Source organism: Camellia sinensis, chromosome 2 (assembly GCF_055761805.1).
Source record: "Camellia sinensis isolate YWXY chromosome 2, ASM5576180v1, whole genome shotgun sequence".
Taxonomy (NCBI): domain Eukaryota; kingdom Viridiplantae; phylum Streptophyta; class Magnoliopsida; order Ericales; family Theaceae; genus Camellia; species Camellia sinensis.
Window position 1 is genome coordinate 15,343,309 of NC_138962.1, and position 144,179 is coordinate 15,487,487.

A 144,179-nucleotide genomic window follows, 5' to 3' on the forward strand; every position below is an offset into this window, starting at 1 on the left:
GATTCAACAATGGAACCTAGTAGAGGCTTCTTGTTGTTAATGGAAATCAAAGGTTACACAGAGGGAGAGACAAAATAGAGAGAGTGAGAGAAGTGGGATAGAAATAGGAGGGTTAACCGGTTGCCCTGGTTTCCAATTTTTTACTATTAAACAATTTAATGGTCTTGATTAATTGTTTGTAATCCCAGGGCTAATAATTAGGTTGCATATGGTGTGCAACCTTCAGGGATTGCACACTTAAATAGCTCCTCCTTTTGTAATAACGTCATCGAATTTTGTAACACAAACCATAACATGACATAAAGTTTCTCACCACAAAAAAGATTAATAAAAACCACAATATTCATAACATAATTATAAAGAGTCATAAACCAAAATTTGTAACATGAACTACAAAATAAGATAACTTTTCTCACCACCAAAAAAAATAATAATAATAAAAACACAATATTCATAACATTATCATAAATAATTATAACCAAGAGGTTTCATCAAGAGTGAAGTGGTTGCAACATGTAACAAATCATATTCCAACTCATAGATCTGGATTTTGAGTTTTTAAAGTTCAATTTCAGAACTAAGGCACTTTGTTTCGGCCTCTAAAGACCAAATACCAGACTTACAAATATTCATTCTGCAAATATTTTCAATTTCCAGCAAAAATTTGTAGCAATTTTTGAACATCAAATTGAGCATCTACCATAAAGATTTAATGATGACAAGAAAAATGAAGGGCACAATAATTCCATCACTACTAGAAAAGTGGCCTTTTGTGACTGATTATTTGACCGTCGCAAAAAAATTATATTTGGAAGAACAACCTTAATAATTTTTTCTTTTATTTATTTTGCCCTTGACCTTTTCTTATACCTATGCCCTAATTGAGCCTTATTTCCCCCTAGACTCTCATTTTCCCCAAATCTGATTTTGCTCGATCGTGTCTCAATTTCGCTCTATAGACCACCATGGCCGTCTGAAGAAGAGACCTCCAACGGTATGAACTCTCTCTCTCTCTCTCTCTCTCTCTCAGTGAGTCTCTTCGAATCATTCATTTGTATTTCAACTTCTTTGTCTCTCTACTTCGATCATTTGTTTCTTATCATCTGAACTCACTATAGTCACAACCATAGATCATCTTTCAACGAAACTTTGGTTTGAATCAATCCTTCCTCATCTGCTATAGGTACAAGCTGAACCATTCAATTCTTAATTGTGTATTTGTGTGCTGCGAAAATGATGAACTTGCTCTGAACTTACTTGATTTCAGTTCTGAATTCGAATTATTATTATTATTTTATGTCATGTTAGATTGGAGCATGTGTGTGGATTTTAGCTTGTCGTATTTTGGTGAATTTCAGATGTGCTTTGTAGAAGACTGTAGAATTTGATCTAAGCATTGGTTTTTCTGTGCTGCGAAAGTGAAAAATGTGTATTTTCTATATCCAAATTTTTGTCATCTCTTATGTAACTTGTGAAAGAACAGCTTCTACTGATAGAAAACCCAGAAGCAGAGAAGAATAAGAAAGATAGAAAAATGAAGAACTAGATTTTATTATTAATTTTTTGAGAGAGAAAACAATACAACTCAGGTTTTCTATATTCTGAACCATATTGTGTTGATTTTGTGGAAACATGTACAGCTGGATCCTGCTGGTTTTAAGAAAAAGATCTTAATAATACAAGAAGAAAAATTCTCAAACTGATTGTTACCTGAAATTGAGAAATATAGAACCCATCTCCAAATTTTTTGATGAAGAATTCAGTTGGTTTCGTAGGGGAATTTGGTCTGTAAGGAACACTCAAGTTAACAAGAGCTTTGACTCTATCTGGTCTAAATAAGCAAAGGTACCAAGCAACTTGACCACCCCAGTCATGTCCTACCACAAATGCCTATATAAGAGCACAACAACACTCTGTTACATAAACTTCATATCCGAAATGATGTGCTTGTAGCACTGAACTGAATGTGGGCTATTTGACAACTAATCTAGATTTTTATGCCTTTAGTTGAACTATGGGGTATGATTGTAGTACCCAAGTTTGCATGGTGATAGAACTAGGGTCAGACTTCTCTATAATTACTTGACCACCTGCTGTGAAAATTACCTTTTCTCTTACAAGTTACAAGTCTGTGGTAGATTGGATGACCACATAGACTGGACTGGATGATTCTGTGATTTTAAAAAAATTGAGCTCTAAAACTATTTCTTGTTCCAATTGGCCTGATTTGGTTTGAGTTGAAATGGTCTTTATTTTTTGGAGACGGAGGTGGAGATTACTAAAAAATCATTTGTCAAACCTCGCCTCATAGTAACAAAACAAATTTATGGGAAAACATGAAGATATCATTATTACTATCATTATTATTTTACTTTTTGAATTCTATGCCAGAACATTTATTGTAACTTGTAAGTTAGAGTTTGTGAGAAAAATAACTTAAATAAATTAGTTATTTTGAAATTAGCAAATGGATACTTTGCTCAATTTAAACAAAGGTCTCATTTTGATTTTAGTTACATGAAACAATTTTATTCTTGGATGAAGCATCATATTTGTGTTACCATTGGTTTATGATTTTGTGCCACTCAACCCCCATAAGCCTATTAGATTATTGTATATGCATTTATCCTTGTGACATTTGCTAGACGATACCTTGAGTTTAGCATTGCGTCATAGGCGCTTCAAGAAATTACAAGCAAATTGAATATATTATTGCGTCAAAGGCATTATTAGTTTTTTTTTTTGTCACTTAGCTTTTTGACCTTAGGCTTTTTCACTAGATAACTAGTTCATGCAAGCTTTTGGTGGCTCCACTAGGTGTAGTTTGGGTTCTTGTGTTGCTGTGTATTAAAAATAAAAATAAGAACTTACATTTTGTGGTTCTATTATACGACTAATTTGTTAGGGAAAGTCAAAGTTAATATTTAGAATACCCCTCAAGGCATAATAGTTTATTGATAATTCTACCAGAATGCTTGAGGATTTTTTTATTTTAAATTTTTGCTAGGTAATGTAATGGGAACAACAAGAACTTTGGTGCTTTACAGAGCAATGTTGAAGGGAACAAATAAGTGGGTTAACATTCCTTAAAAGCTGCATTTTGATGTTATTCCCTTCTTGAAGCAAATTACAAGATATTATAGTGTTGTATGTTATTTTTATTATTTTAATTTTTTGAAAGGTATTGAGTCTTTTCTTTGTTCAGTTTCTTTGATTTGGTGACAACCAATAGTGATAGGTTATGCTTAAAGATGAGTAATTAGAAATATGACTATTGTTTCATTTGTGCGCATACAACAGTAACTTTTGTTTCTATAGGTCCAATTTTATTTCATTTAAATTGCTCTTAAATGATAGAATTGTGTTTGTGAATACATATCTTTTACATCATATAGATTGTACTTCCCTGGTGACAAATAGGCACTATTCATAAATAGAAAATTCATCTAAGTAAGATGAATCTAAAAAATGAAAAAAAAACTACATAAAATTTTAAAAATATTCACTAAATACAAAAAAACATGAAAAACAAAAAATTCAATTTCCAGAAAATAGAAACCAAACACATACGTTTTTTAGATTCAATTATGCTCAAAATCGTTCTGTCTTTTTATTTTTATGACAATGATTAGTTGTGCCAATGAGTCATGCACTTGTTATTGTGATGCTTAACAAACTCATTCTTTTTATGGATGTGTACAAAAATAGTTAAAGAAATAGAAAGATGGACAAGAATTGGATTGATTTGCCAAATCGGATGTCAGTTGATTACGTAAATGGGATTGATAACTTTCTAAGATTTACATATAACGAGAGAGACGGAAGTTGATCGATTAGTTGTCCATGTTGATTTTGTAGTAATCGATACAATTTTTCTTGAGAGGTTGTAAGGGAGCATCTATTTCTAATGGGTTTGTAAAAAAGTACAAAAATTGGATTAATCGTGGGGGATCCTATGTTCATATTTACATATAGTAACCAAGAAAACCAAACATTAATGGTGGATTAAGGGATTAGAGATGATGTGGTTGGGATGGTACAAGAGGCCATGGGAATTCCACATGTGGGTGTTGAGAATGACGAACCAACTACAAGTGATCCAGCCCAAGTAGGGGCAGGTGATCCAAGCCATATAGAGGAAGATGATTCGGTTCGGATAGGGACAAATGCAAAACTTTGAAATATTTTAAACTTTCGGAAGATGCACAAACTGAATTGTACCTGGGGTGTCACAAATTTACTTCATTATCATTCATTGTTCGAATTTTGCGTATGAAGGTGCTCAATCAATAGACCGACAAGTCCGTTGACATGTTATCTATAGCGATCTCGATATTCCCTGTTGTTGTATATCTATAATCTGGACTCAGTTCCGTAGATTCGTTGTTGTCTTATCCTCATTTCTATCCCTTACTCTTTGTTTTAGAGTTTTGGGTTGTGTTGGGCAAGTTGGGAATTAGTTGGTGGTGTTTTAAAGCTTTGAAATTTTTTCCCAGGTTTTGGTCTCTCCGCTCGAGCGGCGGTTTGACGCTCGAGCGGGCTTTTGTTGCTGCCTTTCCGCTCGAGCGGCAGTTTGGACGCTCGAGCGTGAATTTCCTTCTCTCAGCATTTTGGTCGTCTGCAGAAAATTCTGGGAGAGTGCATCCGGCGCTCGAGCGAAAATTTGGACGCTCGAGCGTGAACCTGTGTCTGACGCTCGAGCGGAGTGTTGTACGCTCGAGCGGACTTGTTATTATATCAGTCCGTGAAATCACTTTTTGATCACTTTTTGATTTCCTTTCTCTCTCTTATTTTTTTCAAAACTTCCATTGGAGGGCACCTCACTCTAAAACCTAACTTCTCTCTTAGGATTGATCTAGTTAGAGTGCTTTCCTCACCTTGGGCCTTTGCAAGAAGTGTGTTGATCGTCGAGGGCTTCGTTGTGATCCAAGAAATTTGGGATTTGGAGCACTTTGATTTCGGGTCGTCTTCTCTATTTGAGTTCTCCATTTGAGGTAGGGAATTCTCCTTGTTTCTCTTCAATACTTCGTCTATAGATAGACATGTGGTAATTTTGTATTGCATAAAAATCATATCCATGTTGGATTTGTTTGAAATCATGGGAAGGAACCTAGGGTTGGGTATTTGAAATGGTTATGTTATCATTAAGAGTTGTTTTGGGCTATTTGGAGTGTTAATTAGCATGTGGTTATTGAAAGGAGAGGAAACCCTAATTTCTTTTATTTGATTTAATAAATTAATTGAGGGGTTTTGATCTTTGGGGCAAATACTTAGGTATTTTGAGTCTTAATTGTGGTTATTGTTGTTTGTTGATGTAAATTGGGCCTTTTTGGTCAATATTGAGAAAGAGGAAGGAAAAACTCTAATTTATTGTTTATGACTTAATTTGCATAATTAGTTCGAAATGGCTTTGAAAAGAATGTAGTGAATTTAAATGAGTTATGGCTTTTGTCCATGGGAATGATTTTGTGAAAACAAAGGAAGTGGAATTCATTTTGTGAAATGGGAAAAGTGTTTTGAAATACGTATGAAAATTGGATTATTGTTTCATGAGTGTTGAACACACACATGTGTGGAATTGTATCTTGAACTACCATGTCAATGTTGTTGTCGGGTTTGTGGTCTCATAGTAATTGAGTCTTTAATAGGTGTGCTAAATATTTGCATCTAGAGGTTTTATCCTTGGTCATCGGTGGAGGATGACGTGGTTGTGTTGAATTGCTGTGTATGTAATACACCATTGTTGATTGAACATTATATGTAATGAAATGCTGAATTACATTATATTTGTATACTGGTTTGGGAGAAGAGAGGGGTTGTACTCCAGTGTGTGTGAGAAGATAGGGGATGGACTCCACACACTTATGTGTTCAGCGCTTATAATCAAAGGTATCGTACCCTTCCAGCTAGCGCCTGGAGAACTGACGCGCTGATAATCTAAGGTACCATACCCTTCCAGCTAGCGCCTGGTAAACTGGTAGATTGTGGTGAGAAGTGTATCTTTGGCTTATTACGCATATAGCTAGTAGTGCAGTGTTGTTTTGTTATTGTTTCAGTGTATCTGGAAACATTGTGGATTGTATTTGTTATAGTGTTGGAGGGACGAGTTGACTCATTGATTGATTTTATGTATGTAGTTGAGTTGTTATCTTTTTTATAGAGGTGTGCATGGATGATTACGATATAATTGGAATTGCATTGAAATGCCAAACATGTTTTGAAAAGGCACATCTGTTGTATGTGTGGCAAATGGAAGAGTAATGGCTTAGTGAATCTATGTTTCTAAGTAATTGTTAATGTCATAAAAGATTGGGAACGGGGGTTAATGAAAGGAAAAAAGGGAGGATAAATCGCTTATAGCGGTGAATTAAATGATTGTTTTCAAGAAAAGTTCATATATATATTTATATATATATTTTTTGTATAAACTGTCACATTATTATTCTAGTATGAGAATGGGTGTTCATGATCATAGCTATCTGTAATGTTGTTATTGTTGAGGATCATGTTGAGATCCCTACTGGACTATATGTTCATCCCATGTTGTTGAATCTTTTTCAGGTTTTTAGCAGGGTGTGCTACAAGATTTGGATCTTCTTATATGTTGGCCACGGGGCCTTAGTTATGTTGGCAGAATGCCATTGTTGTAAAGGGTTACACCCTTCTTCTTGTACTTTTAATGATGTAAGCCCAAGGGCAATTTATTAAGTTAGTTCATGTAATGTTTACTTTGCATACGAATGAGAGTATTGTTAATCATTTCTACGGATTGAATGTATGAGTTTATTTCCGCATGTTATCTCTGAAATTGGATTAAGTTAAAGAATTTGGTAATGACTCCGAGTAATAAATAGTGGGGCGTGACATTATCAAGCTCAGAAGGTTACTACAGATTTGGGTTTCACGTATGAGACTTTTGATGCTTGCCCCAATAGTTGTATGTTGTTCAGAAAAAAGGATGCAAAGCTTGATAAATGTGTTATATGTAGTAGTTCTAGATGGAAACAAAATGATGGTGTTGGAAATGATGAAAGGGAATCTGGTAAAGGGGGCAGCAAAACAAATGAGGTATTTCCCTTTGAAGCCAAGGTTGCAGAGGTTATTTATGTCATTGAAAACGGCAAAGCTCATGAGATGGCATACAGAAGAACTAGTTGATGATGGAAAGTTCCTAAGGAGCAACATACGATTGAGTACTGCGATGGGATTTACCATAAAATTGTTTGGAAGGATGGGCATGGGTATTAAAAGACCTACAGAAGAGGAGTGCCCTGGAGTGTGGTGTATGCGCGAGGCAGCGACCCATCCCAATCATCAATAGTCCCTTCATTTATTGATGAGATCACATGACATGTGACACAAGACGTTGAGTCTAGGTTCACTGCAACGATCGATAACTTGACGGCACGTGTTTTGTTCTTAAAGTCACAGGGTGTGGCTGGGAGTACGAGCTTGAGAGAGGTGCAATACTTACAAATTGATGAATTTTATGTTTTATCAAATTTATATATATACATAAGGAAATTATTAACATATTATACTAACATATTGTAGGTGCCAGATGCATCTATTGGGCAACAAGCAAGTCATTATTATACTTTTTTTGTCATTAAGGTTCAATTTCAAGCGAATCCTTCCTACCTGCATTGTCAATTTTTATGAGCTAATTTTATTGGGTTTTTACTTTCTTTCCCAATTTAAAATTGTACTATTTTATTGTCATATTCATGAGGTCTTGAGTATCCTAGATTGCTTTTTCTCAACTAGGTTTTTTCACTTCTACATTTATTGGCCCACACACACATGTTCATCAGACTACTTTTGTACAAGTATTGCTTTATATGTATTTGTAATTGTGTATGCTTTTTTTTATTCAGGTTACCTACATTGTCAATTTTTAGGAGCTAATTTTATTGGGTTTTTACTTTCTTGCCCAATTTCAAAGTGTACTATTTTATTGTCATGTTCATGAGATTCTGAGTATCCTAGACTGCATTTATTTGTTGTGCATTTAATTTATGAGTTTTGTGTTACGAATTCAGTTGTAGTTAAATTGGTGCTATAGCACAGTTGCTTACTCTTAGAAAAATTCCTGACTCAAATTCTTAAAATTTATGTTGCAAGGTGTTCTTTACGTAATTAGCATCACTGATTTGTCCAGCTGTTGCAGGGTGTTATTTTTCAATTAGAAGATAATCAAGTTCAAGTAATTTTTCAATATTCTTGGTACTGATTATTTTGTCAATTAATGTGCTCTTTGTATCCATTTTTGTTTTGGCATCCAAGTTAGTTAACTAATATATTGATGTATATTTTTGCAAGTAATGTTGAGGGAGTAGTTGATATGATTGAGTGGGTGATATTGAGAGCTAAATTGAGATTTTTTTTTTTTTTTAGTACTCGAATATATTAGTATTTTGTATAAATACTTTTAAGGATGGTTGATGGATATTTGTTTTGCATGTATAGAAGTTAATATTTTGTATGCACACTTTTTTTTTTTTTTGAAGAAAGATAATTTTGTTGAGGGAAGTGATGGAAAATAATACATGAGTATTACAATTTTTGCAAATATCACTTTACATTTATTGTATATAATATTTGAATATATATATATATATATATGAGAATATAGGTTGCCAAAACATTGTAGGCATTTTAAATTTTTTTTGTGACGGTAACAAGATGGTCGCTAATATGTTATAGGCATTTTTTAATTTTTTTGTGATGGCAAAAGATTAGTCGCCATAAGTAGATTAGGCGGTCGCAAATAGTTTGCGACTGCTATTTTGCAGTCGCAAAAAGTATTCGCGACCCCCACATTCGCGACCCCCATTTGCTGTCACATGGGCTGTCACAAAAGGTCTTTTGCGACTGTCTTTTTATTATTTGCGATGACTTGTAGCGGTCGCAAAAAGTACTTTTTTTGGTAGTGCAACATTGACCCATCTCAATAATTGACAAACATATGAATTCATTCAACACAACTTGAAGGATTAATTCAACTATATATGAAAGGTCCACAAACACCCAAATTTGAACATCAATATTACCAAAGTCACCACCACCACCACCACCACCACATAGAAAAAGAGTACATATTTTCGTTCATACTAAAGGATGCTTCGCTTAATATATTAGTATAGGTTTCACATTTTCTTCAAAATGGACAAGCTAATTTTAAATTATTTGATATATTTTTGTTTGGATGCCTTTTTATGTTGTAGTCAAGGTTTCATAACACTACAAGATTGAAGAAGATTCTTCATGATTCAAGAGAAAGCTTGGCAGAAAATCAGTTACATACTACATAATAAGAGATTCAAGCTAGATATAAAAAGGATTATACTTCAAATCACTTTACCAAGTTAAATTCTATTAAAATCAATATATATTGAGCATTACGAATCCCCTAATTCCAAGAGAAATGATTACAACATCAAACAAAAATAAATCACAAATTGCTAAATCAAAACTTACAATATGATAATTGTCTTTACTTTGTTCTCAGTTGGTGCACTCCACAAAATATGATGGCACTCTAAGAACAACACCAATTGAGTGCTAAGAACCAATTTTCAGGACCTGCAATTATTATTGAGAACCAAAACTTAGATTATAAAATGAGCTAACAATTATACCAATGCCATGGGACAGAGTGAGAATGAACTTACACAACAACCGGTGGAAAGAAAAAATTGAAAAGTCAATGGTACATGCATATCATACCACTGGATCTACTCAATTTAATTTAGTTTTCATTCACTATTTGATTAGCATTATTGGAAGTACTTCTATTGTATGTGAGGCAATACCTACATTCACTTTTCTTAAAAAAGAATCTAAAAACCCATCAAACAAAAGATTTACCTTCAAATTTATAACTAAATAACATATTGCTTAAGATGCTACCAGCAAAAAGTTATTTAATTCAGCTAGAACATTAAGTACTTCTATTGCTTAAACATTACTAAAAACACTTGACATGGATATCTACCCTAACTTACAAATTGGGAGAGACTTACGCCAAGTTATATATGCTTCATGTGAATTTTACTAAATATACAATCTATGGAGAATGTCTCAAATCAATCGCAAGTTTTCAAGAACATCTAAATGGAATGGAAATATAGTTCCAAAATACTTTTGTTCAAATAGCTAAAAAACTAAAGTGTTTTTTTTTTTTTGGGGGGGGGGTGCCAAAGACCAGAACACAATCAATATGAAAAAAAAAAAAAACAACAACAACAAACAACACCCTAAGCTAGAACAAAATCCAATCAACTATATCCTAAAACCAAAATAACTCCAAATGAATCCCAAATTTCACAAAAAGCAGCCAAAATAACTTCAATTACCTACACACCAGATTTTTCAAAAGAAGCCAAATTTCAAGTATATCTATGGAACCAACACAACCACCAAATCAAACAAAGATGAAAAGAAAACCTATGCACATCATATTTTTCTTAGAAGTGAAGGGCGAGTTTTGAAGAAGGGGAAACAAGAATCAAGAGAGGAAGTAGGCTTAACAAAAAGGGGTTTTGGTCTAGGGTTTCACAAAATGGGAAAGGAAGAGTTGAGGATGGAAAGGGGTTGGAGAGAGAGAGACACAGAGAGAAAGAGGAAGAATTTCATACCTTGAGGCAAAATGTTCAGATGTAGTAGCAGAAAACGGAGATGGAAGAGTTTCCACTTTGTGGGAAGGTCTTTGAGTAGCGTCGTAGGGGGGAGAGAAAATTGTCAGAGTCACGTTGGGAGAAAAACGTTAGGGCTTTCTTAGAGGGGAGAAAGCGAGAGAGAGAGAGACAAACACAGAGAGAGAGAGAGAGAGAGAGAGGAGCTATTTAGCCAAGACAACAATTGGTTGAGAAGGTTCAAGTTTTTCCATTAAATTATTCAATGGCTCAGGTTAGTTTTGGTGATTCAATGGCTAAGATATAAGGTGCACATGGTAATAGGACCGGACATCAAAAGTGACAAATTAGCGAAAAAATATTTTTTATTTTTTGCAAGAAATATTTATGTATATTTTGTAAGAAATTGAAAAGCAACCTACTATGTTGCTATCTGTTGTACACAAAATTTAACAGTTTTACATTTTTCAACATTATCATTTATCATGCTAAACAACAAGGAAAAAAAAAAGAAGGATAAACTACCAGTAAGTCATAATAGTTGGACTTAATTCTCATCAAGTTCTATTGAAAATAAATCTTAATAAAATTGTTGCTAAAAATAATTTTTTGTGACTTTTTTTTACATACGTCGCTAAAAATTAACAATTAGTGACTTTTTTTGTCATAATTTTTATAAATTGTCGCTAAAACATACAATTATTGATTTTTTTTTGTGACAAAATTTTTTCATAGGATCTATTAGACAATAAGTCCACTTATTAGGACTGACACGTAAGTACCAAAAAAAAAAAAAATTCAAAATTTTCCCTTTCTCACACTTTCCACTACTACAATCCTAAAGTTCAACACTAATCTTTCATGGTTACTAGGAAAGCCTCCACGCTTAGAGGGAAGACAATAATTCATGGATTATCTTAGCATCAATACACTTTGAAAAAAGTATGCGGAGGAAATTTATTTTATTAAACATAAGCTTCATGTGGATTGAAAATTAAAATTAAAATCGTATAATAGAGAAAATTCATTTTATTAAACATACGCTTCATGTTGACTGCATTTTAGCTAAAATTAAAGTCATATACATCAATTCTTTTTAGCTTTTCACACTTTTTTGTTGGTTGGAGTCACTTCCCCGTTATCTTATCAACTGCTCATGCTTAAACAAGGATACAAGTGAAGTACAATCACTATTTGATTAGCATTTTTAGAAGTATTTCGATTGTATGTAAACTACGTTCGCTTATATATATATATATATATATATATATATATATGTTTTTAAAAACCAATCAAACAAATGATTTACTTGAGATGGCTATTTCATTCAACTAGAACAATAAGTACTAAACATTCCCAAAAACACTTACAAATTGGGAGGTCCCAACCACAAGTTATAGTTGCTTCATGTGAATATTACTAAATATATTTTGGGATAAATCTTTGAAGAACATGTTAAGTCAATTACAAGTTTTCAACATCTAAATGCAATGAAAACATAGTTCCTAAATACTTTTGTTTAAATCGCTAACGAACTAGGCATTTTTACAAACATCTTAAATGCAATCAAAATTCTAAATAGCATAATTAGCATTATAATTTTAATGCCAAAATTTCTGATGAAATATTTTGCAACAACTCAAGAACAAGTCATGGAAGCAACAATATGGTTACAAAATACTACATTAATTAATGTAAAAATTGATGGATTATTTCATTACGAATGTCAACTGAGATATATAAATAGCAAAATATAACAAAATCCTTACCAAGCTTTGCTTCAGTACAAATTTCGAATCAGTGTGAGCCAAGAGAGATTGGAATAGAAATTCAGATAGAACACTAGAGACAAAAATCAGATAGTATAGTTTTAGAAAAGGGAGGATTTCAGAATTATCCAAAAAATGGCGGAAAAAAAAATTTTTAGAAGAGGGTTTAGGTTTTCAAAAATAATCAGAGGAAGGCATAACTTGTTGATTGCTCTTCAAAAAAAAAAATGGAGGCTCACTAGGTTAGATTAGGGTTTTAAATCGAACAGCCACTTAGAACCTGCAGCCAGTCGAGCTAGAGAAAGAGAGACAAATGAGCGCAGTAGAGAGAGAAAAGAGCGAGAGGAGGGTCAATTTCCCTAACTATGCCATTTTCAAAACTTTAGTCCCACTCTAGGGTGTGTTTTTTTCTTTATTCCCATTATAGGGTAAAACGGCTTTACCAAAGCCGTTTTCCAGAACACGGCTTTACCAATGCCATTTTTTTGTGAATAAAAAAAAAAAATAGCTCAATGAAAACGGCTTTTGAAAAGCCGTTTTTACTTAAGGTATAATTAAATTTGAGTTAGTTAAAAACGGTTTTTTTTAGTAAAAAAAATGTTTTGCCATTTATATTTTCAGCATCAAAATTAATTTTATAAAATAAAACGATTTTTTGAAAACTCCGTTTTATAATACAGTTTTACAAAACCCGTTTTATAATACGGTTTTTGTAAAACTGTTTTCAGTTAAATTTTTTTTTTCCTGTTTTGTTTTGGCTTAAAACTCAGCTGGTCCAACAACAGTTCGAAACACACATACACACACACACACACACACTCTGCATTCAAAATTGTCGAATAGCACCGAAGAGGCCAAGAAGAAAGACACGCGAAGAGCACCGTAGAGGAGGCAAAGAAGATGAAGGCCACCGCGAGAGCTATACCAAAAACAAAGAACGGGCAACATGACACCACAGCGAAAATGAGGAAGGCCTTCAACAAACATCCACATTAAGGTTTGTATTGCATAAATGATGGTTTTCATTTCAGATTTCAGAGTTTCAATTTATAAATTAGGGATTGTTGAAACTAGGGTTTTGAAAAGGTACAAATGTTGTAATTTATGAATTAGGGATTGCTAAATCTAGGTTGTTCAATGTAGAACAAAATTATTTGGCCACAAAATTTGACAAATTATTTGGTCATCTGTTGTATCTTATTTTAAATGGTGGTAATTATCTTATTGTATGTCAAAATGAAATTTTTTCCATTTTGATTATAAACTTTTGTGAAAGATGTTCAGGTTTTTTGTTTGCAAATAATTTTTTTTATTTCAAATGTGGCCATTATTTAAAATGTACAGGTTATGTATTTTAAATGTACAGGTTTTATATTTGGAAATATTTTGTATTTTATTTGAAATGTGGGCAGTATTTGGTTTTTTTTACAAATGATTTTATTTCCATTTTCATTATATTGAAGGTAAAAAGTGAAATTAAATGAGAAATTGGGTTATTATAGTATGAGGTTTAGGTTATTAGATTTTACTGTATGAAAGCCCTATTGCTTATAATGTCATATACAGATGGAATTAGGTTGTATGAAGTAGCTTTACGACCCAATGCAGGTTGTATACATGAAGATGAAATGAGAAATTATGGCACACACAGTACAATATGTACCTTTATGCCTAATTTAATGTGTGGCAAGCTTTCTTATGTCAGGGGAAATGGTTACAAAATTTGTTCTGTGGTGTAAGCTGTCTCATGCAAGTAGTAATGGTAAAAAAATTCTATAACGATAAAAGAGTATACAGGCAAGGATTAGCTAACCTTCTAAGTGGTATGGGATCCATGTAACATCATGATATTAAATTTGATTCAAATATGAAATAACAAATTAGGCATGGGATCACTAAAATGTTGGCAATATGTGACATATTCACAGAGACAGAGAAGGATTAACTAACCCTATCAACTGTTAGATGCTTCTACCATGATCTGAAGTTGCAATGTAAGAAGATCCAACACAGTCCATAGGGACCTGAAATAGGTCATTTTCAATCCTTTTAAGAGTAATAGTCCGAAAATAGATGTCTTCATATTGTATGTTTCATCTATAAATTGATTCATCTGACCAATATGTTCGGTTTTCTTTGACATGTCACATTTTTTTTGCATTTTTACAAGGGAATTGTAAAACGAATTTGTGAGCATTTATTATTTAGAGTTTGCATAAGTATAGGTTTGAATATATAGAGTTTGTATAGTGTCAGAAACCTATCCTGTGTATGTATAGGGTTCAATATGTATGTTGAAGATTATATAGACTTTTATAATTTCAGCTTTCGATCAGGCATTATAATCAAATGTCATATGCTAACAGTTCAACCATGAAAATCAGATTCCCAAACGTGCTTACATTATTCTTTTGAAAAAATTGACAATGTTTATATGCACAATTTACGTATGGAAGTTGTCAACATTTTGTGAAATCGCGAGGAAGGTGTGTCATACGACACTGAAGTGCAAGGGTTGTACAATGTACACAGGGGGATAACATTGGGCGAGTTGGAGGCTATGATGGTGCCCAAGGTCGGTACGTAAGGGGAAATAACGCGAATAAAGTTTAAATGTAGACTCCCATGTCAGGGGAAGTATAGGTTGTTGCCAATCAACGATAATGAGACATTAACTAATGTCTTAGATCTCCCACAGAAATATGGTCCTGAATTTTATTTGGAAATCTATGTAGAGAAGGAGAGCAATGTTGGTGGCACACACATGCCAATTTCGGTGGGAGGGACATTCACTCAAATGTTGACACAATCGCAATCCCTTTACAATACACTTATACAGTCTGCACACATGTACCCTCAAGATTACCTTCCATTCAATTATTCTCAGAGTTACACTCAATTCAATGCATCAGAGCACGTTCATGGTTATTACAGTACCGGAGCAAGTCCAAGTGCTTCGACAATGTCTAATCCGTTGGTTCGTATAACCCCATCTTCCCACTAGACTGAAAAATGTTCAACAGTTTTTAATGGTCAACGTACAATGGAGACAACAGCCCAAATGTATGCAACCTCCGATGATACAGTGCCATTTGATGACGAGGCTGGAATAAGTGATGAAGATTCCGTAGAAGATTTCTATGGAGCAAAGGAAGGTGAAGACAATGACTTCGGTGATGACGAAATTGGAGGGTATGATGAAATGTAGGACGTACACCCAATTATCCATTTTTATAATAATGTGCATTTCGACAATGATGGTTCCATCACTAGTCGCGATGTTGTCGAACGTTGGCCATTGTGGGACTCTAAAAATGCTGATTTGGAGAAAGGAATGATCTTTAGTGATAAGAAAAGCTTAGTGCACACTGTTCAGTTGTATAACTTAAAGTGCAATCGAGCATGCAAGGTCATAGAATCCAAAGGAAACAGTTGGGTGGTCGAGCACAGGCATGGCTGTAACTGGAGGGTTCGGGCAACGAAGTTGAAAGATAAAGATTTATTTCAAATTAGAAGGTTTGAAATGCCGCATCAGTGTGTGTACCCAAGAATGAATAGGGACAATTGCAACCTCAAGTCCGATCTCATTGCTCATTTCATCAAGGGACAGATTGCGGTAAGTAACATGATATAATTTTTTAAGGATTTAAGTATGAGTTTACTATATTGAAATATAATTTATATTTGTAGATATCACCAGAATTGCCTCTTGCTACCATAATTGAGGTCGTGAATGAGAAGTTTCAGCTCACGATATCATATAAGAAAGCGTGGCCTGCTAGGACGAAAGCTATTGCAATGGTGTTTGGGGACTGGGACGAGTCGTACCAAAGGTTGCCTAGATATATGGCCGCATTGCAAGCATTCAATCTAGGCACGATTGTCATGTGGGACATGATTCTGAAATTGCAATCTACTTCAATCGGTGCTAAAATGTACATGAACTATGTGTTCTGGGCATTTAAACCAGTAATAGAAGGCTTCAAGTACTGTCGTCCAGTGATATGCATTGACAGCACACACTTGTACGGGAAATACGAAAGCAAGATTGTTGAGGCCATTGCAGTGACTGCTGCAGACAAGATTATACCTCTTGCATTTGCCATTGTTGACAAGGAGATGATCAAGAGTTGGGGTTGGTTCATTACTCTCCTTCAGCGACATATGTGCCGTGATCGAGAGGGGGTGACATTGATGTCCGATCGACATACGGCTTTGCTTAGTGTCGTGTCCAGAATTTGGGACAATCCAGCAGTGCAACCAAGAGGCTACCATAGGTATTGGTTGCGACACGTATGTAGCAATTTCAATGAAAGATTCGGCAATACAATAGCCAAGGATCTTGTGTAGAGAGCTGGTTTTGCACGGTAAGTACGGAAGTTTAACAAGATTATAGAGGATATTTACAAGCTAAAGAAGAATGCTGAACGGTGGTTTAGTCAGATGAACCCTATTCATTGGACATTGTGCCATGATGGTGGTTGTCGTTGGGGCATATTGACGACAAACCAGATAGAGGGCTTCAATGGTGTACTCAAAGGTGCACGTAGTGTCCCGATTACAGCATCTGTTGAGATAACTTTTTATCAGCTCGTCAAATATTTTGATGAGGGCAAGTCCATTGCTGAAAATGCGAGTAATCGGGGTCACTTGTACACGACTAATGTTCAACGATGGATTGACGAGCACCAAGCTAAAGTGAATGTCCATATGTTGGTACCGATTAATAGGTAAATTTCATTGGACGCACGAAATTCACAACACATCATTTCGTACTTATCAGTCATTCATGTTAGTCTATATTTAAACATACCCTTAATATTAACCCATGTAGATACATTTTATTTGCAGGGGAACAGGGGAATATGAGGTCATCACAGCACCGCATGGGATAGGGGGTGGTGCTTGTCAAATAGTCAGTCTCCGACCACCGCGTTGTTCATGTGGGAAGTACACATTATTTCACTTGCCATGTTCCCACATGCTTGCTGCGACAACAGACTTGGGTGAGGACCCTTTTTCTTTTGTTGCACCGGAGCATAGGTTGGAAGTCCACAAGCGTATATTCACGCAGAAGTATAGGCCCATGTCACACGAGCAATATTGGCCTAACAATGATTACCCAACTTTGCTCGCTATCCCAGACCGACAACGTGAGGTTAAAACGGGCCATCCTCAACATAGCCGCATCCACAACGAAATGGATACCTCCAGACAAAGTGGAATGCACCATTGCAGTTTGTGTTTACAGCGAGGGCATGATAAGAGAACATGTCCAGTGAGAATCTGATCGATTCGGCAGTAGTTTTTTGTCTAGTTTACAAATTAGTGCCACACAACTTGTTTCATTCTTTCAATTGCAGTTAATGTATTGTTCAATGAAGCAGTATTCAGTAATTTGATAATGTATTTACCACTTGAATTAGAATATGTTGATTAATGATGACATTGATTTGGCCAAATGTGGCAAATCTCTTCAAATGGAATTTTTAATTCATTTTTTTTCAACTATCCTTCACTGCTAGTTTTTCAGAAACGTTCGTGTACTACATTGTCAACACTTTGGTGCATTGATGGTCCATTGTGTCCTGACCTCCATGGACACTTGTTTATCTGTCATTCTCTCCTTACTTGATGTGATATTACAAGAATGCAAACATTGTGAAATGAATTAATAATCACCAATATAAATGCATGTCATATTCAATGGTTTGCCACATTTTGTTAGGTCTTAAATTGTTGTTCTGTTTTGAAATAATTAATTACGGGAGGAAGCCCATGTTATCAAGTCAATCGTTACTCCGAAATTTATTACATATTGGTAAATGCTTAGTTCCAGTCTAAGGAGAAATCCAATTTGTTTCGGGATTTGTACGAGTCTAGGACTGTCTATCTAGAGCGTAATATCGAACCCAATACGTTTGAGTCAATCCCCATTCGTTCTGTTTTTGATGCCTTGGGGTGGTGACTGTGTCCTACTGTTCTCGGGCCCTCAAAATCTTAGTTGGGTGCAGGAATTCTATTATAACATGCACTCAATTGACACACATATCGCTGCTGATTTCAAGACATGGGTCCGTTTGAATAGGAAAGAAACAACACAAACTAAAAATACATAAAATATAAGATTTAATAACTTACAATTGTTTTAACCAAAGTAACACTGGGTTGCTTCCAAATACATTTTTAAACAAAAGCAGATTGACTAGTTGACTAGGTGTTGGTTCTCACTCAGTTCTCTCACAGAACTTTTCAGTTTTGAACCTCTGCTTACAAATGGATTAACAATTACAATTTATAGAAAGAAAAATTAACTATGCAGCATGTGATTTGGGGTTGATCATGAGAGCAGCTGGCAGCACATGGGCAAAAGCAGGCTGTCTGATGCTTTCGGCTGATTGACAAAAGTTGAAGTAGCTTTTAGCAGATTGATTGAGTGATGAACAGTAAAAGTGAATAGTGACTTTTTTCTATTCATTACTTTTTGTGGAGACAAGTTTAATAAAGAAATCAATGTAAATACAAATTGGCAGCTTTTCTCAAAAGAGTATTGATTGAAGCTAGTTTGTATTTATATGGAATCCAATGCAAGGTTAACTAGGCATATGGGTCCTGAGCATCTTGGAACTCAGGTCCATATGGGTTTTGAGTAGTTGAACCTTCAGAAGAGTTTGAACTGTCTGAACTTTCTTCTGAATTGTTGTTATCTGAATTATCCGAATCTGACTGGGCTTCAGCCTGATCAACAAGCAGACGGGCCATCTTGAGAAGCTCATCTCTGGATGACTTGGTTTTAACCTTTGGCTTAACTGGAGATATAGGAGTTGTACATTTAGCCTTGGACTTTGCTTTAGTAAATTTGGGCTTTGCTTTATCCTTTGATTTGGGCTGAACAGAGCCGGGCTTAGCAGTTGAGGATGGAATCTTTGATTTGGATGACTTGGGCTTGGAAGAACTTGAAGTTGGGCTTCCAAGATTAACAGTAGGAAGTTGGCTTCCTTGGGTAATTGAAGCAGTTGGGATCTGCTGAGCTTTAACCATGGCAGGTGTAGGAGCATGAATGTTAATGGGGAACTCAGCTTGAACAAGTTCAACAATGCAGGGAATTTTGTAATTATCCCACCATTTAACCGAATGTATTCTTTGAATCACGTCATCAGAAATGCCATAATGCCATTTAAATATCCAAGGGATCTTATATTTGGATATAAAAATGAGCAATTTAGGAAATTTCTTCTGTTGTGGAGTGAATGAGAAAACAGTTGAAAAATAGTTAGCCTGTTCCAGCACAATAGCTGGGAAGATATCTGAAATGGCGCCATAATGAGTCCACCATCGCAGAAACCAAGTAGGGAATTCAAATTTAAACTTTTGATCAAACTGAATGAACCAGGAGTAACTAAAGGTTTCAGTCTGATACAAAAATATTTTGAACCAGGCATCAATATAGTCATAATAACTATACTGAAGAGAGTGATTAGGCATATCTCGAAGCTGATAAGAAGAACCCCATTCAGCCAAGGAAACAATGTTGTGAATATAAAGGGAATGGTAAACAACTTTACTAGTGTAAATGCGATCATAAATGGGTTTAATCACAATGGATTGATGGTTGAACAGAATGTCTTTATAGAAGGTGATGGTTTTCTCTGGATGCATGGGAACAAAATGCCATCCAGGAGGAAAATAGGATTTAACAAGGTCATTAACAGACTGACTTTTTGGGTGACTAGGTTCTTTGAAGAATAGGTTAGTAATGGTTGATTTAACATAATCAGATCAGGCAGTTTTAATAGGATTAGGAGGATATGGAGTAACTGCTTGGCTGGATGAAGCAAAGGGATCAGTAGCCAAAGCAGATGTGTAGCTAGGTTTGGGAATGTTACCAAGGGCTTGGTGATTAATCATTTCAATATGATGGTATTGGGTTATTAGCTCCAAAGGAGGAACAAAAGGTTGACTAGATGGGACCAAGGCTTTGGAAGGAGGCCTGGGGCGAGACATTTGTGTAATTGAAATAAGGGTTAGCAACAAAGATTAACAACCACTAAGAAGATCTAGATATGATTGATGATAATCCAAACAATTGTATTAATCAGCAAGTAAATGGCGTTGAGCTTGAAGTTGATGGTAAATAATATACTGAGTACGTTTAGTAGTTGGTTTGGCTAATTTTAGGCAGGCAATACGGTAAGCAAGTTGGTGTATCAGGGTTTGATAATGAGTAATTTGGGATTAATAATAAAAGACAAAAGGAGTGGCCATCCCTATCCCCCTGTAAAAATTCCCAGGTAAGAAAATCAGGAATAGAATTTTGACAACCAAGTATATAGGCAATATCAAAATAAAAAATACTTAATATAGATTGCCAACGGGCAAAAATTTTCTTACTAGCAAGATTTTGAACATCTTTTTCCAAAACATATTTAGCAGATTTACAATCAACACGAAGTAAAAACTTTTGATTTAAAATATCATCTTGAAATTTACTAATACATAAATTAGTAGATAAAATCTCTTTTTTAATAGTACTATAGTTTAATTGTGCTCTATTCCAGACATCAGAATGATAACGAACAATTTGTTCAGATGATGTAGGAGTGACTTTCTGAAGAAGAATGCCACCATAACCAATATCAGAAGCATTAGTTTGAATAATTTTGAAGGAATTTTCAGTAGGAATACCAAGACAAGGAAGAGATTTGACATATTGCTTGACTTGTTTAACAATAGCAGTATGAGTAGAAGACCAAGGAGGAGGGTTATTTTTTAACCTATCAAACAAGGGTTGACAAGTTTTCCTAAGGTCTTTGTAAAATTTAGCAATGTCATTGAGTGAACCTAAAAATCGTTGTAATTGGGTTTTATCTAAAATTTCATCAGGAAACTTAGACGCAAACTCAATGGAGCAACTAATAGGTAGGATAGTATTTTGATAGATATCATATCCTAAAAATCTGACTTTAGGTTGAAATAATTTAATCGTAGGAGCAGAAATGACAAGACCATGACTTTTAATAGTATAAAAGAAAGCATTTAAATGTTCCAATGTTCATTAATAGATTTAGAAAAGATTAATATGTCATCAATATAAACAATAGAAAAATGACTAAAGGGGTTAAAAATATCATTCATTATATTTTGAAATTCATTAGGAGCATTTTTTAATCCAAATGGCATTACATTCCATTCATAATGACCAAAGGGTGTAGTAAAAGCAGTTTTATATCTATCTTGAGGATGAATTTGTATTTGCCAAAATCCACTTTTTAAATCAAATTTACTAAAAATAACAGCTTGACTAAGTCGTTTAATCAAATCTTTTTATTTGGAATAGGATATCTAATCCATTCTAAAACTTTATTTAATGGTTTGTAATTGATTACTAAGCGAGGGACACCTCGTTCCAATTCAACATTTTTATTAACATAAAAAGCAGGACAAGACCATGGTGATTTACTTGGACTAATTATTCTATTTTTTAATAATTCATTAATTTCTTTTTTACACATTTCAAGTAATTCATGATTTATTTGAATAGGTCTAGATTTAATAAGAATTTGTCTTTCAGTAAAATTCTTAATATATGGTAGTGTGACTACATGCTTTTTCCTATGCCAAAATGCAGTAGGTAAAGTAGAGCAAACAGTTGTTTCTAATTTTAATTTAAATTCATTAATTTGGGAAATAATAACTGGATTAGTTAATTATTGATCAATTTTTTTTATAATTGATTTCTTCTTTAAGAAAACGTAACTGACGTGTTAATCAATCAATAGTTTGAGAAATAGAACAGTCTTTTAATTGATTTAATTCTAACATTTCAGGAGGAGACAAGAATTTAAAAGTAATAGGTTGTCCTAAAACATGAGTAGTTATTCCTTCACTAGATGTAGTAAATGGATATAATAAAAATATAAATGGAGTTCCTAAAATAACTTTATCAGTCATATTTTTAACCAAAACAAATGAAGTTTTAAACCAAACATTATTTTGACATATATGAACTTTTGGTAATTTATATTTAATATGCATTTTACTACCATTAGCAGAAGTTAATTTCTCATGACATTTTGCATAATATTTAGTAGGGAGTAATCCTTCTTGAATACAATTTAGATCAACACCAGTATCAATTAAAACAATAATATTTAATTCAAAATCATTAATAACAAGTTTAACTTTTGAATACCATTTTTGAATATGAATTTTATTGATAAGATTTAATCTTTTATCTTCAAGATTTTGAGAGTGGTGAGATCGGTTATCAAATAAGAGATTCTCAGGATTAGTATGGTCAAAATCATGTTCAGATTCATTAGGAGATTCAACATTATTTTCTTGAAAATTATCTAAGTTTTTATTAAGTTTTAATGTAATAATTTCATCTTCTAAAGTTTTATCTTTATTTTGTAAATCTTTAATAGTTTGTTTAATTTGATTGATTTCATATTATAAATCTTGTAGGGTAACTTCTTTTTGTTTATTTTTAAATCTTTCTAAGGTTTTGGATAAACTAATAATTGGTTTATCGATTTTAGGTTTCCTATCAGTATTGGTTAACATAGATTTTAGTTTATCAGTATATTTTTGTTTTAATTCTGGATCTTCCAATCGACTAATTAGTTCAATAAGAGCAGTTTCTTCTTGATATTGTTTGGTGAGAACAGTGATTTGTTTAACAGGCTTACAACAAACATCATTACAACCTAATTCAATATTATTATCAGAACTTTCACTAGGTGAATGGTAATCAGATGAGGTAGCAGGATTATCAGAAGAGGAATTGCTAACAGATTGGTTTAATTGAAAGATTTCGTATAATTGATTTTTTGATTCATCATTTATTTGAAGGTGATTAACTTTATCTTTTAATTTTTGTTTTTCTTTACATTTATTAGAATAATGACCTTTTTTACCACAGTTATAACAAGTAACATCTTTATTAGATGTAGTATTGGCGGAATAATCTTCTAAGTTAGTTTCTATTTTGTCTAATTGTTTACCAATTGTTGTTAAACATTGATTTGTATAATTATTTTGTTCAATAACTTTTTTAATTTCAGGGTCAGTACTAGGCAACTTAAAAGGAGAAGCTGGGACTTGGGATCCTTGATGTTCAATAATTATATTAGCCAAAGGAGGATGACTAGAGCTAATAGTTGTATTAGGAGAAGTTTTCCATTTATGTTTTGTGATGGTGTTAATCTTTTTGTAATAATTTTCGTAATATTCAAAGAAAGGTATTTCGAGGCTATATTCAATCATAAAATTATACTGTTTTCTAGTTATTCGAGATTGTTGATTAGTATCATATTTGTCACGATAATTATGCCGTTTAGTCTTATTTGCTTTAGACCGAAATTCAATAAGAAGTTTATCAAGATCAGGAGCAAAGGGTTTACTAATTGTCATTAATTGAGGATTGATTGGAGGTGTAACCTCAAAATCAGTTTGAGTTGGAGAGTCTTGAGACTCAGTATTTTCTTCTTGGAGATGTGTGTGAGTAGAATAAACAGGTTTACTAATTTGAGAGGTTGTAGAATTATCTATGCCTTTCATTTTACTATGGGAAGTTTGACCAAGATGAATTTAACTATTTCTTTCTAAATAAAGGTGTAGTAAATATTTCATCTTCAGTTTCAACATCAGTAGGTACACTAGAAGTACTATGACGAGAAGATTGAGATCGATTAAATTTAATCTTAACAGATCCATCAGTGAATTGTTGAATATCTTGAATATCTTGACAAGTAGATTGTTGTTGGTCATGTTCGTAATTTTCATTAACAGTAATCCATTGTTCAGGAAGAGTGATATTTTTCCATTCAATCATTTGAGGAATATTAATATGTGTATCATTACTACTACTTTGAATCAGTAAAGTTTTATCCTCAGGACTTTTATGTAAGGCTTGAACATTTAAACTGGTTTTAATACATTTATAACGAACACGATAGATTAAAGCAATATTATGTACTTTTTCTTTCCTATTTGTAAATGAACCATATAATTGAATATTTAATGTTAAAGCATCTAATATATGAGGATCACGAAGACTAAGTGTAAAATCAAGGAAACAATTAAAATGAACGGGGCCATTGTGGAGACCAGTTTCCATCATACCCATTAAACTATCAATAAAACGAGCATCTCTTAAACATAGTAAAACAGAAGTATTTTTTCCTTGTGGAGTTAACGGTTTTATTCCAACTTCAATTAATCCTAAATGAATAAAATTGTGACCAGTTTGTAAATGTCGTTTAATAGTATTAGCATCAAATAACTGATAAGTTTCACGGGGTTTTTCCAAAACATAAACTTGTTCTAATGTTTTAACATGAAGATTAACTTTGAATGTATTTTGTAAAAAAGTAGTTTTATAAATTTCTTTAACGGATAATTTTGGTATATTCCAACTTAAATCAATTTTATCATTCTATAGTTCTACATCTTCTTCATTAATTATGAATCCTTGATTAGCTATGGAGGGCACAGTTATTGACGACCTAGAACTGGCTTAAGAGTTACTCCTAAATAATTGACTCATTTTTTTTTTTGTGAATTAATCTGTTTTACAGGAATCTTAATACATTGTCTAAATTTATCATGTTTTAACATATGTTGTAACTCTTCAATAACTTTGTCTTAATACATTGTCTAAATATACCAAAGAGTAAAAGTTTACTTACAATTAGAGTAAACTTTTACTTTGAAACAGAGTAAAATTTTACTCTAGTGGTTAAAGTTTGCTTCATTGCTGACTTCTTTTCTTTTTCTATTTTTCAAATGCAGGTAAATCACGATGAACTAAAGCCCATTTCCAGAGAAGAAATGGATCTCATTCGCAATGATGAGGATGAAGATGCACTGGACATGGAGGAAAATTTGGGGACTAAAATAGATGAAGATCATGTAGCTGAAGCTTTAGGAGATGATCAACCTTTGAAGGACTTCATTGATCTTGGGAAATTAGAACGAGTTCAAAAAGAAAACAAGAGGCTGAAAAGTGAGAATATGGCATTGGTTGAAGAACTGAAGAAAATGAGGGAAACAATGCAAAAAATACAAGAGGATCAAGAGGCAAAAACAAAAGAAATGATGGAAAAGATGGGCAACACATAGAAAGAAATGGAGAAACTGAGAAAGGAGTTTGAAGTACTCGAATCTGAAAATAAACAATTGGTTGAACAGATTGAAGAAAATGCAGTTCATGCGGCTACCCAAGCTTTCGCTTCTAAAGAAATGCCACATGCTAAAGGAGTAGAACAAAAGCAAAACTTCGGGATTCAAACTACATTGAAAGAAACACCTATAGTCGTAGAGCCATTGCAAACATCCATGGTCAAGAAAATCAAAATCAAGGCGAGGAAGAAAAAGAGATGTCTGATTTTGAATGTGAGACAAGAGAGGCAAAGAAAAAAAAGACCACAAAACAAGTAATTGAAGTGATATCAAATGAAGTGATTTGTGTTGACAACTTGCCTCTAAGCCAACCAAAGCCAGTTGAAAGGGTTTTGTTTCCAGATAAGGCTGCAATTTGCAAATTGCTTGATGAGAATGATAAGTGTCTACTGAACAAGATTTACAGTTTGGAAACCACAGAGTAAGACCATTTTAATTTTATCAAACAACAGATTTTGACTGTTATTAAACTGCAACGTGTTAATCAGCATTTTTTTTTACCTTATGACTAGTGCAATCATATGGTCCGGCACAGGAAATGAGTATCTGTTACATTGCATGATGTGGATGCAATTCTGAGAGATGGTGATACTGTAAATAATGTAAGTGGCCATACAATTTTCAATGACTAGTGTTCACTTCAATAACTAAAAATAGTTCATTTTACTAACATATATTTAATTGATTTTTGTTTTTGTAGGTCATTGACAACTTTGTAGAAATGCTTCAGATTGAGCAACAAGCAAAGAAGCCAGAAAAGAATAAGTCATTCTTTTCTCAAGCCTTTGTTGGGTAAGCTTTCAATTTGTGTTTAGTTTGAATTGATAAAATTTTACTGTGGTTTAGTGTAACATTGTACTATATTTTTGAGTTAATTTTTACTATTTGGTTTGCCAAAGATTGACAACTCATACAGTGTGTTACCAACACAACTTGAGACATGACGCTCTTATATGATTAAATGCAGCCACTAGCGAAATGGGGTTATGGAGATTTGAGAAATCATTTAATTGACCAAGTGCTTGAGCAAGATTTGAGTGGATACAAATGCCTTCACTTTTGCATGAACTCCAATGGGAACAAGAAGGAAGAAAAACCCTACCACTAGACACTTCTTGTATTTGACACTGAACTTGATGAGTGGAGACATTACAATTTTTTAAGACCAAGAGACAACAGAGAAGATCTTTACCTTAAGGATGCAAAAAAGATTGTAAGTGCTTTGCATCATATTAACAGTAATTTTTTGCTGTGTTTTATTCTTGAATTTAATCGTGACCAAACAATTATGCAATGATGTTAGATGACATATGTGGAGAGCAAGTTGGCCAACAAAACGAAGAGAGGTAGAAGAAAGTTTGCAAACTTGGATTCGGTGAAAGATAGTCCACAACAATGCCCAACATCGTAAGTATTTCAGGCTACTATTACATGCTTGAATTGGTAGTTTTCAAATTTAACTAAATCTAACAAGATATTGATTTTTATTAACAGTGTTGATTGCGAAATTATTGTATGTTATATCATGCGCCAAATCATAAGAGATGAGCCTATTGCAAATTCTATGGAAGATGATGAAATTAACAATTTTCGAGCGTCAATAGTGCATCAATTTTTGAATGATTATCCAAACGCATGGCCTGAGGAACAATTCAACCTCAAAAAAAAAAAAAATGAGCAAGAGTTAAGACCTCAAAGATGACAATGTGGACAAGTTCTGGGGAACAACTGTGAATGATGTATGTAATTTCGATTTTTGTAAATGAAAGAATGGTGAAAAAGTAATTGTAAGTGAAAGAATACTAAAAGAGTATTAGATAGTGCATGCTATGTCTATTGTTCTAGTAAATTTTACTGTGGTTTGGTGATTAATACATTATTATAGAAGGATATTATTTTGACTAGAAATGAACGTTGTTATGGATAGAATACAATGATACAGGTTATACTTGTGTATCTTTGATGATATATGTAGTTGTGTTGTTAGATTATTTTTGCACAAAGCTTGCATGATGATCATCAGGGGAGTTTGTGTATTGTGGTAAATTTTGGTGCAGGTTGGTAATGTTTTTCTAAAGGGCTAACATATTTTCTGAAATAAGTAAAATTTTACTCTGAAATGAAGTAAAATTTTACTCTGCATAAAAGTAAAATTTTACTTTACTCTGAAATATGAGTAAATTGTTGCACTCTGATTCTAAAAGTAATATTTTACTCTGAAATAAGAGTAAAATGTTATAAAAAGAATCTAAAAGTAAAATTTTACTCTGCATAAAAGTAAAATTTTACTCTGAAATCAGAATAAAATGTTACACTCTGAATCTAAGATCAAAATGTTACAGCCTGAATTTATAAGTAAAATTTTACTCTATATAAAAGTAAAATTTTATTCTGAAAAAGAGTAAAATTTTGTACTCTGAATCTAAAAGTAAAATTTTACTCTGTACAAAAGTAAAATTTTACTCTGTATGAAAGTAAAATTTTACTCTGAAGGGCGAGTAAAATTTGGACTCTAAATCTAAAAGTAAAATGTTACTCTGCACAAAAGTAAAATTTTTACCCTCTATAAAAGTAAAATTTTACTCTGAAATAATGTAAAATTTTAATCTAAAAGTAACATTTTACTCTGAAATAAAGTAAAATTTTACTGTGAAACTACAGGCTCATCACACCCATAGACAACCATTCAACAACATAGTAAATTTGTACTTTGAATGGCAGTAAAGTTTTACTTTCATGTGAGTGAAGGCAATGTTTTACTTTGGAAAAAGTAAAATTTCACTCTGCAATAAAGTAAAAGTTTACTTTGAAATACTGAAAAATTTTACTTTGAAAGCACATGCTGAGCACAACCATTTCCAACCTTCACACCTACTGAACAAATTCCATTATAAGTTCATTTACATGAAACTTATTCAACCACATTAAAAAAAATATTAAAATGTCAAACTCAACCACAAAGCAAATCAGAAACTAGAACAGACAACCATTCAAGAACATAGTAAAAATGTCTTTTATTGCAATGTCTCCTTACAAATCTAGTCTAAAAGACTATACTATTATTGCTATGGACTATTTATTACAGAAGAACTGCATTATTTTCATACTTCTAGTAAAAATCAATAATGGCTTTCACGGCAATGTCTCCTTGCAAGTCTTCCTATTATGATCGTACTTCTTGCATCTACCACACTGTACTCGTTTTATTTTCTCACCCCGAGATGGGATCCTATTCTTCCTTGGCCTACCAGGTGGCTGCTTACAAATTAGAGGAAGGACAACAAGATCATCCATAGCTACAAGAGGTTTCTCAACAGTGGGTATTGGATAAACGGACTCAGCATGGCAATCTTTGAACTTGCTAGTGTAATAAAATGGTTCCACATGTGCATATAAATCACCTCCGCTCTTTTGGATAGCGGTTGCCGCGTGAGCACAAAGAAATCCATTCAATTGCCATTGGTAACATGAGCAAGTTCTATTCAAGAGGTCAACGCTAACCAATGGTCGGGATTGAACCTCAAAAACATGATCACTTGAACGACTAACCGACCAAGTTCTTCCACTTTTAAGAGCATTTACTAATGTTGAATCCATCTCCGGACAAAGAAAAGTATTTCATTTCTTAGCTTGTTCTCTCCTTCTCGACATCAAATCCATGATCTTTAACCTAATTGAATCAATCATCTTCGTAGTGGGAAAATGACGAGCTTGACGGATCCATGAATTGAAAGACTCTGCCACATTCGAGTGCATTTCACCGTATTTTTGTCCTTTAAAATATGCATTAGTCTACTTGTCATAGGGCAAATTGGATAGAAACCTACAAACGATCCATTTTCCCTCATCTTGTAATTCTTTCAAGCATTGATTAAAACATCCCACTGTCGGAGCATAAGCACATGAAGAAAACAAAAAAACTATTCTACTCCTGAAAGTATTGCTAAAACTTGGACCGGAGAACCTATCCCTCAAATTGGCCTTCAAGTGTTGGAGACAAAAATAGTGGTAAGCAGTAGGTAAAAACTTGGGTAAAGCCTCTAAAAGTCCTGCATTCCGATCAGATATGAAGATAATTGGTCTTTCATCCAACAATATATTCGACAAATGCATAAAAAAACCATTCCCAACTGTCTGTAGTCTCCGTATCGACAATTGCCATTGCAAGAGGGAAAAAATCTTAAAAATAACATTTTACAATTAGTAAGTATATTAAATGAAAAGGACAAATATAATAGATTTTTACTCTAAATAACAACAACATTTTACTCTGAAAATAAGTAACTTGTTACTTTTGAATAAACTATAAAAATATTTACCTTGATCCCCATCCTTCGCTGTAGCTGTTAACAAGGTGCCCTTATATTTCCCTTTCAGAAAAGTTCCATCGATAAACAATAGAGGACGACAATGCCTAAACCCTTGAATGGAAGCATTAAATGCAACAAAAAACCTCTTGAACCGTCTACTTTGATGGTTATAGTCAAGACGCAAATAGCTACCAGGATTTGTGCTCATCATAATATCCATATACCATCGAATCTCATCATAAGACATAGAGAAATCTCCAAAAGTAGTAGTCCTAGCTTTCTCAACTCCCAACCAAGCGTGATTGTGCGTAATGGTGAGCCCATATTGATCTGTAAATTGACGTACAACATCAATTGGACGAGTTTGGGAATTCCCACGAACTTCATTAACAATCAAACTTGCAACCAAATTTGAACTCATCCTTGAGTTTTTAGAAGTACGGATTGCAGCTCCACAAGTATGCTCATCATGTAGAGTCCTAGTGTAGAAAAAATTATTAGCACTTTCTAGAGATGCATGTACTTGCCATAAACAAGCTTTGGACTCCCGCATTGAACACACAGCAGTGACCCGACACTTCTCATTCTTCACATACACAAACTCAAATCCTATCTCAATGGCATATTTACATAATGCAGTCCGGAAATCCTTTGCACCTCCAATAAATCTTTGACCTATATGAGTAATTCCATTCACCCATCCACAAGACAACAAAGTCCTTTCTTCATGTTGACAAAACATAGGGAGTAAATCCATTTCATCATCAGTAATGTTGGATCCATTAGCATCCCCTGATTCTCAAACTCCATGTTTTTCATTTGAAATGCCCATTTCAGTAATAGTCACATCAACCCGGTCAACCCAAAGGGGATAAAAAAGCGACAACATATTCTGAAAATCAGTATCATCATCAATCATGCATTGCGAATGTCCAGTTAAACAGTACAATAATAGTATGCAACCACTACTGTCAAACTTCTTCAATTTACAACTTAAGAAATCAGTTAAATCCTTCAACGTGCATTTTGACACAGCCTTGAACACAATGGTACAATCACTATACTTGCATAACAACATAAGAGGTGGAACCATTTTACAAATCTGCAATCAATTAACAGTAAAAATTTACTGTCAATCAAAGTAAAATTTTACTGTCACTATCAAAGTAAAATTTTACTATCACTACAAGTCCAAAAGTCAATTTGTGTTTAGTTTGAAAATTTTACTGTGGTTTAGTGTAATATTGTACTATATTTTAGAGTTAATTTTTACTATTTGGTTTGTCAAAGATTGACAACTCATACAGTGTGTCACCAACACAACTTGAGACATGAATCTAAAAGTAAAATTTTACTTTGCATAAAAGTAAACTTTTACTCTGAAATAAGAGTAAAATGTTACAAAAAGAATCTAAAAGTAAAATTTTACTGTGAAATAAGAATAAAATGTTACGCTCTGAATCAAAGAATAAAATGTTACACCCTAAATTTAAAAGTAAAATTTTACTCTGTATAAAAGTAAAATTTTACTCTGAATAAGAGTAAAATGTTACACTCTGAATCTAAAAGTAAAATTTTACTCTCTACAAAAGTAAAATTTTACTTTGAAAAACGAGTAAAATGTTACACTCTGAATCTAAAAGTAAAATTTTACTCTGAAAAACAAGTAAAATGTTAGGTTCTGAATCTAAAAGTAAAATGTTACTCTGCACAAAAGTAAAAAATTTTTCTCTGAAATAAGGTAAAATTTTAATCTAAAAATAACATTTTACTCTGAAATAAAGTAAAATTTTACTATGAAACCACAGGCTCAACGCACCCATAAACGACCATTCAACAACATAGTAAATTTGTATTTTATAGAAATGGTATTATTTGCAGATAAAGAACTTGTTTGGTGCAATTTTTTGCTAGTTAAAAATTGATAACTAAAACGCATAAGCTAAAAGAACATATCTCGCCTATCTTCTCAATAATCATGATCAACGTCAGCGGAGGCAGTGTTTGTGGCGGTTGAAGTGTTTGGCAATGACCACCTCTTAACAGTAAAATTTTACTGTCATTCTAACACCAGAGTAAAATTTTACTCTAATTCTCTCAAACAAAAACAGAACAATAGAACCAAAGTAAAATTTTACTCCCATTCTCTGAAATAAGAAACAAAGCAATAGAACCAGAGTAAAATTTTACTTTGATTTTGTCAAACGAAATCAAATCAAACACAACAAAAATAAATCAAAAAAAAAAAAAACAAACAAAAATAAAAAAAAATTAATCAACAAATCAACATACCTAATTGAGAAGAAAAACCTCTAAAACTAGATCAACAGTCACAAATCTCAGTGAAACTCTCGTTTAATTGAAAGTGTTGATCATCGGCGGCGAGATCGTCTATTGTTGACCAAGTGAGAGATCTTCGGCTGCGAGATCTTTAGATTTGGAGATCGTCTTCATCGATTTCGTTCCTGCGAGATCTTCAGCTCAGATTTCAAATGTATGATACGTATATATAGAGGGGTAATATTGTGATAAAAAAAATAGAAAATATAAAATGTCCTTATTAAGGTAGGCATTTCCTACTCATGGACTTTTTAAAACAAAATTGATTAAGTTATCCTTTACCCTAATAAAAAGGCCCAAAAGTGAGGTTTTACCAAAAATCCCTTGTTATATATTGAACAGAAAAGACTATCATATCCTGTGTACCCAAAAAAAAGGTACATATAGGGTATACATTCTATATAAAAGTATAATTTTTATCACAAAAAAGAATATTATTTTTTACCCAATTCACAAAAAAAAATAATTTTTTCATTCATAATTTTAGGAGTAGACACCACAATTTTGTTATTCATAATCTTTATCATAAAATTTTTAAAATTTTCTAATGAAGTGTTCCTTTTTAAGCATTTGGTTCGTTTGGGATGTAGGTTAGTTTTTTGACTTTTTAATTTTTTTGTTATTTTAGTCTGTGGCTACAAAGTCTAGTTTGGTATAATTTTTTTGGTTTTTTTGACTTTTGTGAGAGAAAAAATGAAATGATTATGGTTTATATATGACATTTTGTTTTATTAGCTTTTTAGTTTATTTTGTCTTTTTGTGATTAAAATACAAAAAGCCATGCCAAAAACTTTTTAGCATGCCAAACGGAGGCATAGGCTTATTTGGGAACTAACTATTTTAATTGACTTTCTAACTTTATAAAAAGATATAAAAAAAATAAAGATAATAATATGACAATTTATAGTAACTTTTTAATTAAAAACTCACATTTCCAAAAATCAAAGTAGATAAAATTAATGAATATAAAGTTAAAAGTCGCCCCCTATCTTCTGTTTACTTTAATGAAGGAGATTTGGATAAAAAACGAATATCCAAACCAACGTCACCATTAATTATGTCCCATAAACATCATACAATAAAAAAAACTTAAATCCATCCCTCTATGAGGCCCATCATTCCCTATATACATCCAATATTACTTGTTCAACAAATACAAACATCATACAATCAAAAAAACTTAAATCCATCCCTCTATGACGCCCAGCATTCCCTATATACATCCAATATTACTTGTTCAACAAATAAAAACATCATACAATCGAAAAAACTTAAATCCATCCCTCTATGGCGCCCATCATTCCCTATATAAATCCAATATTACTTGTTCAACAAAATCACTAATTTAACCAAAAGTTATACAAAATATTCTAACACAAATTTAAAAAAATTTAAAAATAAAATAAATTAAAAGCAAAGCAAGTTTGTTATATATTGAACAGAAAGACTATCCTATCCTGTGTACCCAAAAAAAAAAGGTACATATGGGGTATACATCCTATATAAAAATATAATTTTTATCACCAAAAACATATATATATATATTTATATATATTATTTTTTACACAATTCACAAAAAAAATATAATTTTTTCATTCATAATTTTAGGAGTAGACACCATAATTTTGTTATTCATAACTTTTATCATAAAATTTTTAAATTTTTCTAATGAAGTGTTCCTTTTTACGCATTTGGTTCGTTTGGGATGTGGGTTGGCTTTTTAAGTTTTTAGCTTTTCAGCTATTTTAACCTAGAGCTAAAAAGCCTCGTTTCGGATAAATTTTTTAGCTTTTTAACTTTTGTGAAAGAAAAAATAAAATGATTATGGTTTGGATGTTACATTTTGTCTTATTAACTTTTTAGCTTATTTTGTCTTTTTGTAACTAAAATAGCCAAAAAGCCAGGCATTTTGGCATGCCAAACGAAGGCATAGGTTCATTTGGGAACTGACTATTTTAATTGACTTCTTAACTTTATGAAAAGATGTACAAAAAATTAAGATAGAAATATAACAATTTATAATGACTTTTGGACTAAAACTCACATTTCAAAAAATCAAAGTAGATAAAATTAATGAATATAAAGTAAAAAGTCGCCCCCTATCTTCTGTTTAATTTAGTGAAGAGAGATTTGGATAAAAAACGAATATCCAAACAAACATCACCATTAATTAGGTCCCATACAAACATCATACAATAAAAAAACTTAAATCCATCCCTCTAGGACGCCCATCACTCCCTATATAAATCCAATATTACTTGTTCAACAAAATCACTACAAACACAAAACACAAAAGTGAATATCAAAATGAGTGGCATCAGCAGTTTGATTACTAGTTCAATGTTTGATGAAATGCTTTTGCATAGGAATGACGCTGCTTGTCCTGCCACTGGCTTCTACACCTATGACGCTTTCATCGCTGCTGCCAACTCTTTCCCTGGCTTTGCCACCACCGGCGACACTGCCACACAGAAAAGGGAGATTGCTGCTTTCTTGGCCCAAACTTCCCATGAAACCACTGGTTAGTTTACTCCTCTCCCCCTCCAAACCACTGTTGACCTTTTTTTATTATTTTTTATTTTTGAAAGGGATCTTTTTGCCAATTTGTTGACCCCAAAACAAAGTGTAGTAACTTCACCAAATAAGTCGTTGCCTGGCCTCGTTTAAGAATATGTTATTTTAGTAATTTTTTAATTTTCTATTAAAAAATGTATAAAAAAATAGAGATAGTGATATGACAACTTATAATGACTTTTTAGTTAAAACTAAAAGTTGGCACACGAGGTGATAAAATCAAATGAATAAATTGTGTAGTGGGAAGTGAATATTGTTCTAATAATTTTTATAATAGTTCTTTACTAACTCTAATATTAATGACACATCACATTTTTAGAGAATGATTATCTTTTTCTCTAGACAAAAATTATCACATGGTTCCAAAACATCGTGTTGTTGTGTATCCAACAAATAGTGTTTTATGATTTTTTAATTTTTTAGTTTTTTGGGTTTTTTTTCTATGTAAGGACACAGTTATTTGTTATTAACTGGACATAGCTCCAACATGGTATCTATAAAAGACCATGGTTTGTTATTAATTAGATACTACTCTCCTCAAAGATGTTGTGGTCTATGGAACCGTCATAGGTCTCATTTTGATTATATCGTTTATCTGGTGTGATTTTCTATATAGACCATTCATTAAGAAAATAAATAAATTGATCTTATAATCATAAATCACCACGGTAAGATTTGTGATGGGATTCACAAACTCCAATCCTACCCTCTACCATCCTTAATTATAGGATTTAAACAGACCAAGTGTCAATGACAATTCAAGTGGTGATGATAGGTTTTGTTAATAGGGAAAAAATTACTCTAAAAATGAGTGATGAAACATTTAAAGTGTATAATTATGTGTGTAGGTGGGTGGGCAACTGCACTTGATGGCCCATATACCTGGGGATACTGCTTCTTGCGCGAACAAGGCAACCCTCTTGACTACTGTGTTCAAAATGCTCGATGGCCTTGTGCACCAGGCCAGCAATACTATGGCCGAGACCCAATCCAAATTTCCTAGTAAGCACTAGGTCGGATTTAATCATTATTAAAATTTGAAGCAAAAAATATTACATGATTTTATAAAAAAATGAAAATTGATTATTATGCAATGATATTTCATCAACAATTACAACTATGGACCTGCTGGAAGTGCCATAGGGGTGGACCTCCTGAACAACCCAGATCTAGTAGCAACTGACCCAGTTATCTGATTCAAGACAACAATATGGTTCTGGATGACTCCACAGTCGCCAAAGCCGTAATGCCACGACGTTATTGTTGGAAGTTGGACACCATCAGTGGCTGACCAATCAGCAAGTCGATTTCCAGGGTATGGTGTCATCACAAACATCATAAATGGTGGACTTGAATGTGGTCATGGCTCGGATGCAAGGGTCCAGGATCGAATTGGGTTTTACCAGAGGTATTGTCAAATAATTGGGGTTAGCCCTGGCAACAACCTTGATTGTGGCAACCAAGTACCCCTTGGTTCTATGTAAATTCACAATTGCCATGTTGTGATATGCCCTGCACCAAATGCATAAGCTGTTGTTATTTACTTATGCTCAATAATAATAAATTTGACTTAACTCTTTAAGTTAATCGTAATGGAAGAGCTAATAAGCAAGATAGTACTCCTTCTACTTTATCCCTTGTGTTGTGTCAATTTAATTTTTGTAGTTTGAATTATAATGAAATTGCCCTTTAATAATTTTGCACAATTTCACTACCACCGCCACCACCTCCAAATCCACCTCTTGGCATGCAGCCCAAATTTGTCTATGGTGAGAAATTATAAGCTCTTTCTTCAAAATAAGAAAAAAATAATTTTAATAAAACAGATATAAAATTATTTATTAATTTGGATTAGTTAAGCGCTTTAAATCTTCTAAACAAGTTGTCATGTCTACAATACTTTTGGTTCATCAATTAATGAGAAATCTCTCTATGATAAAACCACTTTGAACTCACCCCTACAAAATAAACTCCAAATACACATAATTACTACTAATCACGTGTATCAGGTAAATCCGGGCGGCTATCTACAATCTCCAATTCTTGCGCAATTTTAAGCATATATATATAACCTAGAAAACAGGCCTTAGAAGGTTCGTACAGTAGTGGCGAAGGGAGTCAAATTGTCAAGCCATGGGCTTCTTAGCTGGGTCCAAAACGGGTCTTGGGTCCAGTCCATGCCCAACCTAGGCACTTGGAGCTCCGGCAACAGAAGAGAAGTAGTAATGATTCCTCTGCTTTCCTCTGTTTCTTCAAAATTTTTGTCTTCTAGTATTAGTAGATCATCTTCATCTTCTTGCTTGAAGGCCACGTGTTGGGAGGCCATTGGTGGTGCCAAGTAGTCTTCGTATTGACTGAAAAATGAGATTGTTGGACCCATTGGGGGAGAAGAAGGTTGAAGAAATGCACGGGTTGTTGTCTTCATTTCTTCCTCCATTGCCGCCCTCTGTTCCAACACCTTCAAGGAGGTGGGTGATGCTATGGTACATTTAGGTGTACCATACATTTAGTTATGAACTTATATGATTTTATATCATAACTTATACCATATTAGTCATAACTATCACCATATTAACTCATAACTTAGTTATATTCAATTATTTACTTATACCATATTACTTCATAACCAGGTCATTAAAAGTGACCTGCTAAACAGGTCACTTTTTATAGTTATGAGCTAAAATCATATTTCTTCATAACTATAATCAAATTGATCATAACTTAGCTATAACTACATCTCATAACCAACACCATTTTGTTCATAACTAATATCACATATTTCATAACCACATCTCATAACCAACACCATTTTAGTCATAACTAACATCACATATTTCATAATCATAATCACATATCTCATAACCAACACCACTTTGATCATAACAAATATCACATATCTCATAACCACATCTCATAACCAATCCCTTTGAGTTATAACCAACATCACATATCTCATAACCACTAGTCACATATCTCATAACCAACACCTTTTTGTCATAACTAATATCACATATCTCATAACCACTAATCACACATCTCATAACTACGACCCACATACATCATAACCACATCTCATAACCAATCCCTTTGAGTCATAACCAACATCACATATCTCATAACCACTAGTTACATATCTCGTAACCAACACCTTTTTGTCATGACCAATATCACATATTTCATAACCACTAATCACATATCTTATAATTAACACCTTTTTGCTCATAACTACATCACTTTGATCATAACCAACATCACATATCTCATAACTACTAGTCACATATCTAATAACCAACATCACATATCTCACAACCACTAGTCACATAACCAATATCTCATAACTCATAACCATTAATACATATAGCATAACCACACCCTTTGACACCACTTTGCTCATAACTATTACCCACATATCTCATAACTACTAACACATATAGCATAACCAAATACCCTTTGACACCACTTTGCTCATAACCATTACCCACATATCTCATAACTACTAACACATATAGCATAACCAAATACCCTTTGACACCACTTTCCTCATAACCATTACTCACATATCTCATAACCACTCATAACTATTACCCACATATCTCATAACCACTAACACATGTAGCATAACCAAATACCCTTTGACACCACTTTGCTCATAACCATTACCCACATATCTCATAACCACTAACACATATAGTATAACCAAACACCCTTTGACACCACTTTACTCATAACCATTACCCACATATCTCATAACTACTAACACATATAGCATAACCAAATACCCTTTGACACCACTTTGCTCATAACCATTACTCGCATATCTCATAACCACTCATAACTATTACCCACATATCTCATAACCACTAACACATGTCGCATAACCAAATACCCTTTGACACCACTTTGCTCATAACCATTACCCACATATCTCATAACCACTCATAACCATTACCCACATATCTCAAAACCACTAACACATATAGTATAACCAAACACCCTTTGACACCACTTTACTCATAACCATTACCCACATAACTCATAACAACTCATAACCATTACCCACATATCTCATAACCACTAACACATATAGCATAACCAAACACCCTTTGACACCACTTTGCTCATAACCATTACCCACATATCTCATAACCACTCATAACCATTATCCACATATCTCATAACCACTAACACATATACCATAACCAAACATCCTTTGGCACCACTTTACTCATAACCATTACCCACATATCTCATAACCACTAACACATATAGCATAACCAAACACCTTTTGACACCACTTTGCTCATAACTATTACCCACATATCTCATAACCACTCATAACCATTACCCACATATCTCATAACCACTAACACATATAGTATAACCAAACACCTTTTGACACCACTTTGCTCATAACTATTACCCACATATCTCATAACCACTAACACGTATAGCATAACCAAATACCCTTTGACACCACTTTGCTCGTAACCATTAGCCACATATCTCATAACCACTTACACATATAGCATAACCAAACACCATTTGACACCACTTTGCTCATAACCATTACCCACATATCTCATAACCACTAACACATATAGCATAACCAAACACCCTTTGACACCACTTTACTCATAACCATTACCCACATATCTCATAACCAACATCACATATATCAAAACTACTAATCACATATCTCATAACCAAACACCTTTTGACTTATAACTATACCACTCTGCTCATAACCAAAATCACATATCTCGTAATCACTAATCATATATCTCATTACCTTTACCCACATATATTATAACCACATCTCATAACTAGCACCCTTTGTTTCATAATCAATATCACATATATCATAACTACTAATCATATATCTCAGAACCACTACCCACATATAGGGGTATAAATTTAGCCCATGAGCTCGCGGCACACCCCAAGTCCGCTCGTGCCCTGGGTAGGCCTAACTAGGCTTGAGTCTAAACCCAACCTAAGACCCTGAGCTATGTGTTCTAGAGCCCGACCCAACCCTGGTGTGTTATGGAGTGTGACCCATCCCGTGAGATCGCCCCGAAATTTTCTTTCCCATCTAGCTCGACCTGACCCCAATGGCTCCTTGCCCCCATTGTCAGTGCAATGGTCAAAAATTTAAATCAAAACAATTTGAAAGAGTCATATAACCGTTAATTCCACCAACAATCAATTTTATTTTTTTTTATTTTTATATATATAAATTAACTCCTCCCTTCCAAGTCCTATAAATACCACCCCTGCTCGATCATAGCAACTATTACCCATAGCAACACCTGCAAAAACAAATTAAATTGTCGTTAAGGTTTGTTCACTTGAAATTTATGATTCAAATCATAACAAATTGAATTTTGATATATTGGTCATTACACACTCTTTTGTCATTTTGTTTTCGTAAATTATTTATTTTCATAATCAAGTTGTAAACATCATAATTAGTTATGACATCAAAATGTTCTAGCTAAAATCTATCTTGGCATATCAAGAAATTAGAATTAAGCAGCCACATAAAATTTGCAAAGCAAATGTAAGCAAAATGAACATAATTTGAACTGAAAAGATGCCATAAAAGTAATCACCTAGAGACGTATCCGCATCAATGAACGCTGAATTTTGGACGACTTGTGCATCGCAACTACGCAAGTCATTAACATCCTTGCTCAACTGCACTGGAGACGTATCCACATTAGTGACAAAAAGTCGTCTCTTCATAGGGTGGGTCTTACATGGCCTAATATTATTCCTGGGACGCTTCGGTGTAAAAGGGGTGGGAGTACCAATTGGATCATAATCATCCTATTCCTCAAACAAATTGCTACCCACTTGTCCCGTTTTATGATCGTTTTGGGGGCAAGTTCTCCTTGTGTGGCCGACGACCCTACATTGTCAAGTAAATCACCAATCATTAAAGAGAACAAAAATGTCAACACTACCTCACAATAACAAAATTAAGACACAAAGCACAATATAATGTATACCTGCAACACTGGCATCGCCTTGGCTTTCGAGGTTTAGCCATGTAGGATCCTCCAGTATTCCCCTTCGTGTTCACTACTTTCGAATCCCCAACCCCAAATGGCGGCAGTGAACTTTTTCCTTCATCAACATTAGTTCCCTTGGCCATGCAAAGCTGCTTCATCCGACATGTCATAGTGAAAAATGCATTCCTAGCCTCTTCAAATCCTTCAGATGTTTGTGAGGCATAGTAACACATTTCAGTAAAAGAAGAGCAAAGTACCCCAAAACGCATCTCCTGTGTGAGAGTGCTAGAGAATTGGGCTTGGCAATGTTGTTCACCAACCTTTCTTGTTTGCTTTGTCCAACGATGCATCACACAACTTGGGAGAATTTCAGTCATGTGTTCGCATTTCATCACAGAAATCATGTGGCTGCAAGGAAGTCCAAAGAACTCAAACTTTTTGCAACTACATTTCATTATGCTAGTTGCGGGATGGCATGACACTTCCCATGTGGAACCAAATTCAGTGTACTTTGAAAATTTGTATATGCGATGATCGAACTCCTCTTTCCTTCCATCAAAAATCAACAATGCTTCCTCAATTATTTCATTACGGAACATTAAGAACAAACGTCTGGTAAAGATGGCTGCTACATGTTTCTCTAGAGGCTGAAGTGTTGTGGTAAGACAAGGATCACTGTTGTCAGTTTTTGCCTCGGCATCCGCTTCTTTGTTCCGTAATCGATAAAGGGCCATGTCAAAACATCTAACAAATTCGAATAGTTTCAGTTTTCATTTGAGGCACTCATTGAAAAAAGCATGCATACCCTTACAACGCTGACTGCTCTTCATTCCAACAAAAAAATGACCACGCAAATATGACTGAGCCCACATGCCTTTGTTGTTGTAGGTGTCTGATACCCACTTGTTATTTTGAAGGCCATATTTTCTGACCATCTTACTCCAAGCTTCCTCAAATACAACCTCATTCGCATCAAGATCCATGAGATGCTTGAAATGTCCTTCAAATCCATCGACTCGAACATTTCGCTTGGCATTTCTGTGCATATGCCAATTACATAGACGATGCTTGGCATTTGGAAAGACTTTTTGTATTGCCTCACGCATGGCCATATCCCCATCTATCAACACTGACACCGGTCTTTTGTTATCCATGGTTTCTAACAACTTCTGCAAAACCCATGTGTATGTTACAATTGTCTCATCAACAAGCAAGTTGCATGCAAATATGGTGGTTTCAAAATGGTTATTGACCCCGACGAAAATAACAAAAGGTTTGTTATATGCATTCGTTTTATAAGTCATATCAAAGACCAACACGTCACCAAATGCAGCATAGTCTAGGCAAGACCTTGAATCTGCCCAAAACAATTTGCCAAGTCGGTTCTCTTGATCCTTGTCATACTTGTAAAAGAAGTAAGGGTTAGCATCAGCTTTTACACATAAGTAAGCCAAAGCACACTCCGCGTCACCATCCTTTATTTCTATTTTGCGCTCGGCTTGAATATAATTGTGCAAATCCTTGTGAATAAAGCCCACATTCGCGAAAGACCCAGATTGTTGATTACGCGTGTGTCCGTGTTATTTGGTGTTGTATTATGTTTTTGGAATAGGTGTTGGTCACCTGCCACAACCCGTGTGTTAGAGGTTTGGAGTATGGCTCGCCACGTGGCATGCTCAGGGTGTTTATTGGGTGCCACAACATTGGTAAGTACACTAAGGCTTGTTGTACTTTTTGCATTGAACTGAAACAACCCATTTAAAATGAATGACCCCAATGTGGCACCACACACACTGATTTAAACACATGAACCCAATAAAAACATTGAATACGAATGTGCCCAACACAGACAAATGACCTCGGTGTGGCACACCATACAATTGAACTGACATATGTATGCAACATAGCTATCCTAACACGCAATCACCAAAAACAAACCATGCCTTCAGAATTCCAAGAATGTCGACAGCGGAATTCTGATTCTCCGTCAGTCCGGCACACAAAGCACCTCCCACACACCCCGTCACAACAATCACAAAACCCTAACGTAATGGAGGAAACATCTTCTACTACAATTTTTGACTTGCCAAATATGCACAACTAATCCCACCAAAAACATCCTAATAGAAAAGGAAGGGTATAATTGACCACTAAATGTTACCAAATAAGAGAAATAGGATCAAACGGGAAGATATTTCCCCACTAATAGGACTAAGGAAAATGACTTAGACCCCCAGCTGGGGGTGCTGGGGGTCGTCCCTGATTGGTGCAAAAACAGTTTTTTTTTTTTTTGGATTTCAGCCAACCACACGCTGCCACGTCACTGGGGGTGCCACTGGGGGTCGGAAGCAATGCCCATAGGACTAATTAGAACAACAGATGCAACGTTGGGACCAATTGGTGCAACTGTCTGTTGGATAGGATTTATCGGTAAATATCCTAAAAATTTAATTGAAAAAAATATCCCAACAATTCTATAACATATGTACAAATTGATAAAATCATAACTACGGCCAAAGGTTTGTATATGTATGACATATTAATGCGAAAGAGCCAGAGTTTTGAGATAAATGTATTTACTAGATAAAGAAATGTCACCAAAATGAATAGTGTTGAAATAGACAAAGAAAATAGTGACGAGTTCAAGGATCTATTGCAGAGACACAAGAGTATAGAGAAGAAGAATCCAGTGAGGAAGAACTATCAACAATGGTCGTTCGATGATTCAGCGAAATAGAGAAGTCTGATTAAGAAATAGAGAGAGCTCAGGCACAACTAGGACAAATCAAGAGAAAGAAAATTGAGTGGAGAAAAAAATGAAGAAAAGTTGGGAAAGAAATTTAGGAGAAAAATTATTTAGTGCAACAAAATAAAATCACGTCATAGATAATTTTTATCAGCATATTTTTTATTAAAATTTAGTTAAATTATATATATATATATATATATGTCTATAAGTGTATATAGATATTTTAAAAAGTATATCGTTTGTATATTATTATTTCTATTATCTTCAATGAAGATACCATGACTAAAAATAAATCTAAAATAGAGATAGGTGATCAATTGCAATTGTCACTTAGGGATGACACTTCAAAATTAATTGAGAGAGTTGAGAGTTTAGAGAGAATGAGAGTTTGAGAGACAGATTTGTTTGTGAGAAATAAAATGTGAGAGGGGTGGTATTTATAGGACTTGGGAGGGAGGAGTTAATTTATATATATATATATATATAATAAAATAAAATAAAAATTGATTGTTGGTGGAATTAACGGTTATATGATTCTTTCAAATTGTTTTGATTTAAATTTTTTACCATTGCGCTGACAAAGGGGGTAGGGAACCATTGGGGTCGGGTCGAGCCAGATGGGGAAGAAAATTTCGGGACGAGCTCACGAGATGGGTCACACTCCATAACACACCAGGGTCGGGCCGGGCTCTAGAACACATATCTTAGGTTGGGTTTAGCCTCGAGCCTAGTTGGGCCTACCTAGGACACGAGTAGACTTGGGGTGTGCCGCGAGCTCGTGGGCCAAATTTACACCCCTATATGTGGGTAGTGGTTATGATATATGATTAGTGGTTATGATATATGTGATATTGATTATGAAACAAAGGGTGCTGGTTATGAGATGTGGTTATAACATATGTGGGTAAAGGTAATGAGATATATGATTAGTAATTATAAGATATGCGATTTTGGTTATGAGCAGAATGGTATAGTTACAAGTCAAAGGGTGTTTGGTTATGAGATATGTGATTAGTAGTTATGATATATGTGATGTTGGTTATGAGATATGTGGGTAATGGTTATGAGCAAAGTGGTGTCAAAGAGTGTTTGGTTATGCTATATGTGTTAGTGGTTATGAGATATGTGGGTAATGGTTATAAGCAAAGTGGTGTCAAAAGGTGTTTGATTATGCTATATGTGTTAGTGGTTATGAGATATGTGGGTATATGTGTTAGTGGTTATGAGATATGTGGGTAATTGTTATGAGCAAAGTGATGTCAAAGGGTGTTTAGTTATGCTATATGTGTTAGTGGTTATGAGATATGTGGGTAATGATTATGAGCAAAGTGGTGTCAAAGGATGAGGTTATGCTATATGTATTAATGGTTATGAGTTATAAGATATTGGTTATGTAACTAGTGGTTATGAGATATGTGATGTTGGTTATGATCAAAGTGGTGTGGTTATGAGTAAAAAGGTGTTAATTATAAGATATGTGATTAGTGGTTATGAGATATGTGATGTTGGTTATGACTCAAAGGAACTAGTTATGAGATGTGGTTATGATTTATGTGGATAGTAGTTATGAGATGTGTGATCAATGGTTATGCGATGTGTGATATTTGTTATGTTTAAAGTGGTGTTGGTTATGAGATATGTGATTATGATTATAAAATATGTGATATTAGTTATGAACAAAATGGTATTGGTTATGAGATGTGGTTATAACTAAATTATGATCAATTTGATTATAGTTATGAAAAAATATGATTTTAACTCATAACTATAAAAAGTGACCTGTTTAGCAGGTCACTTTTAATGATATGGCTCAATCCTAGCCATTGATTTTTTATGTACCGTATATTTTTTGAACAAAATGTACTATAGACTTTCCCCCAAGGAGGTTGCCTTCCTGTATATCTTACACAACACTATGTCCTGCATCACAAGCTAATTAAATTATAATTGTGAATGAAAACATAATTCTTAAATAATTTACATTATGGTCACGTGGCCTACCGTATATTAAATTTAAATTTTACAAAGACAAATTTAAATTGTTAATACTTTTTAAAAAATGTTTTATTGTTGATTCCCAAAAGCTAGTTTACACAAAATCAGGGTGTGCCCACCTCAAACGACCAAGTGTGAACTTTATAAAATATGCCCATTTTCTTTCTTATTTTTTCTTCAAAGAGATAGTGATTAAACAAAATTTTCAAATGTTTAAAAAATAGATAAACAATAAACTAATAAAGTAGCTCTATTTTGTAATCACTTTCTCTATATAGATTTTCAAACTATATAAAATGAGTTGGGTTACATTCTCCCTATTTTTACAGTCTAGTTACAATAAAAATAGGGTCTACATAGTCACAGAGTGTAGATCCCACTCTCATCATAAGTAAATAGTAAAAAAATGCAGTAGAAAATAGTTTATCTAAATCCAATTCATATAATAAAATAGTTAGTACCTTTGGTAAGGGGCATTTATCAGGCAAACGATACTCATTCATGACCCAATCTGTTTTGCATCCACGGGGTGCTCTTCCGTTGTAGAACACTAGTGTCTTTTTCAGTCCTATCACTACAAAAAAAATCGTTTTTTGCGACGGCAAAACGCCGTCGCAAATACCCCAAATGCCGTCTCAAAAGGTTTTTGTGACGGTAAAATGACTTTTTGCGACGGCAAGTGGGGATCGCAACAAAAGAGGTTGCAAAAGGGTTTTAGCGACGGCACTTGCTTTTGTGACGGGAAAATTTCTTTTTTGCGACGGCAAATTTCTGTCGCCAATAATGGATGAAAATCTGAGTTTTTTGCGACGGCACAATATTGCTGTCGCTAAAATGATTTTTTGAGACAGCAAAAATACCGTCGCTAAAAGTGTATTTGAGACAACAACCTGAGCCGTCGCTGATGACTATTGTCGACGACTATGATACCGTTGCTAAAAGCCTTATTTTTCAATTATATTCCCTACCTTTTGCGACAGAATAGGTGCCATCGCAAAAAGGCTGTTTCAATTTTCTTGTTGAGACGGGGTATTCTGCCGTCTCAAAAAAAATTAAAAAAAAAAAAAACCTGCAATAAAATTATTAAAAATATGAAATTGACCTGTATTAAATAAAAAATAACTATAAAAAAAACTAATAATTATATAATAATATAAAAAGTCCAATATATAAATTAAAATTCATCCATAATTAAAAAGCAAATTATATTCTAACATTAACAATTCCATCTTCTAGTCAAATGTAAAGTACCACTGAAACACTACAACATAAAAACAAAGCCAAGGGCGAGAAAAAAAAAAAGAAAAGAAAAGAAAAAGGAAGAAAAAAAGATGTACATAAGATGGTCACTAGCTACATTAATACTAGAATTGCTTTAATTACATATCATATAAGATTAACCCAATCCATGCCATGATTGTAATTGTTTTCTGGCACATAAAAAATATTTCCAAACCCTTCCATCCCAAACTCCCCTAGAAAAGGAGGTGGATTCCATGGAGACCAATGAAACCAGGCTGTTGCTTGAAACACCATTGCATCTCTCCAATAGCCTCTGTATCTCCTTCTCTGCTTCGAAAAGCTGTTCCTTGAGCTTCATTACCTGTAAATTAACCAAGTCCAACTGTTCCAATGAAACTAAAAATATTATGGTACAACAACGTAGGTAATTTTTTTTATAAATTTTTTTTGGGAAAGGCCTCCTTTCTTTCATCTTAAAGTTGGTTTGTGTCTTTTCAAAACATTAGTTATTAAACATTCTATAGGAAAATGCAACTTGAAGATATTAGTCATGCAAAAAGTAAAATTTCAAGTTTGATACTGAGCAAGAGTCGGACAAACCAAAACACAGTCCAAAAAGAAGAATGCTAGAAATTTAATCCATACCAGAGGCATTGATTCGTAAAGTGACATGCCGCTGTTCTGACTCTCTCATCCCATTTGAGAAGAGCTACATAAATGATAAAACAGGATGGAGTGGAATATCATCCAGAACTGCTATAAAGCAAAGAAAGAAAACCAACTTGAAGAAACATAATGATCTTTACCTTGGAGAAAAATAGACTTTTTGCTGCTAAAATGGGAGAGCTGATGTGTAAAGTCTTAACTCTCATAACTGTAGAACAATCCATGCTCCAGTCTGAATCATTACTATTTGCAGCTTCATCTCCTGCAAAATAATATGCATTAAAGTAACAAGAGCTGACCATAGCAGCATTTAGAAGGCTGTTGACTTCTCAGTGGCATAAAAAAAGGTAATAATCAAAGTTTTAAATATTGGCCGTAACGTTTTAAATATCGGCTGGTGACTTCCCTGAAACACCACTTCTTTCAGGGAAACAATACGACAGTATTGAGCATAAAACAACACTTGTTCTGGTTTAATTGTCATATTTGAGATTCATAGTGATCACTTCCACAAATATTTTCAAAGACAAGACTACCAATAATTCAAAGGAAATTTTTTGACAGCAGACAGAGTTACATGGCAGAACAAAATTTTGCATAGCTGAACCCAAAAAAGTTGGGAATTTTGGGAATTGTGCAGCTTAATAGCTAACTTTATATTAGTCTTTTTCTTTTTCCAAATTTTCAAAACTAAAATGATAGTTGCAATTAAATATGGTTGGTTGTGGGAGAAATTATGAATAGACTGAAATCCTGTTGATTTGGAATGACTTTTGGAGCCAAGAAAAATCAAAACACAAGAAAAATTGTAACTGGACTTGAAATCGAACTATCACCTGAATGTGATTCTGCAATCATTGCAGCCGCTTCCTCATCTTCGTCTTCACAGCCCATGCCATCATCAGTATCAATCTGGTTACAATTCAAAATCTCCTCCTCAGGGCATCCAACAGTATCCACAGCTGTAAGCATATAGTCAATGTCAATCAACATCAGTACAATTATCCAAAAGGTGCAGAAGGATGATAACTCTACACAATATGCATCACATAGCAGAAAGGGAAAGAATCTATTTCAAAGAGAACCCTCCCAATTAATGAATTAATCAAATATCTGATCTACAATAAGAGCATCTATACTGATATATAATGTGAGCACCCAAGTTGGTGTGAACTGCGTCACGCCATTTTGTTTACCAATTATGCTCTACAAATAACATATTCGGTTTCACAAATGGGTGTAAACATGGAAACTAAAATTTTGCCCCATGTTCAACCCAACTCAAAAATTGTTAAAATTTTAAGATTTTGAATTCAATTAGACTCTTCACAACCTTATTCGCTGGAAGGAAATGATACTAAACACATGCATCACATGTGCCACCACTTCTAGTAAAGTAAATAAGACAACACATCAGGGTCCAACATGTAAAAAATGACAATTAAACAATAGTAACGTGTTTTCCTATCTGTAATCTCTATCAATTTATCTGCAGCCTTAAAACATGTAAAACTCTGACCATTTTCACAATTGCTCACATAACAGACCATCTGTTACGAAATTAAAAACTACTTTTTTCAATACCTTAGAAATAGCTGCATTTAAATCTTACCCTTCAAAATACATCAACAAACCAATTTGCATGAAAATTTAAACAATAGAGGTAAATTGAAATCAAATTAAAGAGATAATCCCAACATTAATCAAATTTCCAAAAATTACCATCAACCATGGCAATAAAGCTGTTTACATCACATGTCTCACCCCTGAAAATTAAATTAGGTTCAGAGGTAAATCAAATTAATGAGATAGTCCCAACATTAATCAAAGTTCCAAAAGTTTTACAATCAACCATGGCAATAAAGCTGTTTACATCACAGGTCTCACCCTAAAAATTAAATTAGGTTCAAGCTTATTACTATACAAAGTCTTGGTTTGAAAAGTGATGAACTTAACGTCAACCAACCAAAATGGTTGAATAATGCTAAGTTTCTTATTTCTCAAGTCTAGCATTAATTATATCCCATCTCAAAATTTCAGTTTCTTTTCTCTCCCATATTTTCTCAGCAACCAAACCAAATTATATACACATCTTTATTAACAATAGGAACATCAACCACAACCAACCCAAATCTCCACAAATAACCTTAAATCAAAACATGAGTCAAAGCCTGCACATTCAATAAAAGAATCAAAATAAGAAATGATTATTTCACAAGGGTCCGTTTCATTAGCGAGATATTGATGGATTATGCAAGAAAGAGAACCAAAAGAAAATCAAACTTTTTTGGTGTTTGTTTGAAATTTCGCATACAATCTCTTAAACAATAAATTTATATTTTGAATTCCCACAAAATATGCAAAAATAATTATTTTACAGAACAGTAATCAAACTCCCTAGATTTTTCCATGGTTCCATCCCCTTGCTTAAAATGGACAAATACAATTAGGTAAAATATTTTTTCTTGCAGCTTTCGTGCTTCCCAAACTGAAAACCTAAAATTTTTCAATCATTTTCTTAGTAATACAAGCTTGCCTACTGAAAACAAAAAATAAATAACTAATTAAAATTGCAAAGAACCCAAAATATGAGAGGCTTCATATAGTTTCTACAGAAAACAAATCTTGGCACAAAATAAATTATCAGAAAAATTCAGGGTTTTCTTTGGTCAACTTCACAAGTAAGTGATAAAAACTCTTATACACCTCAAGAAAATTTAGGATTTTTTTTCTCCGTCAAACCAAACAGAAGCAATTGGAATTTTTTCCACAGATTCTCATCATATACAAGAGTCAATTGAACATGCATACAAGGACATAAAATATGATATTAAAAACTAAACCCTAACTCAATACGATCTTACCAGATTGACTACAGAAACAGCTCAATAACATCAAAAAAAAAAAAAAAAAAAACATGTTCAGATTCAGAAAAGAAAAACAACTCACAAGGCCTCGCAAACTGATCCAACGGGCCCGACATAACTCGGTCTCTCAATTTCGCGCAAATAGCGGTACAAGAAGTCTTAAATCTGAGCGATTCAACTGCAAATTGAAGCGCTACAAAACCTGCATTACGATCAGAAACCCTAGAAATCGCGGGATCGGAATCGAAATTCACAATCGCTAAGAAGAAAAAGAAAAAAAATCTGCGTACCTTCAGAAAATGATATCGGTCACGGGTAGAGAGACAAATGATATCGTACACTCAAAACCCTAAAACCTAGAGAGACAAATGGATAGAGAGATAAATGGAAGGAGAGATTGGGGATTTTGGGTTTTTCGGGGGGGATTTTGGTTGAAGATGTTGAGGTTTTGGGGGGGGTGGAGAACCCGATTGGGGATTTTGGGAGGAGGGGGAGGGGGGAGCGGGAATGGAAAACAAGAAACAGATTGGGGATTTTAGATTTTTGGGGAGGGGGGAGTGGGAATGAAAAGAGGGAGGGGGAACCGGGCGGGAATGGAAAAATGGGGGGGGTGGGGGTGTGGGGTTGGAAATTTTTTTGGATTTTTTTTAATTTTTATTTGCATTACAAATAAATATTTAAATAATAAAATGACTTTTTTTTTTTTTGCAACAGAGGATGTCATTGCTAAAAAAAATTATTTTTTATTAAAATTAATTTTTTTATAGTTAATAAATTTTTATTTTTATTTTTTCATTTAGTAATGTTGAAAATTTATTTGTTTCATATTTATTTTAATGAATAAAAAATTATTATTATTTTTTTATTTGGTAGAAGTAGGGATAATATTTTCTATTAAAATAAAGTTAATTTTTTGTGGTCAATGTGGCATTTGCAGTGGTAGTAGTGGTAATAATGGAATGGCATTTGCAGTAGTGGTGAATGTGGTAGAGAAGATGGGTGGTGAGAAAGAGATGAGTGAGAGACAGATAGAGAAGAGAGATAGAGAGAGAGAAAGAGAGAGAGACAGACAGACAGAGACAAAGTGATGAGCGAGAGAGAGACAAAGTGGTCGCTAAAAGTGCATTTTCTTGTAGTGGAGAGATCGGTAAATAGAGAAGAGATGAGGGAGAGAGTGAGCAAGGTGAACACAATGGGGGAGAAAGACAAGCAGACAGACAAATACATAGAGAGAAACAGAGAGAGAGACAGAGAAGAGCGAGAGACAGACAAACAGGCACAGAGAGAGAAAGAGAGAGAGAAGAGTGATAAGTGAGAGAGAGACAAAGAGAGAAAGAGATATAGAGAGAGAGACAGGGAGACACAGAGAGAAACAGATAAAGAGAGATATATAAAAAAATAGAGAGAAACAAGAGATGAGCGAGAGATAAATAGAGAGAGAGAAAGAGAGTGAAAAGAGATGATCGAGAGAAATACCTAGAAAAAAAGAGAGACGAAGAGAGAAGAAGATGAGCGAGAGAGACGGAGAGAGAGATAGAGAGAAGATAAATGAGCAAGAGATAAGAGAGAGAGAGAAGAGAGATGAGCGAGAGACAAAGAGAGAAAGAGAAAGAGACAAAGACAAAGACTGACAGACAGAGAAGAGTGATGAGTGAGAGAGAGAAGAGAGGTAATATTTTGTGGTAGAGAAGAGGAACCGACAGTAGTGGTGAAGGTGGTGGATAAGAGATGATGGTGGTGATGGTGGTGGTGGTGATGACGAAGAAGATTAGTGGTGAAGTTGTGGTAGTAGTAGAGTAGATGGAGTAGCAGGGGTGAAAGAGAGGTAATGGTAGTAGTAGTGGTGGCAATAGTGGTAGTGGTGGTAGTGGAGTGGTGGCGATGGTAGTAGTAATGGTAGTCGTAGAGGTGAAATGGCGACTGTGGTAGTAGTGGTGGTAGTGAAATGGCGTTTGCAGTAGTAGTGGAGGTGGTAGAGGAGATGAGTGGTAAGAGAGAGAGAGAGAAAAGAGATGAGAGAAGAGATAGATGAATGAGAGACAGAGAGAGAGAGAAAGAAAGACAAATAGACAGACAGAGAGAGAAGAGTGATGAATGAGAAAGAGAAAGAAAATAGAGAGAAAAAGATAAAAAAATGGGTGAAAAGATATAGACAAAAAGAGAGACAGAGAGAGAGAAAAAAAAAAGAGCGAAAAGAGATAAACGAGAGAGAGACAGAAAGAGATGAGCGAGAAAGCGAGAGAGAAAAAAAGAAGAGAGAGAAAAGAGAGACAGAGAGAGAAGATAGATGAAAGAGATAGAGAGAAGAGAGATGGAGGAGAGACACAGAGAAAAAAAGAGACAGACAGACGGACAGACAGACAAAAAAGAGTGATGAGTGAGAGAGAGAAAGAGAAGAGAGACAGAGATAGACAGAAAGAGAGAGACGGACAGATAGAGAAGAGTGATGAGTGAGAGAGAGACAGAGAAGAGAGACAGAGACACATAGAAAAAGGGAGAGACAGACAGACAGAGAAGAGTGATGAGTAAGAGAGGGAAAGAGAAGAGAGACAGAGACAGAGAGATATGAAGATAAAAAAATGGGTGAAAAGAGAAATGTTCAAAAGAGTAAGACGACGTCGTTTATAGCGGATCGATAAATCGAGAAGGAGCTCGATAAATAGAGAAGATGAGAGTAAGAGAGTGAGCAAGGCGAACATAGTGAGGGAGAAATAGACAAATAGACAAGTAGAGAAAGAGAGAGAGAAGAGTGATGAGTGAGAGAGAGAGATAAGGAGAGAGAGATAGACAGAAAAAGAGATAGAGAGAGAAAGAGAGAGAGAGATAGAGATATAGGGAAAGATAGAAAAAGAGAGAGAAACAAGAGATGAGCGAGAGATAGACAAAAAGAGAAAGAAATAGAGCGAAAAGAGATGAGCGAGAGAGAGACACCGAAAAAGAGAGAGACAGAGAGAGAAGAGAAATGAGCGAGAGAGATAGAGAGAAATAGAAAGATAAGAGAGAGAGAAAAGAAATGAGAGAGATAGAGAGAAGAAAGGTGAGCGAGAGAGATAGAGAGAGAAAACAGATGAGAGAGATAGAGAGAAGAGAGATAGGCGAGAGACACAGAGAGAAAATGAGAGAGAGAAACAGACAGACAGAGAAAGAAGAGTGATGAGTGAAAGAGATAAAGAGAAGAGAAAGAGATAGAGACAGAAAGACATGAAGATGAAAAAATGAATGAAAAGAGGAATGTTATATGAAAAGAGTAAGAAGACATTGTTTTTTTAAATTTTTTTTGCCACAGAAAAAAGTACCAGAATTTATTCAAACCATTTTGTGACTGTATATATATGAAGCTGTCTCAAAACCACAATCACTATGCTAGGTTAGAGTTTTCCAAAAACTCTTTTGAGAAAATTATACTTTCTTGTTTTCCGTGTTATATTGTTTTTACTGAATTTTTTTAATATTTTAAGTATTTTTTTTTTAATTTTTAGACACACCTAACATAAATACACCTAAAAATTTTAAAAATTGTAAAAAAAATCTTTTAAAAATTCACTAAATACCAAAAATACAATAATTTAATACATTTTTTTTTATATTTTTATGTATTTATTAATTTTTAAAAATATTTTTTCATAATTTTTTTTAGATACATCTAAGTAAGGTGCATCTAAAAAAAATATTTAAAATTTTAAAAATATTCACTAAAAATTAAAAAAAAACACAAAAGTCACTTTTTCCGACGGTAGAAAATGTCGTCTCAAAAAAGCAGAGTATTTGCGACGGCACCATTTGCCGTCTCAAAAAAGCAGAGTATTTGCGACGGCAGAAAATACCGTCGCAAATGCTCTCATTTTTTGAGAGGGCAAATTGTGCGGTCACAAATGCTCTGCTTTTTTGAGACGGTAAATGGTGCCGTCGCAAATACTCTGCTTTTTTGAGACGGCATTTTATGCAGTCGCAAAAAGTGACTTTTTGAGACGGCAAGTGTGCCATCGCAAATAGTCCCGTCTCATATACCCACTTTTCTTGTAGTGATCTTTTTCGGGTCGGACGAGTTTAATATCTTGCTGTCCGAACCCATTGCCTTCCAAAACCCGGTTTCAGTGGTCCGTTAGGCCTCCCTCCGGTGACATGCTTTCTGTCCCTTGGCACAAAAAGTACCACTCTCTCTCCCCAATCTTTGCCAGTCCTGAATATCATCATCAATATTTAGTTTTAAAAATATTATATATCTAGAAAAATATTTACTAAAGTGATTGGAATTTGAATTTGTAATGTAAATTTAAATTTAGTGTAGTGTATGGGATAATTTTACACAACTATACTGCTCAGCCGAGCAGAAGACATCGTGGTGTTCAGGCAATTGTCTAGTTATGTAAAGAGTTCGAACAAGCAAAGCTCCATAGCCTCATTTGGGAATAAGTTATTTTAATAATTTTTTGATTTTTTATAAAAAGTTGTGCAGAAAAGTAGAGAGAGTTATATAACAACTTACAGTAACATTTTAATTTTTTGTGTAAAATAAGTTGAGAGAGGGATATTGAGAGAGTAATCTCTGTATTTCAATATATCGAAAACCATAAGGAGAGTCTCCATTATATAGGTGCTGCTGTACAAACATCATCATGACACAAAACATATTTATGAGAAAGGGACCGACAGCAGGAATCCTATCTAATCCTATCTTACCTATGCGTCTGGTATATACATTAATATATTATACATTGTGTGGGTGATTTTCTGATCACGCTGCCCATTTAGTAATCAGCTAGAGAGCATCGGCAGAATAGATGGCTTCAGCTAACCTGTAACAGAAAGAGAAGGCTCCGGCGGTGGTTCTACCACCCGGGGGCACTCCGACGATCAAGTCAGTATATCTCTCAAAGATAATCAATAATGCTAAACTCAATGCTCAAAGCATAAATTGCGTACCTTAGACCCACGGGGTGCCTCTCTTTTATAGTTAACTCAATCCTAGTCCCACTAGAAGCCTGACTTCTATGGACTCCAATTCAGTACTTACTTTGGACTCCTCAAGAGACAAAGACAAACTCCCTAAGAGCTTTATCCTCATCTTGACTAAGTCTTCTCTTCATTCTAGGACTCTTGTCCCTTATTCGTTTATCTCGGATTCTGATAACCTCGGCATAATGACCAGGACACGTGGCACCTCGGCTGACACATCGGCGTTACCTTGCCACATGTTGGTACTCAGAAAATATATCCCCACAACTGCCCCTAGGTTCTATTACCTCGGCATTTTGAGGTGATGGAACCTATATCGGTACTTTCTCCTGTACATCGGCTCAAGAACTCCTCAGCCGAGATCATTCATTTCAAGCCGACATGTTTTCTTCAGAGAACAAGAATTCCAGTGAACTCTTTCACGTGTGTGAGCTGTCACGTATCATTTACTCAATCATTTCATTCACGCGTCTCACCTCATTGGACCGTGCCCATGATACGCTTGCAATCCGTCTTGCGTCTGTGGGCGCCGTCTGACGTATGCGTTGTTCCAGGCGTATTTAATGCTCCGTTTTGCCGTCGTTTCAAATTTTTGACAAAACCTTTCCCCCTTTCTTCATTTTTTCACTTTTGCATTCGATTTCTCTTCGTTTTTTCTCTCTCTAGCTCTTGAATACGCCATTGTTTCAGTCCCAAGTTCTGCAATTGTCTTCATTTGTCTTTCTGGTGAAGCTTTCGCTACTCTGTTACTCCTGTAACCATCGTCTGACTTTGGCGAACCTTATTCCGGCCATATTTCTTCTGGTAAGCTACTGTTCCTTTTGTTTTCAATTCTGTTTATATTCTTCATTACTTGTTGCCATTATTGTTTCAAATCTTGCGAATCACATATCTGAACATATTTATTGAAATGGTTTTGATCTTGCCCATTGTAGACACCCCATTTTTGACCGTCCTTAAGACTTGGACGTCACCGTCTGAACACCCGGTGATCATCCATGTTTGTGTTCGTTTGGAGTTCCCGGAGGTCTCGGCTCGCGCGCCTTGCCTCAGGATCTCCAAACTCGACTGTTTAGTGTCTGGTTTTGCACCAAACACTTGTGTTTTGCCTTGGAGGGGCAGGGAATGCTTTGTGAGGCATCCCCACACACCACCGGCAGTGGCTAGAGGCCACCGGCTGGTTTTTGATGCCATCGGCAATGTATATTGCCGGTCGGCACTCTTTGTTGCCGGTCGGCACTCACTTTTGCCAAAATGGCATTTTTGGCCGGCCGACTACTGTGCATCTGCTTTTGCAGATATTTTATCACAGCTGTCTTCCTTTTGGCTCCCCTCCATACACGTGTATGGAGGGATCTCTCTCTTGAGAAGCTTATCTTGTAAGCTTTACAAGACAAAAGACTCTATAAGAGAGAGCCTTCTCTCTTGGCTTTAGGGTTAGACACTTGAGATATTTTAGAGATTTTAGACAGCCATTTTTAGGGTTTTGAGTTCTAGGGTTAGAATCCATACACTTTCTATCTCTATATCTCCCTCTTGTGTGTGTTTAAGTGCATTTGTGTCTTACTATTGCACACAAACACATAGTGTTTCACCTTCACTTAGCTACTGAGGTTCTAAGAGGTTGATTTTGAAGTTTTGAAGCTGTTTTCAACCTAAAAGGGGCTGTTGGAGCACCATTGTTGAAGGGGTCTTCAAGGGTAACAATTTTGCCTCTTTATTCCCCAATCTTGCATTGTATTTTTACCTGTCTTAAAATCGTTTTTGAGCTTAGTGTATAATACAAAAAAGTTCTGTTTTTTAACCCTCTTGACTGTTTATTAAGAGTGTTTTGTGGTTTGGAGGTGTTTGACCCCTCTTAGGCCTTGTGCTATTTTGAGTGAGTTTCGAGACTTTGGTGTTCGGGCCTCTTCACCACTGAAATCTTGAGGGATTTCAGTGGCGGAGATGGTGCCTTGAAGTCTCCAAAAGGGGAGGGCCACCCCCTCTCCTTGTTGTCCTTGAAACGGACCCTTTTTTGGCCTCTTGAGAGAGCATCATGTTAGAGTGTGTATTGATCATGTCTTGATTGTTTTCCATGCTTATTATTCCATGATATAACCTTGTTGTGTGTTGGTTTTGGTACACCATGCATGCTTAGCATACCTACCATGTAATGCCATGTTATTGCCTTAATATGCCTCAGGTGGTTAGCCTTTGTTCTAGCATGTTTTAGGCTTAGTCTTGTGAAGGTTTTGTGCTCATTTTGCCATGTTTAAGGTCTGTCCTAGGTTGTTTGGGTCGGATTTGGCATGCTTAGTATAGCTCCTTTGCATTCCGGCTTTTTGGCCCTAAGTGTATGAACGTATAGCATGACATTTTTGCATTGATTTAGTGGTTTGGAACTATCCACCATGTTATTTCAGTCCCCTTTGCATGCCTATATGTTTGCCTTGGATGTCTCCTTAATGCTTTGAAAGCTTGTGTAGCATGTTCCTTGTTTTGGCCATTGTACATGCCTTTGAATCTGAGCCACTTAGATGCCATCTAGGGGGTCCCCTTTGCATGGTCTAGGTCTGCCTTGAACCTATTTTAAGTCCTCTTAGCCTTGTGAGGCTTGGTTGGCTTGGTCATGGTTCAATCCCTTTTGACTCGCTTCAAGCACTTGGGCCATTTGTTGCATGTTTAGCTTGACTTGTTGCTTGGTTTGGCACCATGTTTTAACATGATTTTCAGAGCTTATGTTGCATGCCATATGTCCATGATAGCCTTTTTCAAGTGTGCTTGAGAGTTGTCCCATTTGTGCCTAAGTGTTGGCTCCTTTAACATGTGCATGTGTGTATGTGTTTAGTCCTTTATTTTGGTCACTTTGGCCATTGTTTTAGGCCTATTTAGAGTTGCCTAAATCATGTATAAGTCCACCTTTCCATGAATTTGCATTGCCTCATGTTTGCTTGTATGCTTGCATAAGTGTCTTACCATGCCATGTTGCATCCTTAGCTCGTATGCCTAGGTTGCATTGCATCTTGCATGCATGCCTTGTTCCTTGACTTGGTGATAGGAATTAGGCCTTGGTTCATTTGTTTGGTTTGCATTTAATTTGACATGAAAGTTGCACACTTGATCCTTTGGGCTATCATGCATGGAAATGCGTGATTGGCGGTCCGAGAATCGAGACACATGCCCCTTTGAGTTACAAACATGATGGGGGACATGATTGGTGCATACATTGTTTGAATTGTATTGCCATGCAAGTTCTGTCCTCTGCTGCTGTGAGTTGCAGGTTCTGCAGGCACTCTTTGCCGACCGGCAGTGTACATTGCCGACCGACAGTAAATCACCAGCCGATGGATTCATTTTGTGCCGGTGATCACAGGCCACTGCCGGTGGGCATTCTACTCAGCCGGTGGTGATTCCCAGTATCCAGAGAGGCATCCTTGAGACTTTGGCAGTCTCCAGAGGAGCAGAGCAGGGAAAACAGAGGCAGACTATGCATGGCCGTGCACTTCCGAGCAGGACCCGAGCATGCGCTGCATCTGGCTCTCTTCCCGAGGCGGTTTACTGTTTTTCCTAGCTTAATTAGTTTGTTAATTAATTAGGTAATTTGTAATATTTAATTAGCTTGCGTAGTTAATTAATTTGTATTATTTATTTGGTCCCTCCGTGCGAGGGCAAATCTGTAATAAGTGTGTGTGAGTGGTGTGTATGTCTTCCAATCCCCACTTCTTTCTTCCCTTTTATTTACCTGCTTATGATGGTAGACTAGGGCATATTTAAAAATTAGCATACCTTATGCAATGCATGCGTGCATTCATACATTTGCTTTGCATGCACTAGGCTCGGCGCATCATTCTAACTACATCTGTATTTCAAATTTCGAATTGAATACATGTTAGTTGTGCATTTTCACATGCCATTCATAGACTAGCCGAGCCTACTCTAATGACATTTTGTATGCGATGCATTAGGCACTTAACATGGACTTGGATCATGCATTGATTGCTAACATGTTCCTGTTTTTGGCACGGAGTACGATGTAAGTATTTATGCTTTAGCATCGCGCATGCGTGTGAATGTTGCCATGACAGTATATTTGCCATGTGGGTAAATGCTTACGTGATATTACTGTTTGAATGCCTGCGGGTGAAGGTTGGATTGTTTGAATTGGAAAACTCGTTGAAATCCGTGTTTTAGCCTACTTGCGAGTAGCAAATTTCAAAGCGCTTTTCAAAGAAAATGGATATGCAATGCTTGTTTCCAAATTAGGCAATCTAGTCTATACTTGTTTGCTGTGCGCATAACATAGTAACGCTAGGCTAATAATTGGTTTAAGAACACATAACGTTTTCAACATCGGATATCATGGTTAGTAGAGGTTGTAACAAGCCCGCGGGGGGACCTCGCTACAGCTCGGACTCGACTTTTCGTAGTCACGGTTCTAAGTCTGAACCAAAGAGTCCAAATCCGGCAAATCGTTTTGAGAAAAACTGATTTTTGAAAGAAGTGCCAAACATGGACTGCTTTGCCAGATACAGAGTCGCCACCTAAATATTTTATTTTGGGAAATTTAGGAAACCCTGACTCGGTGCCAAAAGGCCACGTGTCCGTCATCACCAAAGTTGCCTCGGCTCGGGAACTTGGGTACGATTGGGGAAGGTCACTTCGTGAGCACCCCCGCTCGCCCGGTCATAGACCGGCTTCTACTAACCATGATATCAATTTTTGAAAACATTGTATGTTCTTATTCCGGTTATTAGCCTAGGTTACTATGTGATGCTCACAGCATATAAGTATAGACCGGGTCGCCCGAATTGGAACAAAACATTTCATGTTTGCTTTTGAAAATGGTTTGCTACCCGTAGGTAGGCTTGAAACATTTTGATGATTCATTCCAATTCAGATAACCTAACCTTCACCCACAGGCATTCAGGCAGATATATCAGATAAGCACATAGTCTCATGGTAAGCATGCTATCATGGCATTCACTCACACACATGCAAGGATGCTAAAGCATAAAACTCACCGAGTACTCCAAGCCAAAATAGAAACTATATTAGAAATCATGCATGATCCTAAGTGTACAGAAATGCCTAATGTCACACATGCAAAATGCAACTATAGCAGGCTCGGCTATTCTAAGATGGTATATGAAATGCTATAACTATCATGTATTCAATTTGGAATTGAAAGTACAATGCAGTTAGTATGATGTGCCGAGCCCGGTGCATGCAATACAGATGGATGATGCAAACATGCTGTCATACTGTATGCTAATTTAAATATGCCCTAATCTAACCATCATAAGCGGATAAATAAAAGGGAGAAAGACGTGGGGTTGGAAGACATACATCACACTCACGCACACTTATTACAGTTATGCCCTCACTCGGAGGGTCCGAATAAATAATACAGTCCAAATATTACAGTCCCCAAAATAAAAGAATATTACAGTCCAAAATATTACAGAATTCTAATTAATTAATGAATTAACTAGAAAGCAAATAAACTGGCGTGCAAGCCAGGGGCTGTCTTGCTTCTGATGGATGATGCATGTCCGGACTGTCTTGCGCGGAAATCCACCGGAATGCCCCAATTAGCCTCTGTTTACACCTGTTATTTTTGAAAAGCGTGCCAAGTCCCGGAAAGTTGCTGATTCCTGGTTTTGCTGCAACAGAGAGCAGGAAAGGGGCATAGCAATGTATTTAAACAAATATATGCATGTCTCGATCCTCGTGCCACCAATCACGCATACCGAGGCATGATGGCAGAGGAGTCAAAATGCACAACTCAATATAGGATGAATGCACATGAAACTACAGCTAAAGCCTAACTCCATCATGGATAATCCGGAGTGTCGGTGACTGGGGAATTGAGACACATTCCGTCACTCGGAGTACGAAATGTACCTCGTTTCCCGTGTCCGGACTAACCCCTATTCCGGACACGATGCAATATGCATGATATGCATGAAATGCAACTAAGATGTAATCCTAACATACACAATGCTATAAAATGAGATGCCTCGAAGTGCGTGCACACGGGCACGCAAACCGAGAAGATGACAGAATGCAATGAAAATGAGGTGCCTCGAAATGCATGCACGCGGGCACGCAAACCGAGGCAATGGTAAAATGCTGTGTAAATGAAGTGTCTCAAAATGCGTGCACACGGGCACGCAAACCGAGGTAATGGTAAATGCAGTGAAAATGAGATGCCTCAAAATGCTTGCACATAGGCACGCAAACCGAGGCAATAACAGATGCAATGCAAATGAGGTACCTCGAAGTACGTGCACACGGGCACGCAAACCGAGGCGATGACAGATGCAACGAAAATGAGATGCCTCGAAGTGCGTGCACACGGGCACGCAAACCGAGGAGATGACAGATGCAACGAAAATGAGATGCCTCGAAGTACGTGCACACGGGCACGCAAACTGAGGCGATGACAGATGCAACGAAAATGAGATGCCTCGAAGTGCGTGCACACGGGCACGCAAACCGAGGCGATGACAGATGCAACGAAAATGAGATGCCTCGAAGTGCGTGCACACGGGCACGCAAACCGAGGCAATGGCAGATGCAACGAAAATGAGATGCCTCGAAGTGCGTGCACACGGGCACGCAAACCGAGGCGATGACAGATGCAACGAAAATGAGATGCCTCGAAGTGCGTGCACACGGGCACGCAAACCGAGGCCATGGCAGATGCAACGAAAATGAGATGCCTCGAACTACGTGCACACGGGCACGCAAACCGAGGCGATGACAGATGCAACGAAAATGAGATGCCTCGAAGTGCGTGCACATGGGCACGCAAACCGAGGCGATGACAGATGCAACGAAAATGAGATGCCTCGAAGTACGTGCACACGGGCACGCAAACCGAGGCAATGACAGATGCAACGAAAATGAGATGGCTCGAAGTACGTGCACACGGGCACGCAAACCGAGGCGATGACAGATGTAACGAAAATGAGATGCCTCGAAGTGCGTGCACATGGGCACGCAAACCGAGGCGATGACAGATGCAACGAAAATGAGATGCCTTGAAGTACGTGCACACGGGCACGCAAACCGAGGCGATGACAGATGCAACGAAAATGAGATGCCTCGAAGTGCGTGCACACGGGCACGCAAACCGAGGCGGTGCTAAAGTGACATGGAAATGAGAAATGGGCTTATACCAACATGAGTGAGCCTCAGCCACACTCACATCGGATGCCGATGGCAGAAAATGAAGTGCCTCGAAATGCGTGCACACGGGCACGCAAACCGAGGCAATGCATACGCAATGCAAATGACATACAGAATGCAATATGGACTTATACTAACATGAGTGAGCCTCAGCCACACTCACATAAGATGCCGGCGGATGAAAATGAAGTGCCTCGAAATGCGTGCACACGGGCACGCAAACCGAGGCAGTGATGAAATGATATGAAATGACGTGGAAATGACGAATGGGCTTATACCAACATGAATGAGCCTCAGCCACACTCATATAGGATGCCGACGGATGAAAAATGAGGTGCCTCGAAATGCATGCACACGGGCACGCAAACCGAGGCGGTGCATACGCAATGCAAATGACATGGAAAATGACAAATGGACTTATACTAACATGAGATAGCCTCAGCCACACTCACATAAGATGCCGGTGGCAGAAAATGAAGTGTCTCGAAATGCGTGCACACGGGCACGCAAACCGAGGCAATGCATACGCAATGCAAATGACATACAGAATGCAATATGGACTTATACTAACATGAGATAGCCTCAGCCACACTCACATAAGATGCCGGTGGCAGAAAATGAAGTGTCTCGAAATGCGTGCACACGGGCACGCAAACCGAGGCACTGATAAAATGCAATGAAACATGGCAAAATGATATGCAAGCATGCTAATGGAATTTCAGCAGCAAAATATGGGGGAAAACAGTCCTGAAATGAAGCGAAATGACATGAAATGCAAGGAAATGACCCGAAATGCAACATTAGGTATCCGAAATGGCCTATAGCCATACTAAACATGCACAACATGGACATGCAATGCAAAGACAGAAGCTAGACAGTCCCAAAATAAGCACTTTTTCAGTTATAAACATGGCCAAACAGCAAGTATAGGTATGGCGAAAATAGCATGCAAGAATAGGGGCCAAAAGAGGGGTAATGAAGCAAGTGGTATAAGCAAAACTCAAACTGAAAAATTTCCTTCTACAACACTGAAGATGGACCAAAAATATGAACATTTACAGTATATGGAAGCCTCAAAATCAGTATACAAACATGCTAAAAATATGATGCAAAATAAGGCTCAAAAGGTGCTAAAACATGAAGTGTATAAAATAATCACCAAACAGAAAAAAAGTGTGAATGAAACATGAAGTATAGGCCAAAATAAGACCACTTTCAGTTCGGACCAAGGTCCAAAAACAGGAGCAAAGAGGGCTACCAATTTATGAAAAAATGGGGCTAAATAGGGGATTTAACTACAAGTGACATATGGAAACACCAAACAATGTTGAGCCCTTCTCCAATGTGGAAGAGGGGCTCAAAATATGCCTCATATCAGTTTATAACATGCTCGAAAATAAATTGCTCATGGGTCAAAAATAGCATGCAAAATTATGACATACAAGATGGTCAATGAAGCAAGTGTATTATGGAGGGCTCAAACAGGGTTGAGCCCTTAATAAGAAGTGAAGATGAGCTCAAAATATGGCCCTTTTCAGTTAGGGCCGAAGCTTGAAACCAAAAATAAATGAGGCTTAGAAATAGATCAAAGGAAAGGGTCAAAAGGATCAAAGTGTAACTTACCCTTGAAGATCCAAGCTTTTGTTACTTCTTGGGTTGATTTGCAGCTTCTTTAGCCTTCAAGAATCCCTCCTAGCTTCTGGAAATGAGATGGTGGTGGTGGAGCTTGGTGGTGTAGAAGGAATGAAGATTATAGACTTAGGGTTTTTTGAAGAATTGAAGAAGAAGACAATGGAGTTTAGGGTTTGTCCTTGGAGAAGAATTTTTCTAACCCTCATGAAGAAGACCCTCAGCTGGTTATAAGGTCAAGAAAGGGGTGTAAAAGGGGGGTGAGTTGGAGAGGAATCCTCTCTCCCAAAATATCCCCCGGATACAGAAAATATCTGGGGGATATTGCCCCACAGCTGGAAAGGGTACAGTGAGGAGAGCACGGCCGGCCGCTCACTTTTGCTGGAGGTGGCCGGCCGGCCACACCCCCTAGCCGGCCGGCTAGGGGTCAAAAGGGTCAACCAGCTTTTCTGGCCGGCCAGGTATTGGGGAGGTAGCCCTATGTGTGTACAACACAACCATGTAATTGAAATTCCAAGAAAGTGGGCCCAAGGGGTTCAACAATGGCTCGGAAAGAGGGGGTCAAAAGGGTCAAGTTGACTTACTGGCCGGCCATGAACTTTTAGGGGCCTCTCAGGTGTGTACATCACAGATATGTGGTTCAAAGTTCAAGAAAAAAGGTCCAAGAGGTTCAACATTAGCCTGGAAGAAAGGGGTCAAAAGGGTCAGGTGACCTTAATGGCCGGCCATGAACTTTTAGGGGCCTCTCAGGTGTGTAGATCACAGATACGTGGTTGAAAGTTGGCAACGCTAGCTCTAAGGTATTCAACATTAGCCCGGAAGTGCGAAAAACGGGCGCCGGGAGGCTCGGGAGGAGAGATAACTGGTTGCTGCAACAATTGCTGGCCTCCCACCCTTCAGTGACCTTCCTCGGGATAAAACAGAGGTACCTGCCAAAAATGAGCGAAAACCGTTGCAAAACGAATGTTCCGGAGCCAAAACACGCAGTTCGGGGTCCCAGAAATGGGCTGTTAAGCACCGAAAATTGTATTCGACCTCGAAGTGGGTTTCTCAGCCCCCAGTGTCCCTCAAAATGGATGAAATAAGATGTATGCCAAAAATCAGAGCAATAGGAGATGGTTAAGCGGTCCCGAACCGAGGCACACGGCCTGACGGCTCCGAAAACCAGGAACCGGACTCCGAAATGGGCAAAACGGCCTACGGCCACCAAATGTAGCCTACGGACATTGAGAGATGGTCTACGGGACCTCTCCCTCCCTTCAGGAAAAGAAACAGAGAAAACCGAGTCTGGTTCGCAAACCGAGACAAGGCACAGAAAAGGGGTCGGAAGTCCGGAGGCAGGGCTTACGGCCACGACTCTGAAACTTCTGAACGAGCACATTATGCAACATCACCAAGCGCTCAATTGGCGACGTCTGAGTCTTAAGGTCGGTCAAAAATGGGGTGTCTACAGTTGCCCCTCTTTGACAGAACTCGGAAGTCACAAGTGACGGGAGTGAATGTCAAAGCCAAGAGACGACCCATTTTTGACAAGGCCGAAGACTTAGACAAACATACAGGATAAACAGAGATGTGCCCGCAGGCATGCTCGCAGGCAGGGGGGGCAAAATGCAAAATGATATGCAAGAAGCCGAACATAACTCAATGATCATGCAAATGCAACAAGCTGTAATGAAGCAAGTATTCGCAAATAGATGCAACAGTTTTAAGCAAGAATGCAAAGCAACAACTACATTTCATGCAGTTAAGAAATGCGGAGGATTATTCAATCTCCGCCATGTCTCACACGGAGAAGATACGATACCTGCGCGATTCGTCTGGTTGCGCCAGCCTCAATTAAACCGTACATACAATATCGTGTCTGCAAAAGAGAGAAATTGCAACAAGCACAATATGCTAACATCATGTATTTAATGTGATTTCGAAAGTTCGACACACGCAGTGCCGGTGAGTGAATGCATCGCAATGCAAAAACAGAACATGCGTGGCAACGTACGCTCAAGCACAGAAGTATGATAAACATCAAGAAACGTGCACGTTAATACAGGTATGTTCATGAAAATGCAAGATAATGTGACATGAGTATGGATCAGGGCGCCCGTTCGTTATGAATCAGCGAGTACGGAAAAGCGTGTTTCGGCGAAGGTAACTCAATTGCGGCCTCCGATCCGCTTCTTTGAAATGTTACTATTCATTCAAAAAGGATACACTTTGATTTCGATGAATGAAGATGAGACACATGTCAGCACTTGAAACCGAAGTCCCGACGGAGCAATTTTGCGACCGGAAGTGTACGTTTCTTGAACTTTTTCAGGTCCCGGGAACTCCGATCTTCCTCAAAATTTGCAGAGAGCTAGGTGAGCATGTGGGGATGATGGCCGGCCGTTTATCTTCCCAAGGGGAGGTGGCCAACCGTTTTCCACAAAAGCTAATGGCTGGCCGGCCATTTCTGCAAAAAGCAGATGGCTGGCCAGCTAGAAACAGGGGCCGGCCGGCCATGCCCTTTTTCCGAGGGTATTTCGGTCTTTTTGCCTCCTTTTTGCATGCCTTTCATCCAAGGCTTGAAGCCTATAAATGGCAGCCGAACCTCACTTCATTCCTTGCCTCTTTCAACACTTTTCTCTCCAGTTTTGAGTTTTACGCGCGTTTTCCAACGCCTCGCGCAAATTGTTTTTGTAAAAACACTTAGTTTTAAACACTTTGGAGCGATTAAATTCCGGCTTCGGAGCTTCTTTTTGCATTTTCACCACTTGAGGTAAGTTCATCTTAATATTTAGAATATTTTCTCGGGAGTTGACTTTTGTTGACTTTTTCCAATTTTTGCGCATTTTGCTCATTTTTGTTCCCCTTTTGCAGATTCTTGAAAATGGCAGGCAATTCTCCTCACGACGGGGGTTTCCCAGGTGCCGGAGATGATTTCGATCCCACGACTCTACCTCCGAGGACTCGACCTTTCATGCCCGAGAGGTACCGTCCGGCAGTGCACGTCCTCCCTCGTGCCGTTTTCCGTCATTTTACCAGTTTCGACGAGAGAGCACCTGCGGATCTGCTTCTCAGAGAGCCGGAGCAGCATCTCTCTCACGAGGCCCGAGAGGTATTTACCTCATCTTCTGTTTTTTACATTTCGCACCCTTGCCATGCTTAAACATTTGGCTTGTGACATAGTACTTTCCTTACATCTTGAACATGTAGTTTCAACACTTGAATTTTCGAACCCTCGGTTCATTAATTAATTGCGAACACACAGCCCACATTAGAACACACGGTTCAAACACTGATTTGTCGAACACACAGCCCGAATTCGAAAGTGAACACACAGCCCACACTTTACATTTTCTGAACACACAGCCCAGATAGATAGTGAACACGCAGCCCACAAGTTAACTGAAAGTTGAACACGCAGCCCAAATTTCAAATTTTCTGAACACGCAGCCCAGGTAGATAGTGAACACGCAGCCCACAAATTAACTGAAAGTTGAACACGCAGCCCAAAATTCAAATTTTCTGAACACGCAGCCCAGGTAGATAGTGAACACGCAGCCCACAAATTAACTGAAAGTTGAACACGCAGCCCAAAATTCAAATTTTTTGAACACGCAGCCCAGGTAGATAGTGAACACGCAGCCCACATTAACTGAAAGTTGAACACGCAGCCCAAAATTCAAATTTTCTGAACACGCAGCCCAGGTAGATAGTGAACACGCAGCCCACATTAACTGAAAGTTGAACACGCAGCCCAAAATTCAAATTTTCTGAACACGCAGCCCAGGTAGATAGTGAACACGCAGCCCACATTAACTGAAAGTTGAACACGCAGCCCAAAATTCAAATTTTCTGAACACGCAGCCCAGGTAGATAGTGAACACGCAGCCCACATTAACTGAAAGTTGAACACGCAGCCCAAAATTCAAATTTTCTGAACACGCAGCCCAGGTAGATAGTGAACACGCAGCCCACATTAACTGAAAGTTGAACACGCAGCCCAAAATTCAAATTTTCTGAACACGCAGCCCAGGTAGATAGTGAACACGCAGCCCACATTAACTGAAAGTTGAACACGCAGCCCAAAATTCAAATTTTCTGAACACGCAGCCCAGGTAGATAGTGAACACGCAGCCCACATTAACTGAAAGTTGAACACGCAGCCCAAAATTCAAATTTTCTGAACACGCAGCCCAGGTAGATAGTGAACACGCAGCCCACATTAACTGAAAGTTGAACACGCAGCCCAAAATTCAAATTTTCTGAACACGCAGCCCAGGTAGATAGTGAACACGCAGCCCACATTAACTGAAAGTTGAACACGCAGCCCAAAATTCAAATTTTCTGAACACGCAGCCCAGGTAGATAGTGAACACGCAGCCCACATTAACTGAAAGTTGAACACGCAGCCCAAAATTCAAATTTTCTGAACACGTAGCCCAGGTAGATAGTGAACACGCAGCCCACATTAACTGAAAGTTGAACACGCAGCCCAAAATTCAAATTTTCTGAACACGCAGCCCAGGTAGATAGTGAACACGCAGCCCACATTAACTGAAAGTTGAACACGCAGCCCAAAATTCAAATTTTCTGAACACGCAGCCCAGGTAGATAGTGAACACGCAGCCCACATTAACTGAAAGTTGAACACGCAGCCCAAAATTCAAATTTTCTGAACACGCAGCCCAGGTAGATAGTGAACACGCAGCCCACATTAACTGAAAGTTGAACACGCAGCCCAAAATTCAAATTTTCTGAACACGCAGCCCAGCTAGATAGTGAACACGCAGCCCACATTAACTGAAAGTTGAACACGCAGCCCAAAATTCAAATTTTCTGAACACGCAGCCCAGGTAGATAGTGAACACGCAGCCCACATTAACTGAAAGTTGAACACGCAGCCCAAAATTCAAATTTTCTGAACACGCAGCCCAGGTAGATAGTGAACACGCAGCCTACATTAACTGAAAGTTGAACACGCAGCCCAAAATTCAAATTTTCTGAACACGCAGCCCAGGTAGATAGTGAACACGCAGCCCACATTAACTGAAAGTTGAACACGCAGCCTAAAATTCAAATTTTCTGAACACGCAGCCCAGGTAGATAGTGAACACGCAGCCCACATTAACTGAAAGTTGAACACGCAGCCCAAAATTCAAATTTTCTGAACACGCAGCCCAGGTAGATAGAATTTGTATGTAGCTTATTTTACTTCATTGGTACACAATCCCCTTCATCTTATTGGCACACAGCCCATTTCATCTCATTGGCACACAGCCCATTTATTTCATTATTGACACATATATTCATTCTGAATGCAGGGTGGTTCCCGCAGTGTGCGAGGATATGGTTCCACCATGGCGCGAGATTGGTATGCTGAGCTCCCGGAGGGCGTCAGAGACTTAGTGGATCTGGCAGGATTTGGACCCTTCTGTACCGGGTTGTCACGCTGTCCTGCCAGGAGGACCTTGATGGCAGCTCTGGTAGAGAGATGGTGGGACACCACCAATTCCTTCCATTTCTCTGCTACCGGGGACATGACCATGACCCCTTTTGATTTCGCTGTATTGACCGGTTTAGACGTCGGAGGTTGGGCCATCCCCTATGACGAGGATATGGGCGAGTGGGAGGCCGCCTGGATGTATTTGTTGGGGGCTCGCCCACCTGTTGATAGGGTTTCAGGGAGAGTCAGGTATACTTGGTTCTCCTCCCATTTCCGGCGGGCGGAGATGGTGCCCGAGACTCCTGAGGAGACAGAGCAGTATGCTCGTGGCTTCCTGATGTTCCTCTTCGGGACTACCCTGTTCGCCGACAGAGGGAACACCATTGGGCTATACCTGTTGAGCGCTCTTGGTGACCTATCACAGGTCAGTAGATATGATTGGGGTGGCGCTGGCCTGGCTACCCTCTACTTTTACATGAGCGCGACCTCCCGCGGGCGGGGCGATTTGCTTGGCGGCTACTGGAGAGCTTTGGAGGTATTTTCTGTCCCCTCGATTTACATTTCTGCTCTTCATTACTTGTACATTGCACACACAGCGTACTTTTACAGTCTGCATTTTACTCTCAGCATTTCGTACTTACATTCTGCACTGCTTTTCTCAGTTATGGGCTTATGTATACTTCCCATCGTTAGCCCCAGTGCTGGAGGTGGTGGGGATTCCCGTGACCCCATATTCATTGATATTTGAGGGCCCGCACCGGGCGAGGCCTCGAGAGACCCTGGTTCGCCTGCGACAGTACTTCGACACTGTGCGACACTCAGAGGTACTTCAGAACTTTCAGTTCTTTTCATTTTCATCTTTGACTTGCTCTGTATATTCTCGTTCTCTGATTGGTTTATACATTTATCATCCGCAGATTACTTGGCAGCCTTGGGCACCTCTGGGTGATGATCTCCTACTTCAGTATACCGGAGCATCAGGCATCTCCCGGTATAGGGTCCTGTTCGAAGGGCCGGTTGGCAGGGCCTGGTTCTTGGGGGAGCGCTTTCTGCGCCAGGTACGGGGGTATCTTTCTCAGGATATTCCCGCAGTACCTCCAGCTAGTATGCGGACCGCTGACAGGCTCTCTTACTCAGAGGTAGTCGGCGCCATGCTGGGCAGTGATGCTTTGTTATATGTTGCGGAGGGGGACTACGCCACCTATCGTCACATATATTTGATGCCTCCATTGACAGAAGCTCGTATTCCGATGATGAGACCTGCCGGTATGTCATCCTCGGATCAGGCTCAGGCTCGAGCTACAGACATCCCTTCTTCTAGCAGGGCTGGCGCATCTAGAGGTGGGAGTAGACCGTTTCCTCCGAACCCGTCGATTCATCCTCATCTGGGATGGCCAGATATGCCTACTGAGTTGATGGCGTGGCAGTATGGGACTAGCTCTCCGATTCCGATTCCACTAGAGCCTCCGATGCCCAGTGATCGATACGCCATTGATCCGGACTCACCGCCGGTATGCTCCACTTCCGTCATTCATCATTTCAGATGTTTAGACACTCATTTGTTCACTGATGATTATGAACTCATTTTTGCAGCCATCGCGAGGGTACATGGAGGAGATGGTTGGGCTGGTGGCCACACTCGAGGGCATGGTCCTACGCAGGGAGGCACAGTTGTCTGTCGCGGGCATTCAGGTACCCTTCAGTTTTTTGGCATTTATCATACTTCTGATGACATGCTGATTTCTACTGCATCGATAGACTACTTGTGTGGAGCACATCTGACACACACCTCACTTGTACACTGTATTTACATGCACCCACTTTACGTAGCTTTTGCTTGTATCTGCATCTGATGTATATATTTGGACTGATGTATTTGAATTGAACTCTTTGTTTTCAGATGCCTTCATGGACCGGTCAGCCACAGACCAGACCACCTGGGCCTCATTGGGGAGCCGGGCCATCTGGGCCTTATCAGGGGGAGGGGTCATCTCGGCCTTCCCGAGGAGCCGGGCCATCTAGGCCTTTTCGAGGAGCTCGAGGGAGGCCTGTCCGCAGACGCAGGGCTCATGTTGTGGAGGTGGAGTCTGATGAGAAGGAGGAGGAGGCTACCGACCGTCAGTTCGAGACATCTGTCGAGGAGGGAGGCTCCGGTTTTGGCTCGGGGAACAGAGGCGAGGCTGAGGAGGATCCTGAGGACGACAGCTCCGACTCTGATGATGGTGTGGAGGTTGTTCCACAAAAGAGGACCAGGCGTGCTTCTCGTTCCCGTTCCCGAGGATTTTGATGTTGCTATTTCCTGCTTTATTTTTCTTTTACTAGTAGTTTGTAGCACTTTGCACATTGTTAGGCAGTTTTATTTTTTTGTGTAAAACTTGTACCTTTGTTTATTGTAAAGCGTGATGAAATGAAATAGCTTTTGAAAAGATGTTTGTATTTTAAACTTTTAGCATCGTATCGCATCATTTACTTTGCACAAAAATGAAATTGAATGGTAATGCGCATTGTGTAATCACCAAGTCAGGTAGTGAACCGACGCAACAAACTAAACAACTCAACTTACTAAGATATAACAGAGTCTTTAGCAAGTTTACAACTCGATAAGCAAAATGCAACAACGCAAATAAACAAGACTTTAACAAAAATTGCTTAAACAGAGAGCAATGACTCAAAACACAAAACACGTCCGCTCGACAAACAACTCGATAAGCAAAATTCAACAACAACAAAGTGTACTTCTGACGATCTGGGCATCGGAACGCATCCGGAATGAAGGCCTTCGACTCTCCCGTTGCATGGAAATGTTTGGAGTTCTCCTTCGAAGAGTAAAACAGGGCCGAGGAGACACACTGCAGCATTGCTAGCCATCCCGGGGAGCTGGCCGGCCATTTTTGCAAAAAGTGAATGGCTGGCCAGCCAGAGATATGCCACGGCATGGAGGACTAGAGAGCTTCTGGTCCCCCTGCTTCAACCTTCAGTCGCACTTTGTCAGATGAACGCGTGGATTGGCTCGAAGAGGAGGTACAATTTGGGCCCAGCTTGGCATCAGATGCTCCGTCCAGCTCTGGAAGGGGACACAGAGATACTTGATTCAACTATGCCCCAAATTTATTGCTTATTTAGCATTTTCAAGTTTTCTTTATGACTGTACTAAAATAAGCAACCTCGATTGTAATGCAAGAGCAAGAGAACTCTATTTTGAAATCAATGAAATTGAAAGTTATGGTACTGAAAATTTTCCACTTTTGGTCCAAAAATGGTCTAAGTCGTAAAAAGATTGATTTGAACAAAGTCAACTTTTATTAAAACTTTTCAAAACTATTTTCGATGTGGATCAGAATTGGACATGCCGAAAATCTGTCACTGAGATGCACAACCTCAGATCCCTGCAACTGGAAAGTTGCCCCTAGTCTGAAGAACAATGCGGCATTCCAAAGCAACGGAAAGTTGCCCCTAGTTTGAAGAACAATGCGGCATTCCAAAGCAACGGAAAGTTGCCCCTAGTTTGAACAGCACTGTACCGGAGATCACGATAAATGCTGATGGATAGAGATGACTGAGATGATCAAAATGGACAAAGTTGATCGGGGAAAAAAAAAATTTATGACTGAACTTCAAGACGAAGCTGCCTACGTATCCCAAAGATGGGAATCAAGTCTTACGTAGTTCAGGCTTAGGTTCGCTCGAGTATTTTCACTCTCCTTTTGCGCTCTAACTTTTGCCAAGGCCGCCCTTTTGCGGGTTTTCAACCTTGCGAGCTCAGTTTTTATATTTTCTAATTTTTTGTGCTCTGAATCTTGCCTAGGTCGCCCTTTCGGGTTTTCGGCCTAGCGAGCCTCTCAAGGATAGTATTTCTTCAACTTGTCCATATTGATTGGTTGTGAAAACTCCAAGCCATCTAAATCCATCAAAACCACAGCCCCACCTGACCAGATAGCTTTGATGATGTAAGGACCAGTCCAATTAGGTTTGAACTTGCCCCTTGGGTCGTGGATGGGAGCTCGGTTGTCCTTGAGCACCAAATCTCCTTCTTTCAGATTCCTGGACTTAACCTTCTTGTTGAAAGCCCGGGCAATTCTGCGTTGATAACCTTGGATGTGGTACAGTGCTTTCAGCCTTCTTTCATCAAAGAGCATGAGTTCTTCGAATCTGCTTTGCTGCCAATCTGCTTCGGCTATCTAGCATTCAGCCAATACTCGTAATGATGGGACCTCAATCTCAATGGGTAGAACAGCCTCCATTCCATAGACCAATGAATACGGAGTTGCTCCAGTAGAAGCTCTGATTGAAGTCCTGTAGCCCCACAGAGCAAATGGCAGCTTGTCTGGCCAATCTCGATAGGTTTCCACCATCTTCTGTAGTATATGCTTGATATTCTTGTTGGCGGCCTCAACTGCTCCGTTGGTCTGTGGCCTGTATGTAGATGACTTATGAAAAGCCACATTGTATTTCTCCAACAAGTCTATCACTTCTTTCTTGAAGTGGGAACCATTGTCTGAAATTATTTCGTTTGGCACCCCGTAGCGACAGATGATGTTGTTCCTGATGAACTTTGCGACGTGCGACGCCTTCAACACTGCGTATGATTGGGCCTCGACCCACTTTGTGAAATAATCTATCGCTACTAGGATAAACTCATGCCCGTTGGACCCCTTTGGGGTAACAGCTCCGATCACATCAATTCCCCAGACTGAAAAAGGCCACGGCGAAGTCATGTTGTACAGTTTTGACGGCGGGATGTTCATGTGATTTGCATGAATTTGACATTTGTGGCATCGCCGAACAAAGCTAATACAATCCTCCTCCATGGTTGACCAGTAGTAGCCCTGTCTGAGGATCTTTCTGGCCAGCATTACTCCATTCATGTGTGCACCGCACTCCCCCCCATGGATGGCTTCCATCAGGCGTTTTGACTCTTCAGCTTCTACACAGAGCTTATGCATTCCCAGATGACCCCTTTTGTACAAATTTCCCCCGCAGATAACGAATTGAGCAGCCATTCTTCTGACAGCCCTCTTATCTTTGGCATTTGCCCCTAGTGGATATGTCTCCTTTTCCAAGAAGTTCCAGATGTCGTAATACCAGGGGTTGCCGTCTTGAACCTCATCTATGGCGGAAATCGACTCGTATGCCGGCGCGAACTTCTGATCAATAATGACTGGACGCATCCGGACTCCGGACGGGATGTCTATCATAGAAGATAGAGTTGCTAGTGAATCTGCAAACCTGTTGTTCTCTCTTACGAGGTGGGTGAAATTTAGCTTTTCAAACCGAGGAATTAGCGAATCCAAGGTTTGGTGGTAGATTATCATCCTTTCCTCTTTGACCTTCCAATCTCCTTTTGCTTGAGACACAACAAGGTTCGAGTCCCCAATGACGTCCACTCGTCTTGCCCCTAGTTCTAGGGCTGCTTCCAGGCCAGCAATGCATGCCTCGTACTCTGCCTCATTGTTGGAAACCTTGAACCGGAGCTTGAATGCTAAAGGAATACGGGAATCATCAGGCGCTATCAGCAACACCCCTATCCCATACCCATACTGGTTTGACGCTCCGTCAAAATACATTGTCCAAGTTTCATCTTCGACGTGCAGAATGGCTTCATCTGGGAATAGATACTCAAACGCTTCATCCCCCTCAACCGGGTGGTCGGCAAGGAACTCTGCTACCGCTCTGCCTTTTACTGACTTGCGCGTCACATACTTCAAATCAAATTCGGAGAGCAACAGCAGCCAACGAGCTAGCCTACCCGTAAGTGCTGGTTTCTCGAAAAGATATTTGATGGGATCCAAACGCGAAACCAACATTACAGAGTGGGCTAACAGGTAGTGCCGCAGCTTCCTGGTTGCCCATACCAAGGCCAAACAAGCCTTCTCCAGCGGTGTATAGCGGGTCTCGTAATCCAGCATCTTTTTGCTCAGATAGTATATGGCCCTTTCCACTTTGTCTTCTGACTCCTGCGCGAGCATGCAGCCCATGGTAGTCTCAGTTACCGAAAGGTACAGTATCAACGGTCTCCCAGGTTCTGGCGGTGACAACACGGGTGGGTTCTGTAGATATTCTTTGATCTGCTCAAAAGCTACTTGACATCGGCCGTCCCATTGGAATTTCTTTCCTTTCTTCAGGAGACCAAAAAGTGGTTCACAAGTCAAGGTTAATTTAGAAATAAACCGTCTTATGAATTGCACTTTACCCAGAAAGCCTCGCACCTCCTTTTCAGTCTTTGGTGGTGGCATTTCTAAGATGGCCTTGATTTTGGAAGGGTCGACCTCGATGCCCCTTTGTGTGATCAAAAACCCTAACATCTTCCCTGCTGTAACACCAAACGTGCATTTCTGGGGATTCAGTCGCAGCCGAAACTCTTTGATCCGTTGAAAGAATTTTTGTAAGGCGGTGTAGTGGCCCTCTCTATCTTTGGACTTGACAATCATGTCGTCCACGTACACCTCGACCTCCTTATGGATCATATCATGCAATATTGTAGTCGCTGCCCGTTGATACGTAGCTCCAGCATTCTTCAGCCCGAATGGCATCACTCTATAACAATATGTCCCCCACGGGGTAGTGAACGCAGTCTTCTCCCGGTCTTCGGGTGCCATCACTATCTGGTTATAGCCTGAGAAACCATCCATAAACGAAAGCAAGGCGTGTCCTGCCGTGAAATCTACCAATTCGTCGATGTGCGGCAAGGGAAAATCATCCTTCGGACTGGCCTTGTTCAAATCTCTGAAGTCTACACAGACCCGAATTCTGCCATCCTTCTTTGGCACCGGAACTATGTTGGCCAACCAAGTTGGATATTCAGATACCAGCAGGAACCCTGCGTCAATTTGCTTGGTGACCTCTTCCTTAATCTTGAGGGCCCAGTCCGGGCGAATCCTTCTGAGTTTCTGTTTGACAGGGCGGGCCTCTGGATCAAGAGGGATCCGGTGCTGTACAATCTCAGGATCGATTCCAGGCATGTCTTCATAGGACCACGCGAAAACATCTTTAAAATCTTTTAATAAAGCGACTAAGCGCTCGCGCTCCTCTGAAGACAACGTGGACCCGATCTGGACCAGCCGCGGGTCCTTCTCAGTACCAACATTTACAGTAGTGATTTCATCCATTAAAGGTTTAACAAATCTTTCCTGCTCTTGATCGATTAATCGTTGCAAAACTGGGGGAATTTCTTCCTCGCTGTTTTCATCAAAATTTTGAATATCCTGATTTAAGCAATAAATCAAAGGCACAGAAAAATACTCGGAAACCACATCCACATCATTCTCATTAAATACTTCCAAGCCGTCAGATTCCTCTGTTACAACAGACTCAAAAGAAAATGAAAAAGACGACCGAGACAGGACTGTGGTATCCGGGTTATCACCCCCAGGAATGCCGGACTCAGACTCAGTCGAGCTGGAATCTGATTCCGACGCAGAAGATTCGGTAGAATCAGATTCCGGCTCACTACCTGACCCGGAACTGCTAGATAAAAAGCCTTCTTCATACTGCCAGATGAGAGAAGGTGCGATAGACGCATCCAAGACCGGCGCTGGAAAGCCCGCAGCTATTTCATCTCCAATCACAGAAACCGAAGAGTTATCCCCCAAGCACTCTTGGCCGATCGGAGGATCTGATAGTAGACTCGCCAGTGCTACCCCCATTTCCAGCTCTGTACTCTCAGGATCCACTGCTTCACATTGCTCAATTTCAGTTGGTGGGTCTGTCTGCGCTTCGGCAACGTCATCCCCAGATAATTGTATGTCGAAGAAGATTTCAAAACCAGGCACGCGCTCCCCCTTCGCGTTTAGCCATGGCTCCGGGAAGCCGCAGAACGGAAAATCTTCCCCTTCCCGGACGAAACGTCCGTTTAGGGTACCCCAGATGGGCCTGTGTATTAAGTCAAATGGCTTCCCAGCCCTCTTTGCCTTGGCTCTTCCGGCCATTTCTTTTCCTTTCCTCAACCAGTCCTCTTTGGTGGGTAGATAACCCAGTCCAAAGGTGTGAGGGTTGTGTGGCACTTCGGCCAACACTGAGACGCCTTTCCGGCCACTTCTCCCTAATCCCATTCCAGGGGTATGTTTTAGCTTGTTCATGAGGTAGATAGATTGTGCACTGACATACATGCCCTCATTCGCAGCCATGACGCCCTGCACCACTTGGGCCTCGGCCAAAGTGAACCCCGACAAAAACACATCCTCCGTGCCGTGCTCGATCTCCAAGACAGGTGTAGACACTTCCGGCGGCGGATGGATTGATGAATTTCCAAAAACGATCGCTACCCCTTTCCCGTGAGGGTATTTCAGCATTTGATGTAGGGTGGAAGAGACTGCTTTGACCTGGTGCAACCACGGTCGCCCCAAAAGTAAGTTAAAGGTTGCGGGAACGTCCAGGATATGAAATTCGATGCTGTGTTGTCCTGGACCAACCTTAGTTTGAATTTTAACAGTCCCCATCACTTCTCTGCTGGTATTGTCATATGCCCTGATCACTTGGGTGGTTGGGATGAAATCCGCGGGTTTTAACCCGATTGCATATGCCGTTCTGGTTGGGCAGACATTAATCGCAGACCCGGTATCAACAAGTACCACCGGTATCCACTTATCTCTACATTCCACAGAGATATAGAGAGGTTTGTTATGATTTGCGCCCTCAGGCGGTAGCTCCTTGTCCGAAAAAGTTAATGCCGGGGAACCTCCTCCCGGAAAAACCAGCCCAACCAGCTGTTCAGGCGTGGTGTCTATGGAAAGTTTCGCCTTGTCCATGGCAGATAGGACAGCTTCTCTGTGCACTCGTGATGCCATTAGCAGTCCCCAGATGGAGATGTCTGCTTGTATTTTCTTTAACTGTTTCAGCACAGCTTCATCCTCAATCTGCTTCTCCTTCTGTCTCTCCGCGTCTCTGTCTTTCCCGGATGCTTCGGGTTGGTCTAGGTGTGGGGGCTTGAAGTACCGCCCACTTCTTGTCATGTGGTCCACTTCATCAAGATACCAAGTATCATCTGGTTGGCCATTTCCCCAGTCTTCATCGGTGTGGGCAAGACACAAATCGTCATCTTCCCACCACATTCCGCTGGCAGCCAACAAACATCTGTCCGGCTCCAGTCTACTCGCACTTTCAGTGCTCTCTGTCCAAATGCTCGCAGCATTGTCTGTCTTTGTGCACACAGCACTTTCGGTCCCCTCAGGGCCCTTCGCCTTTCTGGCTCTCTCAGCTTCCTCAAACTTTCCTTGTTCCAACTGCGTCAGTACAGTTGTTTGTTCAACAGTTACCACATCCGTAATGCCCATGTCCTGAGCGGAATTCTTAACACCGGCGCTCTCCGGCGGTACAACTTGATTTTCGGCCGTTCGGGCCACAACTGATATTTCTGCCCCTGCCGGGCTCTGTTCTGGTTGGGCTTCCCCCACTGCATCTGGTTGATCTTCAAGCCATCCAGTGGCCTCCTCTGATCCCTCATAATCATTCCAGTTAATGGACGCATCCTCCAACTCCTGATCATCGCGAAATTGCAAGTTAGCAAAGTCCTCCTCTACAGTTGTCGGCTCATCTGCCCATAACCCAGATCCATCCCCTCGGATCATGCACAGTTCTCCTGTCTCGGGAAATTCTACAATTAGCCCACTTCGGCTCGTTGATAGGATGTTCCTGCTCGGATCATAAGCTCCCTCAGCAAAATTCTGCCCAGTCCCAGATTTAACAGACTCATTCTCTCCTGAAATCTGCCCTGCCTTGTCTTCGATGGTCACCACTACCGGCTCCGATTGGGTTTTGGAGACGTCCACCATGCACAAAAGGTCAGTGCAAGCGGGAAGGAGCACCTTCGGCTTGGGTAGGTGGGTGGGCGTAATATAGATGCTAGGATCGTAAGATACGACCCCAGTCTGGATGAAATTAATTCTGTTGGGAGGGGGAGGTTGGTTATGTGGTGGAAGAGGGTTAGTTGTGACATTAGGTTTATCAGGAGGCGCAATTACCTGTTTGTCAATAAGATCTTGGACCTCATGACGTAATCTGTAACAACGGTCGGTATCATGACCGTGTTGTTGGTGGTATGCGCAGTATTTTGACGGGTCATATGAGGGGGGAAGTGGATTTGGTAATGGTTTTGGTTCCAGGGGTTTTAAATGATTTTTCCTGATCAGTATTCCCAGAACCTTGGACAGGGGCATGTATAGTTGGGTGAAGGTTCTTTGGCCCCGGGGTTGGAATCGGTTGTTTTGTGAGTTACTTCCGGACGTGCCGGAGAATGGTGTGGCAGTCATGGGCCTTGGAGGGGGAGGGGGAGTGGTGGTGACCATGCCAACTTCCGAGGTTCTTGTATTAGCAGCGCCGCTTGGGCCTGCATTGTTGTTACGGTTAAAGGTCCTCCTTGGTTGTTCTCTGTCCTGGTCAAACAGGCCTTGCCTCATAGCATCTTCTATTTGCACCCCCATATCATGTAAATCTGCGAAAGTAGGGAAGGGGACCACAATCATTCTTTGCATTAACTTGGGATGGAGATTGCGCACAATCATCCGGATTTGATCTCTGTCAGTGGGCCTTAAAGTCATCGTCGACGCCTTTGCCCTCCATCGGATCACAAAGTCCGAGAAAGATTCCTTAGGCTCTTGCCTTGTTGTTTCAAGATCACGGGTTGTGATCTCGATCTGAGTGTTATACGAATATTGTGTGACAAAGGCCTCAGCCATCTCGTCCCAATTCTTCTTCACCTCATCCGATAATCTTGCGTACCAATGGGAGGCCACACCCGACAGGGTTCGGCCGAATAATGAGAGCTTCTGTTGTCGTGTAAGGCCCATTGGCCGCAAGACATCCGCAAACAGTCGGATATGGACCATGGGGTCACCAGTCCCGTCAAAACGGTCTATTTGTGGCATTTTGAATCTATCGGGGAGCGTCACGGCCTCCTCGGTATATCCATCTCCGATATCCGGCATAGCCTTAGCCCCTTGGGATTTTTTGAAAAGCTTCTCCAGTTTGCTCAATTTCAGAGCTGTTTGATCAACCTCGACCTCGGATGGAGAGTCCGGGTGATTGGATGTGTGGACCTTGGACAGTTGTGGTGGAATCGGGGGCGGGACAGGCCCCGTTGGAAGACTCGTGTCCTCTTGCAGAATTTGGACAGCCGGTACGGTATTCTGAGTGTTAGGAGGGACGTCCTGAATAACAGGAGCCTTCTCAGGTAATGGGGCTCCTGCTGGAGGAGGAATCTGGTGTGAAGCAGATGCTGTACTCTGTTGTTGCAGCCTAGTAATCAGTTCAGCCTGCTGAGTCATAATTTCAGCTTGCTGCTTAGCGAGTTCATCTCGGCGGATGGCATCTTGTTGCATAGCCCGCATGGTTTCCTGCATCTGGCGCATCATTTCCTCAACTCCTGTCGGTGTTGTCATACTGCTTCGATTTGTCTGAACTACTGGCAGATTTGTCTCAAGGGGGATCTCAGTCCAACTGTCCACTGGTGGGGGATACCACTGTTCTGGTGCTCTCAATTCAGATGTACTGCGCTTTCTTTGCTTCCTTCTTGTAACAGGGGGTAGAGAATGGAACACTGGCTGTCCGTCGATTAGATCCTCAGATCGGTGGAGTCGACGACCTCGTGTCCAAGGTGCTTGGGGAATGCCTGTTGGGTCGGAAGCAATCGTGCTAAAACTGACCTAGCAAAAGATAAATAAAGCGAAAAGGAAATAAATAAACAGATAAACGGACAGCACAACAGCTTAAAATAAAATGCAAGACACACAGTCGGGTATAATCAACACACAATCAATAAGCTGAAATACACACTGCCCTCAAACACTGATTATTATCCCTGTATCACTATTCCCCAAAACAGAATCTGATATCCGCGGATAGCTGATCCTCAAATACTGGCTGATGCCCGCAGGCCTGATACCCATAAGATTGAACTGATGCCCGCAGGCTTAATGCTGACGATTCTGAACTGATGCCCGTAGGCTTGATACTGAAACTCACATACTGATCTGATGCCCGCAGGCCTGATATTGCCAATACTGAACTGATGCCCGCAGGCCTGATGCCCAAACTCATATACTGATACATGCATTCCTGTAGAGACGCACTCTAAAGCACATAACAGATAAGTGAGAGCCAAAACACCCCTATGTTGGGGTAAGGTTTCTCTGTCCTATTTTTTCAGGGACTAGGGTTTCACTACGCACACAGCGGTTTCAGACAACCTATAAACGGGTAAGCAACCTGTCCTAATTTGGAATAGTCACTATGGATCCGAATATGCACTAGGTCGAATGGTCAAAGAGGGTGCCCCGGTAAAACCGGGGTTTGTGTTCCCATACTGGCAGAGCCCACAACCGGTCAGCCTTATGGTCATGCCTTGACAAGACAAGCCTCTGGCAAACCGTTCAGGAATAGCAGATGGCAAATACGGTGTCCTAGGCGCACCAATGCAAATGCAATGCAAAGAAACACACAAGTGTAGTCAAAAACAAATATTATGAGTTCGAGTCAAGTTCTCTAAATCCCCAGCAGAGTCGCCAGAAACTGTAACAAGCCCGCGGGGGGACCTCGCTACAGCTCGGACTCGACTTTTCGTAGTCACGGTTCTAAGTCTGAACCAAAGAGTCCAAATCCGGCAAATCGTTTTGAGAAAAACTGATTTTTGAAAGAAGTGCCAAACATGGACTGCTTTGCCAGATACAGAGTCGCCACCTAAATATTTTATTTTGGGAAATTTAGGAAACCCTGACTCGGTGCCAAAAGGCCACGTGTCCGTCATCACCAAAGTTGCCTCGGCTCGGGAACTTGGGTACGATTGGGGAAGGTCACTTCGTGAGCACCCCCGCTCGCCCGGTCATAGACCGGCCTCTACTAACCATGATATCAATTTTTGAAAACATTGTATGTTCTTATTCCGGTTATTAGCCTAGGTTACTATGTGATGCTCACAGCATATAAGTATAGACCGGGTCGCCCGAATTGGAACAAAACATTTCATGTTTGCTTTTGAAAATGGTTTGCTACCCGTAGGTAGGCTTGAAACATTTTGATGATTCATTCCAATTCAGATAACCTAACCTTCACCCACAGGCATTCAGGCAGATATATCAGATAAGCACATAGCCTCATGGTAAGCATGCTATCATGGCATTCACTCACACACATGCAAGGATGCTAAAGCATAAAACTCACCGAGTACTCCAAGCCAAAATAGAAACTATATTAGAAATCATGCATGATCCTAAGTGTACAGAAATGCCTAATGTCACACATGCAAAATGCAACTATAGCAGGCTCGGCTATTCTAAGATGGTATATGAAATGCTATAACTATCATGTATTCAATTTGGAATTGAAAGTACAATGCAGTTAGTATGATGTGCCGAGCCCGGTGCATGCAATACAGATGGATGATGCAAACATGCTGTCATACTGTATGCTAATTTAAATATGCCCTAATCTAACCATCATAAGCGGATAAATAAAAGGGAGAAAGACGTGGGGTTGGAAGACATACATCACACTCACGCACACTTATTACAGTTATGCCCTCACTCGGAGGGTCCGAATAAATAATACAGTCCAAATATTACAGTCCCCAAAATAAAAGAATATTACAGTCCAAAATATTACAGAATTCTAATTAATTAATGAATTAACTAGAAAGCAAATAAACTGGCGTGCAAGCCAGGGGCTGTCTTGCTTCTGATGGATGATGCATGTCCGGACTGTCTTGCGCGGAAATCCACCGGAATGCCCCAATTAGCCTCTGTTTACACCTGTTATTTTTGAAAAGCGTGCCAAGTCCCGGAAAGTTGCTGATTCCTGGTTTTGCTGCAACAGAGAGCAGGAAAGGGGCATAGCAATGTATTTGCACAAATATATGCATGTCTCGATCCTCGTGCCACCAATCACGCATACCGAGACATGATGGCAGAGGAGTCAAAATGCACAACTCAATATAGGATGAATGCACATGAAACTACAGCTAAAGCCTAACTCCATCATGGATAATCCGGAGTGTCGGTGACTGGGGAATTGAGACACATTCCGTCACTCGGAGTACGAAATGTACCTCGTTTCTCGTGCCCGGACTAACCCCTATTCCGGACACGATGCAATATGCATGATATGCAACTAAGATGTAATCCTAACATACACAATGCTATAAAATGAGATGCCTCGAAGTGCGTGCACACGGGCACGCAAACTGAGAAGATGACAGAATGCAATGAAAATGAGGTGCCTCGAAATGCATGCACGCGGACACGCAAACCGAGGCAATGGTAAAATGCTGTGTAAATGAAGTGTCTCAAAATGCGTGCACACGGGCACGCAAACCGAGGTAATGGTAAATGCAGTGAAAATGAGATGCCTCGAAATGCGTGCACACGGGCACGCAAACCGAGGCAATAACAGATGCAATGCAAATGAGGTACCTCGAAGTACGTGCACACGGGCACGCAAACCGAGGCAATGACAGATGCAACGAAAATGAGATGCCTCAAAGTGCGTGCACACGGGCACGCAAACCGAGGCGATGACAGATGCAACGAAAATGAGATGTCTCGAAGTACGTGCACACGGGCACGCAAACCGAGGCGATGACAGATGCAACGAAAATGAGATGCCTCGAAGTGCGTGCACACGGGCACGCAAACCGAGGCGATGACAGATGCAACGAAAATGAGATGCCTCGAAGTGCGTGCACACGGGCACGCAAACCGAGGCGATGGCAGATGCAACGAAAATGAGATGCCTCGAAGTGTGTGCACACGGGCACGCAAACCGAGGCGATGACAGATGCAACGAAAATGAGATGCCTCGAAGTGCGTGCACACGGGCACGCAAACCGAGGCGATGACAGATGCAACGAAAATGAGATGCCTCGAAGTGCGTACACAGGGGCACGCAAACCGAGGCGATGACAGATGCAACAAAAATGAGATACCTCGAAGTGCGTGCACACGGGCACGCAAACCGAGGCGATGACAGATGCAACGAAAATGAGATGCCTCGAAGTGCGTGCACACGGGCACGCAAACCGAGGCAATGGCAGATGCAACAAAAATGAGATGCCTCGAAGTACGTGCACACGGGCACGCAAACCGCTTTCAGTTCGGACCAAGGTCCAAAAACAGGAGCAAAGAGGGCTACCAATTTATGCAAAAATGGGGCTAAATAGGGGATTTAACTACAAGTGACATATGGAAACACCAAACAATGTTGAGCCCTTCTCCAATGTGGAAGAGGGGCTCAAAATATGCCTCATATCAGTTTATAACATGCTCGAAAATAAATTTCTCATGGGTCAAAAATAGCATGCAAAATTATGACATACAAGATGGTCAATGAAGCAAGTGTATTATGGAGGGCTCAAACAGGGTTGAGCCCTTAATAAGAAGTGAAGATGAGCTCAAAATATGGCCCTTTTCAGTTAGGGCCGAAGCTTGAAACCAAAAAGAAATGAGGCTTAGAAATAGATCAAAGGAAAGGGTCAAAAGGATCAAAGTGTAACTTACCCTTGAAGATCCAAGCTTTTGTTACTTCTTGGGTTGATTTGCAGCTTCTTTAGCCTTCAAGAATCCCTCCTAGCTGCTGGAAATGAGATGGTGGTGGTGGAGCTTGGTGGTGTAGAAGGAATGAAGATTATAGACTTAGGGTTTTTTGAAGAATTGAAGAAGAAGACAATGGAGTTTAGGGTTTGTCCTTGGAGAAGAATTTTTCTAACCCTCATGAAGAAGACCCTCAGCTGGTTATAAGGTCAAGAAAGGGGTGTAAAAGGGGGGTGAGTTGGAGAGGAATCCTCTCTCCCAAAATATCCCCCGGATACAGAAAATATCTGGGGGATATTGCCCCACAGCTGGAAAGGGTACAGTGAGGAGAGCACGGCCGGCCGCTCACTTTTGCTGGAGGTGGCCGGCCGACCACACCCCCTAGCCGGCCGGCTAGGGGTCAAAAGGGTCAACCAGCTTTTCTGGCCGGCCAGGTATTGGGGAGGTAGCCCTATGTGTGTACAACACAACCATGTAATTGAAATTCCAAGAAAGTGGGCCCAAGGGGTTCAACAATGGCTCGGAAAGAGGGGGTCAAAAGGGTCAAGTTGACTTACTGGCCGACCATGAACTTTTAGGGGCCTCTCAGGTGTGTACATCACAGATATGTGGTTCAAAGTTCAAGAAAAAAGGTCCAAGAGGTTCAACATTAGCCCGGAAGAAAGGGGTCAAAAGGGTCAGGTGACCTTAATGGCCGGCCATGAACTTTTAGGGGCCTCTCAGGTGTGTAGATCACAGATACGTGGTTGAAAGTTGGCAACGCTAGCTCTAAGGTATTCAACATTAGCCCGGAAGTGCGAAAAACGGGCGCCGGGAGGCTCGGGAGGAGAGATAACTGGTTGCTGCAACAATTGCTGGCCTCCCACCCTTCAGTGACCTTCCTCGGGATAAAACAGAGGTACCTGCCAAAAATGAGCGAAAACCGTTGCAAAACGAATGTTCCGGAGCCAAAACACGCAGTTCGGGGTCCCGGAAATGGGCTGTTAAGCACCGAAAATTGTATTCGACCTCGAAGTGGGTTTCTCAGCCCCCAGTGTCCCTCAAAATGGATGAAATAACATGTATGCCAAAAATCAGAGCAATAGGAGATGGTTAAGCGGTCCCGAACCGAGGCACACGGCCTGACGGCTCCGAAAACCAGGAACCGGACTCCGAAATGGGCAAAACGGCCTACGGCCACCAAATGTAGCCTACGGACATTGAGAGATGGTCTACGGGACCTCTCCCTCCCTTCAGGAAAAGAAACAGAGAAAACCGAGTCTGGTTCGCAAACCGAGACAAGGCACAGAAAAGGGGTCAGAAGTCCGGAGGCAGGGCTTACGGCCACGACTCTGAAACTTCTGAACGAGCACATTATGCAACATCACCAAGCGCTCAATTGGCGACGTCTGAGTCTTAAGGTCGGTCAAAAATGGGGTGTCTACAGAGGTCGGTCTTCGGACCGGGCGAAAGGGGGTGCTCATAGCTGACCTTCCACAATCGTACCCTAGCTCCCGAGCCGAGACAACTCCGGTGATGATGAACATGTGGCCTTCGGCACTGAGTCAGGGTTTCCTAAATTCCCCCATAAAAAATATTTAGGTGGCGACTCTGTATCTGGCAAAGCAGTCCATGTTTGGCACTTCTTTCCTAAAATCTGTTTTCTCAAAACGATTTGCCAGATTTGGACTCTTTGGTTCAAGATTAAGAATCGCGACACAAATTGAGTCCGAACTGTAGTAGCGGGGTCCCTCGCAGGCGTGCTACACCCATATCTTGAATGCATATTGTTCACCACTTTGTTGCTTTCTTGTTACTGTTCTTGACCCTTTATTTCTTGTATTCTTTATGCTCTTGACATCCCATCCCTGTTCTTGTATTCTACAGCTCGGACTCGACTTTTCGTAGTCACGGTTCTAAGTCTGAACCAAAGAGTCCAAATCCGGCAAATCGTTTTGAGAAAAACTGATTTTTGAAAGAAGTGCCAAACATGGACTGCTTTGCCAGATACAGAGTCGCCACCTAAATATTTTATTTTGGGAAATTTAGGAAACCCTGACTCGGTGCCAAAAGGCCACGTGTCCGTCATCACCAAAGTTGCCTCGGCTCGGGAACTTGGGTACGATTGGGGAAGGTCACTTCGTGAGCACCCCCGCTCGCCCGGTCATAGACCGGCCTCTACTAACCATGATATCAATTTTTGAAAACATTGTATGTTCTTATTCCGGTTATTAGCCTAGGTTACTATGTGATGCTCACAGCATATAAGTATAGACCGGGTCGCCCGAATTGGAACAAAACATTTCATGTTTGCTTTTGAAAATGGTTTGCTACCCGTAGGTAGGCTTGAAACATTTTGATGATTCATTCCAATTCAGATAACCTAACCTTCACCCACAGGCATTCAGGCAGATATATCAGATAAGCACATAGCCTCATGGTAAGCATGCTATCATGGCATTCACTCACACACATGCAAGGATGCTAAAGCATAAAACTCACCGAGTACTCCAAGCCAAAATAGAAACTATATTAGAAATCATGCATGATCCTAAGTGTACAGAAATGCCTAATGTCACACATGCAAAATGCAACTATAGCAGGCTCGGCTATTCTAAGATGGTATATGAAATGCTATAACTATCATGTATTCAATTTGGAATTGAAAGTACAATGCAGTTAGTATGATGTGCCGAGCCCGGTGCATGCAATACAGATGGATGATGCAAACATGCTGTCATACTGTATGCTAATTTAAATATGCCCTAATCTAACCATCATAAGCGGATAAATAAAAGGGAGAAAGACGTGGGGTTGGAAGACATACATCACACTCACGCACACTTATTACAGTTATGCCCTCACTCGGAGGGTCCGAATAAATAATACAGTCCAAATATTACAGTCCCCAAAATAAAAGAATATTACAGTCCAAAATATTACAGAATTCTAATTAATTAATGAATTAACTAGAAAGCAAATAAACTGGCGTGCAAGCCAGGGGCTGTCTTGCTTCTGATGGATGATGCATGTCCGGACTGTCTTGCGCGGAAATCCACCGGAATGCCCCAATTAGCCTCTGTTTACACCTGTTATTTTTGAAAAGCGTGCCAAGTCCCGGAAAGTTGCTGATTCCTGGTTTTGCTGCAACAGAGAGCAGGAAAGGGGCATAGCAATGTATTTGCACAAATATATGCATGTCTCGATCCTCGTGCCACCAATCACGCATACCGAGACATGATGGCAGAGGAGTCAAAATGCACAACTCAATATAGGATGAATGCACATGAAACTACAGCTAAAGCCTAACTCCATCATGGATAATCCGGAGTGTCGGTGACTGGGGAATTGAGACACATTCCGTCACTCGGAGTACGAAATGTACCTCGTTTCTCGTGCCCGGACTAACCCCTATTCCGGACACGATGCAATATGCATGATATGCAACTAAGATGTAATCCTAACATACACAATGCTATAAAATGAGATGCCTCGAAGTGCGTGCACACGGGCACGCAAACTGAGAAGATGACAGAATGCAATGAAAATGAGGTGCCTCGAAATGCATGCACGCGGACACGCAAACCGAGGCAATGGTAAAATGCTGTGTAAATGAAGTGTCTCAAAATGCGTGCACACGGGCACGCAAACCGAGGTAATGGTAAATGCAGTGAAAATGAGATGCCTCGAAATGCGTGCACACGGGCACACAAACCGAGGCAATAACAGATGCAATGCAAATGAGGTACCTCGAAGTACGTGCACACGGGCACGCAAACCGAGGCAATGACAGATGCAACGAAAATGAGATGCCTCAAAGTGCGTGCACACGGGCACGCAAACCGAGGCGATGACAGATGCAACGAAAATGAGATGTCTCGAAGTACGTGCACACGGGCACGCAAACCGAGGCGATGACAGATGCAACAAAAATGAGATACCTCGAAGTGCGTGCACACGGGCACGCAAACCGAGGCGATGACAGATGCAACGAAAATGAGATGCCTCGAAGTGCGTGCACACGGGCACGCAAACCGAGGCAATGGCAGATGTAACGAAAATGAGATGCCTCGAAGTACGTGCACACGGGCACGCAAACCGAGGCGATGACAGATGCAACGAAAATGAGATGCCTCGAAGTGCGTGCACACGGGCACGCAAACCGAGGCAATGGCAGATGCAACGAAAATGAGATGCCTCGAAGTACGTACACACGGGCACGCAAACCGAGGCGATGACAGATGCAACGAAAATGAGATGCCTCGAAGTGCGTACACAGGGGCACGCAAACCGAGGCGATGACAGATGCAACAAAAATGAGATACCTCGAAGTGCGTGCACACGGGCACGCAAACCGAGGCGATGACAGATGCAACGAAAATGAGATGCCTCGAAGTGCGTGCACACGGGCACGCAAACCGAGGCAATGGCAGATGCAACGAAAATGAGATGCCTCGAAGTACGTGCACACGGGCACGCAAACCGCTTTCAGTTCGGACCAAGGTCCAAAAACAGGAGCAAAGAGGGCTACCAATTTATGCAAAAATGGGGCTAAATAGGGGATTTAACTACAAGTGACATATGGAAACACCAAACAATGTTGAGCCCTTCTCCAATGTGGAAGAGGGGCTCAAAATATGCCTCATATCAGTTTATAACATGCTCGAAAATAAATTTCTCATGGGTCAAAAATAGCATGCAAAATTATGACATACAAGATGGTCAATGAAGCAAGTGTATTATGGAGGGCTCAAACAGGGTTGAGCCCTTAATAAGAAGTGAAGATGAGCTCAAAATATGGCCCTTTTCAGTTAGGGCCGAAGCTTGAAACCAAAAAGAAATGAGGCTTAGAAATAGATCAAAGGAAAGGGTCAAAAGGATCAAAGTGTAACTTACCCTTGAAGATCCAAGCTTTTGTTACTTCTTGGGTTGATTTGCAGCTTCTTTAGCCTTCAAGAATCCCTCCTAGCTGCTGGAAATGAGATGGTGGTGGTGGAGCTTGGTGGTGTAGAAGGAATGAAGATTATAGACTTAGGGTTTTTTGAAGAATTGAAGAAGAAGACAATGGAGTTTAGGGTTTGTCCTTGGAGAAGAATTTTTCTAACCCTCATGAAGAAGACCCTCAGCTGGTTATAAGGTCAAGAAAGGGGTGTAAAAGGGGGGTGAGTTGGAGAGGAATCCTCTCTCCCAAAATATCCCCCGGATACAGAAAATATCTGGGGGATATTGCCCCACAGCTGGAAAGGGTACAGTGAGGAGAGCACGGCCGGCCGCTCACTTTTGCTGGAGGTGGCCGGCCGACCACACCCCCTAGCCGGCCGGCTAGGGGTCAAAAGGGTCAACCAGCTTTTCTGGCCGGCCAGGTATTGGGGAGGTAGCCCTATGTGTGTACAACACAACCATGTAATTGAAATTCCAAGAAAGTGGGCCCAAGGGGTTCAACAATGGCTCGGAAAGAGGGGGTCAAAAGGGTCAAGTTGACTTACTGGCCGACCATGAACTTTTAGGGGCCTCTCAGGTGTGTACATCACAGATATGTGGTTCAAAGTTCAAGAAAAAAGGTCCAAGAGGTTCAACATTAGCCCGGAAGAAAGGGGTCAAAAGGGTCAGGTGACCTTAATGGCCGGCCATGAACTTTTAGGGGCCTCTCAGGTGTGTAGATCACAGATACGTGGTTGAAAGTTGGCAACGCTAGCTCTAAGGTATTCAACATTAGCCCGGAAGTGCGAAAAACGGGCGCCGGGAGGCTCGGGAGGAGAGATAACTGGTTGCTGCAACAATTGCTGGCCTCCCACCCTTCAGTGACCTTCCTCGGGATAAAACAGAGGTACCTGCCAAAAATGAGCGAAAACCGTTGCAAAACGAATGTTCCGGAGCCAAAACACGCAGTTCGGGGTCCCGGAAATGGGCTGTTAAGCACCGAAAATTGTATTCGACCTCGAAGTGGGTTTCTCAGCCCCCAGTGTCCCTCAAAATGGATGAAATAACATGTATGCCAAAAATCAGAGCAATAGGAGATGGTTAAGCGGTCCCGAACCGAGGCACACGGCCTGACGGCTCCGAAAACCAGGAACCGGACTCCGAAATGGGCAAAACGGCCTACGGCCACCAAATGTAGCCTACGGACATTGAGAGATGGTCTACGGGACCTCTCCCTCCCTTCAGGAAAAGAAACAGAGAAAACCGAGTCTGGTTCGCAAACCGAGACAAGGCACAGAAAAGGGGTCAGAAGTCCGGAGGCAGGGCTTACGGCCACGACTCTGAAACTTCTGAACGAGCACATTATGCAACATCACCAAGCGCTCAATTGGCGACGTCTGAGTCTTAAGGTCGGTCAAAAATGGGGTGTCTACAGAGGTCGGTCTTCGGACCGGGCGAAAGGGGGTGCTCATAGCTGACCTTCCACAATCGTACCCTAGCTCCCGAGCCGAGACAACTCCGGTGATGATGAACATGTGGCCTTCGGCACTGAGTCAGGGTTTCCTAAATTCCCCCATAAAAAATATTTAGGTGGCGACTCTGTATCTGGCAAAGCAGTCCATGTTTGGCACTTCTTTCCTAAAATCTGTTTTCTCAAAACGATTTGCCAGATTTGGACTCTTTGGTTCAAGATTAAGAATCGCGACACAAATTGAGTCCGAACTGTAGTAGCGGGGTCCCTCGCAGGCGTGCTACACCCATATCTTGAATGCATATTGTTCACCACTTTGTTGCTTTCTTGTTACTGTTCTTGACCCTTTATTTCTTGTATTCTTTATGCTCTTGACATCCCATCCCTGTTCTTGATTCTAAAGCACGTCTTTGCCTTTCTGTCTTCCAGATCCGTGCCTTCAACCCTTGCTTTCATAGATCTAGGTTTGGGATTTGTTTGTGCAGAACCCATAATTTAGGAAAAAACTGGAACTAGTACTTTACCTAGGTTTTTGCCGAGGTCCCATCAATAAAAAACATCTTCTTTCTGAATTTCAACCCTTCTAATTCAGGCTGGTATCATGGGTATATGGAGACATAGGGTAGACACCTCGACTAAACTTGAGTACTTTAGGCAAGAGTTCTCCATTCCTGCCGATGTCCATCTGAGGCTGGCTGGAGATGATGACTCCATCATGCCCACAGATGATTCAATGCCCTTTCACATTGTGGCTTTCACTGAGTGCGAACTCCGGCTTCCACTCAACATCCTTTTTCGCGAGATTCTTCACTACTATAAGTTGAACCCCATGCAACTGGCCATTAACTCTTATCGAGCGATCCATGGTGTCATTGCCTTAGCTAAACAGGAAAACGCTAGGATTATCCTAGCCGATATCCAGTACTGCTATACCATGTGTGCCCTTAATTTGAAAGAAAAAGGCTACATTTATTACCTTAAGCCGAGGTCTATAGAATTCAAAATCGTAGCCGACCTCCTAGACTCCAACAAGGGGGCTGGAGATGACTATTTCATTACCTCGGGAAATTGGGAGTTTGCTCCAGACGAGGACGTCCATCTCTACCCTCTTCCTCGATCAGTTTTAGAGGGTAAGGGTAAGATCCCAGTATTCAGCTTTGCTTGTTTTCTTTCAAAGTCTTAAATATTTTTTCTGTTTCTGACGTCTGTTCTTCTTGCAGCTGTTCGTAAGCCACCGAAAAATTTTCGCCAATCTTTTGTTCCAGCAAGGATTTGAAAAAACTTCTGGATTTGCCAGTCCATAAAAGGAAAGCGCCTATGCTTCTCAATTTTATTCCAACATATAAGTCAACTTTGCCCGACGTTCCCAAAAGGAAGAAGAAAAGCCTTTCTTCACCCTCTGCTACAACTCCATTGACTGCATCCACATCACGAACAGATCAAGGATTAACATCCGATCCAGCTGATCAACAATCAACTTTGGCTCCATACCTGGTCCCAATATCCGAACGAAAACGTCGGTGACGACTTGTCCTTACTGCCGAGATGGGCCGCCCAAAACCAGTTGCAAAAGACCTCTTAGCCAGCATTCCATCATCTGTTGACGATCAACCAGCACAACCCAACCTCCACCGAAGCCGAAAAGAATAAAAAAGGCTCAACCAAAGTCTAAGATAGCTCAGGTTGAATCTGAAGACACCTTGCCTATCTCAAAGTTGGTTGAAAGTGATAAATCTCAGCCTTCTGTTGGGAAGAGGCGCTCTGAGTCTCAACCACCAGAATCCCAAAAATCAAAAAAGCCGAGGTCTTCTCCTGCAACAACCTCGGGATCAAAAAAACCTGATGCCCCTTAGGCCCCTTCAATTACTCTGGAAGACAAGCCTGTTATGGCAAGTGACAGTGCCGAGGATATTAATGTCGGCGTTGCACTCAGCACTGCTCTGCTGTTACTAGGCGATTTGGAGCGAAACGCCCAGTACAGTGAGTATGAGAATTACGCTCTAATGCTTCAGCACTCCGTTCAGGTAGATGCCTTATATTTGGTAATTCTCTTCTTTCTTTCTCTTTATTTCATACTTGGAATATTCTCTAATACCTCTATTTTCTTTCAGGCCATCCAGCATGCCCACTCTTTCTCAATGCAGTCTTTTGAGAATCGGGAGAGGCTTGTCGAGATGAAAAGAGAGTTTTTTGCCCTTCAAAAGGCCAATAAAAACCTTCAATCAAAAATGAAGAAGTTGGAGGATTAGGCTGAGGCTGCTATCAAAGCCCAGACTGAGACCGAAGAGAAGGCCGATTCCGCCGAGGCCATAAGGAAGGTTGCTGAGTCCTAGAGAAAAGAGGCTGAGGAGAAAATGGCCCAGGCCGAAAAGGAGCTTCAGGAGGCCCTAGCTACCAAAGACGCCGAAATCAAAGAAGCTGATGAAAAGGCGTACACTCAAGGCATGGCCGACATTACTGAGGCTTATGAACTTCAAGTGAAGCAGGCATGCAACAAGGGTTTCACTCTTGGTTGGATGTCTCTTTTGAAAAAATTCAATGTCCCTGATGATTCGCCTCTGAGGAATGTCGATGATATTCCTCTTCCATTCCCTCCACCTCCTCCTCCAGCTCAGTCCGATGAAGATTCAGAATCTGAAGATAAGGAAGAGGATGATGCCTTGGTGAGAAAAGCAAAGGAGGCTACTACGTCCAAGTCCCCTTCTCAAAATGAGCAAGTTCTAGACTTAACTCAAGACGAGGAGGTTGAGGAGGGTCCCAAGGATGTGATTCCTCCAAAGGTATCATTGAATTCACTTCTTGCTGATAAGAATATTGATGAGACCCTTGCCCAAATTGATGCCGAGATCGCGGCGGAGAAGGCGGCCGAGGTATCTTCTCAGGAGTCCTCTGACGTCCAAACCCAGCCTGCTGCCGATGTTGGGGAATCTTAGTTTTGATGTCATGTCTTTTCTTTTCTCGTTTTTTGTACTCTTGTATTTCTTTGTTTCTTTAGACGATGTAAGTTTTGCATATGGCCGATGTGCCTTTTTGTGAATGCCAACTCAACTTTCTTTTTCTGAATGCTTGTATCTTTGTCTTCTTCTAACTGCTCTTGCATGATTCTATACTTAGAATATTTTGCATGTCTTACGTACTCTTCCTTCTTTGTGCAATCTTCTCAGGGTGACACACCTCGGTTATGCCACCTGACGATTTACCTCAGCAAGTACTTGTCCTGTAAATTGCTTACAAATTTCAATAAAGATTAACATATATTGTTTTAATTTCTATTTTGTAAACTTTTCTTAAGTTATAACAAGTGCCAAACAATGATTTTGGTTTAGCTTCAACTTGTAAATTGCTATAAATTTCACCAAGTGAAGATAAACAATAATCTCGGCTTAACTTCAACTTGTAAATTGCTACAAATTTCAACAAGTGAAGATAAACAATAATCTCGGCTTAACTTTAACTTGTAAATTGCTACAAATTTCAACGAGTGAAGATAAACAATAATCTCAGCTTAACTTCAACTTGTAAATTGCTACAAATTTCAACAAGTGAAGATAAACAATAATCCCGGCTTAACTTCAACTTGTAAATTGCTACAAATTTCAATAGGCGTTAAGCATTACTTCGGTTCAACTTCAACTCGTAAATTGCTACAAATTTCAACAAGTGAAGATAAATAATAATCTCGGCTTAACTTCAACTTGTAAATTGCTACAAATTTCAACAAGCGTTAAGCATTACTTCGGTTTAACTTCAACTTGTAAATTGCTACAAATTTCAACAAGTGAAGATAAACAATAATCTCGGCTTAACTTCAACTTGTAAATTGCTACAAATTTCAACAAGCGTTAAGCATTACTTCGGTTTATCTTCAACTTGTAAATTGCTACAAATTTCAACAAGTGAAGATAAACAATAATCTCGGCTTAACTTCAACTTGTAAATTGCTACAAATTTCAACAAGTGAAGGTAAACAATAATCTCGGTTTAACTTCAACTTGTAAATTGCTACAAATTTCAACAAGTGAAGGTAAACAATTATCTCGGCTTAACTTCAACTTGTAAATTGCTATAAATTTCAACAAGTGTTAAACAATTTTGTCTTCTCTCTGCCCCCAATGTGAACCTAAGTTCCACTTGGGTTCTCATTATTTAGAAACAACATTATGCATCTTATAGCAATTCACAAGTCTTAGAGAATTCTGCTAAGATTTTATTGATGACGTCAGAAAAAAATAACAAGGAACATCTAATGATAGAAAAATTTTAAATTACAAGTGTTCCAGGGTCTTGGCAATGTTTTGTCCTCATTATCTTCAAGCCGGTATGCTCCATTGCCCAATACTGAAGTAATTCTGTAGGGTCCTTCCCAGTTTGGGCCAAGCTTGCCCTCTCTGGGATCCTTCTTGTTGCCAACAACTTTTCTTAGGACTAGGTCGCCGACCTGAAAATCCCTTGGATTGACCTTTTTATTGTAAGCTCTAGCAAGCTGCTGCTGGTATGCTGCGAGTTGAATTGCAGCTTTCTCCCTTCTTTCTTCAAAGAGATCCAGATCTCAGGCTAGAAGTATATCATTAGTCCCATTCTCTACTCCCTGGGTTCTGATCCCTGGGATGCCTGTAACGCCCTCAAAATAATAACATTAAACCCATCAAATAAGACATTCATTAACATATGAAATAACCTCATTCTTCTATTCATCAGAGTTTGATTACAAAAGTATTACATGTTAACAACAAAAGCAGAATGCCCTACGGGCTTACAGCTTTCCAAGTTAACACTTGGTTACAACAAAAGAGTACTAACTCATTACACCTTAAGCCCTTGGCTTGAATTTACATGTAATACATCAAAAGTAAAACGACAAAGTATGTCCGCCTCTAGCCTCCCAAGCTATGTCCTTGGAGGTGGCATGCTACCTGTACCTGAAAATGATATTCCCATATAGGGTGAGCCACAGCCCAGTAGAAATACACTAAACCAAATATGAACAATGACTAAAAGATTAGTAGTAGATAGTTGGTCCACACTGATTCTTTCCTTTATCACACTTTACATTTTCATGACACACAAGTCCATAGTACAACTCATTTTCCAATATCTTTCAATTCTCAAATTTCAACCATGGCTCAGAACCTGGCCAAACGACTCATATGAGACAATAACTCATATCAAACATTTCCCATATCATATTAGATAAGCATACGAGCTATATCACACGACAACAGATAAGCATAGAAGCTATATCATCACTTCCACAGATATGCATATGAGCACTATCACACTTCCAATGACAAGCATATGAGCTCTGTCAACACAATAATAGATAAGCATATGAGCTCTATCTATGGAGTCCATCCCCTATCTCCTCCCAACACATCCGGTTTAGAGGTCCATCCCCTATCTTCCCCTAAACCGTGGAGTGCATCCCCTATCTCCTCCAACACAACACAATGCATACAAACAACAATTATACACATCATCACACAATACATAAATTTAATGTATTCTTTCAATCGTCAATCTCAATGACACATTCGAGTGATTAGTTTCAGTTTGCCTAATCATCATGCATTGTCTACAACAATCACGATTATCCTCCACCGATAGCCCAAAGCAGTTATTTCTAAACAGAAAATAAATGCACAAATGGATATTTAATCAACATTTCATTTCGGTGAGTGATAAATAATCCAACTACACCCTTTAACCCCATACTTTCCCAATCTCTACATTTTCACTTCATTTCCTCATTTCTCACAATTAATTATCCCAATTAATCAAACGGTGTAATTAGGTCATTTCCATAATTACCATTTCAACCCTTAGGTCCCATTTTCATCAATGATTCAACATTTATTTCACTTCTCTACGACAAACATGCTTTTAGGTTTATTATAAATAAAACCCCAACTTTTGTAAAAATAACACAAGAGCCCCAAACTTTCACAAAATTACTAAACCAACCCCAACATCACAAAATACCAAAATTTAAAGACAAAATCCATAGAGAGGAGTAGGATATCCCTACCTCAAATTCGGAGCCTCAAAGGAGAAGATGACAAAACCCAACGTGCTCCAAAACTCGAAATTTTCAGATTAAAATGTAGCCCTCGACGATCAACAACCTTTTTGTAAAGGCCAAAGATGAGCAAATCACTCCTACTAGATCAAAACCTAGAGAGAAGGTAGTATCTAGAGAGAGAGGCTCACCAATGGTGTTTTTGGAAAAGTAGGAGAGAGAAGAGAAAGTGAAAAAGTGATTTGAAAAGTCAAACCACGGAACTTAAACCCAGTCGCCCCGCTCGAGCGTCAAACACCCCGCTCGAGCGTCACTCACAGACTCCCGCTCGAGCGTCAACAATCCCGCTCGAGCGGCGAATACACACTCCCAGAACTTTTACAGAACCAGGTCTCCGCTCGAGCTTCCAACTCCCCGCTCGAGCGTCACTCACACGACCCCGCTCGAGCGGCCAATCCCACGCTCGAGCGTCCAACACTGCACAGAAAATACTGGATGGGTGCAATTCCCGCTCGAGCGCCAAAACCCCCGCTCGAGCGGACAGGTCAAAATCTGGGCAACTAGTTTTGGTTTCTAAACTCAACCATCCTGTAACAAACCTGCCCAACACATCCGATAACTCAAATACTAAGTAAAAAGGATGTAAACAAGATAATAAACAACTACCAACATCCACGGACACATGTCCGGATCACTGTATAACAAGGGTAAACCCGGGATCGCTATAATGCCGATCTCTAGTGGGATGACTACTTCTGTGCCGTAAGCCATAGCAAAGGGGGTTTTCCCTGTTAATCTTCTCGGCATAGTCCGATATGCCCAGAGTACATTGGGCAACTCGTCTACCCACTTTTCTTTTGCTGCCTGCAGCCTCTTCTTTATCCCATCCAAAATTACTTTGTTGGATGCTTCTGTTTGCCCATTGCTTTGGGGGAAACTTGGTGTTGAAAAGTAATTCTTTATCTTGAATTTCGCACAGAAGTTCTTGATGAGTTTGGTGTCAAACTGTGTTCCGTTGTCGGCAACCATTGCTCTTGGAATGCCAAATCTGGTGATGATGTTTCTCCATATGAAGTTCTTGACGTCCATATCTCGAATTTTGGCAAGAGGTTCTACTTCTATCCACTTCGTGAAGTAATCTGTTGCTACTAGTAAGTACTTCCTTTGCCCAGTTACTTGGGGCAACTGCCCAACGAGATCCATGCCCCATTGGGCAAATGGCCATGGACTAGACACAGGGTTCAGGTCAGCAGCTGGCTGGTGCATCAAAGGTGCGAACCTCTGGCATTGTTCACACTTCTTCACGTAGGCTTTTGCATCTTTTTGCATGTAGGGCCACCAATACCCCTAGGTAATGGCCCTGTGAGCTAGTGATCTGCCCCCAGCGTGGCTTCCACAAATCCCTTCATGAATTTCATATAGGAAATCTTCAACCTGCAAAGGGTGTATGCACCTTAAAAGGGATCCAATGAAGGACCTTCTGTAGAGATGTCCATCCGCTGTCAGATTGAATCTTGCCGACTTCAATCTGACCTTGTGTGCTTCCTTATGGTCTTCTGGCAGCTTTCCCTCTTTTAGGAATGTAACAATTGCATCCATCCAGCTTGGTCCCAAGTCCACACACATTGTTTCTTGTTCTGTGATCGGTGGTTCTATGCTCGGGCCTGACAAATAGTCAATCATTATTGTCCTTGTTTTTCCAGTTTGTATTGAACTTGCCAAGTTGGCCAATGCGTCAGCGTGGTTGTTATCATCTCGGCTAACTTGAAGAAGTCAGCAGTTGCGAAACAAGGCTGCCAGCCTGATGACTTCCTTTGCGTATGCCGACATTCTCTCATCTCGGGTTGCAAACTCTCCTATTGTCTGATTCACTATAAGTTGTGAATCATAAAAAATTATTACCTCATCTGCTTCTGCTGCCATTGCCAGCTTTAGTCTTGCAATCAATGCTTCGTATTCTGCCTCATTGTTTGAGGCCTTGAACCCTAATGGAATGGACTATTCCAATATCTCCCCATCAGGAGATATTAACACTACTCCTGCCCCCGCTCCTTGCCGGTTTGAGCTCCCATCAACAAACAGGCGAAAGGAGTCGCCGATGTAAATGCTGCAGGGTCTGAGTTTTTCCTTTCTTTGTTCTTTTACCTTTGGCTGGGCTTCTCCTTGTTTGCTTGGACATCGTTCATCTTAGCTCAACGGAGCCCGGTGTTCGATGGATTCTGGCGTGAATTTGGCCACAAAGTCGGCCAAAACTTGGCCCTTAATTGCTGTTCTCGGCCTGAACTCCAGGTCGTACTGGCCCAAGGCCACTGCCCATCTTGCTATTCTTCCAGTTAAGTCTCCTTGTTGTAACAAGGACTTCAGTGGGTGCTCTGTTAGCACTATAATCTTATGCGCTTGAAAGTAATGGTTCAGCTTCTTTGAAGCCATTACTAAGGCCAGCATTAATTTCTCTAGTGGTAGGTACCTTGTTTCTGCATCGGCCAAGGTTTTGCTTACATAATAAACAGCCTTTTGCTCCCCTTTTTCCTCTCGGATTAGCACTGCACTTACTGCGTGTTCTAAAACTGCTAAATACAAAAACAGTTCTCCCCAGGTTCGGGTGTTGAGAGGACTGGAGCCGTGGTTAGATATTTCTTTAGGTTTTCCAAAGCGGCCTCACATTCCTCAGTCTATAGGAAGTCCGTGGCCTTTTTCGCCAGGTTGAAGAAAGGTTTACATTTGTCTGAGCTTCGGCTTATGAACCTGTTTAGGGCCGCGGCCCTTCCAGTAAGCATCTGAACCTGTTTTGCCGACGTCGGGCTTTTCAGCTATAGGATGGCCTTGATTTGATCTGGGCTAGCCTCAATGCCCTTTCTTGTTACCAGGTACCCTAAAAACTTACCTGATCTAACTCCAAACGCGCACTTCGATGCGTTGAGTCGGAGCCAGTATGTTTTGAGTATATCAAAGACCTCTTTTAGGTCAGCAAGATGATCCTTAGGTTCCTTGGTCTTTACGACCATGTCATCGATGTAGACCTCCACTGTTTGGCCAATCAGGTGTTTGAACATCTTGGTTACCAACCTTTGGTAAGTTGCTCCTGCGTTTTTCAACCCAAAAGGCATTACCTTGTAACAGTACAGCCCTTTCGGGGTGATAAACACTGTCTTCTCCTCATCTGGAGGGTACATGGCTATCTGGTAATATCCCCTGTAAGCATCCAGGAAGCTCATCCTTCCATGTCCAGATGTGGCGTCTACTAACTGGTCAATCTTGGGTAGAGGAAAGCTGTCTTTGGGACAAGCTTTGTTCAGGCTTGTAAAATCTACGCAGACCCTCCATTTACCATTCTTTTTCTTTACTGCCACAGTGTTTGATAGCCATGTCGGATAATTGACTTCTCTGATGGCCCTGGCCTCCAGAAGTCTGTCTACTTCCTCCTCCACTGCTTCGACGTGCATCAACGTCGTTCTTCTAGCTCGTTGTATTACTGGTTTGGCTGTCCTGTCAACGTTCAATTTGTGGCATGTGACCTCGGGGTCAATGCCAGGCATTTTATAAGGCGTCCAAGCGAACACTTCTGTGTTTGCTCTCAGAAAAGTTTCCAGTTCTCTTTCTTCTTCTTTGGCTAAGCCCGAGCCGACAAGAAAGAAGCGTTCTTTATCATCCTCCTGGACGAGGACTTTCTTCAGTGCTTCTTCACTCTTCGTGGTTGGCTCCTTGCCGACATCCTCTAGGACCTTCATGTCCTCGTCTTCAATCTCTGCCTTCTCTGGTTCTCGAATGTTGCAGGTGGATTTCATTGCTGCCATGGAGCAATTCTTTGCATGTAGTTGATCTCCTCTGACTTCTTCAATCCCATGCTCTGTTGGGAACCGTAGTAGTTGATGCAACGTTGAGGGAACTGCCCCTATTGCATGCAATCATGGCCTTCCCAAGATGATGTTGTAGGGCGAGGGCGTGTCAATCACCATGAATTCTGTCTTGATCTTCTTAGTGTCAGCTTGTACTTCCAAGCTTATTGCGCCCAGTGGCCACGTCGGCGTTCCATTGAAGCCGACCATCGGGCCATTGGACTGCTCCAAGTCATCAGGATGAAGGCCCAGCTCCTTGTAACATCTAACATACATGATGTTGCAAGAGCTGCCTTGATCAATCAGGATGCGTTCACTTGGCACTCCCCAACCTGGAGGGAAACTACCAAGGCATCATTATATGGATGCTGGACCATCTCTAGGTCGGCTTCAGTAAAGGCTATCGTCAGTCCCTGGCATTCTTCAGGCCGAGGTCTTTTATGTCCGACCTGGTTTACGTCCTGTAGGTGTTTTACCTTCTGGGTCTCCCCTCGTATGTCGTTTTCGTTCACCTTTGAGTGAATTACATTAACCACCCGTGGTCCTCCTACCTGTGGTTGCTGTGCTGGGGGAGGTGGAGCTGCTGGTGCTTGAGGCAATCTTGCCTGTTCTTCCCTTGTCCTGGTCTCATTGACAAGGTCCCTCAGATGGCCTTGCCTCACCAAGTCTTCTAAGTGTGCTTTTAGGGCTCTGTAACCCTGAGTTGGGTGCCCTTCTTCATTGTGGTAAGCACAACGCCTACCGACGTTTCTTCCCATAAATTCCCCTGGTGCTCTTGTCGATGCTCTAAAATAGGGTTGGTTTCGTATTTGATCCAGGACTTTATGGATCGGGATTCGGAACACAGTCGTCACTGCCTGTTTAGCCCTCAATTTCGTTTCTTGTTTGATCGATCCATTGTTATCTCGGCGAGCCGTTTCCTTTCTCTTGCTTTGTCTCTTTGTTTCCCGACGTATCCTCCTCGGCTCTGGCGTACTTCTCGATTCTCGCCATGAGTTCTTCTATGCTTTTTGGTAATGTCTTTGCCAAAGACTTCCGTAGTGGGCAGTTATCTTTCAGGCCGTTCTTGAAAGACACGACCGCCACCTCTTGGTTGCATTTGGGTATTCGATTGAACACCTCGTAGTACCTTTTTGCGTAGGCCCTAAGGGCCTTCATTCTTGGTGATTTTTAAAGCCATCAGTGCGTCGACCCTCAAGGGCTGTAGTTTGTTCGTCACAAACCTGGCCACAAACATCTTGGCCAGGCCTTCCCACGTCTTTACGCTTCCCTTCGGTAGTTTATGGAACCAATCTGATGCAATCTCCCTGAAGGATGAGGGGAATACTTTGCAGAACAACGGCTCGTTCCCACTATATAATGCCATTGAATTCAGGTATAGTCCAACGTGAAAGTTTGGATCTGACTTACTATCATATATTTGGAACCTCGGCATACTGAATCTCTTTGGTGCTTCAAATTTGTCCAGTTCCACCGAGAATGGTGTCCTCGGCTTAACCGGGAAAGTTACCTCAGCTTCAGCATTCTGTTGCTTCCTCTTGAGGTAATCTCTCAAGTCTTCTTTACTCCTCCCTGGAGCTCGGCTATCTTTGGACTTCAATCTTTTCGGTACACTACTTTCGGCCTCGTGGTGGGCCCGTTTTGATCTTTCTCCATGGGTTGTGTCAAAGCAGAGCGCCTGTCCTTGAACATGCCTATGTTCTTTGGGCTCTGGGTCCTTCGTGTGATACGTCCTTCGGGACTCCTCTCGTCTCGACTCCTCTCGTCCGACTTCCCTAGAAGGTCGGTGAGAGTGCCTTCCGCTTCTAGTGTGCTGAGGGGCTTCGGGGATTGTTTTCCTTCCTCCCTTCTGGACATTAGTTGCTGGAATCGGCATGTTCTGCAGCGAGTACGGTGGCTGCATGACATTGTTTTGCATCATGAAGTTGACAACCGACGGCAGGTCTGCCAACTTGTGTGCCAAGTCTTTTACTTCTTCATCCCTCCGCAGGCACCTATCCCTCTATACCTGGAGGTTATCTTTGTTATAGTACTTGCTTTGGTCTGTCTTCTTCGAAGTGTCGCCCTCCTGGCCGACGTCTTTCTCTCCGTGGCCCTGGTCACGAGTTTCTGCATTGTGGTTGTCTCCTTCGATATCAAGGTTGATTGGTCTGCCACTCCCAGCAGGAGTGTCGTCCCCAATCTTTTCCTTCTGTCCGTTACTGGCCATCTATTCTTCTAATTTCCCATAGACGGCGCCAAATTGTGTGGGTGATTTTCTGATCACACTGCCCGTTTAGTAATCAGCTAGAGAGCACCGGCAGAGTAGATGGCTTCAGCTAACCTGTAACAGAAAGAGAAGGCTCTGGCGGTGGTTCCACCACCCAGGGGTACTTTGACGATCAAGTCAGTATATCTCTCAAAGATAATCAATAATGCTAAACTCAATGCTCAAAGCATAAATTACGTACCTTAGACCCACGGGGGTGCCTCTCTTTTATAGTTAACTCAATCCTAGTCTCACTAGAAGCCTGACTTCTATGGACTCCAATTCAGTACTTACTTTGGACTCCTCAAGAGACAAAGAAAAACTCCCTAAGAGTTTTATCCTCATCTTGACTAAGTCTCCTCTTCATTCTAGGACTCTTGTCCCTTATCCGTTTATCTCGGATTCCGATATCTTCGGAGATAACCTCGGCAACGCCGAGATAACCTCAGCATAATGACCAGGACATGTGACACCTCGGCTGACACATCGGCGTTACCTTACCACGTATTGGTACTCAGAAAATATATCCTCACATACATTAATATAATAACGTTAATATATTAACATTTTGATTAAAATATATAATTGACAAACGAGTGTCAAGTTAGAATAAGTCCACAATTAGTGGGATAATGCTCATCGCTTCCAGATGAGTTACTGGATGGGGACAATCCTACCTAGGGTGAAGCAAAATGGGCAAATAATTACACAACTTTCAACAGTAAAATAGAAAGATATACTAAGGCCTCGTTTGGCAAGAGGCTATTTTAGCCAATTAGCCAAAAAGTTACTAAATTAGCCAAAAAGCCAACAACCCATACTAAAAAGTCAAAGATTCTCTTTTCTCTCTACTTTTTGCACATCTTTTCGTAATTAGCCAAAAAGTCATTCCAAACATACAAGTTTTTTTTACTTACCTTTTTAGCCAAATAGCCAAAAAGTTACTAAATTAGTCTATTCCCAAACGAGGCCTAAGAAGTTTTCTGAACCTCCAAACTCAAGTGCACAACAATTGATGTTCGTACTTGCACTTATATTGATAGTTTCAGCCTTCAACTGATTAAACATTAGGGTGTCTCCAACTGTTTACTTTAGTGAGGAAGAACTTACTGTACTTGTCGTTGCAAGATGCTTGAGAGTTTCTAGAATTTATTAAAGATTTGTGCTTGTATAATTCAACTAGCGTGATAAATTTTTAGCACATGTGGCATGCTAACATATTACAAAGCATATATTTTTTATAATAATTTTTTTTTTCTCAGTAGGTGACAGTTATATGGCACTGTTTGGGAAGTTAGTTTTTAAGTTTTTTTTTGTTTTTTTCACTAAAAGACAAATTGGTTACAAAATCAAAAAAAATAAATTCAAACAAAATATCACATCAAACCCTATAATTATTTTACTTTTTCTCTCACAAATATCACATCCAACCACAAAAATCCCAACTATCTTTCCAAACATAAAAAAAAAAAATTCTCCAATAATATCCTATAACTAAAAAAATCTACAAAAAAATTCACTTTCCAAACACTTACATAATGTTTTTGCAAAGTAAATGCTAACAAGTGCCATTTAGATATTGTTCAATATTGAAAAGTGCGTAAAAAAGTGTACTGAAAATGTATAAAAATATTAAAAAATATATTTATTTCAATAAAAATATATTAGTGAAAAGTATATAAATATTGTTCAATATTGTTTAATTTTTTTTATAAATATTTTATCTTTTACTTATGTCCTAAAGGCACTGACTAGAAAGATTTTTTTTTGCAATGGTAAAACAAAACTTTAAGAAGAAAGAGCAATGCCTACCAGGTAAGTCCCAAGGATCATGATGGTAGATGTTGAGGAAACCAATAATATCAATTCCCAATTTCTTGCCAAAAATGATGTATTTAAGGTAGAAGCTGAGAAGCACTTCCTCTGTTGGGTGAAATCGGAATCCTGACAATTCAAGCTCAAATGTTGATTCCTGCTGATCCATCACACACTTAATTAGTTGAAGAGTTGTTTTGCAAATGTTTTCAAAGTGAACACTTTGCTTCTGTCCTCTGCTTTCAGAGTTTGTAAATTGTAGGTAAAACAAAGTAATAACATTCACATGTACACCCACAATGAGAGAAGAGCAACTCATGGATTTTATAGGAGATGTGGGTTGGTGATGTCTTCATTAAAAATTTCATTAAAAATTTGATGGGTCTTGCTAGCTGACTTTTATTGACAGTTCAGTAAGAATCAAATACTATTACAAAAAATAAAATTTTAATATATATTTTACATATTATCGTACATTTATATTTGTTTTTTACGCATCGTATATTTTCATTCTAAATTTGTGTTCTATAATAAAGAAAGACTTTTAGTTGCAAGATTTGGTATGATTTGTTGCATATTGTAAGAGCATCCACACCAGTCTTTTCAAATTTTTAGTTAAATTATAACTAAAAAGGCCATTTTTCTATTTTAGCTAGTCACCACACTGCATCAAATTCTCTATTCTAATTCAATCCTATTAAAATATTTGCTATTCTTTCTTTTTTCATTAAATTGATGAGCTGCTAGCCAAACAATTCCGATGTTTCTTTGTAAAGGTAAAACTGGAGGAAATGTTTAAAAAAAAAAATTAATTTGCCATTGACCGGCCGGACTTCCGGGCAAACATCCGATAACACATAAAAAATTGAATACCCTATAAACAGTTGCTCGTTTCATCAGGGAAGTACTGTAGCATTGGCAAAATGAATGAAGGCTATAGCGAGGCTGATGGAACACATATTCACAGCTTTTATTCTCTACAATAGCTTCAAAGCCATTATAGAGAGGCGCCATTATAGAGAGGCTGATGCTGATACTCTAAGATGATAAACATAAAGTAAAAGTTAAAAATACTCTTTTCTCAAATTTTTAACAATTAGCTTTGTTTAGCATATATAAGTTCAATTTTTTTCATATATGGCCACTTGATTTTCAGATACATATACTTAAAAAGTTTAAAAAAAAAAACTAAAGAAATCTTTAAAAAATTTAATAAATACAAAAATTATATGAAAATGTATTTTTTTGGGGGGGGGGTATATTTGTTAATATTTAGCGATTTAAAAAAAATTATAAATTTTATACATTTTAAGTGTATTTAAATTGAATGAATCTAAAAAAAAGCTCCGCTGCGTAGCTCGAATATGAGCTTGGCCTGAATGGCTCAAATTTCATCTTGCTAGTTGTCTGTGTAACGCCCTGTATTTTATTACTTGGATAACATTACCAATATTAATTAATTTAGTCCATTTACCAATAAATAAATATACATGTTCTCTCTTGTTACACAACAGTGTCATTTACATACAAATAAAAGAAATACCCTAAGGCTTACATACATATTACATACAAGGAAAAAAAAATACTGATCTCTGAATTACAAGTATATCTTACAACCTCAAAATAAAATCATAATACTGTACAAGAAGGAAATTCCATGTCATATTTGAAATCTTCAATTACCTGTGAAGTTCATCAACGTGGGATGAGCACTAATACCCAATAGGGATCTCATAGTTCTAAAACAATAATTAACACATAAATAAAAATGATCATGCATGCAGGGTGATACTATATAGTACGATGACGTTTTGTATGTCCAAAATATCATAAGTACAGTATCATTTTCTCAAAATTTATTTGAACATTCAAGAAAACTTTCTGTCATAAATATTATCTTTCCTTATTTAATTTCCATTTTACAATTCAAAAATACTATAATCCTATAACATTAAAGTCCAAGTTCCCCTTATATTCAACATTTCTATAGTCACTAGTAATTCAACTTGAATCAAGAATATAAACCCCTTTCAATTCAATTTCTCAAATATTTACAATTAATTTCAAATCTCTCTTTCAAATAAACATTCGTCTTCAATCTATGAAATAAATCTTCAACCTAATTGAAAACCCACTTTAGACCAAAATTTCGAATCTAGGATTTTTAAGAAGACTCATCATTTATAAGATTAGAGGATTCATCCCTCATAAAATCATTCTTCACAAATTTACACAAGATTTTTTCTTTTTACTTAAACTTCCAACCCAATTGTACCACAATTACCATAAATCCACAATCCTTAACTCAAATTGATATAACTATTACTCACAAAATAAATCTCATAGTCTTCATTTAAGGTCACAAAACAACCCGGTGAGTTCATCATCATCAACCCCTTACCCAATTACTATCTTTTTCAAGTAATTTCTATATGCATTTCTCCTCTATACAAAATCACACAACACATTGTAATTTCATAAGTTCATTACAAGTCAAACACATTATCTCCAACTCAACACATTTCTCAACACGTTCCACCTTTTGCCGGCTTGATACGGCGAGATAGCGGGCACCTAACTCACAACACATTCCACCTTTTGCCGGCTTGATACGGTGGGATAGTGGGCACCAAAAAATATTTTATACAATCTCCACATTTACCGACTATTATACGGCGGGACGTGAGCACCCAAAAATATTTAATTCAATCCCTACATTTACTAACTATTATATAGCAGGATGTGGACACCCAGAAGCATTTAATACAATCCCCACATTTACCCACTATTATATGGCAGGACATGGACACCCAAAAACATTTAATACAATCCCCACATGTATCGACTATTATACGGCAGAACGTGGGGACCTAGAAACATTTAATACAATCCCTACATTTACCGACTATTATACTGCAGGATGTGGGCGCCCAAAATCTTTTTTTCCACTTTTGCTGACTATTATACGGCAGGACCAGTGGATACCCAAAAATATTTTCCCACATTCGTCCAGTGACAAGCGCAGGCAGGGCAATTGGGCACCTTGACTCTCCGCGCGGGTACCAATTACAACACGACATAACCCAACACAACTCAATTCAACTCAACACAACTCAACTCAACTCAACACAACACAACCCAACACAACTCAATGCATTTCTTAAATCTCCACTTTATCATTTTATCACAAATCTCATATCATCAATACAATTCACAAATTCAAAATCTCCAAACTCAATCTCATTTCATAGCATAACTTAGAATATCAACAACAAGAGTTCAATCGCAATTTGTTACATGGATTTTTCCAAACGTTTTCAAAATTCAATTAAACATGGATATGAGCAATTTAACACCTCAACTTCATGATGCCACTTCCAATTTAAGCAAAAACTGTAACAACCCGAAAATTAAGTTGTCCCTTAAATTTTATTTTAGTATTATTTAATTATAAATGAGAAAAACCCTAAATGTTTAATTAAATATTTCATAAGAGTAAAATAAAATACTAAATGTTATGGGTATATGAGATAAAGTGTAATTCAATTGGGGATTATATATTATCAGAAAAAAGGAGCATATAACTAATTAAAGATTTGGGCCAAGGTAAAATTAAACCTAAATTCAAATATTTTAGTTAAGTTTGAATTAATGGTTTGGAACACGTAACCGTGTGGCTTGGTGCAAAGAATGACACGTGGCAACCTGGTGGCTTGGTGGCCACGGCTATCTCTCTATAAAAGGGAGGATTTGCTGGGGTGAAGGGAAAAAGAATGAGAACAAACTAAAAAAGAGGAAGAAAATACTGGAAGTCAAGAAGGTTTTTGATAGTGGAAAGAAAGAGTAAGGTATTAATCTTAAGGTGGGTTATATTATACCTTGAGTTACCATAATATATTTTTCGTATGTTTTGACTTACCATAATTTATTTTATACAAGTTATGTTTTATAAGTTATATTAATATTTTAATTATGTGGATTAATTTCTGAACTCTATTTGTTTAAAATGAAACCCATGGATATGTTCGTTTAAATTTTAAAGAATATTTGACTATGACCTTATAAACAATTATGTTTTATAAGTACCACCATGGAGGTCCCATGCCTTGGGGGACTTAAATAACCATTGGTCCTCTGATTAGCCACTTTGTGACCCTCTGTCTGTCATGGATCCACTGACACTCTGATTTCTGGTGTGGAGCAAAATGCTGTACGAAACTAAGTGCTAAACTATTGTGGGAGCCACCTCTAGAGTTCATACGAGCCACCTCTTGAGTCCATACATCTGTTATGTTCCGTTCTGTACCGTGGTTATGATTATTTTGTATTATATGTTAAATGATTTCCGTATTATATATTCTGTATTTTAATATCAACCTCTGTTTAGTCAATAATTATCCATGGTGAATTTTATGCCCTTATGCTCTTAGTATAATATTTCTCACTCTGTCATGCACTTACAGTTGTTTACCACTTTCAGGTGACATGTCAGGGCCGACGCGTGGGGTAGACACAAAGTGCTTGTTAGACATTGTTCAGATCTGACAATTTAATTAAATAGAAGCTCCAATGATTATTTTGGTACCCTCACTTAAATATTATTTCCGCTCGCGTTTATTTATTTGTTAAAGAATTGGCCGGAGATAACTTCAATTACTGGCTATCACAATGCTTAACCATTGGGTACGGGGAGTGGGTTATGACAAGTGGTATCAGAGCAATAGTTTATAAACAAAAATTAAAAAAAATAAAATAAATCATCATTGGAGCATAGGACACACGCACATTTAAGAAGTAGGATAGCGGGTAATTAGTACCTAAATATTATATTTTAATAGTCGATTTAATTATATTATAATTTTATATGATTATATATACTATTTTTTTTTTGTGCATAATTTGTGAAGGATATTAGATATAATTTTTATTTGTTATAGCAAAAGAAAGAAAATATATAGAGGGTATCGGGCTCAAGCACCTACCAAAATTATAATATAATTAAATACATATAATTTTCAGTTCAGTATTCAAAAAAAAAAAATTTGTTTCGACTTTTTATAAGTGAGTTCAAATTTTAAACATACTAATTTTGAAACTATTTCCTATCAATGGAAGATTCACGGATAAAAGAAATGGAAGTCTATCTCAAATTCCTTTAACTCTTGCATATGATTCTGTTATTTCATTTCCAGTCACTTGTTTAATTGTGTCTCATTTTAATTATTTTTTTTTTCTTTTCAAAAACAAAACCAATGAAAAGTTTTTAAAGTCACTCATTGTTTCTCATTTTGACCCAACACAGTTTTTGACAAATAAACAGTGAGTTGTTTCTGATAATTTTTTTTTTTGAGGTAATGATTTAGCAATATTTTATATCGTATTAATCATCAAATTTATTCTTGATATATATATATATATATATTTATCAGAGTGCGCAACGGATAGTTTATACATATGACAAATTTCGATGACAAAATTTTTAAAAGAAGAGAAGATTGTAACAATCCGAAAATTTAAATTGTCCCTTAAATTTTATTTTAGTATTATAAATGAGAAAAATCATAAATGTTTAATTAAATATTTCGTAAGAGAAATAAAATACTAAATGTTATGGGTATATGAGATAAAGTATAATTAAATTAGGGATTATATATTATCAGAAAAAATGGGCATATAATTAATTAAAGATTTAGGCCAAAGTAAAATTAAACCTAAAGTCAAATATGTTAGATAAGTATGAATTAATGGTTTGGAGCACGTTGCCTTGTGGCTTGGTGCAAAGAATGACACGTGGCAACCTGGTGGCTTGGTGGCCACGACTATCTCTCTATAAAATGGAGGATTTGTTGGGGTGAAGGAAAAAAGAAGGAGAACAAACTAAGAAAGAGGAAAAAAATACTGGAAGTCAAGAAGGTTTTTGATAGTGGAAAGAAAGAGTAAGGTATTAATCTTAAGGTGTGTTATATTATACCTTGAATTACCATAATATATCTTACGTATGTTTTGACTTACCATAATTTATTTTATACAAGTTATGCTTTATAAGTTATATTAATATTTTAATTACGTGGATTAATTTCTGAACTCTATTTATTTAAAATGAAACTCATGGATATGTTTGTTTAAATCTTCAAGAATATTTGACTATGACCTTATAAACAAGTATGTTTTATAAGTACCACCATGGATATAGCGACCCCGGTCTTTTCCCATTTGATTATTGTATCCGGAAGATTCTGTTATTGTATAATTGTTGTTGTTGTCCTTTATTTTCTCATTTGGAATTATAGGATGTGTTGGGCAGGTTTGTTTCAGGTTGGTTGGGTTTAGAAACCAAGTGTTGCTGTCCAGGATTTTGGTTCTTCGCTCGAGCGAGAAGTTGGTCGCTCGAGCGAGAGATGGCGTCCAGTATTGACCTGTAGCTCTGCATTCTTAGCTCGAGCGAGATTTTCTTCGCTCGAGCGAGTTAGTTTGTTCTTCGCTCGAGCGATGGTTCCTTCGCTCGAGCGTGAGTCTGATTACAGACCTGAAGATTTGAGTTCTTCGCTCGATCGAGTTTTCTTTCGCTCGAGCGAGCTTTTGGGTTGTTGGCTCGAGCAAGGTTTCCTTGGCTCGAGCGTAGCTTTTCTCTGTCTGGTCGCTCGAGCGACAAAGGCTTCGCTCGAGCGAGCCTGTCCAGTTTATATACACAGCAGCGGGTTTTGATCAGTCCTTTTCATCTTCTTTTTGATTCCAAACCCTAGGTCCGACTTCTCTCTCTCCCTACTCACCTTCTCTCTTAGATTTGATCCACTTAGGGAGTGTTTCTACCCTAGATCCTTCATTAAAAAGATAGAGTGAGTCGAGGGCTTCCATTTAATCTGAACATTTGGCGATTTGGAGCACTTTGGTATTTGGGCACTCATCTCTGTCTTCACCATTTGGGTTGTTTTCTTTGAGGTAGGGATTTCCTACTCCATTTTATAGGTTTTGTTCTAAGTTTTGGTATTTTGATATGTTGGGGATACTTTGTTAAATTCTGGGAAAAACCCTAGTTGTATTATTAAATTAATTTGTATAATTAATTCGTGGAGTTGGGAAAAGATGGTTTAATTCATGGAATTGGGGAATTCATTGATTAAATGGCGTAGTTGGATAATTTGAATTATTTGTCTATTGAATTGTTGACATAGTTATTTTCAGTTTAGAAATAATTGTTTTGGGCTATCGGTGGAGGATAGTCGTGATTGTTGTAGACATTGCATGTGGATTAGGAATAACTGAAACTAATCACATTGGTTAAGTCATTAATTTTGACTATTGCATTGATACAGAAAATACGTGTATTGATTGAGCATTGCATTTGCATACATTGTTTTGTGTGGGAGGAGATAGGGGATGTACTCCACGGTTTAGGGGAAGATAGGGGATGGACCTCTAAACCGGATTTTTGTTTGGGAGGAGATAGGAGATGGACTCCATTAGCATCACTTTTATGTGTGCTTATTTATATAGAAGTGTTTTATTGATACAGCACTAAAATGTGTATCAATCTGGAAGTATGAAGTGTTTTGAATTGAGCTTGAGTCTCATTTGTTTGTTGATATTGGAAGAATGTGAATATGATTTATATAATTCACTGTTGTAAGTTCGGCCAGGTTCTGGGCCATGTTGATTAAGTTGGAAAGTAAAATGTATCTTAGACAATAGTGTTATGAGGCTGTAAAATGAAGTAATTGATTATCTTGGTTAACCATCTGTTGAATGCTATTGCTTTATTCATTGCTTATATGTGGTTTAGAATATTTCTACTGGGCTGTGGCTCACCCTTTATGGGAACATCATTTTCAGGTTCAGGTGATAAACTACCTCCAAGGACTTAGCTTGGGAGGGTTTGGCTTCTGGTTTGAAGAAGACTACCTTTAGTTAATTGTCTTTATTTATTTGTGCATGTAAACATTCAAGCCTAGGGCTTTTCTTGTATTGAGTTAGAACTCATATTTTTGTATCCAAGTGTTGGCTTGGAAAGATGTAAGCCTGTAAGGCATTTTACTCAATGTTACATGTAATGCTTTATTTAGTAATACTCTGATGAATGAATTAATAAATTGTCTTCTTTAAATAATGCATGTCAATGATATATATAATGGGTTAATTTTGAGGGCGTTACAATGGAGGTCCCATGCCTTGGGGGACTTAAATAACCATTGGCCCTCTGATTAGTCACTTTGTGACCCTCTGTCTGTCATGGATCCACTGACACTCTGATTTCTGGTGTGGAGCAAAGTGTTGTACGAAACTAAGTGCTAAACTATTGTGGGAGCCACCTCTAGAATTCATACGAGCCACCTCTTGAGTCCATACATCTGTTCTATTCCGTTCTGTACCGTGGTTATGATTATTTTGTATTATATGTTAAATGATTTCCGTATTATATATTCTGTATTTTAATATCAACATCTGTTTAGCCAATAATTATCCATGGTGAATTTTATGCCCTTATGCTCTTAGTATGAAATTTCCCACTCTGTCATGCACTTACAGTTGTTTACCACTTTCAGGTGACATGTCAGGGCCGGTGCATGGGGTAGACACAAAGCACTTGTTAGACATTGTTCAGATCTGACAATTAATTAAATAGAAGCTCCAATGATTATTTTGGTACCCTCACTTAAATATTATTTCCGCTCACGTTTATTTATTTGTTTAAGAATTGGCCTGAGGTAACTTCAGTTGCTGGACATCACAATGCTTAACCGTTGGGTACGGGGAGCGGGTCGTGACCAAAACCATCAACCCTCTTTATGAGCCAACTAGGGTTTTGGAAGAAATCAAAACTTTTCACAAAAACACTTTTTATTCCAAATCTTCTATTTATTATTCACCCAAAATCATAACCCAACCCAAAAAGGTAAACCCCAGAACATCAAACCTAAACCCCCGATCTCATGATTTATCACAAAACGCATAAAAGATAAATTTTGTATAAGGAAAAATACCAAAAATCTATCTATAAATGAAAGTATTGAAAGAGAACTAAAAATCCCTACCTCAAAAGAAGAAAAGATGAGAAAACCTCTAAACAGACAGCTCAACACTCGGTACAAGACCTACATATCACACATAGCATGTACTTGAAGACTTAGAACATAAATGATGCACCAAATGGCTTAAACCTAACTTCAACCTTATGTTGAGCTCAAAACATTGCTAACATGCTCTTAGAGTGCTAAAATGCAAGTTCTAGATGTCCCGAGGGGTCCCATATGCAAGAAAACATGAAAACATGGTCAATTGAAAACTTAATCCATGAATCAAGCCTAATTTAATAATTTCTGCTTTGTAAATTTGAACATAAAACTCATCTTCAAAATAATCTTCTCAAACTCAAATTAACCAACTTCAATAAAGTCCCAAAGCTCCAAAAATAAGTAAAATAACTTCAATTGAGAGAATAATTCAAAATTCAAGATTCAAAACAATCTCCAAGTTTTTTGATTCGTATATTTAACATGAAAACGCATCTTTAAAAACTGATTGGTTATGAATTTTAAAAAGTGATTTGAAAACTGGTACCGTGCCATGGATGCAAGGGCACGGTCTCTCCGTTCTTCAATCCGAATCAAATCCAAGGCCAACATCATGTCGTTTCGGCCCAAATCAAAAACTCTTTATTTCAAGGTTGGGAGGCCGATCTCCAAGGGGATGATTGCCTGCGTTTCGAAGCACAAAGCGAACGGCGTCTCCCCAGTGGACCGCCTCGGAGTAGTGTGATGAGCCCATAACACACTTGGCAACTCCTCTACCCATCTTCCTTTAGCTTTCTCCAGCCTCTTCTTGATGCCATATAAAATAGATTTGTTGGAGGCTTCAGCTTGGCCATTACTCTGTGGATAAGCCGGGGAGGAATAATAGGGCCGAATGCCATACTTGCTGCACAGTTCCCTGTAGAAACCGCAATCAAACTAGGTGCCGTTATCTAAAATAAGTGCTCTTGGAATGCCGAATCGTGTTATGATATTTCTCCACACAAAACGCTTTACGCTGGTATCTCAGATGTGGGTTAGTGCCTCCACTTCTACCCATTTTGTGAAATAATCTGTCGCGACAATCAAAAATCGCTTATTACTCGGGGCATGAGGCAGTGGTCCAACGATGTCAAGTCCCCATTGGACGAACAACTAAGGACTGGTTATAGAGTTTAACTCTTCAGCGGGCAGGTGAGTCAAATGAGAGAACTTCTGGCACTGTTCACACCTTTTCACGTAATATTCGGCGTCGACTCTCATTGTCGGCCAGTAATACCCCTGTGTCACAACTCGATGAGCCAAAGAGCGCCCGCCAGAATGGGCGCCACAGCTACCTTCATGTATTTCGGTCAGAAGTTCTTCGACTTTGTCCGGATGAATGCATTCCAGGTATGGACCAGAAAAGGAATTTTTTATAAAGCTTTCCTTGCAGATCCAAGTAGTATAGCAGGGCTTTGTTTCATAGTTTGTGCGTTTCTTTCTTGTCCATTGGGAGCTGTTCAGAAGACAGGAATACAGCAATGGAGTCCATCCAACTCGATCCTGACTCTATGACATTGACCTGGACTTCTTCAGAAGGGCCAATGCTCGGCTCTGGGATGAAATCTACTTCAATGGTCCGTTTAATCTCTGAGTTGATGGCGGAGGCTAGGCAAGTCAGGGCATCTGCATGTGTGTTCTGGTCACATGTTATTTGGTTCAATTCATGATGGTCAAATTCTGCCAGCAAGGAATTTGCCGTTTTCATATAAGCTGTCATACGGTCGTTTTTGGCCGCGTACTCCCCCTTCAGCTGATTGATCACCAGTTTTGAATCGCAAAATACAAGCAAACGCCGGGCACCTAGAAGGTGTGCATTCCGCAAACTGGCTAGCAGGGCTTTGTATTCTGCTTCATTATTCGATGCTTCGAAGCCAAGTTTGACGGCCTGCTCAATTATTGCGCCGTCGGGAGCCATGATTACTACTCCGGCTCCATTGCCCCGTTGGTTGGATGATCCATCACAGTATAACTGCCAAATGTCCCCAACGTAAATTCTCTAATTCGGCTTGGACTGAATTTGTTTAGACTTGAAGTCGGCAAGACCACTCGTGAATTCGGCCACAAAATCAGGAAGTACTTGCCCCTTGATTGAGGTTCTAAGCAGGAATTGAATATCGTATTGGCCGATGTAGACACCCCATTTTTGACCGACCTTAAGACTCAGACGTCATCGATTGAGCGCTCAGTGATTGCACATGTTGTGCTCGTTCTGAGGTTTCGGAGTTTCGGCTGAGGTCCTTACCCCCAGACCTCGGGACCCTTTTATGCTTTGCCTCGGTTTACGGACCAGGTTTTGCTTTCTCTTCCCGGAGGGAGGGAGAGGTCTTGTAGACCATCTCTTAGTGGCCGCAGGCTACTTTTCGTGGTCACAGGCCATTGTTCCTGTTTGGAGAGCAGTTTTTTATTTTCGGAGCCGTCGGCCACGCGCCTCGGTTTGGGACTGCTTAACATTCTCCGTTGGGCACAGTTTTTGGCACACACCTTGTTTCCTCTATCTGGAGGGACACTATAGCCCAGGAGACCACCTTTGTGGTCGCACGCCACTTTTGGTGCTTAAACAGCCTATTTTTGGGGCACTCGGCCGCGCGTTTTGCCCCCCGAACCCTCGTTTTGCGTCGGTGTTGGTTCATTTTTGGCATGAACCTTGTTTTCATTGTTTGGAAGGTGGTACAAGGGTGGGAGACCACCTTTTCTCTTGGAGACCACTTCTCTCTCTGCCAGCCAGTTTTCTTGTCGGGAAACTGGTCTCCTTGATTTTTGAGCCATATTTTTGGTCTCCCACCATACCACTAGCTTGCATTCAGTTGGGAGACCATCAAATGGGCTGGCTAACCACTTTTCCTTGAGGGAGACCACTCACTCTGGTCGGCCGACCAGGGGAAGTGGTCGGCCGACCACCTTAACTTGTCGGCCTGCTCCCTCCAGTTTTGTCTCTGTGAGTTGTTGCCAGCTGTGCCAACTGGAAGGCACAGACTGCATCCTTTATACACGTGTATGGAGGATCTTTGGCCTTGGTTTTTAGCTTCTTTGAGAAGCTTTGGCCTCCTTTGTCTATAAAGGAAGGCCTCCCCCTCCTTTGTGAGGGTCCAGATTTTGGTGAAGGCAAAAGAATATATCCCTCTCTATATCTCACTATTTTGAGCTCCAAAGTGTGTGATTCTTGGCCCTTTGCACACCACCTCATAGCCTAACACTTCCACCATCAACCTAAGGTTCTTGGAGGCCATTTTCAGAGATTAAGGAGCTATGCTTTGGGTCCAAAAGTAGCTAGTTTTTGTTGAGGTTCAAGGGTAACTCATTTTCTCCCTTTGTAAGCTTTATTTTGATCCTTCTCTTAGCCTTATTTGAATGCATATTTAGGCTTTATTGTCAACTGAAAAAAGCTTTATTTTTAAGCATTATTCATGTTTGTTTAAGGCCATTTTCCTGTTGGAGGTCATCTACCCTCTTGCATGCTTCATTTAGTCTTGTTTTGAGCCATGCCTTAAGGCCTTTGTGTTGAACTTTGCTTGGCCTTTTAGCCACTGAAATTCAGTGGATTTTCAGTGGTTGGCATGCTATTTTGAGGGCCAAAATCATAGAGGGGTGACCCTCTCTCTTTTGGCCTTGTTTGTTTGCATATTTGGCCTTTCCAAGGAGCCTATATTTTCATACTTCCTAGCCTTGGTTCAGGCCATTTTTAGTGACTTTTAAGACCTTCCTAGACTCTGTCTAGGGCTGGTTTGGTCACCTCATGTTTGCCTCTTGCATGTGTAGAATAATCCTCTTTATAGCTTATCAAAGGAGCATGTCATTCTTGCATGTATTGGTCATGTTTCAGTGGGTTTTTGGTCATTCTTTGGCATATCATAGCTCTGTCTTTGGCTGGTTTGGAGGCCTCCTGAATGCTTCACATGCTTGTAGTGTAAACCATGCTCATTAGCTTACATTACATGTTGTTTTGGCCATTGATTCTAGCATATTTTGGCCATACTTCAAACTAATTTTGTTCATATTTTGGGCTGCCTTAGCTCTGTTTTGAGGCCTCTTGGTCGAATGATACTTGCCATGCATACTTGTAGTGTAATATCCTTGCCTAGCCTTGAGTTTTGGAGCCCCTTGCATGCTTAACTTGAGGTGTTTCCATGTCTTGGCATCACTGAGCATGTTATTTCAGAGCCTATACTTGTGCCATGTTCCCATGTTTTCCACTCGTTAAATGCGTTTGAGAGTTGTGCTTGTATACCTCATTTATGGGCCATTGCATGAGCTTCATTTTTGTGCATGTCAAACCATCGTCTTAGTTCATTTTGCCACTGTTTTGGGCCTGTATAGGGACTATTTGGGGTTGATTTTTTCATTTGGGCATTGCTTTGCATACCTCTAGTGTAATGCACTTTACTAGTTTCGGTATTTGAGCCATTCAACATGCATAACATGAGTTGTTTGCATGATTCGGGACCATTTTGTATGTCATTTCAGAGCTGAAACATGTGTTGTTGTATGCCATATTTCATCCTTTCCATGCTTTCATACAGTTGTATCTTGTGCCCTAGGCTTTGGGCCCTTGCATCTTGCATGTTTGCATGTGTTTTGTTGCCTCATTTTCATCATGTATGGCTACCAATTTGGGTGTGGCTGAGGCCCATTCATTTTGGTTTAAGTCCATTTTCCATCGAGTATGCCATTGTAGTTCATAGCATTAAGTATGCCGCGTTGTCGCATGTTTGATCATTGCATTACGCATGCCTTGTTCACTTCATTATGTATGATAGTCTTCACATGTGCATTGTGTATGACATATAGTATCATGTGCATTGAGCATGCCATTTTTAGTTCGTAGCATTGCGTATGCTAGTTTGCATGTTTGCACGTCATCCTTTGCATGTTTGCATGACTTGGTTGTATCGCCTTAGGATTGCATGCTTGAGGTCGTATTGTGCATGCCATTCTACTTGTTGCATTATGTTTGGAATAGGAGTTAGTCCAAACACGGGAAATGAGGGACGTTTCATACTCCAAGTGATGAAACGTGCTTCGATTCTCGGTCGCTGACACTCTTGACTAACACATGATGGAGTTTAGCCATTTATGTGTTTATATGTGCATTCATTTCACATTGAGTCGTGCAATCCGACTCCTCAGCCATCATGCATCGAGATGCGTGATTGGTGGCCCAAGGATCAAGGGCTACACTCCCTAGAGCTTATGCAATGATGGAGAGAGTGGTCGTGCACACATGTGTTGCAAATACCTTGCCTTCTCTCTCTCTTGCCTTTGTTGCAGAAAATGCAGAAACTAGGAGAAGAAACTGGTCGCCGACCAGGTTTTCTGGCAGGCCGATCACCTTTTCTGGTTTTCACCACCAAGGGTGGTCGGTAGGTAGTCTCCAATGCCTATAGCTGGTCGGCAGCCTCCCCCTAGATTCCCAGGGTAGAGTTTCATCTCCTTGGAGCTTTGTGCAAGTTTCTGAAATCAATTGCAAACAAAGGCAAGCCGGGGCATCACGATGGATTTCCTGACAAGGCGACTCGAGCATGCATGCATCCTTTATCATTCAAAGTAGAGCTGAGGCATCCCATTTTACATAGTTTGCATGCTAGTTTAGTTAATTTGTTAATTATCTAGTGTTATGTAATAATTAGTTAATTCGATTTTGTATTATTTATTCGGACCCTCCGAGAGAGGGCAATGTTGCAATAAGTGTGCGTGTGTGTGATGTATGTCTTCCAACCCCACGTCTTTCTCCCTTTCATTTACCAACTTATGATGGTTAGCTTTAGGGCACGTTTCAATTAGCATCCTTATGCTCATATGTTTACATCCATTCATCTGTTTTGCATGCACTGGGCTCGGCGCATCATACTAACTGCATCGTATTTCAATTCCAAGTTGAATACATGTTACCTGTAGCATCTCATATGCCATCTTAGAATAGCTGAGCCTATCTTAGTTGCATTCTTGCATGTGTTGCATTAGGCATTTCGGCATAGTTAGGATTCATGCATGTTTTCTAATTAGCTTCTTTCTTTGGCTCGGAGTACTCGGTAAGTGTTTATGCTTTAGCATCCTTGCATGCGTGTGAGTGACTGCCATGATAGCATGCTTACCATGAGGCTATGTGCTTATGTGATATAACTGTCTGAATGCCTGTGGGTGGAGGTTAGGTTGCTTGAATTGGAATAATTCGTCGAAACCCGTGTTTTAGCCTACTTGCGAGTAGCAAACTTCAATCCATTTTCAAAACAAACAGATATGCGATGCTTTGTTCCAACTTAGGCAATCTAGTCTATACTTGTATGCTGTGCACATCACATAGTAATTCTAGGTTAATAACCGAAATATGAGCACATGTGTTTTCAAAAACAAGATATCATGCTTAGTAGTGGCCGATCTTTGATCGGGCGAGCGGGGGTGCTCATGAAATGACCTTTCCCAATCGTACCCAAGTTCCCAAGCCGAGGCAACTTTGGTGATGACGGACACGTGGTCTTAGGCACGAGTCAGGGTTTCCTAAATTCCCCCAAAATAAAATATTTAGGTGGCGACTCTGTATCTGGCGAAGCAGTCCATGTTTGGCACTTCTTTCTAAAATCAGTTTTTCAAAACGATTTGCCGAATTTGGACTCTTTGGTGATTTATCGATCTTGCATTGCACTTTGCGAGATTAGATTCAGAACCGTGACATTTGAGTCCGAACTGTACTGAGCCCAATGAACAAAACGGGATTTTCCCGGGACGGTCGGGGACGTCTACAGCCGAGTTCGAGAGCCCACTTTGAAACGCGCCCTGATGCTTCTGCACTACGTAGTACTGACCGGAGGGGGTAATCTGTTAGTACCCCGATGCTATGCCCCTGGAAGTAATGCATCAGTTTTCTTGCTACCATGACGAGGGCTAGGATCAGTTTTTCCAACGGAAGGTAACGTGCTTCAGCGTCAACCATTGCCTTGCTCACATAATACACTGGTCGCTACTCCCCAAACTCTTCCTTTAACAGTACGGCGCTGACGGCCCAGTTAGAGATGGCCAGATATAAAATAAGCGGGTCGCCAAGCGATGGTGTTGTCAATAGTGGAACTGATCGGAGATAAGTCTTCAAACCGTTGAAAGCGGCTTCGCACTCAGAGGTCCATTCAAAAGCTTTACCCTACCGTAGAGTATAAAAGAATTGTCGGCAGCGGTCCGTGGAACGACTGATGAACCTGTTGAGTGCGGCGGCCATCCCTATTAACTTCTGAACTTCCTTGACCGATCGAGGGGAGCCGAGTTCCAGAATTGCTATAATTTGCCTAGTTTTGGCTTCGATTCCTCGGTGGTTGACAATGTAACCTAAGAATTTGCCATAGCTGATCCCAAATGCGCATTTAGAAGCGTTCAGCTTCATTTTGTATTTACGTAAAATGTCGAATGTCTCTTCCAGATCGGCTAGATGAGTTTGCTCTTCTTTGGACTTGACCACCATATTATCAATGTACACTTCCATAGTGTGGTCGAGTTGCTCTTTGAACATGGCCGTGACTAGCCTTTGGTAAGTTGCCCCTGCATTCTTTAGCCCAAAAGGCATAACCTTATAGCAATAGGTTCCTCTTGGGGTGAGGAATGCAGTTTTGTCTTGGTCCTCTAGATGCATGACAATTTGATGGTAGCCTTTTTAAGCATCAAGGAAGCTCATACGCTGATGATTTGCCGTCGCATCTACAAGTTGACCTGTTCTGGGGAGGGAAAAACAGTCCTTGGAGCAGGCTTTGTTTAGGTCCGTGAAATCAACGTAGACTCGCCAAGTCCCATTTTTCTTCTTCACAACCACAGTATTCGAGAGCCATGTAGGGTAGGTCACTTCCCTAATTGCCCCGGCGTCCAGCAATCGGTTAACCTCTTCAACAACGGCGACAGTGTGCTCTGCGGCTGACCGCCGGCTTTTTTGAATAATCGGCTTGCATTTAGGGTCAACGTTTAAACGATGTTGCGAAACAGACGAATCTATATCTGGCATTTCATATGGTGTCCACGCACATACATCAAGGTTGCCGAGTAGGAAGGAAATTAGCTGCTGCTTGTCGGCTTCATTCAGGGAGGCGCCGACCATGAAGAACCTGTCGGGGTCTCCGTCAATTTCAACTCGATCCAGGGCTTCCATGGCCTTTTCACTTGGGAGCCGCCCAACATCGTCAAGGCTCTCTCGATCCGGTACTTCAATAGAATTCACTTGCAACTCTTTTGGTGTCTTTCCAGCAAGGAGATAACATGCTTATGCCGATTTTTGGAAGCCACGGATTTGCTTAATGTCGCGTTCTGTCGAGAAGCGGAGCAGTTAATGATAGGTGCTTGGCATGGCCAGCATAGTATGCAACCAAGTTCGCCCCATGATGAGATTATACGACGAAGGCAGCTTGACGACCAAGAATTTCACATCCACTGTTCGGGAGCCCGCTCGAACTACTAGTGTGATTTTGCCTAACGAGTATTCTGGATTAGCATTGAAGCCGAATAATGGATAAGGAGCTGAAGAAAGATCCAATTCAGAGAAGCCGAGTTTGGTGAATGTCTTGTAATACATAACTTTCGATGTGCTCCCCGAATCAATGAGTACGCGCTCAACGGTGAATCGATTTACGCGTAACTCGATTACCAAGGGATCGATGTGAGGAAGTGTCACTCTGGCCAAATCTGAATCATCAAAAGCAATGCTCGCAGCTTCATGGGGCCATTTAGCCGGAGTGAGTTGATTTTCAAGGTCGGGATTCGACTGAATCGTATGCACCACGAATGTCATTGGCAGGCTGTATATCATGTGAATCACATCGAGTGGAGGTGAATCCTGCCGTAAGGCTATTGCTTTGGTTGAGTTGCCTTTTTGGACGTACTGTTGTAGCCGACCATCTTGTACCAATTCCTCCAAGTGATCTTTCAATGCATAACAGCTCTCAGTATCATGGTCGTGGTCCTTGTGATACTCGCACCGCCTATCCCGTCTTCTCGTGTCTGGAGGTCCTACCATTTTGGACGACCATTTGAACAATGGAATGTGTTGGACTTTGGACATAACCGCACTGACCGGCTCTGACAACTCCGTATATTTCTTGTCTGCGCGCCTTGTGTGCCTGCTATCTTCTTAAAGTTGTTCATTAGCTCGGTGGGAGCATTGGTCATTTGATCGGCGAGAATCCCGTCTCTTGTCTCGTTTAGCCCGATGCCGTGGTTCAGGGCTCTGAGGTGGTGCAGAATTTACCGACTGGGCGATTTGAGAAGGGGCTGTCTTGTTGGCCATGTTTCCGACTTTAACCCACAAGGCGCCATTTTCCACTTTGCAGTATTCCTCGACTTTCTTCATTAATGACTAGACTATTTTGGGGGTTTTCTAGTTAAGGAACTGCAGAGAGCACTATCAGGATGCAAACCCATTTTAAAGACGGTAATGGCCATGGAGTCGTTGCAAGCATCATCGACAAGATTAAAGCATTTCCAATAGCGCGCCGAATACGCTCGTAAGGTTTCTCCCAGCTGGATCTGCATTGCCTAGAGAGAGTTGGCTTGCTTTGACTGGACCTCGTTGGTGATGAATCTTGCCCTGAAGGATTTCTATAGTTGATGGAAACTCTTAATCGACGCCGGCTCCAACTTATAATACCATCTTACAGCCAATGGCCCCAAACTGCTCGGAAATATTCTGCACATGAGAGCCTCGTCGTCTGCATGTAGCGTCATGGCTTGCTTATAATGACGGATATGATCAATGGGGTCCGATTTCCTGTCGTATAGGGTGAACGACGAGGCTTTGAACTTCTTGGGTAGTACTACCTTTGCGATCCATCGCACGAAGGGATCATGCTGGTCTTCTTCGTCCGAACCATTTCGTCTTCGCTTATGCCTTAGACATGGACCCTCTTTAGAAGAACTGGTAGTTTCGAGTCGTCCCTTCTTTTTGGGCTCTGGGGATAATGAGTCAGAGTCGCTGTCACTATATTGCCTCTGAACTCGAGGTCTTCGACCACCCGCTATTAGAGGTCGTCCCGGATCTTGGCGTGTAGCTTGATTGGATTTTGCTACTTCCAAGGCCAAGTCTTGACGGAGGCGCTCGTTCTCAGCGATCATGTTTTCCAGCCTCTGTTCGTTTTGCTTCGCCTATTTCATGATCGCTTGCATTGTCTCATGTGCTGAAGTCGAGGGCAAGTTATGGGCAAGTGAGTCGAAGTTCAAGGCATGTCTTGCGGCGATAATCTCTGGTCCAAGCATGTTTGTTGGGGTGAGGCCATTTCTCTGTGCGGTTTCGTCAGTGACTATCGGAGGGTCTTCTGTTACGCCCGCCATGGATGTAGTTGAGTATTCCCACAGACGGCGCCAATTGTGGGGAAGTGGTTTGGAAATACTCTTTTGATCCATTAGGATGCTCGAGATCCTCAACTGACGACCTGAAAAGAAACAAACACTCCGATCGGGGGTGCTGGAATTAGCACTCCGACGGTTAAGTCAATGTATACTCTCTTAGTTACTTGTGTTTTAAGTTAAGCACAATAATTCTCACATACCTCTCTTTGGATGATATTCTTCTATTTATATCTTTTCTTTCTTGGGCTTCAGGGCTAGGCCCACCTTCAATTCGTCATATAACTATTTACTCGGCTCCTTTTGTTGCAAGCCGCCCTTCACTCGACCCCTTACTCAACTGGTTATTTGGCTGAATAGAGTACCTCTGGATTTGTGTATAAGACAGGGCCGAATGCGATACATGAATTTTGACTCTCTAGGTTTAACTATTCGGCCTCTTTACGTCTCCCGATATTCGGCCCGCACATAAATAATAATGCAGCCTTTCAATTTGAGCAATCAAGATGAACACTTATGCATACTAAATACTGAAAAGAACTATATAATCTCATTGTCTTCGATTTATACATGCCTGGACAAACTTGTAACTTACAAGTTATAAATAATAATGCAGCCTTTCAATTTGAGCAATTGAGATGATGAACACATATGCATACTAAATACTAAAAGGAACTATATAATCTCATTTTCTTCGATTTATATATGCCTAGACGATTTGTGGATGGACAACCTCCTTAAATCTTTTTGATCCTTGCATATAGACACTTTGCCTTCTAGAAGTTGGTGTGGATTTCACCTAATATTTAGATACAAGAGAACTTAATTTCTTAATAAATGCTAGAATAATTACAATGAAAGACTACAATCAATAGCACATACCCTATTTCGAGAGATGTCATCAAGTTTTTTCAAGGATGAAAAGAAGCAACCATAGATATTGAGCATAGATTTGTGATAAACAGATGCATAAAAATGGAAACCATATAACATTTTTTCACAAGACACTAAGGCTAGGTACCAACCTCCTAAACACAAGATATTATGCTTACAAAGCCTAAGAGTAAGAAAAGAATTTAGGACAAGGGAGGTTTCAATATTTACTGCTGCAACAATAGCGAAAGGCCTGATTACCCATTAAATCTCTTTGGGAAACCTTAAATGCAATCACATTGCAATTCACATACAAAATCAACCGGCAAAAATTTCTTCCTCCATTCCCAATAAGATTTGTTCTAAATTTGCAATATACTTACAGTGGGTTTCCCGTTTGTGGGCTTCTCCAACTCCTGATTTGCAAACTGACTTGCACATGTTGGACATTATATTGGATTTCTCAATGGATGCTCTTATTTCTTCAAACAAATCAACCTTAGTGCTTTGGTTGCTGTCCAAAGAGAAGTCATCACTATCTAATGTAGATTCTAAGTCTGCATATCTCCACCTACACAGATCTTCTTGAATTTCGGGTAATAGGTGACCTTCAGCCTTCTCAAATCCTTTATTTATAAAAAACAACTCTTCTAGATCTAGAACTCCTGATCACGTATGAAGCATTAATGACTTCGAATTTTAACTTGCTCTAACCATATGAAATGAGTTAACATTGGCAAAAGGCACCAAATATTTCAGATTTCTTGTAAAAGCATACCTGCACTGGTGAAAAAGCACTATCCCAATCTAAACTTTTGCGCAAGTTGCTTGCTCTTCCCAACTTAGTGGATTCATAAAATAAGAGCTTTTGCTCGAGTATTTCTACTGCATGTTCAGGTTCACGAGAATCTGTGGTCCCAAACAGCTTGAATCCTTGTAGCTCATCTATTTTCTCCAACACTACTGTGAAAATGAATTCAAGAATAAAATGTTTCAGGCTAAAATTGAAAATGGAAGAATGTAGAATTGTTCCTAATGTTGATGCAGAAACTAGGATCTATTGGTGGTTTTTCATGTAGCCTAAGCAAATTAGAGTCCTTTAGATATTGATGTATTAGTGATCAGAAATCAGGAGAGTCAAAGATGATGCAAAACTATGAAATATCTCACAAATAAAACGATATAAAAAATTCAGACCTACCATAAGGGAACTACTGTAAAATATTAAGGTTCTTAAAATTTTGCTCCCATCCCCGAAAGTAACTGAAGAATTAGAAACACAAGTCTATTCTAATGGATTGATTATTAGTCTTAACACTATGATAAACAATAAGACAAGAAAATTAGAATTAGAATATAAACATGCCTACATGGAGCAGAGAAATATCATTCACGTACTATATAACCTACAATTAGATTATTACAGAGTATTTCTTCCAATATACTTATGTTATCTCACATTAAGACATAAGTACAAAGTATTGTATTGGCGGAGATTAGGTGACTAGGTTCAATTTATAAGGCATGGATAGAGGGATACAAGATAAAGGTATGACATAATATGGATACATCGATACAAATTTTGAAAAGGTAGGATATGGATTATGTTAAAGGATATGACCATGAATAAAAATATATATAAATTAAAAAGTAATTGTCATAAATCTTTTAGGATAGACTATTTTTCTTTATTTATCTACAATTAGGAAACACTCTAATTTGGCGAAGCCGAGTCAAACTTTAGATTTCTAGAAAAAGTTCAATAAAAATTGATTAATTTATTCAAATGGAGATAATTAGTCAAATCATTTGAGAGTCACATAGATATTTTATATACATAGTTACATAACCACCATGAAGTATGTAAGCTCTCTAGTTCCAGTCCTACCTTCCGCATATAACTCTACTACCATCAAGAGTTGCAATGCTTCCCTACGATGTATTCAAGCACATCAAGTATGTGTTGACTTTCTAGTCTACCAAATAGTCATAATTTCAAACCACTAGAAGTCACGGCACGCAAAAAAATTCAAAGTGTTGTATTGGCAGAGATTAGTGACTAGTTGCAATCTATAAAGCATGGAATGGGATACAAGATAGAGGTATGACACAATATGGATACGTCAATACAAATTCTGGAAAAGTAAGATATGGATTATGTTAAGGATACGACAATATATAAACATATATAAATTTAAAAAGTAATTTTGTGAAGACTGTTTTTCAAACTACTAGGAGTCATAGCAAGCACAAAGTGTGCATAAATCATTGAAAGACAATAACAATTCTAAATATAAAATTTATGGTATAAATGAAATGTTACCAGAAATGATGCCTTAAATTACTTCAAAAGATCAGCAACCCAGTAATTTTTTTTTAAATGGACAAAAAGACAAATAAAAAAGTAATCAACAAAATATTCAAAGTCCCTGTTTAATTTTATGTTTAGAATATCATCAATTTTTGTGTTTTTTTTATGGGATAATAATACCATCATCAAATTGAAGTTATTTAATCTCTTTGTAACACATTTGACATAGGAAATTAATAAGAGTGAATGAAATGAAAATTATAGGCAGATAGATCACTATATCTAGCTAAGCATATAGCGACAATGACTATGAAAAGCTTCTTACACAACATCACACCAAAAAAGTCAAAATAAATTATATATATATACATACAATTTATGGTAGATGTATATGTATGTAAAAATGAAGAAAAATCTTTTAAGTGATGTCAGTTAAACCAAGGTGGTGGTGATAGTATAAAATTGTTGAGCAAATCCAAGGAGATAATTGAATGTTCTTCTTCTCTATACTATTGGTTTGGAGGAATCGGAAAGTCTATTCCTCTTTGATAGAGCAAATATATATATTCCTCATATGGTACTTCTGCATACGTACCGGGTATACAAAACACGTACCCAAGTTTTTTCTTTTTAATTTTTGGCGTATCCAGACGTACCTAGTATATACCCAAGCCGTACCGTACTTCAATTGAAATAATATTTTCTTCTACTACAAAGATAAAGCTCATTTCACTAGACTTCTTTTTTATTTTTTGTTTTATACTTAGCATGATTTTAAAATAAAACTATGGTTTGTAAGTTATTTAATGTATTGACATTTAATTTTGATTTATACCTTTACTTTTGACATTAAATGTTAATTGTAGGTTTAACCTTAACAAATTAAATCATTTAATTAATTTTTGCATTACTCTAAATTAAAAATAAATGTTTTTTACAAGTGTGCCAAGCTGTACCCGTACTCTATTTTTTAAAAATTTTACTATATTGACGTACCCATATCATACCAGTACTAATATTCGTATTTGTACCTGTACTCGTGTTTCATAGGCGACAATGACTATGAAAAGCTTCATACACAACATCACACAAAAAAAGTCAAAATAACGTTTATACATACAATTTATCGTAGATGTATATGTACGTAAAAATGAAGAAAAGTCTTTTAAGTGATGTCATTTAAACCGAGGTGGTGGTGATAGTATAAAATTACTGAGCAAATCCAAGGAGATAATTGAATGTTCTTTTTCTCTATACTATCGGTTTGGTGGAATTGGAAAGTCCATTCCTCTTTGATAGAGCAAATATATATATATATATATATATATAATACACACAGAGATGATGTACTTTGCAACTCTATTTTTTCCACTTCAACAAGAAACTAAATGACAATCATTATTTAATCAAAGACCCAACCCACCTTGAGGCCTTTAAGGAAAAATGTTATCCTTCAAGTTACAACACTAGTAGAAGCAGAAAAACACTTGATGGATAATAGCACTTGCACCACAGACATCCTCCGATTCATATAGGAAACCATTTGATTTGAAAGAGAAAGTTGGTGTTAGAAAGTGAGGAATTATGTCAGGTACTGTAACATCCACTTATCTATCTATATATCTGTATAATTATTATTATTATTATGTAAAGTTTACAAGTCATTTGTTATGAACATTTTGTCACACTTTTTTGATTTTCCAAAACTAAACACAACTGTTGATGAACCTAAAAATTTTCATGTGACAAATCAAACTTATTCACAAATTTAAAACTCGATGAACATGTACGTTTATATTCATCTTTCATTCATATACTTTTTAAGAGAAATTACCATTCAACAGTAATTTTAGAAAATTATTACAAATTCCTAAAAGAGTTTTAAGACTTTAATTATTCACTGTACTTGTTTGTAAAAACTTACACTAAATTGATATTTCTCGAAAAATTTATATATTTTGTAACAATTTTGAATTTTAAGATGTACATTTTGGGATGGATGCAGTATATACTGGAGACTAGTATCTATATTTCATAGGTTGCAATGAATGTTAAATCTAGAGGAGAGGGACTCCGAACTCCGAATCAAATTGGATGGAAGAAGTTCGGGTGAATGTTAGAATCTTTCCCAAACCCTGGAATGTTTGGTTTTGAAGAACATATATATATATATATATATATATATATATAAACAAGTAGATACTAATATACTATCTAATCAAAGTTTGATTCTTTACGACGCTGTCCATGGGCATCCGTTCTTATCTGCGGTAGCATAGGCGTTTCCAAAATATGTGATGTCTACTGGGCATGTAACTGGAAGCATAAAGCAAGCCTGTAATTGATCATCCGCCTGTAATCGTGTTTTCCGTATTTCCACTTCGACGCGATCGGTTGAATTAAACGAACACTGTGGTCTGTAGCTTAGTTTGCATTTGTCAATTATCATTGACTTGAATGTGAGCTTCTGCCACATTGCATCGCCTATCTTCGGATTGGTCATTGGTATATTTGATATCGGTAAGTTCGATGTCGCGTCTATTATGTCGGTTTGTAATTCACCTTCCTCATTCTCATGGAGCTCATCTGTCAATCCGGCCGGGTTGATCTCCTCTAACATAATGATTTTAGAATGTTTTTAGCGCAGCGGCCTCTCCGAATTGTCAAACACACGATTCGTTTATGAATGCGGAATGTATAATTCATATCGATATATAAAGGTTAAGTGCATAGAGTTGGGAGAATAATTAATTTAAAACGACGTCGCATTGAGGCCATAACTCACTCCCAATGACGTCACTCACTCTCTCGGATGACGCAAGTCACTCTCTAAAAACGTTACTGGTATAAGAGAGTGAGGGAGTGAGTTATATAGGTTCCCAGGAGCGTCCCACTAATGTTACCTGGGACGCTCCCCCCGCGCCACATGTCGTCCCCTGATTGGTGCTCCCTTTCGCATTTTGTGGCGTGTTGTCGGCTAGTGTCTCCGCTCCGTGCCCAGATCTGTAGTCAGGATTAAAAGGTCTAAAAAGGCAAGCGCAAGCGGGAATTTTGAATTTAAATAGTGGGCCCATTTGGGGCCGTGTTGATGCACCCTGTAACCTTTTTTTGTAGCCGTTTATTTTAATTGTTCTTCCAAATGAAATACTGTTAAGGTTGACCCATGTCACGGTCAACATTTTATGCCTATAAAATAAAATCGATGTGATCCATTTAATTGTTGGAGTTTCAACATCGATTATGGCTACTACGTTCCGATTTTCACAATGGCGTCCATATACTCCCAGAACAAAATTAAATTTTAGTCACCGCTGGACAATATCCAGTAGATCCAGTGTTTCCAGACGACGCTATTTTAAGTGAAAATGGAGTTATTTCAAAAAAAAAAAAACGATTCACGTCTAAATCGTTTTGTGATTCCATCTAGAGGATTGACGATTTTCAACTGTTTGATGAGCCTCATTTTTTCCATTTTGACTTGCCCGATGTTGGTACTGAACAAGATGAACGAGATGGGCGAAAATTAAAGCTTATAGGACTGTACATATAGGGTGTAGTTTTACGCCAAACTAGTGGGCTCTCTGAGGTTGCCGCCAATACACCTGGGTTGGAAAGCGACATGCGTGATGCTCCTACTCAAATTGTGGATTTCGATACATCTGGTATATTTGACAACGGACAATGTGAATTTGTTGTTGTGTTGGATCGCTTTCCTAATCCTACCTACACGCCTAAGTTTGAAGATGTTTTCCAGTGGTCCAGTGGTGACCCACGAACTGGTTGTATGGTCAAGGGTACGGAAACAGATCGTTTTGTTGTATTGCGGCGTGTCCCCATTTCAATGCCGCCGCAATCTAATAAATATACAGTCATTAGCCGTCAAGGCGTTAAAACATTTATCAACATAGGAAATAACATTGTATCCGAATTCTGGGATAGTGGTGGACTTCTGACTGGCGCGTATAATAATATTGTAAAAAACGCAATTATTTGTTATTTTGTGTGGGAATGTCGCACAAAATCGTTTGTAAGGGCGCATTTGAATTGCAGATTGAAATATTGATATTAATAAAATAATTGATTACAATTTATTTTAAGAGGCCCAGAGGTCCAGCGGCCTATATAATAAATTTATTTTACAATTTATTATATAAAGCCAAAATAATTGGGGATTTTATATTATTTTGCAATGGATCTCGGAGATCTAGGTCAATTTAGGCGGTTGATTTTAAAATACGAGCCGGATCTTTTGCTGCTACACTGGTCCTTGTTGGTCGTCGGCGAAAACAACGCTGAAAATTTAATCCGACTCATCAACGCCTTACAGCGGCAAGAAGATGCTCTATTCGCTGGTCTGAAAGCGGTTTCCGAATTAGAAACCCAGGCGATGGCTCCATCCATGCAGACGATGGAGCGATGTGCAGACACACATAGGAATAGCGACACAATTTCCTAATTATCATAATTGTATAATTGTTACTATTCCTCAATAAATAATTTGTTCAAATGTGTTGTAGTTCTGGGTCCAAATGTGTCCACTTCTTTTATAGTTTTGTTGGGCCCAAATGTGTTCACTTCTTTCATAGTTTTGATGGGCCTATGAAAATCATTAGATATGTTATGGGCCTTGTCATGTTATATATAGCGATTCCGGTATTCCCTTTACTGTTCAGTTGTATTCCAGACTCGGTTCCGTGGAGTTAGTAGTTGTGTCTACCTTGTTGTCGTCCTTTAATTCCATTTGATTAAGTTTTAGGATGTGTTGAGCATGTTTCGAGCAGGTGGGTTGAGCCTTGGTCTAATTTCTTGTTGCCAGGTTTTTGGTCGTTCCGCTCGAGCGGGTTGTCTAGCGCTCGAGCAGAGATTGCACACTCCTAGTATTTTCGTGCTCTACAAAACTTCTACAGGTGTGATTTCTACGCTCGAGCGGGTCGCGCTCGAGCGGGCTTGTTGGCGCTCGAGCGAGTAGTACTTTTTTGGTGTAAGTTCTGGGAGGGTAAAATCTACACTCGAGTGGACTGGTTTTCACGCTCGAGCAGATGTACTTTATTCTTGTGTCTTGGAGCTCGAGCGGGCCTTCTTACGCTCAAGCGAATTCAGTATTTTGTTCTTGGCACTCGAGCGTTGTGTTTTCCGCTCGAGCGGACCTGTCGTATATCAGAAGGCAGTTGGGCGTTTTTAAGTCACTTTTTACATCCTCACTCTCTCTCTTACTTTTCAAAAACGCCATTTGAGAGCTTCTCTCTCTAAAACCTCTACTTCTCTCTAAGTATTGATCTAGTAGGAGTTGTTTCCTCACCTTTGGCCTTTACAAAAAGGTTGTTGATCGTCGAGGGCTATCTTTTGATCCGAGAAATTTATGATTTGGAGCATCTTCATTTTTGTCATCTCCTTCGTTGGGTTTCATCTTTTGAGGTAGGGATTCCTACTCACTCTTATGGGTTTTGACCTAGATTTTTGGGCACTTTGTTAAATGGTTTGATTTTGAGATCTAGGGTTTCAAAATGTATAAAAGGGGGTTTGTTATTTTGATTCTAAAATGTGTATTTTGGGTTTCAAAATAATGATATTGTTGTTGGTTGTTGATATTTGGACTCTTGGGTCTATATTGGGAAATGGGGTAGAAAACCCTAATTTGTTGTATAAATTAATTAGTATAATTAATTTAGAAAATTTGTTGTTATTTGGAATTGAGTTGGAAATAATGAAATTGGCTCATTATATTGTAGAATGGTAGAGTTGGATTTATTAATCACTCACTCTTGAAAATATTGATATTTTATCTGTTAGAGCTTTTGTTATCTGTTTAGAAATAATTGCTTTGGGCTACCGGTGGATGGTAGTTTTGATTGTTGTAGACAATGCATGATGATTAGGCAAACTAAAACTAATCAAGTGAATGTGTCATAGAGTATGACGGTTGATAGAATACATTAACATTATGTATTGATTGATTGTGTATATGACCTATGTATATATACGGTGTGTGTATGGGAGGAGATAGGGGATGTACTCCACGGTTTAGGGGAAGACAGGGGATGGACCTCTAAATCGGATGTTGTTTGGGAGGAGATAGGGGATGGACTCCACTGATACAGCTCATATGCTTGTCAGTTAGTGTGTTGATATAGCTCATGTGTTTATCTATGGAAGTGTTGATACAGCTCATATGCTTATCTGTTAAAGTGTGGATATAGCTTGTATGCTTATCCGTTGAGATGATGATGTAGCTTATATGCTTATCTAATGAGATGTTGATACAGCTTGTACGCTTATCTATTGCGAACTGGGAAATGTTTAATATGAATTATTATTTCGTTTAGAGTGTGTGGCCAGGTTCTGAGCCACGGGTATGAATTTGGAAATTGGATAAGAAATAGAAAATGAAATGAAACATAGACATAGTGGTCATGTAATGGAAATGGTTTATGAATTGATTTATGGGAGTTAAACATTTATCAATTGCTAATGTCTTAGTTACTGCTCATATTGTGTTTAGCATATCTCTACTGGGCGTTGGCTCACCCTATATGGGACATTATTTTTAGGTACAGGTAGCATGCCACCTCCAAGGACATAGCTTGGATGGTTATGGGAGTTGAAGACTCTTTTTGATTATTTTGCCTGTATTACATGTATATCAAGCCAAGGGCCTATTTTGTATAGAGCTAGTACTCTTCTTTTGTGTAACCAAGTGTTGACTTGGAAAGCTGTAAGCCCGTAGGGCATTTCCTTTTGTTGTTAACATGTAATACTGTTGTAAGAGCTACTCTGATGAATGGAAAGGTGTTGATTTTCTTATATTACTGCATGTTTGAATGATGGGTATTATGTATTATTTTGAGGGCGTTACATTATATGGGCCGCTGGACCTCTGGGCCTCTTAATTTGCAGCAGTTTAATTGGCCCTATTTATGTTATTGTTTATGATCCAAAACAATAATCACATTAATTAAATATAACTAGACATTTTATTAATTAATCATGAAAATTTACATAAATATTTTCCCACTGCCAATCTTTTACATAATACGAAAGCTCGTCGAGTACAATGGTCTATAGCGATCCCGGTTTTTCCTTCCTTTGCATACTGTATTCTGGACTTGGTTCTGTGGACTTGTTTTTGTATCATTATCACTTCTAGCCTTTCCTCTTTGTATTTGAATCTTGGGTTGTGATGGGCAGGTTTGAAACAGGTTGGTTGCACTTTGAAACCAAAAGGTGATGTCCAGATTTTGGCCTTCACGCTCGAGCGGAAGTTTTAACGCTCGAGCGGGCTCTTCGTTGTTGCTTATCCGCTTGAGTGGGAGTTTTGACGCTCGAGCGTGTTTTTCCATCTCCCAGTACTTTACTCTGCAGTCACTCCGCTCGAGCGGAGAGTTTGGCGCTCGAGCGGGTACCATCGCCTGCAAAACTTCTGGAAGTGTGCAATCGACGCTCGAGCGGCTCTTTTCACGCTCAAGCGTGAGTCTGTGTCTGACGCTCGATCGGGGATTTTCACGCTCGAGCGGGAAATCGACTACATCAGTTCGAGATTTCACTTTTTGGATCACTTTTTGACCTACTTTTCTTTCTTAACTTTTAGAAAACCACCCCTTGAGAGTCTCTCTCTCTTTCTCTCTCTCTAAACCTGCCTTCTCTCTAAGAATTGATCTACCTAGGGTGAGTATCTAACCTTGGTCCTTTATTAAAAAGATAGAGTAAGTCAAGGGCTTTCATTCAATCTGAACGTTTGGTGGTTTGGAGCACTTTGGAATTTGGGTATTCATCTTCGTCTTCTCTATTCGGGTTATTTTCTTCGAGGTAGGGATTTCCTATAAGTTTTGTTCTAAGTTTTGGTATTTTGATATGTTGGGAGTACTTTGGTAATTTTGGGAAAAACCCTAGTTGTATTAATAAATTAATTTGTATAATTAATTTAAGGAAATTGGGAAAATTGGTTAAATGCATGAAATTGAGGAATTCATTGATTAAATGGTGTAGTTGGATAATTAAAATCACTCGCCTATTGAATTGTAGATATATTTATTTCCAGTCTAGAAATAACTGTTTTGGGCTATCGGTGGAGGATAGTCGTGTTTGTTGTAGACATTGCATGTGGATTAGGGAAAATTGAAACTAATCAATTTGTTTAAGTCATAAATTTAGACTATTGAATTAATACAGAAAATATATGTATTGATTGAGCATTGCATATGCATATTGTTTGGGAGGAGATAGGGGATGTACTCCACGGTTTAGGGGAAGATAGGGGATGGACCTCTAAACCGGATTTTTGTTTGGGAGGAGCATGGACTCCATTAGCATCACAATTATGTGTGCTTATTATATTGAAGTGTTTTTACATGTTATTGATACAGCACTGAAATGTGTATCAAATGAGAAGTACGAAGTGTTTTGATATGAGCCTGAGTCTCATCTGTGTTGTTGATATTGGAAGTAATGTGAATGTGATATATAGTTCACTGTTGTAAGTTTGGCCAGGTTCTGAGCCATATTGATAATAATGGGAATTGAAACATGTCATAGACATTAGTGTCATGAGACAGTATCAAGTTATAATTGACTATCTTGGTTAACCATCTATTGAATGCTATAGCTTTATCCAATGCTTATATTTGGTTTAGTATTTTTCTACTGGGCTGTGGCTCACCCTTTATGGGAACATCATTTTCAGGTTCAGGTGATAAGCTACCTCCAAGGACTTAGCTTGGAAGGAATTGAAGTTGAAGACTCTGTTTAGTTTAGTTGTTATTTATTTATTTGATATTACATGTAAACATTCAAGCCTAGGGCTTTATTTGTATTTGAGTTAGAACTCATATTCTGTGTCCAAGTGTTGGCTTGGAAAGATGTTAGCCCGTAGGGCATTTAATTTGATGTTACATGTAACGCTTTTATTTAGTAATACTCTGATGAATGAATTAATGAATTGTTTTCTTTAAATATTGCATGTCAATGCAATATATACAATGGGTTAATTTTGAGGGCGTTACATGGTCAGTGCGAGAAAATAATTTACAGTGCTAATAATTCTAAAGCTGTATAATTTCTTCGTCATCCTGCGTGCAATAAGCCGGGTAAATACATTCTCTGATAGGCTTTTGAGACCACGGTATGTCAGCCATGTATACATTGTAGCGGTGAACGTCCGGACTCCCAATGCTTTCCGGAGGTTGTAGTTGAACAAGCATTCTATCTTGTATACCCCCTGATTCCCCGGCATGGACATGTCTACGGCTCTGAACCACATCGGGTTCCTCAAAGTGTCGTAGAAGACCCCTGACAGCATCTTCTCTCACTAGTGGATGTGGTTCGACACATCCGTTATCGAACAGCCGCATTGGAAGTGGAATATCTTCCTGCGTTGGGCCTTCTTCTTCTCATTGCGATGCCTCTTCTTGATTGGTTCTGGCAAACAAGGGACGACCAAGGGGACGACCAATAAGGGATGAAGCCCAAAGACCACACAGGCCCAAGAGCATTATAATTGAAGGCCCATCAAGAATTGGGAAAACATGTTGGGCCCGATCTTTGGGGCCACATAATTATTATGAGCCTCATTTTTTCCATTTTGACTTGCCCGATGTTGGTACTGAACAAGATGAACGAGTTGGGCGAAAATTAAAGCTTATAGGACTGTACATACAGGGTGTAGTTTTACGCCAAACTGGTGGGCTCTCTGAGGTTGCCGCCGATACGCCTGGGTTAGAAAGCGACATGCGTGATGCTCTTACTCAAATTGTGGATTTCGATACATCTGGCATATTTGACAACGGACAATGTGAATTTGTTGTTGTGTTGGATCGCTTTCCTAATCCTGCCTACACGCCTAAGTTTGAAGATGTCTTCCAGTGGTCCAATGGTGACCCACGAACTAGTTGTATGGTCAGGGGCACGGAAACATATCGTTTTGTTGTATTGCGGCGTGTCCCCATTTCAATGCTGCCGCAATCTAATGAATATGCAGCCATTAGCCGTCAAGGCGTTAAAACATTTATCAACATGGGAAACAATATTATATCCGAATTCTGAGATAGTGGTGGACTTCTGACTGGCGCGTATAATAATATTGTAAAAAACGCAATTATTTGTTATTTTGTGTGGGAATGTCACACAAAATCGTTTGTAAGGGCGCATTTGAATTGCAGACTGAAATATTGTTATTAATAAAATAATTGATTACAATTTATTTTACATTGGCCCCCATTGTACATTATGTTTCTGGGCTGATGCGGATCCTTCCACTACGGCCTTTACAGCGTCTGCTATTAATTTAGACACCTCATTCGTATTGAGTCTTGATGATTCGGAGTTATTGGATCTGGCCTCACTTACTGATAGGCCTATGTCAACTGGGCCGCTAGGCTGATTATTTGGCCCAGTGTTGATTATTGATAGGCCGCATGTCGGCAGAATCATGTCGCGCTGACTAAATAATTCAGGCCCATCTCAAATTGAACTTGCTGACGACCGTGCAGCCATTATCCTTTGGGCCGAAGAACCGTATTGGCCCATTGGTGCTGATAATGTCATTGTAGATTGAAAATGTGATTCAGAATTGCAGCGTGTTAGTCTTGCCTTCGTCACGCTGCGTGCCACGTGCCAAATATCCACGTGGTTGTTGTTGAATACTTTCGACAAAACATTTATTAATGGCGGTCGATATGTTATTTCATCTGGGAAAGACGATGTTTGAAAGGCCAATGTGGCTTTCATTTTGCAATATTTCACACCGTCGTTGATGTTTGTTTGTATCAATTTGTACGACGCTGTCCATGGGCATCCATTCTTATTTGCGGCAGCATAGGCGTTTCCAAAATATGTGATGTCTACTGGGCATGAAACTAGAAACGTAAAGCGAGCCTGTAATTAATCGTCCGCCCATAATCGTGTGTCCCGTATTTCCACTTCGACGCGACTGGTTGAATTAAACGGACACTGTGGTCTATAGCTTAGTTTGCATTTGTCAATTATCATTGACTTGAATGTGAGCTTCTACGACATTGCATCGCCTATCTTCACATAAATGGCATTCCGCCAACACAAAAGAGGCCCCGTGGCCAACAAATAAGAAGATCCAAAACCTTGTAGAACATCCTGGCTATCACCTGAAAAAGATTCAACAACGTGGGATGAACATATAGTCCAGTAGGGATCTCAACATGATCTCCAACAATAACAACTTACAGATAGCTATGATCATGAATGTTCATTCTCATACTAGAATAGTAATGTGGCAGTTTATACAAAATATACATAAGTATGAACTTTTCTCGAAAACAGCCATTTTATTCGACGCTATAAGCGGTTCACCTTTTTCCCTTTCCTTTTTATTACTCATTTTTTTCCAAACTTTCATAACTATAACAGTTTTAGAAAAACAATTTCACCAAGACCATTACTCTTCCCCCATTTTCCGTACTTACAACAAAATGACCTTTTTTGAAAACATGTTCACAAATACCCCATTTTCCTTCACACTTTCTAAAATCTCAAAATGGCATTTTGGTTTGTTCCCAATACATTCATATCAATACATGCATGCCTTAAATAAAAGGGAAATAACAAATCATCAACATGTATATAATCCACAAATGAGGCAGCTCGGCCTTTCAAAACTGTAACCACCGCAACCCATAACATACTTAAGACACACTGACGATAACAATTAAAACTCTGATTTACCGGCTATATGCACAGTAAGCTAAGGATATGCCAAAGCGATAAGCGAGATAATAACTCATTTTAAACATTTCATACCTCATAATAGATACACATTTTAGTCCTGTATCAATCTCAGACAAAAATACTTCCATACTTCACAAATAATACACATTTTGGTGTTGTATCAATATCAAACAAAAACACTTCTATACTTCACAAATGATACACATTGTAGTGCTGTATCAATGTCAAACAGTTTCCGGTTTAGAGGTCCATCCCCTATCTTCCCCTAAACCGTGGAGTTCATCCCCTATCTCCTCCCACACAAAACAATGTATGTAAACAATTATCATATACAAATTCCTCAATACAACAAAGCATCAATAACAAGTGTAATACATACACATAAACTATTCAATAATGTTTAACCAACACAAGTGTAACGCATACATCACAATTCAACACACCAATGTCATCCTCCACCGATGACCAAGGACAAAACCTCTAGATTTAAGATGTACATTTTGGGATGGATGCAGTATATACTGGAGACTAGTATCTATATTTCATAGGTTGCAATGAATGTCAAATCTAGAGGAGAGGGACTCTGAAATCCGAATCAAATTGGATGGAAGAAGTTCGGGTGAATACTGGAATCTTTCCCAAACCCTAGAATGTTTGGTTTTGAAGAACATATATATATATAAACAAGTAGATACTAATATACTATCTAATCAAAGTTTGATTCTTTGATTTTGCTATTAATACCCACAAGCAACTTAACTCTTCAAGTACAATTTAAAGTCTTTCTCTTACATCACACAGTTAAATGACAAAACTCCAATATAGATTTTTCCAAAAATAAATAATAAAAAAAATTAAATAATCCAATTGAGATCAAGAAAAGCAGTTCCTTTCATACAAGAACATGTCACAATTCACAAAATCAAACTTCATCAAGATTTTCACAATTAACAAACGTCAAAATAAATTCTCAAACCCTAAACTTTGTTTAGTTTTGGAATGAATTGGAAATTTGAAACCTGTATAACAATTGTATATAACCGAGATAAACAAACACAAACATAGATATGGACGTAACTACATATAAGAAGGAAGATAAATGAGAACCTGAATGTCGAAAGTCTTGGAAGCTATCACAAATAAGAAGCAATAAGAAAATCATCTTCTGAAGAAATATCGAAATAAGAAGCAATAAGAAAATCATCTTCTTCAATGCAACAACTCCAATAGAGTATCAAAATTCCATTGAATACCTGTATGTGTATGCGAGTATATATATATATATATATATGCATTTAGAGAGAGAGAGAGAGAGATTGCAGAGAGGGAATTTTGAATTTCAAGAGAATGAAAGTTGATTAATCAATTTAATTAAGGAATGAGTTACGAAAATTTTGGAAAGAAAAATAGATTGCAGAAAGAGAATTTTGAATTTCAAGAGAATGAAAGTTGATTAATGAATTTAATTAAGGAATGAGTTATGAAAACTCTGGAAAGAAAAATAGATTGCGGAGAGAGAATTTTGAATTTCAAGAGAATGAAAGTTGATTAATGAATTGAATTAAGGAATGAGTTATGAAAATTTTGGAAAGGGCTGATCTGACAAGAAAAATGGATACACCATCTCCAATAATTTATTAAATTTTTTATTTGATTTTAAATGAGTAAAAATTTTCTTTGATATGGGTTATTCCAATCTTTCATTAAATTTCATCAAAAGTTTTTAAACAATTACTTGTTCATCAAATTTTATTATTCTCTCCATTCCATTCAAAATATAAGTCTTTTTTTAAAAATTAAGGACTAAAATAATATAATTTTCTTATTTTGTCCTTTTTTTAAAAAATTTATTAACAACACAAAAAGTATAACTATTATAATTGATATTTCTTAAAAAATGTAATATACTATCAAAGGGTAATTTTGAAATTTTAATTTTTTTAAATGTAATAATTGAATTACTAAAAAAATTAAATTCTCCAAAATAGACTATTATTTTGGGACGGAGTCAAATTTAAAAGAAAAAATCTTATTGAAAATTTAGTGAAAGATTTGGTTCAACCTTAATTTGACAAAAAATGATTATTGAAAACATTTGATGAAATATTAGTTTTCATTTCTAACTAACTTTTTCATATTTTGTTCTGTTGTCCCAAATTTTCTAGTTTAAATTTGTAGTATTGATATTTAAATTTGTAGTATTGATATTTATATAATTATATGGGTGGCTTGTATCCCAATTTCTTTTTTTCCTTAATTGTATGACATGTGAACTGTAGTAAATTTATCAATGATGGTATTGATAGATAACTTTGCGGAACATAAACTAAAAACCATTAAGGATTCAATTCTATACATAAAAACTATATGAATTTCTACTATACAACTTAAGTAAATACATACCTTGATTCATGATAGTATGAAATCCTCTTGCAAGAAAGAGAAACCTTTAATGGAAGACTTTGATCTTTAAGTTCTTGACTTGTATAAGATCTTGAAACCACTTCTCTCTCTCTAGGCAATGGGAGCCTTCTTGTTGTGACAACTTGAGTTTTTGTGTGGTTTGGGACCTTACACTATTTATACTAGTATTCTTCCCATCAAAGAATCCATTCATTCAATGAACTTCATTAAATAGATTAATGTATTTTATACATTCATGATACATAATGCATCTTCTATATTAATGAATTCATTAGATAAATTAATGTATCTTACATATTCATAATAGATATATAATGCATCTCTAAGATTCATTCATAATGAATCCATCACATTCAATGCATTAACATTAGTCTTCTATACATTGTCTATATAGGTGCATTCATCAATAATTAGTCACCATCTAATTGATGTACATGTATCTTTGTTAATAAGATGAATCTAGTATAATCATGCTTAAGCCACATTAAGCCATATTTAGGAAAAATTCTTACAGGTATCTCAATGCTTGAGGTTGAAAAGAAAGAACATCTGTTTTTTTGCAATCAGAATTGTAGACTTATTTTTTAATTAGTTTTTTCATATTTTGTTTTGTTTTCTCAAAATTTTTTTGTTTAAATTGATAATAGTATTGAATTCTATCAATGATGGTTTTATAATTTGGTTAATTCTTTTAATATTGCTTGATTTTCATAGTTTTTATTCTTATGTTACAATTCTTTTTTAATATTTTTCTTTATTCATTGAATAATTTTCTCAAATTATTTAGTTTTCTTTTTGGTAAATATATTATTTATTTCTAATTTTTCTTTGTCTTTTCCTTTGTTTGCCAAGAAATCATGAGAACAAATTTCATAACTTTTTTATTTAAAAATTTGAGAAAAAGGGACCCCTATACTCTCTTTCTCTCAGCCTCCATTGAGATTAAATTTTTCTTTAAGATATTTTTGCAATCAGAATCAAGCTTAGTTTTTAATTAGCTTTTTTCATATTTTGTTTTCTTTTTTCAAATTTTCTCATTTAAATTGATAGTATTGATATTTATATAGTGTTTTTATCCCAATTTATCTTTTTTCTTAATTTTATGACTTATAAACAGTTGCAATCAAGCTTATGGTTACACTTGCTAATTCTCCTAATATTGCATTGTTCTCGTAATTTTTATTTTTAAGATGCAATTCTTCGTTTAATATTTTTTTCTTTGATTAATTTTTTGAATTTTTTAGTTTTCTTTTGATAAATATGTTATTTATTTGTTGATTTTCCTTTCTTTGTTTGGAAAGAAATCATCCAACATATTTTGTAACTTTTAGATCTCAATGATTTGAAGTTGAAAGAAAACTAAATAATTTGAGATTTTTTTGCAATCGAAATTATATTTCCTTTGTTTGCCAAGAAATCATGAGAACAAAATTTCTAATTAAAAATTCGTTTTGAGTGATTTGAGCCATTTGAGCCACAAAATTTTGAGCTACCTAGCATTGTTGGCATCTCTTTCTCTGTCTCAATTGAGATTCTCTCAGATTTTTTTGCAATCGGAATTATATTTTTAATTTTTAATTAATTTTTCATATTTTGTTTCATTTTCTCAATTTTTTTTATTTCAATTGATGATAGCATTGAAATTTATCAATGATGGAGTAAAGTGATAGTTGAGGTGGTGTATGTGTATGTATGCCATATTTTAGTTGATTTTTTAATTTTTTATAAAAAAATATGTAAAAATGTAGAGGGTGATGTGTGATGGAATATTTTGTTTTATTAGTTAGTTACTTTAGCTTGGAAAATACATCTTTGATAATTATAGTTAGGGATTTATATAGGAAAATTTACTTATAAATCATATCTTCAGGAATGGTGATTCGTTTAGTCCCAAGAATTTTCTTATAAACCAATTTGTCCCATTGATTTTGGAAATTTAATATATTATTTAGAAATTAAATTTACGGTTATACCCTTATTTTTAGGGCAAAACACCAATAAATCCCAAATTTTAATTTGTTAAACCATTTGGTCCTGCCTTTTATTTTGTAGACTAATAAGTCCAATTTGAATGTTAAAAGCTCACTATAGGCCTTTTTTAAATTTCCCTCATTTCCAAACATCAACAACATTAACTACACCAACAACATCATCAACATCATAAAATATCACCAACATCATAAAACATCATCAA

At 38.9% G+C, this 144,179-nt stretch overlaps 4 protein-coding genes and 1 pseudogene across 7 annotated transcripts; 2 read left to right on the forward strand and 3 right to left on the reverse strand.

The window, feature by feature from the left end:
- The first annotated feature begins 15,449 nt into the window (after positions 1-15,449).
- LOC145810354 (uncharacterized) lies at positions 15,450-16,756 on the forward strand. Its single transcript, XM_082907531.1, has 3 exons — positions 15,450-15,598; positions 15,680-16,022; positions 16,097-16,756. Exons 1-3 carry the CDS (start codon positions 15,450-15,452, stop codon positions 16,754-16,756), a joined length of 1,152 nt encoding a protein of 383 aa, XP_082763657.1.
- Positions 16,757-29,675: 12,919 nt separating this feature from the next.
- Positions 29,676-30,658, reverse strand: LOC145810369 (uncharacterized). The gene is made up of 2 exons (XM_082907532.1): positions 29,911-30,658; positions 29,676-29,770 (listed from the first exon to the last, which is right to left on the reverse strand). The coding sequence occupies exons 1-2, from the start codon at positions 30,656-30,658 to the stop codon at positions 29,676-29,678; spliced, it is 843 nt and encodes a 280-aa protein (XP_082763658.1).
- Positions 30,659-34,558: 3,900 nt separating this feature from the next.
- LOC145819862 (endochitinase-like) lies at positions 34,559-36,287 on the forward strand. The gene is made up of 3 exons (XM_082913796.1): positions 34,559-34,762; positions 35,664-35,816; positions 35,923-36,287. The coding sequence occupies exons 1-3, from the start codon at positions 34,582-34,584 to the stop codon at positions 36,009-36,011; spliced, it is 423 nt and encodes a 140-aa protein (XP_082769922.1). The 5' UTR covers positions 34,559-34,581; the 3' UTR covers positions 36,012-36,287.
- Positions 36,288-36,750: 463 nt separating this feature from the next.
- On the reverse strand, positions 36,751-105,500 carry LOC145819861 (NAC domain-containing protein 6-like; annotated as a pseudogene).
- On the reverse strand, positions 46,744-50,921 carry LOC114268260 (BTB/POZ domain-containing protein POB1-like). Of its 4 annotated transcripts, none has more exons than XM_028209423.2 (6): positions 50,639-50,921; positions 50,431-50,550; positions 48,318-48,443; positions 47,622-47,743; positions 47,461-47,524; positions 46,744-47,176 (listed from the first exon to the last, which is right to left on the reverse strand). In XM_028209423.2, the coding sequence occupies exons 2-6, from the start codon at positions 50,462-50,464 to the stop codon at positions 47,049-47,051; spliced, it is 474 nt and encodes a 157-aa protein (XP_028065224.2). In that variant the 5' UTR covers positions 50,465-50,550; positions 50,639-50,921; the 3' UTR covers positions 46,744-47,048. The 4 variants fall into 4 exon arrangements, with proteins under 4 accessions (XP_028065224.2, XP_082769919.1, XP_082769921.1 ...); XM_082913793.1 differs by having other exon boundaries at positions 50,431-50,526; positions 50,639-50,910; XM_082913795.1 differs by lacking the exon at positions 50,431-50,550 and having other exon boundaries at positions 50,639-50,851.
- Positions 105,501-144,179: the final 38,679 nt, after the last annotated feature.

Bases quoted from the DNA above. Each gene is read 5' to 3' on its own strand.
- LOC114268260 (XM_028209423.2), bottom strand. From the start codon at position 50,464: ATGTCGGGCCCGTTGGATCAGTTTGCGAGGCCTT. The intron at 47,744-48,317 runs GTGATAGTTCGA...ATTATTTTGCAG, and splicing joins GATTGCAGAATCACATTCAG to GAGATGAAGCTGCAAATAGT. The intron at 47,177-47,460 runs GTATGGATTAAA...GTTAATTTACAG, and splicing joins TTTACGAATCAATGCCTCTG to GTAATGAAGCTCAAGGAACA.
- LOC145819862 (XM_082913796.1), top strand. From the start codon at position 34,582: ATGTTTGATGAAATGCTTTTGCATAGGAATGACGCTGCTTGTCCTGCC. The intron at 34,763-35,663 runs GTTAGTTTACTC...TTATGTGTGTAG, and splicing joins AACTTCCCATGAAACCACTG to GTGGGTGGGCAACTGCACTT. The intron at 35,817-35,922 runs AGTAAGCACTAG...GATATTTCATCA, and splicing joins AGACCCAATCCAAATTTCCT to ACAATTACAACTATGGACCT.
- LOC145810369 (XM_082907532.1), bottom strand. From the start codon at position 30,658: ATGGATTTACTCCCTATGTTTTGTCAACATGAAGAAAGGACTTTGTTG. The intron at 29,771-29,910 runs GTAAATATTTTT...GTTATTTTTAAG, and splicing joins AGCGAAGGATGGGGATCAAG to ATTTTTTCCCTCTTGCAATG.
- LOC145810354 (XM_082907531.1), top strand. From the start codon at position 15,450: ATGGAGACAACAGCCCAAATGTATGCAACCTCCGATGATACAGTGCCA. The intron at 15,599-15,679 runs GTATGATGAAAT...TTCCATCACTAG, and splicing joins GGTGATGACGAAATTGGAGG to TCGCGATGTTGTCGAACGTT. The intron at 16,023-16,096 runs GTAAGTAACATG...TTATATTTGTAG, and splicing joins TCATCAAGGGACAGATTGCG to ATATCACCAGAATTGCCTCT.